The sequence below is a fragment of the Vipera berus genome, assembly GCF_964194415.1.
Source record: "Vipera berus genome assembly, chromosome: 2".
In the NCBI taxonomy this organism is placed as follows: Eukaryota; Metazoa; Chordata; class Lepidosauria; order Squamata; family Viperidae; genus Vipera; species Vipera berus.
The window spans coordinates 201858201-201960864 of record NC_138203.1 but is presented as its reverse complement, the minus strand read 5'-3'; the positions used below and the strand labels follow the sequence as shown (position 1 = coordinate 201960864).

The 102664-nt window shown below is 38.1% G+C and overlaps 3 protein-coding genes across 3 annotated transcripts; 1 reads left to right on the top strand and 2 right to left on the bottom strand.

The window, feature by feature from the left end:
- Positions 1-2344: 2344 nt before the first annotated feature.
- CAMLG (calcium modulating ligand) lies at positions 2345-12152 on the bottom strand. The gene is made up of 4 exons (XM_081320984.1): positions 11733-12152; positions 7143-7594; positions 6057-6122; positions 2345-5771 (listed from the first exon to the last, which is right to left on the bottom strand). The coding sequence occupies exons 1-4, from the start codon at positions 11917-11919 to the stop codon at positions 5577-5579; spliced, it is 900 nt and encodes a 299-aa protein (XP_081177110.1). The 5' UTR covers positions 11920-12152; the 3' UTR covers positions 2345-5576.
- Positions 12153-19991: 7839 nt separating this feature from the next.
- On the bottom strand, positions 19992-63110 carry SEC24A (SEC24 homolog A, COPII coat complex component). The gene is made up of 23 exons (XM_081317681.1): positions 62945-63110; positions 55163-55657; positions 53605-53733; positions 53137-53214; positions 47054-47202; positions 43231-43403; positions 40238-40340; positions 38800-38926; positions 38427-38536; positions 37214-37326; positions 35172-35290; positions 32788-32843; positions 31862-32068; positions 30557-30677; positions 29806-29964; positions 28274-28447; positions 27818-27928; positions 27225-27400; positions 26821-26958; positions 25714-25818; positions 25472-25564; positions 23135-23238; positions 19992-22656 (listed from the first exon to the last, which is right to left on the bottom strand). The coding sequence occupies exons 1-23, from the start codon at positions 63018-63020 to the stop codon at positions 22542-22544; spliced, it is 3231 nt and encodes a 1076-aa protein (XP_081173807.1). The 5' UTR covers positions 63021-63110; the 3' UTR covers positions 19992-22541.
- Positions 63111-68216: 5106 nt separating this feature from the next.
- Positions 68217-100191, top strand: SAR1B (secretion associated Ras related GTPase 1B). The gene is made up of 7 exons (XM_081320712.1): positions 68217-68424; positions 82218-82293; positions 84902-85021; positions 87730-87795; positions 89489-89592; positions 97628-97759; positions 98265-100191. Exons 2-7 carry the CDS (start codon positions 82236-82238, stop codon positions 98379-98381), a joined length of 597 nt encoding a protein of 198 aa, XP_081176838.1. The 5' UTR covers positions 68217-68424; positions 82218-82235; the 3' UTR covers positions 98382-100191.
- Positions 100192-102664: the final 2473 nt, after the last annotated feature.

Sequence of the window (102664 nt, the reverse complement as noted above, 5' to 3'; positions counted from 1 at the left end):
TTTGAACTCTGGTGCTGGAGAAGACTCCTGCGAGTTCCTTGGACTGCCGGTCAGTCCTAGAGGAGATCGACCCTGACTGCTCTTTAGAAGGCCAGATCCTGAAGCTAAAACTCAAATACTTTGGCCACCTAATGAGAAGGAAGGACTCACTGGAGAAGAGCCTAATGCTGGGAAAGATTGAGGGCAATAGAAGAAGGGGACGACAGAGAATGAGGTGGCTGGATGGAGTCACTGAAGCAGTAGGTGTGAGCTTAAATGGACTCCAGAAGATGGTAGAGGACAGGAAGGCCTGGAGGAACATTGTCCATAGGGTTGCGATGGGTCGGACACGACTTCGCAACTAACAACAACAAGCTTTGTCCTAAGAGTGCTTGAGGTACCATAACTAACTCGCCTGCAGACAAACGGTAGCCTGCGTTGTAGCTGGCTGTGTTTTTCAGGAGAAAACTAAGCATACCTATGCTTTAATATTTATTCATAATCAGCTGCCAACTGGTCCCATGTTTATTTGTTCTACAATGGAAACGCATGAACGTCCGATCCTCGATGTGAAAGGCGAATCCTCTTTGGTTTCATACTTTTGAGGGATTTGCCTGGAATCACCATCTCTGATGACCGACTCTCGGCGTGGCTTACGTCGGAACAATTCTTCTCTGCCTGGTTTTGACTCCACTATGGCTTAAAAATGTGGATCAGAAACAATTTTTCTCAGCTCGGTTAAAAAAAAGGGTTGTTACAAAATCTACCGTCAAACCACGAATCATACGTGAACATACAAGAATTACCGAAATACAGAGGAGATGGATTGAATATATTCAGAATAAATATGGGACTAAAAAGTTTCATTTAGCATTTGAATAAGTAGTGGATCTACATGATGTATAACTAGTTAGTAGTTATTTTATTAATATTTTGATGATGGAGAGTTAAAGTGCGACAGAATTTAATGTTTTATTGTTATTAGCATATTTTAGATTATGCTTGTTTGTATTTTTATACCCTGTATTCAGCTTTGGGAAGTCGGGGAGGGGTGGGTAGGGAGGGATTGGGGAGAGGGGAGGGGGAGGAGGGGTTTTTTTTGTATTTAAAAATGTATTGTAAAACTTCAATAAAAAAAAAGAATTACCGAAATACTGTTGGGGCAATTGGTTGGGCAACTTGGGGCCCTGCCACAGCGCAAAAGAAATGTCCTCTTGACATCACTTAATTTTTGATGGGATCCTAATCTGTGGATCAATTCATAGAACAAATTTGTTTGAACCCAGTGTCATATGTGGTGCAAAATCATGGATTTGAGACGTTATCTTCATTTGTTAATATTTTTGTATGTATCCACATAAAACACAAATGGTAGGGGTTTTTTTTACTGCAAGGAGGTATTGCAATTAGATTCATTCTTTTTGGTCCCACACTGGTGCCAAACTGGATCTGATACATGGCTTCACATGATTTTAGGTATAATCCAGCTGAAATCAATGTTAACTGACAAATCAGAACATTTTGCACAGAACCAATCACCAGAATCATAGACCTGAGGATTTTTACCAATATAGTACAAAAAACTTGGACTCAGCACACAAATCCTTCTGGGCGTTAATTGTATGCAACTTTCCAGAAAAATCACCAAGCTGTTCTCTCTTTTTCAATAGGCAGACAGGGGAAATCACAGCTGGTTAAGTTTGGTATTAAAAATGGCACAAAATCAAAGAAACTAGTTTTCTAAAAAACTAATTGCACCTGTTTTACCTGAAATCATAGACTATCTTTACTAATACACTCTTCTATTATAGTCAGTTCTGGCAATGTCTGACATTCTCATGACAAGGTAGTATCTGTGACATATTCTCAAGAATCTTCATGGTATTCACCTTAAGATGGCTCCCCAATCCTCGGTCCATGGATCAGTACTGGCCCGTGGCATGCCCACAACTGGTCCACACAAACAAGCAAAGTCCCATCTGTGGGATCCAGGCAGCACATAAAACCATACATTCTCTGGTTCACAGAAAAACCTTTCTCCAGAACCGGTCTCTGGTGCCCAAAAGGTTGGGGACCTCTGCCTTAAGAGATCATCAAGTCAAAGTAGATAGCAGATTTGAGGAATGAATTCTCATGGATCATATGGAGGATAAAGGATAAAGCTGTTCTTATATAACAAGTTTAAGAAGAAATGTAGAAATAACTTTCCAAACAGCTTTGTTTTATAGATCCAGGAAATGTTCTATCTAGCAGGCAGTAGGCAGGCAATGTTAAGTTCAGCTACAAAGGTTTATTTCCTTAGTCCTCTTGAAACCAAAATGTGCACTAAATTACTAAATCAGAAATAAGGAAAGTTAACAAAATCTGATCTTTGCAGACATTTTAATGTATATTCAAGTAATGCCAAAGCATAAATAATTATAACATATAAAGCTTCAATGCATTTAACAGAATTAATGCAACAGTTGCAACAATTTGATTTTTACAGAGAAAGTCCAAATTGTGGAAAAGGAAACACACAAAGCAGCTTATTTTCACCATATACATATTTTTAGACAGCACAGAAGAGCTGCTCCTTCATTGTGCTTGGAGAAATTTATTTTTAAATCACCAGGCTCTCTGCCCAATGGTTTTCCTATTTGCATTTAAATACATAAAATATATTAAAAATAAGGATGCCAAAAATCCTGCAAATTTAGTGATGCCAGCAATTTCCTTAGAAAGGAGCCACACTTAAGAGGATATTTTACACATTTTTCAATGTAGTACCTATAGATTTGGGTTTTTTTAAACCTGAATCTCGTTTATATGTTTTCTACCTTTTTTAAAAAAAAAAAAGTGTACATGGGTGAATAAATGTTTTGATGTTGTTTAGAACAGGGGTCTTCAAACATGGCCCTTTTATGACTTGTGGACTTCAATTCCCAGAATTCCTCAGCCAGCATGCCTGGCTGAAGAATTCTGGGAGTTGAAGTCCACAAGTCATAAAAGGGCCAAGTTTGAAGACCCTTGGTTTAGAACATCAAAACTTTTGTTTTTATGGAGTAGGCATTTGGGAAAAATATGCAGATTTCCATCTTAATGTGCTGGCCATGAATTTTCTTACTTTTTCTTACTTTTATCTGTTTTATCTTCTGTGGAATGAGTGCATCTTCTAGAATCACTATCCAAAAACACAGTCTACCGTGTACCTGGATCTTGGATAAGATTTCACTGTCAAAAATGAAATTTTGTAATTGACTATATTTACCATGGCAGTCATTGGGCAAAAATGCCTGAGATACTATCAAAATATCAAGAGTTGGGATTGATAGTTGTATACTTTACATTGTTTTTCAAAGTAAAAATATATCAAACAAGATCTAAGATTTATGCTATTTTATCGATATTTGAAGGTCCATCATCAAAAATATTAATTATAGGAATTTAGAAAAATTAAGTGTGCAGAGTAAAAACTGAAAAATAGTTTTTCCAAGGTAGTATTTCCAGCATAGTTCATGTTGTAAAGAGACAAATTTATTTTTTAAATTAAAATTTTAAATTAAATGAGACTGCATTGCCAAAATATGCACATTTCTTTCTGTGTATTTCACCCATGACTTACTCTCCAAAACACTTTTTCCATTGAGCAATGTAAAATTTGGTTCAGTAAATGCAATCACTGAAATTATAATGTAAGGAAACTTATAAGTCTATTATAAAGGAAGAACCAATTTAACTTTCTATCAAATATTTAAAAACCCAACTGTGTCTTAATTTAGTCTGCAAAATTAAATTATCTGTAATAACCACAGACAAAGCAAAGGAAATTTCTAGTTAAGTCAAGCTACTTGACAGCAGACACTTCAAAAATTAAAATCCAAGAAAAAAATCAGCTCATTTATCAGAATAATGAAAATATTCCACTGTATAATTTCTATCTTAGATTAATTTCCAAATCTTTGCAAGATAGAACAACTTATGGGTACTGAGAGTGGGCTACATATATGTAACAATGACAAGATGTAGGGAAGAACTGTAACATAAGAAAGGATTGCAAATATATGACACATCTTCAGCTTGTAACGGAGTCATAAAATCTAATGCAAATTAAGATCAACTAATAGTCTGCCACATTTTATGATTTATAGTCATTGGTGATTGGCTACATAAATGTGAGATGAAAACATGTGGTAAATTGCTTATATAAATACAAAACAATAAAAGGCTACCAATTTTAAAACTATGTTAAGGCTTGACTGTGGAGAAGGCCAAGAAATAAAACATTTCAAAAAGGAACATCAGAATTTGCTAAATTCAATGAAAAATGCTTCAAGTATTTTATTTTCAGATGGGTTTATAAGAACCAATTTATGTGATATTTTAAATTACCATTCTAATATAAACAAACCTTATTCTTTGCTACCTGTTTTCTAAAATATTATGCATATTAAATACTTGACTAACATTGGGGTAAAATACTAATTTGCACCTACTTAAGCTGCAATATACCTTGGTGTTTAGGTAAAGATGGTAAACATCACATGCACATATTTTTGAAAAGATACCGAGGGCTTGACATAACTTGTAGTACAAAGAAAAAAAAGCTAAATTGACTGAATAGTCAGCGATGAATAAAACCGGTGACACTTAACTGTTCAAAGGGCTAATAACCCAAAGACCAGTATTTCAATCTGCAGTGTCCATTTAATGCAGCATATTCAAAATTCATGTCAACAAAAGTAGCAAGATTCCAATTCAAACAGGAACATATATAAATGTCAAGTTAGATTGTGCTGCTGTTTTTAAATTCACCTTTCTATATTATCAACAGAACATTACCACCTGTAATGAAGAAGACAAAAAAACCAGTTTGACCCAGTCTAATTACATTCCTAAAACCAGAAGCTTATGAAGTTATCAGCATTTTTATCAGCATATGCCACTTGGCTCAAAAATATGAACTAATATATTGAAGTGGTATACATTAACACAGAGATCATTCTGGTTGGATCCACAGTAGATCTGTTTCCATTGGTGGAAAAGATCAAGATTCAAGCATGGGCTTCTGATGGGAGGAAGAAAGAGAAGCATTACCCATTATCCCATTGAACTGTCTGTGCCATTTTATATTGCAGAGGGTACTTATCCCAGTGTTTTGAGGGGCACATGAAATGGAGGAATTGGTCAAAATAGCTTTCCCACCTTTTCTTTAACAGGGGCTTCAATGTAAATTCTGCAGACAAGAATTCTGGAACAAAGCCATAACATGTAATTTGGTCAACCACACAATAGCTCAGCTGTCTTGGGGTTTCATGTCCAAAGAGAAACATACAACAATGGGAAAACGAATGTCTTCCCTAGTCGCAGGAAAGGCCCACTTTTGAAACAATGTTACTGTTTTCCATGTTTGAGACCACACATATGAAACCTAACCTGTAATAATTCACCCTCATAGTTGGGAATGTGGCTTTTCCTTCATAGCTGTTAATTCAAGTACACTGAATTAAGAAAGAAGAAAGAACTGATGAACATTTAACCCTGTTTGTATATTTACAGAGGTGTATGAATGAACTCAAGACTAAATAGTCCTGCTGATGTATTGAATCCCACAGCTATTACCATGGCACTTCTGAGCCAAAACACAAAAGCAGTTCATGACAGAAAATGAAAGTAAAGAAATAAACACAAAGGTCTGTAAAGACATCTCCCATTTTGCTGTAAGTGTCCATGGAACGACTAATTACTTCTGCAGGGATTCCAGACAGTAAAAGAGCAGCAGTTAATACTGTAGTTTTTGTCTTCTTTTCACTCTGTGCAGGAAAAAAAGAACAGTTTAATTTTTTCAGAATTTTCACCTTAAGGCATCTTATTTCATTTTAAATGTTATAGAACCTATCCTTCTCCCACAACTTATTCCAAACATCTAAAAGGAAACAATTAACTTAGGATCGCCCAAAGAATTCTATGGTTGACTAAGAACATGAATCTCCCAGGTCTAAGTCTATCACATCAGTCATCACTAAAGTGAATCCTCCACCCTTGGTCACTCCAAGTTAGAAATGTTGAGAATCTGTTTTTTCTAATAAAACACTTACCTTGGGGAAATACTTTGACAGTCCCATATATGCAAGTTGTAAAGTAAGGAATGGAGCAAATATTGACTGTAGAGAAAAAATAAAAAATTATATACTTTAATAATCATGAGAAATCATACCAAACAGGTGCTTTCGAAGAAAGTGTCTATTTCTTGTAGAACATCTCAATGATTTAACTAAAAAATGAAAGAAAAAGCACTTTTTAAAAATGCTGCCATCAAGCATATTGCATTTAAGAGTAACTCATAGGTATTAAAATATATTTAGTCACTGCTACAGAGATGGGTGGAGGGTGGTTATCTAAGATAATATTAAATATTAATACATTAATAATTAAAACCAGACCTATCACTTATTTCCAACATAAAGCTCTTTGAGCATCCAGTGCATAATATTAAAATGCATTAGTTAGGATTACTTTGAAGGGGTGTTTGTCAGCTGTGCTTTAGGACTATCCAAATGGTTAACAAAAAAGAAAGTACACAGCCACTGCTTTCTACCTGGATTTCCATCTCCTTGTAATGCTTAACTAATACCAAGAATGAAGTGCAATAATAAGTAACAATTCCCTGACACTGTTTCTAGTACAATTACATTGCCAGTCAGGCACTTCACAAATGGTGCACATTTACAACAGTCACAGCATCCCATGGTCATGTAATTGCCAATGGTGAGCTTCACAGCTGGATTCTGACAAGACAACAGAGAAGCTGGCAGTAAGTTGCAAGTTGTGGTCACAATGTCACACTTAACAATCATAGTAGAACTGACATCGTAAGTCTGGCACGATCATCTGTTTTGCTTAACGACTGCATAACTTAGCAATGGAGTAGCTGGTCCCAACTGTGGTTATTAAGTGAGGATTACCTGTACTAACTTACTGTAAAGATGCTCTGAAGAACAGACTTTCTCACAGTTCTTAACAATTACTGCTAGAAACAATAGATGGTTTTATGGATTTAGCCATGGGAAAATAATTGTTCAGCATAAATACCCCATACATGTACTACTTTACAGCCCTGTGAGCAAGGCAAACAAGGCAAAAAAAGGGAGTGAAATGAAATATTTTTAAAAACAAAAACTTACCAAATATTTGCATACAAAAACTCTAACACCAATGGCAAGGAGTGCACAGCCCACCAATCTAAAAATGTGAAAGGAATCAAATTCCTCCACAACACTTCCATTTTCTTGACTTGGCTTCTCATTCATCAGCTGGTTTCTGAGCTTCATCGCTTCATCAAACCTTGATAAATACTGATCTAATCCATGGCGTGGTGCTCTCTGTGGAACATCCAACAGTTCCCCTCTATTGCGTTGCCGGAGCTCACTGCTGTCATCACTACCAACTTCATGAGTTTTGCTAAATAAGTCTATTTTCTCTCCTTTGTGCTCTGCTAAACTGCTTGTGTGGTCAGCCGTTCCTGATAAGCTGCAGACTGTATCACCTAGCACAACCCGTTTGGAAACAGGAGCAGGAAGGGAAATTGGTTTATCCTGTTCCAGCTGAAGCTTAGTTTCTGAATGAGTGTCATCATCTAAAGAGGGCAGAACAAAAACTGAAATCATACCACAAATTTGAAGTTGATATAAATTCTTAGAGGCGTAGGACAAAATATAGGATGTCAACAAATGATACAAGGCTTCAGTTAACCGGAGTCGTCTTCTACATAACCATATTTAAAATTCATTCTTTTCCATATGCACTTCTTTAAATATAATTATCAATTGCCCATACCCATAACAGATTCAGAAAAGTACAGGAGTTCCTTGACTTGAAGGTGGAAAATGGTGATCATGAGATCCTGGGACACTGAAATAGGATAAATATATGTCAGATACCAAGCACCCAAACTTTGATCACTGAGGGAAGTGTGATGGTCATAAATGAGAGGACCAGTCATAAGTCCCTTTTTTCAGTATTGTCATGACTTCAAATGGTCATTAAATGAATGGTTGTAAATCAAGGACTATCTTATTGTATGTGTCAGAATCCATTTATATCACATTCATAAATGTATGTTTAAAACATTATCCCCCCCATGGATCCTGCCATCTCCCGAAGAAGGAGGAGCGCATGTGGATTCAGCCTGCCTTAGGTTATTTCAAAGACCAAGGGAAACCTTTTGAACTGGGGGAACAAAAGGGAGGGTTAGAGAAGAAGGCATCTGGCCTGTGTCTCCATTTGAATCTGTAGAGGAAGAAGGCAATAACCATAAAGATTCAAAGTTCCCTTTTTCCCACGAAAGGGATGACACGAAGTAAAATGATGGGGGGCTGACCAAATGGGGTTGAGGGAAGGGGGGTTGAACCAGGAACTCTTTATAAAGTTTCAATTTGTAAAACAATACCAAGTCCTGTTTTGTATTTCCACAACGAAGCATGTCCTAGTAAAAATTCCTTTTGGACTAGAACTGACTCCAAGAGTTTTTGTTTTCCTAAGACGTGGATTGGGGTGGGTCCTGACAGTATGTATGTTCAACAATATTTTCTGCATAGAATATATGTTTGGGAATTGTGCCATATGTAATGAATCTTTCAAACATTATTAATACAACTTTTTCTAATCCATTTATCTATAGCTCTCAGAGACATTAAGAAATATATTTATGCAATAAATTTTAGAAGTGCATACTAATCTGAAAAGGATGAAAATTATTTAAATATAAAAGAATACACACACACACACTCATATTATTTTTTTACAATTCCCTAATTTTTTTATTGTTCCTCAAAGAATCATATGCCCCACAGTAAATGTTCCATTGTCAATAATAATGAGAAGCCACAGAAATTATCTATGTACATCTTAAATGTCATTATAAAGCAATGTGTAGAAAAATACAGTGGCGCACATCTTTCAATTGCTCAAAAGAAATGAGTAGATCTCCCCTGTAATAAACATCTCTCAACTAGTTTCACATTGGCTTATTGGAAAAAATATTTTAAATATCAATGGTAATCATGTAACGTACTGCCTAGAGCAGGGGTGTCAAACTGCCGGTCCGCGGGCCAGATGCATCATGGAGAAACCGCGCCCACGACATTGCCAGCAATGGGGAAAAAGCTGATAGTCGCGTGATGTCACATGGTATCCTGGGTTTGATATGCATGTCTGGCCTAGAGTGTTCGACTAGTCACTCATTCTCACATCCTGGTAACTACAGAATTAAGATATCCCCTAACGATGCTTAGAAAACCTAAGGAAGTCATATTTAATGCATCACCAGCCCTCAATAAAGTCATCTTGAAATGATACCTCTTCTGTCATAAGGAATACGTTGGCTTACACAATTCTGATCTTTGTAGATATAGACAGATCATGGTATTTGAACCTAATTTCCAAGGCCTTCATGGTTGCTCTAACCCAGTGTTTTTCAACCTTTTTTGGGCAAAGGCACACTTGTTTCATGAAAAAAATCACGAGGCACTCCACCGTTTTCCGCACCGTTGGGCCTCCCCACGGTCGCTACACAAACGGTCGTAAGTTGAGGATGGCCTGTGTTCTCAAGGGGTTGGATTAGATGACCTCCAAGGTCCCTTCCAACTTCTTCTTCTTCTTCTTCTTCTTCTTCTTCTTCTTCTTCTTCTTATTATTATTATTATTATTATTATTAGCCTCTTTATTTTATTTTATTTTGGGGCTTTTGTTTGTTTTTGCTGTGAAGGAAAAGGAAAGCTTGCATTTCTTTTTAATTTATCTTTCTGTATTTTCTTTTTTCTCTTCTTTTCTTTCTTCCTTCCTTCCCTCTCTTCCCTCCCTCTCTTTTCTTTCTTTATCTTCCTTCCTTCCTTTCTCTCTCCCACTTTCTTTCCCTCCCTCTCTCAATTTCTTGCTTTCTACTTGTTGTGGAAATTGGAAGCTACTTGCATTTCTTTTTAATTTTTCTTTCTGCATTTTTCTCCTTCATTTATTTTTCTTTCTCTTTCTTTCTTTCTTTCTTTCTTTCTTTCTTTCTTTCTTTCTTTCTTTCTTTCTTTCTTTCTTTCTTTCTTTCTTTCTTTCTTTTCTCTTTCTTTCTTTCTCTTTCTTTTCTCTTTCTTTCTTTCTATCTTTCTTCCTTTCTTTCCTGCCTTTCTCTCTCCCACTTTCTTTCCCTCCCTCTCCCGGTGCCCAGCCGAGGCTGTGCAACAGGCAACAGCCTCCTCAGGGCTCAGCCAGCCAGAACTCACCCTCCCGTCTAGCTCAGCCGCGGGCCACGGCCATCTTCTCCGGAGGGAGGTAAAAAAAAAAAATTCCCACGGCACACCAGGCAACAGCTCGCGGCACACTAGTGTGCCGCGGAACAGCGGTTGAAAAACACTGCTCTAACCTATTCTGTGGCATATCTCTTGACTGCCGATTTCTTTACTGTTGATCCAAAAGGCAGAGGCTATCCATCACTGCACTATCTTCTAAGGCAGGCATGTCAAACTCACGACGTCATGGGACGTCGCATGATGTATCGTGACTTTTTCCCTATTGCTGGCAATGGGGTGGGAGTGGTTTCAGTATGATGCATTCAGCCTGTGGGCCAGCAGTTTGACATGCCTGTTCTAAGGATGGTTATTCTACTTATGTCATTAACTTGGTCTTCTTTATATTTCACTTTAGTCCCATTTTTCCACTAGGGTACAAGTAATCCTCCACTTACAACCATTTGTTTAGTAACTGTCTGAAGTTACAATGGCACTGTAACTTATGACTTAGGACTTGTTTTCACACTTATGACCACTGTAGCATCCCTATGGTCACACGATCAAAATTTGGGCACCTGGCAACCTACATGTACTTATGGCAGTTGCAATGTGCCAGGGTCATGTGTTCACTAGCAGGCTTCCAAGAAGTCAAGGGGGGAAGCCAGATTCATTTAAACCTCGTATCATTCTGTTAAAACCCATATGATTCACTTAACAACTGCAGTGATTCACTTAACTATGGCAAAAAGGTCATAAAATGGATCAAGTCACTTTACAAATATCTTGCCTAGCAATGGAAATTTTAGCCTCAATTGTGGTTGCAAGTCAAGGATTAACCTTGCTTGATTTTTATTACTACAGCTTGCAAATCCTTTGCATTTTCAGCTGCAATGGCAGTGTCCTCAGCGTAGCATGCATTGCTACTGGCAAGACTAAAAATGTAATAATTCTCTTACAAATCTCAACTCCTTTGCCAAATTTAATATAGAAATTAAGATACTACCAATTATGCTAAAACGCTATTTACTAATGTAAGGTTTCCTTGAATGGATTAACTCACAGATCTTGTGCTTTTATTAAAGCCATTCAAATTTGATTTTTTTTTTGTTTCCAAAATGAGAATGCGGTTCCTGAACAACCAACCTACAGTATAACTATTTACAGACTATCAAGTCAATGTGACTGTGCTGGTCCCATTTAAACAAATAACGGGTTTAAAATATATCAGAAAGCAACTCAACATTTCCTTCTACATTTGAGCAGCTTGAAACGCCAAATATCCGGCCGCTAACTAAGTCAGCCGTTTCCAGTGTTTCCAAAAATAAAGTTTTCCTGCAAAAAAAAGCCCGATTTTAACCTCGGGAGATGACCAAGCGAGGACCGGGCGTGGGGGTTTGAGAAGATGAGGAAAAGGGGACCCCGCCGTATCCCCTCCTCCCTCCGGCCGCGGCTTTCCTCGCCGGAGCCCCCCGATCCCAGACCACGCCCCGTCCTCACCCGCCTTCGGCCGATGGAAGCCCATGATGCGATTGATCCGCTCCTCCGAGTTCATCAGGAGCTTTCGCCTGCGCATCTCGGCCCGCCGCTGAGAGGCGGTGAGTCCGCTCAGCGGTGGGGAAGATCCGCCGGCTCCTTCGTGGTGGCTGGTACCACAGCCCTCTCTTTCCACAGGATCCGGCTCCATGACCCCTCGGTCGCCGAAAGAGCCGCAACCACCTCAAGGCTTTCTCTCCTCAGGTATACAATGGAAATCACCAGGCCCTTCTCCGACAGCCGCTCTCTAACGCGCAAGCGCCACTGGCGCCATTTGAAGAACGCCTTCAGATGCTGAAACGAGCGACGCCATCTTGGATGAGGCTCTCCCTTTTAGAGCGAGCGCGGCAGCGCGGTGACGACGGCAAGTTGAAGGCAATTGTACGGAAGCTGCCGACCCTTAGCAAAGATGGCGGAAAAGGCTTCGGGAGTGAAGCGGGTGAAAAGGGTGAAGTTGTGTATGATCTCATCGGTTAGGTTAGGAAAATCATAATTGCCTCCGTCATGATGAACTCCGGGCTGCTTCATGTGGGGCTCCGAGGATTTCAATTGGGCAGCCGCTTAACAGCGGCAGTTGATGGTTTATCCCCAAAATAATTAAGGAAGTACCAAAATTATTTTCTATTCTAATCCCAAAAATATTTGCAAGGAACCGGCAATAGTGCCGCTAAGCTAAAGTCAAACCACAAGGTGATTTTTTTTAGAAAAAGTGTTTTTCCTTAGCCTGGTGATAAATATTAAAGGCCTATTTTAATGTAATAAGAGGCCATGGATAGATATTAGAATTTTTTGATAACGCGACCGAATTATGAAAGAACTCGATTCAGAATTTAATAAGCTCCTAATTATGGTCTTGTCAGTACTTAGACAAGGATTTTGTTTTCCAAGTCTTTGGTTTGCATATATTAATTTTAATTCGGGCACTAAAATTATTTTGCTCTTCATCTTTAATGCTGAGCTTTTTTTAAAAAAAAAGTGATTTTGTGCTAGACTTAATAGAATAACAGTTGGAATGGACCTCAGAGGTCTTCTAGTATTTAGTCCAGGGGTCTTCAAACTTGGCCCTTTTATGACTTGTGGACTTCAACTCCCAGAATTCCTCATCCAGCGTGCCTGGCTGAGGAATTCTGGGAGTTGAAGTCCACAAGTCATAAAAGGGCCAAGTTTGAAGACCCCTGATTTAGTCCAACCCCCTGCTCAGGCAGTAAACCCTATACCAGGTGTAGGCAACCTCGGCTCTTTTATGACTCATGGACATCAACTTCCACAATTTCTGAGTCAGCATACCTGACTCAGGAATTCTGGGAGTTGAAGTCCATGAGTCATAAAAGAGCCGAGGTTGCCTACCCCTGCCCTATACCATTTCAGACACGTGGTTGTCTAGACTAGAGCATTCACAACTTCTGGAGGCAGGTTGTTCCACTGATTGTTCTAACTGTCAGGAAATTTCTCCTTAGTTCCAGGTTGCGTCTCTCCTTGATAGTTTCCATTCATTGCTTTTTGTCCTGTCCTTAGGTGCTTTGGAGAATAGCTTGACCCCCTCTTCTTTCTGGCAACCCAAGATATTGGAACACTACTAGCATGTCACCCCTAGTCCTTCTCTTCATTAAACTAGACATACCCAATTCCAGCAACCATTCTTTATGTTTTAGCCTCCAGTCCCCTTAATCATCTTTGTTGCTCTTCTCTGCACTTTTGCTAGGGTCTCAACATCTTTTTTACATTGTGGTGACCAAAACTGGATGCAGTATTCCAAGTGTGGCCTTACCATACTTGGTAAGTGGTATTAACACTTCACTTGATTCTATCCCTCTATTAATGCAGCCTAGAACTGTGTTGGCTTTTTTGGCAGCTGCAACACACTTCTGGCTCATATCCACTAGGACTCCCAAGATCCCCCTCAGTTACTACTATACAGGTACCACCTCAGTGGTGGGATTCAGCCGGTTCGCACCACTTTGGCAGAACTGGTAGCTAATTTTTGGCTGCCTAGGCCCAGAATGGACTTCCCGAAGCGGCATCCACACAACCAGTTGTTTACATATTTGAATCCTACCACTGTACCAGCCCACTTCATGGATTACTGCCTTGTGGCGAAGGGGCTTGCGTAATTCAATGAAGCTATGAGCTATGCCGTGCAGGGTCACCCAAGATGGACAGGTCATAGCAGAGAGTTCTGACAAAATGTGATCCACTGGAGAAGGAAATGGCAACCCACTCCAGTATCATTGCTGTGAAAACCCCATGGACAGTACCAAAAGGGAAAAAGATATGACGCTGGAAGATGAGCCCATCAGGTCGGAAGGCGTCCAATATGCTACTGGAGAAGAGCAGAGGGCTAGTACTAGTAGTGCCAGAAAGAATGAAGCGACTGGGCCAAAGCTGAAAGGACGCTCAGCTGTGGATGTATCGTGGTGAAAGGAAAGTCCGATGTTGTAAAGATTTTTTCTCCATAGGAACCTGGAATGTAAGATCCATGAATCAAGGAAAGCTGGACATGGTCAAACAAAAGATGACAAGACTGAACATCGACATCTTGGGAATCAGGGAACTAAAATGGACAGGAATGGGTGAATTTAATTCAGATGACCATCAGGTATACTACTGTGGGCAAGAATCCCTCAGAAGAAAAGGAGTAGCCTTCATAGTCAATAAAAGCAATACTGGGATACAGCCTTGGTGGAGCAGTGGGCTAATGCCTCCTTAAGTAACACCAGCTGCCTGCAATTAGTGCAGGTTCACATCCCACCAGGCTCAAGGTTGACTCAGCCTTCCATCCTTCCGGGGTAGGTAAAATGAGGACCCAGATTGTTGGGGGCAATTAAGCTGACTTTGTAATAATGCCGCTTGGGGTGTGTGTGAAAGCCCTAATAAGCAGGCATATACATAGAATGAAGGCTACTGCTAAGCTTGTAAGCCGCCCTGAGTCTTCGGAGAAGGGTGGGATATAAATGGAATTAAAAATAAAAATAAAATAAAAATAAAAATAAAAAAAATCCCCAAAATGACAGAATGATCTCAGTTCGAATCCAAGGCAAACCAATATCACAGTAGTCCAAGTCTATGCCCCAACCACCGGTGCTGAAGAGGATGAAATTGACCGGTTCTATGAAGCCCTACAGCACCTTATAGAACTAACACCAAAAAATGATGTCCTTATCATCATGGGGGATTGGAATGCTAAAGTAGGAAGCCAAAAGATAACCGGAATAACAGGCAAGTTTGGCCTTGGAGTACAAAATGAAGCAGGGCACAGGCTAACAGAATTTTGTCAAGAGAATACGATGGTCATACCAAGCACTCTTTTCCAACAACCCAAGAGACGGCTCTACACATGGACATCACCAGACGGTCAATACAGAAATCAGATTGACTATGTGCTCTGCAGCCGAAGATGGAGAAGCTCTATACAGTCAGTAAAAACAAGACCAGGAGCTGACTGTGGCTTAGACCATGAGCTTCTCGTTGCAAAATTTAGGCTTAAACTGAAGAAAGTAGGGAAAACCACTAGGCCACTCAGGTATAAACTAAATCATATCCCTGTTGAATATACAGTAGAGGTGACAAATAGATTTAAGGAATTAGATCTGATAGAGTGCCTGAAGAACTATGGATGGAGATTCACAACATTGTACAAGAGGTAGCAACTAAAACCATCCCAAAGGGGAAAAAAATGCAAGAAAGCAAAATGGCTGTCTGAGGAAACTGCAAACAGCTGAGGAAAGGAAGGAAGCAAAAGGCAAGGGAGAAAAAGAAAGATACACCCAATTCAATGCAGAATTCTAGAGAATAGCTAGAAGAGATAAGAATGACTTCTTAAATGAACAGTGCAAAGAAATAGAAGAAAACAATAGAATAGGGAGGACCAGAGATCTCTGTGGGAATGGCCAGTTTTTGGCCTCCCAACCTTCAGCTTTCCCAAACGTTTCTTATCGGCCTCTACGTGAATTACAGTGATGAGCACACTCTCCTGGTTCGCACAGGATGGCATGTGGGAGGTTTGGGAAACGCTATGATAGACCTTTCACATATATCTTTTAGTATCTTGTTTTTGTAATGATCTCATAGGCACCTGAGTAGTTCTCACTACGTATCGAATTATCACTATGGATCCTATTTTTTTTGAGATTGATGGGGTTTATGTAATGTTGTATTTGGTATTCAGAAAAAGGAGGTGAATTAAAGTTCAGCGGGGAGTTTTTTAGAGAGACGAGGCTGCCTGGCTGGTTCAGAGCATCTCTATCGACCCGGGTCTGAATTCTTTTCCCTACAGATCTCTTCAAGAAAACTGGAGAGATGAAGGGAATGTTTCATGCATGATAAAGGACCAAAATGGCAGGGACCTAACAGGCAGAAGAGATTAAGAAGAGGTGGCAAAATTACACAGAACTATATAAGAATGAGCTTAACGTCCCAGATAATCATGAGGTGGTCACTGACCTCGAGCCAGACATCCTAGAATGTGAAGTGAAGTGGGCCTTAGGCAAGCTGAGCAACAACAAAGCTAGTGGAGGTGACAATATTCCAGCTAAGCTATTCAAAATCTTAAAAGACGATGCAGTAAAAGTGCTACGCTCAATTTGCCAGCAAATTTGGAAAACTCAACAGTGGCCACAGGATTGGAAAAGATCAGTTTACATTCCAATTCCAAAGAAAGGCAGTGCCAAGAATGTTCAAACTATCGCACCATTGCACTCATTTCACATGCTAGTAAAGTTATGCTTAAAATCCTACAAGCTGGACTCCAGCAGTATGTGGATCGAGAACTACCAGAAGTACAGGCAGGATTTTGAAGAGGCAGAGGAACTGGAGATCAAATTGCCAACGTACGCTGGATCATGGAGAAAGCTAGGGAGATCCAGAAAAACATGTAGGTACCACTGATTGGTTCAAAATTGGGAAAGGAGTCCGGCAAGGCTGTATATTGTTGCCCTGCCTATTTAACTTATATGCAGAGCACATCATGAAAAAGGCAGGGCTAGATGAATCAAAAGTTGGAATTAAGAAATATCAACAACCTAATGTATTTTTTTTAATTTTTTTATTTTAATCCCATTTATATCCCGCCCTTCTCCGAAGACTCAGGGCGGCTTACACTCTAAGCACAAATCAATGTGCTTAGCAATAAGTATGCAGATGATATCACTCTAATGGCAGAAAGTGAAGAGGAACTAAAGAGCCTCTTGTTGCGGGTGAAGAAGGAGAGTGCAAAAGTTGGGTTGAAACTTAACATTAAGAAAACCAAGATCATGGCATCCGGCCCTCTCAATTCCTGGCAAATAAATGGGGAAGAAATGGAGGTAGTGACAGATTTTATTTTCCTGGGCTCCAAGATCACCACAGATGGGGACTGCTGCCAAGAAATTAAAATTGCTTGATCCTGGGGAAGAAAGCCATGGCAAATCTAGACAGCACACTAAAAAGCAGACATCACCTGCCAACAAAAGTGTGTATAGTCAAGGCTATGGTCTTCCCAGTTGCAATGTATGGCTGTGAAAGTTGGACCATAAGAAAGGCTGAGCGCCAAAAAATTGAGGCGCTTGAACTATGGTGCTGGAGAATCCTGCGAGTCCCTTGGACTGCAAGGCGATCAAACCGGTCAGTCCTAGAGGAGATCAACCCTGACTGCTCTTTAGAAGGCCAGATCCTGAAGTTGAAACTCAAATACTTCGGCCATCTAATGAGAAGGAAGGACTCACTGGAGAAGAGCCTAATGCTGGGAAAGATTGAGGGCAAGAGAAGAAGGGGACGGCAGAGAATGAGGTGGCTGGATGGAGTCACTGAAGCAGTAGGCGTGAGCTTAAATGGACTCCAGAAGATGGTACAGGACAGGAAGGCCTGGAGGAACGTTGTCCATAGGGCCGCGATGGGTCGGACACAACTTTGCAGCTAACAACAACAATATTGATCTGATTTACATGCCATTCAAATGTAGTTTATATTACTTTTCATCTTTTTAATTTTCCCCAGTTGTCACATTAAAAGTTAAAATTTGGTAACTTTTAGAGAGAGATGAACACAAAGGCTTTCATAGGCCACATGCTTCCCTACAGTTCATGTGTTATATTTCTATTTTCATATTTTGCTCCCCCCAATTTCAGAACTATATTCCACCTTCAGTACTCTCTTGGGGACAACACAAAAGATTTACAGTTAGTCCTCAATTTACAACTATTCATTTAGTGTCCATTCAAAGTTACAATAGCACTGAAAAAAGTGACCTATGACTGTTTTTCACACTTACAATATTGCAGCATCCCCGGAGTGATGCTTGACAAGTGGCATGCATTTAAGATGGTTGCAGTGTCCCAGGGACATGTGATCACCTTTTGCAATCTTCTGATGAGCAAAGTCAATGGGGAAGCCAGATTCACTTAACAACCGTGTTACTAACAACTACAGTGATTCACTTAATTGTGGTGAGAAGGATTGTAAAATGGGGCAAAATTCACTTAACAATTGTCTTGTTTAGCAATGGAAATTTTGTGCTCAATTGTGGTTGTAAGTCAAGGACCGCCTGCATAGGGGAAGGATACATAGGATTATAGGGGAAGAAAAACAATGACCTATTGGATCTCTAGCTTTAAGCTTGTTCTTCACTGAATCCAATCATATGTGTTCAGTTAAGTTTAGCAACCTCAGAAACATAGTTCTAAATGTTAATTTTTGCTTTTGTTCCATTGTTCCTTGATATGAATACTTTTCCTCTTATAAACTATATGTAATGTGTATTTTCAAGGCTGAAGGAATTGGTAATAATTTATCATAACTTTGAGACTAATCATTGTACAAAGATCCTTAAATATAAGCTTTCTACCAAGTATATCTTTGCAGAAGAGAGTAGGGTCTTGACAGCAAAAGAGGGGAAAAAACAGTGCAGGTAATAATATACTACATATAACTGATAAAAATCCTACAAGCCAAACTAAATTCCTCATGATTTTATAGATAGGTGTTGATAACGAAGTGATTTGCCATTGCTTTTTTGTGAGATAACTTCCCAGTCTAACTTTAAGCCTTTGTTTTCCCTTAGACTAATTATAATGAACAAGCTATTTCATGCTATCTAAGAAAAGGTTGGCTGAACTACCTTTGTGAAAAATAATAAAATACTTACAAAAATGTTAATCTTTTATGATTAACTGAAACAATGAACAATTAATTCTAAGCTAATTTAATAAAATGCTATACTATTCCAAATACTGAAGTTTTTAATTCACTTTCCGAAGTTTTTATGTACTGGTTATTGTGGACAGGTTGATATATAATATTTTCTGATATTGTGCTTTATCCCTCAGAAAACGGAAGAGCCTAATATGATTAGTGAAATTTTAAAAATTACATTAACTGGCTTAAAGATGATTAATTGCAGTTTTCAGAGGAGTGTTCTAATTAATGGTCAGGCCATCATGTTTTAGTCAATGACTCAGAGATTCTTTACATTATAATTCTGCATAATTACTTAAACTAATTGCTGAATATGAAATTACCACATCAGAAGAATAAATAATACTTGCTTCTGGTAATAATACATTAAAATGCTTGTTTTTCAATCAATTCATAATTTGCACTGCACTGAAACAGCATTAATCCCCAGGTCTAATCATTCATAGAAGTACCTCTTTATGTACTGAAAATCATTTTATTCATTAAATGATCAGCTAGTCTCTGCATATTCCATTTTAGTTTATAAAAACACTGATAAAATTCTATGGAAACTCTAAAATCATTTTATTCATTAAATGATCAGCTAGTGTGTGCATATTCCATTTTAGTTTATAAAAACACTGATAAAATTCTATGCAAGCTCTTTCAATTAATTTTATTGAGTAGCCAAATTTGATAAATTAGCACAGCTAAAATAAGCATTTGCATGTGTTACAAATGACTTTTTACAGGAATAAAACAGTGAAAATTACAAACTGTAAAAAGGGGAACAAGTAAAACTTTGCCTTCAAGTGAGAAGAGCAAGGTTTACAATTGCACACTAAAGATCAATGTCTGAGTTCAGAAAACAAGGATTAATATTACAATATTTTACACTACTTTACAAAATCAAATTTACTGTAAGAATTTAATATGTAGTTAGTGAAGAGAAGTCTTGTCACATTTGATGGTCCCCTAATATTCTGAATTAATTATATATATATATATATATATATATATATATATATATATATATATATATATATATATATATATATATATATATATATATCTGTTAAATTAACCTTGAATAAACAAGTTTTTCCGCATTATTGCAAAACAATCAGAATTTATTCAAAGCAAATTAAATTACAGAAAAGTAAATGCTAATATGTTGTTGCATGATCAAACCTAGAATATTGGTAAATCATACTAATTATTATTTAAAACCTTGAACTAGAAAAATAGAGAACATCTGCTGGTGACTGCCATGCTGAGATGGGAGCATCAAGGCTACTCTTGCTTACTTACGTTATTAAAGAACATAAAACATATAAATTGTGATTTAACATTTATACATGGGTCTGCCCTGGGTTTCTTAAGAAGTTGAGGAAGATATCAATTTTCTCCTCACAAAGAGTTAGAAAATTCACTTCTATTTCAAAGTGCATGAACATTTTAAACAGTATTCTATCCAAAGAGCATAATATGCTCACAGGTAACATTTTTTTAGAGTCAGTTAGGGATGTATTCTTGAAATATGTTTATCAGGTTCCATAAATCATTCAAAGTCCATTATCTTTATTTCACATGAAGTAGACCTGTGTCTATATCATGCCTTTCCCTCCTGTCCATGCAGAAGCTTTTTACATACAGAAAAGTTAGGCACGGTGCTGCTCATAACAATTTTACCATTCAAGTTCTACAGAATCTGATCACACCAATTCTCCGCTCCAACTTGAATGTCTGAAGCAAGGAGGAACCCACAGCCAGCATGTGCTAGATACATGCTTCCCTATGTCTAATCTTTGCCTATCTTTCTAGAAAGCTGGCTTATGCACAAATGTTTGCCTATATTTTTTGGAGAAGAGCCAATTAATTCTCCGCCATATATTGTATTTTAAAGCACCTGACTGATTTCCAGAACTTACAAGTGCATATCTCGTCATGATTATTATATGGTTCTGAATTAGATTAACAATATTAAAAAAAACATTTCAAAATAACTAAATTTAAAAAATTAAATCATTTATAAGGTTCCTGAAGTCAGCAGGTAGCTCTTTAGATATCTGAATCATTTTTAAAAAATGTTCCCCTTTCTTTCAGTTGCTGAGCAACTGAATTTATACTCCAAACAAACTAAATAGATCATGATGCAGACATTATCACTATAACATTTGTTATAATTGCTATTCCAGTTGGCTGTTGATAAATACCACAGTTCAAGAAAGAACTTCACTGGCTTTTTGCACATATGATTTGTTACCCATTCCTCAGATGGGTGAAATTGTATAAATTAAAGCAATGACCAACAAATCAATGCAAATGATTCCACCAAAACCACCAGCAGAAAAATATTCTATTCTATTCAATTTTTCTTTTTCTTTTTTTTTGGGGGGGTGGGGGAGTGAGTGAAATAAAGGGCAATGTAGAAACCAATGATTGCCATAATATACCACCACAGTTCCTTCTGTTTTACAAATGTCAATACATTTATATTATTAATGACAATAAAAGTTATCTAATCTAATTACTTAAATTATAGCAATTTCCAGGAAACCATAAAACTAAGATTTCTCTTTTATAACTGTCTAGTATTCGAACATTCTGAACTGAGCAGGGTTCCTGCCTATATTTTTCCCATTAAAGCCTTAAAATGCTTGAATAGCAAAAATTTTATTACTAAATCTGATGCTCCTCTGGATCTCAACAAGCTATTAAATACACCTCCAAAGTATTATTTAACCAGTAAGGATTTTATCAAAACCTCAGCCCATTACAAAAAGGTGACTGAAAATGAATAAAACAATATGAAAAGAATGGTTTTTGGTTTACTGTCTGTTCCCCTATTTACTTTCAACGAATTAAGACCAAACACATGCTAACAGCCAAGACTAGGATCAATTATTGTTGACTATTTTTTTCAGCTGCATCAGATCTTTTTAAATTTTAATTCTTACTGAATATAATGTAATCTCATTAATCTTTTAAGATCTAGAATACTGATACATCCTAAAGGTATTCAAATGAATTATTTGATATTCATTTTAAACCCAAGTAGACTTCAAGTTTACTTTTGTTCTTATTGTAATCAATGTTTAAAAGAAATGGAAACTTAGCTCATTAAAACTGCAGGTATTTTGTTCACAATGTACTTTTCATTGTTCCTTTAAAAAGGCAACTTTTAATGAATAATGTATTGTATAATCAAGACAATATAGTTTCCTGGAAACTCAAGTCTTGGAGTTTTTAATTCTAGCAGCAAAACACAAAGCAGAAAAATAAAAGTGAAAGGTAAAAAAGTTAGTTTATAAACATTTCTCCAATATTGCCTTTTAACGTATACCACAATTACTTACTGTGAAACATTTTTGCAGTAAATTAAAGGTGTCCAACATATTCAAATTCATTTTAAAGTTTTAATGTACAACTACACAATAGTGTACTTAATGATTCCACAGTCCTTTATTTGCTTTTCTTTTTCCTTTTTGGGGGGGAGAAGAGGGGGAATCACAGTGAGATTTTCATCAACTGCACCAGGCCAACAACTTATAGGAGCATTACAGGAATAAGAGTTCTTCATGGAGGTACATTCCTTTGAGCAGATGGACCATTTAAGAAAAGAGCTCATTTATTTATTTTTTGCTGAATATGCAAAAGAAATTCATAATATGATAATGCAGATTCTGTTCTGTCCTCTATCATATTTTGTAGGAAACTTGGTTTCCACGGACTCTCATCCCTTCAAAATATAAACAGAAGGCCATTATAAGTACATGATTATATGCTTTATTCCTTTTAAAACTATTCATAATGATAACTAACTGATTATACTTAGTTAATATTTATTGTATGCATACAGTTAATGTGCAATATTTATACTAAAAGAACTTTGTCTATTTTAGACAGTCTAAATAGCTAACAATCCTGCAAATAAATATTAACAAATATCATAATTCCATTTGCATCATCTTCACTGCCCTCTTCTTTTATTCCTTTCCATAGTGTTACTTAATACCATACTTTTGGCTGGTAGGTTTTTCCCCCCACTGAATATGCTTTCTGTCTCTGCAAAAAAGTGTCTTGTTGTACCAGATATGAACTTAAGAAAGTTTGCAACTTAAGGTACTTACCTGCGTGAAGTTGTTAATGTTCAGAAAGACAATCATGCAAAATTTTGTTCAATCTAACAAATCAAATTTCACAAGCATTCCACTTACCTTAGAATATATAATATAGGAAAGAAAGGCCTTTGCTCCCTTAGCCAGAAAATAAAAGCATGCATTCTAGAAGATTCAGCTGTGTTCAATTCTGGAAGATGTGTCTGTTAAAAACAAACAAAAATGGGGGTAATCATGAAGCAAAAACTATTATAAAATATATTATGTATTCAGAATACTGAGCAGTATATATATCATGGACTGATTCTAACTTCACTAAGCTATCTCTGCAGGAGTATCCTTTTTCCTCTCTTTCAGAACACAACAAAGTAAATCATTTTTCATGAGACAGAGCACTGGAAGAACACTTAAGCAAATTTAAGATAAAGCAGTCCTTGACTATGACTTTGTTCATTGACCAAAGTTACAGTGACACTGAATGAGAGGAATTTAAAGACAGGCCCTTGGAGCTCTGATTGTTGCAACTCCCACAGGCATTGGACCACAATTTACAATGTTCCTTGTTGGTTTCCCACACACAAAGTCAATGGGAAAGTCAGAAGTCACAGTCAGGTAAGGTCTTTGTTTAATGATAGCATCTCGGACTGCCAGAATTGCCAATGCTAGATGAGGTGGTCAAAAGATGTCACACTTTGACTGCATTACTTAGCCACAGTAATTATGGTCTCAACTGCTGTCGTAAGACCAGGGCTACCTGCGTAGAAAACCTTAATATACTACATTAAGTGGGAAAGGAATATCTATTAAAGCAGAAAGTCTGTTCATTCTGAATGTGATGTTGCACACAAACAAAATGGAAATGGAATTTCATGTATTTTAATGAACATAGCATGGCAAATGAGATCTTACAATAGACATAAACATATAGTGCATAGACTGTTTATTTAATGACAACATTTTTTGGAAAATTGACTTTAGTTCTTCTAAATTATAAGGTGCAAACTCAGGCATTCATAAGGGTATCTAAAAGCCAAAATCACAAAGGCTCTTTGTAGGTCTATTTCAATAAACGCTTCAGTTTGCACAACTAGTATTTTGTTGGCCAAGCCTTAATCCAGACATGTCAAACACAAGGCCCGGGGGGCGGATCCGGCCCACGAAGTGGTTTCATGTGGCCCGCGAAGCCATCCTGGAAACAGTGAGGGAACGGCCCCCACTGCCTTGGCCCTGGCCCAGAGACCCTCCTTCTGCCAGAGACCCTCAGATCTGTCCCACTCCTGCCCAGGCCCCCATAGGCACCCTTGATGCGAACAATGTAGAGCTGGCCACGCCCACCCAGTAGGCCACGTCCACCCAGGCCACGCCCACCCAGCCCCCTGAGGGCAACCGCAATGCTGATGCGGCCCTCAATGAAATTGAGTTTGACACCCCTGCCTTAATCCTTCTGGGTAGTTCTAAAGAGTCACATTACCTCAAGGAACAGAGGTAGTTAATATCCTGACTGATACTTCATCTTAAATTTGAGTCAAGTTCAGGTTTTGGTAACTACATTCCTGTCGTTTTCCTGGCAGCAATATAATATGGAAATGGCTTCTTGTTACCTTATGACTTTATGTTTAACTTTGCCTACTCTACAATCTATTCTTAGCATTTCATGGTGATCTCCCATTCAGCTACATACCGGGTCTGACCCTATTTAGCATTGTGGGTGCGCCTGCCCTTTGGAACCAGCTGCCCGTAGAGCTTAGGACTGCCCCTGACCTTCGCTCATTCCGCCGGGACCTGAAGACTTGGCTCTTTGAGCTTTCTGGCCTGGACTGAGAGTATTAATTGGGGTTTTAAATTGGATTTTAATTGGGGTTTTATATTTATTCAAGGTCTAAATGTAATTATTTTAACTGTTCTTAATGTTTGTAATTGTTGTATTATTTTAAAAAACCTTGTGAACCACCCTGAGTCCTACGGGAGAAGGGCGGTATATAAGTCTAATAAAGATAAAGATAAAGAAAGATTTTCAAGACCAGGTTGCTGCCACCTGCTGTAAAGATATTGTCCTACAACTCTATAAATCCTTAAAAGGTAAAGGTTCCCCCGCACATGCGTGCTAGTCGTTTCCGACTCTAGGGGCCGGTGCTCATCTCCGTTTCAAAGCCGAAGAGCCAGCGCTTGTCCAAGGACATCTCCGTGGTCATGTGGCCGGCATGACTAGACGCCAAAGGCGCACGGAACGCTGTTACCTTCCCACCGGAGTGGTCCCTATTTTTCTACTTGCATTTTTACGTGCTTTCGAACTGCTAGGTTGGCAGAAGCTGGGACGAGTAATAGGCGCTCACTCTGTTACGCAGTACTCGGGATTACTGGGCTTGATGAAAGCTGTAGTCCAAAACTATGAAGAACTCAGGCTGTCTATCCTTGCTTACCATGTTATGTTCTTACCATATTGTGTGGTATTGATGCATAGTTTGGGGCTCCAAGTACTTGGCTTATGAAGTTCTGTCCACAATTCTTGCCAATCCATAAGAACATGACCTGTATATTCAAACACAGGAATTAGTAAATAATGTAACCATTAAACCTTTACCTCAAACCAGACTAATAAAGTACTGTTATGAGGGTTTATTTGTGGAGAATGAGATACCTCCTACTAATGCTTCTAGTATATATAAAATCCTACTTACAGAGCCAGCATCCATAAGAAAAGCACCATCCCGGTTTAGCTTCTCTACAGACAGCTGAAGAATGGGTGGCTGAGGTATTGTTCTGTCACCAATGTTGAGGGCTCCCTAAATAGATAAAATAATTTCTAATAGGCAAGTAAAGCAGTAGATCTTCTGTATTATAAACATGGGCTTCCATATCCTGACATGTATCACATCTAAAACATACATAGATCTGTGACATAAAGAAAAATACTCCAATCTTATTTTTTAAACAATTGTTAATGTTTCCAGATAGAATGCTTTGCAAATTATGGACAATTTCTGTTCCTTGCATTATGAAAAGTATTTACATTTGCAGGAAGCATCTTAGTTATTCTTGAAAGAAACTCAAAGTTAACAATGTTTGTATATAATAATATTCCATTTGTTAAAATAAAGGAACATGTACCATTTAAATTTAGTTCGTATCTGTTTGTAATATCAGATATTCTACTTGCATGTATTCAATTTTAATGTCCTTTGCAATTTACCCATCGTAATTTAATATCTCCGTTCATTTAAACGCACACTAAAACACTTGATTGTGATGGCTAAATAGTTTGTATATCCAGCACAAAATTAGACAACTACTTATAAAAATAGAAACAGCTTATAAAATTTCTGGTACATGCCATATGACATATACACATGCCAACTGATAATCCAATTCATAATTGTCATAATTTATACTAGATCTTAAAAGCTAACTGTATTTATATCTACTCTCAACGTCTGTCATAACTGCTACTTTCATAATTGATGCCTTCACCTATCGTGTCAAATATTGGTCCCTATTTGCAAAGTTCTGTATTGTCAATATTCACATGTAAATAATCCTCAAGGCTTAGATAGGGAGAAGAAAAAAGTTTTCATTTTTCCAAACCTCCAAGACATGAGATCTGGAAAAAGGAAGACTGACATAGAATATCCCAGAAAACTGCTCCCTGAATCTGAAAAGCATGGACATGCACGCCTTTATTATAAAATATGCACAAAAGTCAAATGTTTTAGTACAATTTTATATAATATCTGAAATTAGAAAGATACATCCAATGATTTCCAGAAAAATTTAGAGGAAGAACTTACCTCATCTGTGAGATTGTCAATTCTGTACAGATTGGGATGCATAATAAGCATGAGGTACACTAATGGCTGGCTTTTCACTTGACACATTGTAAAGATGCGTTCATCTAAACGGGTATTTGTTTTACTTTGGAATGCTTTCTGTAAGCCAAAGTAGCAGCAGAAAAACAAGACAACTTAAGAGTTATGCCCATGTCAAGACCATCATTTTTAACCATACATTTTTTTACTTCAAGTATACAGGAAGTCTGGAAGCTTATTCTCAACACAGCATTGTTTTTCTAAATTTGTTACTGCATATAAATATCTGGAAAAAATAATTAACTATGATGCTGTAAATGGTCATCATTAACAAAATTTACTTAGCCAGCTTCTATTTCTCAGGCAATTTCTGTTTTTATTTTTACCTGTTTTAAGAGAGCCAGGATAAACAATGGAAACAGACGCAATGATGCAGGAGCCATAAGACCTGGTTGCTGAACGGTTAGGACAGATGAGCGGTATGCAGAAAGAGAATCTATTACAGCATTCACCAATGCATCTCGAGCATCATTCAAACTTGCAGAAACTGACCGATCAACAGCTGAAAAGAAACAGAACACAGTCCACTTGGCTGTCAAAAAACACCAATCATAATAAAAAGTATTATCAATAGATATTAAAGTCTCACTCACTCAATCTCTCTCTCTCTCTCTCTCTCTCTCTCTCTCTCTCTCTCTCTCTCTCTCTCTCTCTCACACACACACACACACACACACACACACACACACAGATCCAACTTACCAAAAAGAATACAAAACAATACTGCATAACATCGATAGCTCTTCATGCTGTGGCACAGTTCCCAAATCTTTTAGATACATTTTGTAAAGCACCTTTATACGTTCTAGAACAATCTCAACCAAACCATTCATTACCGCCCATCTTTAAACTTTGTACAATGATCGTATCAATGAATCAAAGAATATTGTGTAATTCAATCCAACAATTCAGCACATACCCATATTGGCTAGAAGGCCTGTTATAGCTTGTACATCAGCTCCTAAATAAACATCACTCAATTGGCTTACAACTGGTAAACACAGTGTGTGGACACGAATTCTTCTTTCACCTGTTAAAAAAGTAGGTTTTTAATAGCATTTAAAATAAGTCCAGGATATGCTTCCAAACTACGATAAATTAATTCCATTGCAGACATGGGGTGAAATGCGTTATTCAAAGTCATTCATCTTACGAACTTAAATACGGGCTGCTCTTTTCTAACCCAATTTATGTAAAAGACATTTTACTTCCCACTTTTTTCAAACCCAAAGTACCATTTAACAGTGAAAGTCGTAAGTATCTGCCAATAAGTTCTTAATCATGAAAACTGCCAAAGTCTAAAAGCTTTAATAACAACCATTTGGTGTGGAGGGTATGATCTTGAAATGTATACCAGATACCACAGCCTGCTTACCTTTACTAGATGTATATAGGAGGGCTGACTGAAAACAGACCACCTGCATATCTGTCAAGCTCTCCTCTACGGACATTTGGACAGCATATCCAGCATCAGGATTCACGTTTGGTAGAGACAATAGATCAGTTGACCGTACAAAGAAGTTGCCATGGAAGGTGTGAATTGAAAGGCCTGTGAGGAAGAATTATGTTTAAAACGTTATAATTAAGTTTATAATTACTAGCATTCACTTTTCATTTTCAACAGATTAGATTTAAGCACTGTCACTAAGCATGTGTGGGAAATGAAATTTCTGTATGGCAAACACTTCCCATTGTCATAAAGCTTTTATAGTATTCTCAGTGTAGTGAGGAACAGTATTTCTTTGTGCACATAGAGGAGATTTTACCACAAAAAGCAATCTAAATGTAGACACTCTCTTGAACTGCTTAACTTGATTAGAATATTCTTAAATAAGTTATGCAAATATACTACTAGCATTATCATTATAATATGGCATTATGTTTTCAAGAATTGAACTGAAATCAAAATATGTACTTTACAGTAAAGGAATAAATGTAGACTTATGGCTATGTTATTTTGAATCGGGAAAACATTTGAAAATTGTGGTTAAAGTAAGCTTAAGTTTACTAAAATCACCACATTCATAAATACAAAAGCAAGACCATTCATGTGTGCAGCTGTTGACTCAAGATGTTCTCTTCCGTACAACTCCCCAAATTCTTTTTTTTAACCAAAAAAGACCATTCAAGGCATAAATTTACACCTTTGGATTTACAATGCATTTTTAAAAAAATCCTCCTAGAAATAACAATCTGTTATGATGGCCAGACCAGATTCTCCAAAGACCTGAGCCACTTTATTTAACAATTTGCTTCTTATGGATTCTCTTTCCTTGCCATTAATTTGCATTTCTCTTCTTCTTTGTTAGTTATGACTGTATGTGCATAACCTTACAAAAAAACAACCTTGGGTTTTGCACATGTCATATGTGCATTAATAGATAAATTGCATGCCTTAGCCATAAAGGTATGTCATATCCAGCCTTGTAAACAGAAGGACACTGAATTAGGCTACTAAACTGTTAATTGTACTTTTGGATCCTGCTTGGTTAAGTTACTTTTGTACTGGTCTTGAACCGTAATAATAAGTAAATTTAACAATATAGCATGTTTGGTGGGGGTGACGAAGTGGGGGGGAGAGCTGCTTCCATTGTAACCATCCAATATATAAAAGACCTTGTCACTGGGGAACAGGATGCTAGGTTCCCGTGATCTTTCAGATCAACAATCTCAGATGATTTACAGCTATAAACAATAGGCTTATAACATTTTATGACAACTCTTTCATAAAAACCCGTACATTAAGACTGTAAAGAAAGAATAATAAGCAATGCTGAGTATCAAACATCATTTGTCAGAATTCCAAATTCGGGCTACTTAGAATTTCCAGTTTTTACATGCATCTTTTCACTTATTTAAGCAGTTATGACAAAGCTTTGATTAACACTGACATACTAAATGTCTGACCTTTGGTACATCTTATCCTCATGACAGCTTCAAAGCCAATCTTCCTAGTCAAATATCGCTTTAGTTCTTTCTGTAATTTTTCCACCAAGAGAGGATTGTGTTGATGATGGTAAGCTTGATAATAATAGACACTACCAGCAGAATACCTTGATATACATCCTAAAAAGAAGTAAATTTATTTCATTTTTGGACTTAAGAGTAATATAGTATAAAAAAATAAATGTTTTCCAGTAAGAAAAAGAAACATGCATATGGTTTCAAGCACTGGGCTCACTGCTGAAGTGGAATGCATTTCTTTCCTAAAGAACAGATTTTTTAAAAATGATGAACTGAAAACAGGTTCAAGTACATTAATGAAATTTATTGCTCCACATTATTTTTTTAATCCCATTTATATCCCGCCCTTCTCCGAAGACTCAGGGCGGCTTACAATTTAAGCACAAACCAATGTGCTTAGCAATAGCCTTCATTCTATGTATGTAATGTTTTAGTTTTTACCATTTAAAATCTATCCATGTAAAATTAAAATCATCACTCCATTTTACAATAGCACATGAGAAAAGTGTTTTATGCCTTTATTAATCAGGCAGGAAAGAATGCAAACCAGTAGAACAGGGTTTCTCATGCATATAAATTAAGTTTTATGCAACAGTTTCAATAAAGGATGACCATGTTTTATTGTAATCATCCTGGCGTAATCTACATCTTTAAACAAAGCATTCCTAAATGGCGAGCAACAAGAGTATCTTACCTAATGAAGCCAAGTCAGAGTACTGCCCACTAAGAAGAAACAAGTCAACAGCAACCTGCTGTCCTGAGCAATCCAAGGCCAATTTTTTATAGAAGTCAGTAGATGGTGTCAGAGGAACATCCTGGTAAAAGGCAAAATATGCACTTGAAGGGTTATTTCACTCGTGTTCATGCCATCAGCAAAGCAATATTGATTAAAGCACTGAAGCAGCTGCCTCCTCCCAAAGGTTTAGCACAGCCTTTTTATGCTAAATTGCTTCTGTATGCATGTCTATGCACTGAAGATGCTTTCACCAGGAATGCCAGGTAAAGGGAAGTTGCAGCTGTGTGGATGGTTGAAAATTGATGCTTTGCTCACAGTCGAGGACAGCATTATTCAAAGGATTTATACTGGCTACTGCCCAATATAGAAAAAAAATTATAGTGATGTTCAAATCAACGCAAGGATTTTGTTACAAAATGGATTGAGTCTAGGTTTCCCAGTAGTCAATCAAAATTGAAAATGTATCCAGTAAAGAGGCATTCAAGAACTAGTTTGGTGTAGTGGTTAAGACATCAAGCTAGAACCCAGGAGATTGTGAGCTAGTGCTACCTGAGGCACAAGGCCAGTTGGATGACCTTGGGCCAACCACTCTCTCTCAGCCCTAGGAAGATGACAATGGAAAGCCACTTCTGAAATCTTGCCAAGAAAACTACAGGGATATGTCCAGGCAGTCACCAGAGGAAATACTGACTTGAAGGATACTCATGCACACCACAAAAAAGTTTACCACCTGTCTTGCAATAAATTCTACAGTTGAACTTTATTCTACTATTAGGAAGTTTTCTAATATGCAGTCAAACTCTGCCTCCCTATAGCTTAAACCCGTAATTTTTGTATTCTGTAGTGATACAGAACATTTCCTGTGCATTATCTTTTCAGATATGTAAATAGTGGTATTATATCTTCCCTTAGTCTTCTTTCCTCAGGGCTACATATGCCTAGTGCCTTCAAATGTACCATCATACAACAGTTTCTGCTCTGCTGATCATTCTCACTGGCATGTTTTGAACCTGTTCCAGTCTCTCTGAATCATTCTTAAATGATAGTACTCAGAATACTAACCAGAACCCAATGCTAAATCTGACCAAAGCAGAGTAAAGGAGAACTATAGTTTCCTGTGGTTTGGAAGATACTCTTCTGTTGAAAAATTTGCATTTTCGCAGCCCCACTGCAGACTAGAAGTATTTTTAAAAAGAACAGTTACAATAAAAAATAGATTTTAAGAGTCACTTAAGAATCAGGCGTAAAGTTTGTTTTGCTAACCTTTGTGGATCCTTTTTGGTTAGACTCTTCCCGTGGTTTGAGGGCACCTGCTCCTAAAGATGGAAGCTGAGTTTGGAAGACAGTAATCCGACCCCCAGTAGGTGACATAAGTTTAAAGGCAGCCTGTAGTGCAGGTCCCAAAGCACTTTGGGTTTCCAAAGATTTAATAAACATCTGAGGCAAAGTTCTCAATAAATCTTGAATCAGCTGAAAGAAATCAAATTTTCATCTTTTTATGTGCCATATTTATTAATCTTTATACTATCCAATAATTGAAGTTCACACTGCAGCTTAAAAAAAAATAAAACCTAAATAAAATCCATAGTAGTACTAAGTGAAAAGTTTTTGTCTTGTGTTAAAAATTTATGTGCGAAGGTACCACCACTGGAAATACCATCCACGATCGGGGCTTCTCCAATGAGAAGACCTTAAATTAATCACTCAGTGGTTGGTTATTTTGTTTATTTATTAAAGAACTTACAATAGCATCATCTCATCTGACAGAACAACTGAAAGCTTCAAAAGTTGATTTTAGGTTCCAAGCTTATGAGTGTAAATAATAACTGATCAGATGCTAAGAGCTTGAAAAGTTAGTTATACAGGGGGCTGAGAGTGTGGGTTACACAAATGAACCAGAAGATCAGTAGTTGCCCTCTGACTGTACCAATCTGGTGTAGATGACTCAGGCCCAGTCTTGTCCAGTTATCTAGGAAGGGCTTGATCAGGTGGCTCTTGAGAAGTGGACAGGAGCGCTGGCTGCCATTTGTCCCAAAATCAGGTATCGAACATTTTAACTGAAGTTCTTTTGTTCTCAGGCCAAAATAAGTTTTAGATTTTATTACACGGAATAGGCAAAATAATATTTCAAAGTCAATTGCTTAAAATATACTTTTGCTTCTACTTACAACATATAATATTCCTCTTACCTCTTTGCTTTCGTTTAAATTTACTAATAAGTTTTCCGGCATGGGTATAAACACATCTACAAGATAGATAAAAGAAGTATTTAATTTATTATTTATTTTTTATCGTTGGATTTAATGACTGTTCAGTTATGATAGCCTTGGAAATGCTGCTTTATAGCCCATAAAGCACTTCCACCCATCATAAAACATCTAGCTGCCTTTCCCCCCACCTCACATGACTGTATTTCAGGCACTTGGCAACCAATTACAGTGGTCCAGTCACAGGACTGCAATTTGCAAAGTTTTCTGCCAATTTCAAGCAAAAAGTGCCCATTCGGGAGAATGGATTTGCTTAATGACTGGCATAAAAACAGTAAAAAAAATGGATTCAATAATGTGATGCCACAATTTACAACTGCAACAACTTACAGCTAAAATTCCAGTCCCAATTATGGTTGTAAGTCAAGGATTACCTTAATACTTTCACCTAGTTTCTCTACAACACAACCCTTTGAGGTGAGTTGGACTAAGAGAGAGTGACTAGCCCAGAGTCGCTCAGCCATCTTTAATGCCACCTGTGATTAAAACTCAGGAGTATCCCATTTTTATTTCAAAAGCTTAATTACTATGTCAAACTGGCTAAATATAAAAATATTTACTCTTTTATCATTTGCACAGCATGTTATCCTCTTGACAACAATCTAAAGTTGCTTAAGAGATTATGAACTCTTTTCCAACAGTAATCGCCAGAAGAAACAACGCCCCACTAGCATGTGGTTTACAATGGGACTTCTAGAAGATAATTCTAGATACCTGTCACTTTAACAGATTTTTATACACATAGGAAATATCAAAGCAGAGAAATAGAAATTTAGAATTCTGGTGATCTTTTTATTTTGGTTTATAGACATAAACTACAACTTGTCCTTTAGTTAAAGGCAAAACAAAAAACTTTTTCTTATATTCAGGACATAATAGGACAAAAACCTCAAGGCTTACAACTAATAGACAATTGGACAGGACTGTGCAGTAATTCAGATTAGATTCCAAAAAGGAGCTTTGGAACATGGGAAGGACAGGACATTGCTCCCCTTGTGATTATTTAACACAGCTGTGTCTGCAGCTGCTACATTCATAACTCACATTTTCCAAGGGACCGTTTTTTGGAACGAAATCCAAAGCGTTGCACAGTCCTAAAGCTTGATGACCTTTATATATTTTGTATTTTGATTTTTATCAACCATAGCAAGCATAATTAATTGAAAGAAACTACGCAAATTATAATTTAAAACACATGGAAACCACTAGAATGTCTACCTCTAAACTAAACTGGTTCCTAGCTTGCTTCCAAATCCAATTCAAGATGTTATCACCTTTAAAGCCCTTTATGGCATGGCCCAGGTTACCTGAGGAGCTGTTTCACCCTGATGAGATAAGCCCACCCCATCTACGCCAGAAAAGGCATGGTGCAGATCCCATCAGTCAAGAGATTCCTCCTCGTGGGGTTCAGAAGAAAAGCCTTTTCTGCCATGGCTCCTGCTCTTTGGAACATTGTGCTCCCCAAGACGAGATCCGCACCCACCTTTTGGCATTCTAAAAGGGCCGGGAGCAAATGGGCAGTACCACAATGGAGGCACATCTTTCTGGGGATGGTTAACGGACTACGACCCCATTTTTCTTTCCTCCATGTGAATCTTGCTTCCGACCTCCCCATTTCTGTCAATTTTAACTAATTTAATGTTATTTTTTATTGTTTTAATGGTTTTATTGTTTTTTAATGATTAGAAAAGGCAAAATAAGTGGCATATGAGCTGAATGAATAAAGCTAATTAATTAATTAATTGAGCTGGATGTGGGGGGAAAATTACTGAGAAAAAGTGACTTTTTAAATTTCCATCACTTCCCAGAATAAATCTAAGATGGCAAAACCTCTACATTACCCCAAATACAAACTATTAGAGTCCTGAGAGATCTTCTACAAACTAATAGTATTTATTTCCTGGACCTATAGCCTATTTTCTGAAAGAAAATCTGCAATGAAATTTTTTTAATCCTAGGGTTTTTTAAAAAAACAAAAATAGAAAACAGCATAAACCCTGTTTTTCTTGAAGACTGAAGACGTGCAGTCTTCAACACTAATGATTGAGGCATATTCTATCTAGACGGAGTGTGTTTCTAGCTGTGTCTTTGACTAAAGGACATTTGCTCTTTTTCGTTGCTTGCTCTCCTAGCTTACAGTATGACTGGGAATCATTTTTAACAGCAAAGTATCAAGACTTGTTATTTAACGGTTTTTTCCTTCTTTGAAAACAGAAAATGCGTTGGATTAATGTTCCAATTTAGCATATGACAGAAGCCACAAAGCATACTTCATAAATTTAGTATTCGAGATTATTTCTTCTTACCTTCAATATCTGAAATGATTAACATTTGAGGCTGTGAGAGACCTTCCTGGAGGCTATAGAAATGGACTGTGCTGTCAAATGTTATGAAGCCTATTTTTGTTCTAGTGTTCCCTGGGAGTCTAAAAATGAAGCAGAGAAATTGAGCACCAGGCATTAAATATATAAAGTGTGCACATTTAAGTTGAACATATATATTTTCATACATTTCATGTAACGTGTAAAATGTAAGTAAATACATTATTCTTCCACGAACAGCTAGCTATAAAGCTCTCATTCAGACTGGTTCATTGTTAAGTTTCAAAGTAGTGGAACAGAACTTTACGGTGACAATAAGATGACAAAAAACGGAAACACAGAGAATCACCAAGGGGAGAGATTCTGGAATGGAGAAAAATTCTACCTTCATTACAGAAAAAGACATTTTATTTGTTTCTTATGAACATTGCAAAATACAGAGTTCCTTAAGCAAATTATCCTTTCAGATTATACATACATTTCCTATAGAATGTACTTCAGTTCAACACACTGAAATCTAGTAAGAAACCACAAACAGCCGAAGTTCTTCAGTTGTTTTTACAAGAAGCATTACTATAAAATATTTTTGCATATATTTTACAGTATACAGAGCAAGGTAAGAGCGACAGAAGCAGAATAGGTCTTTCAGCAATTCGTGTAAATTTGTTATCTATGTTTCATAATAGCTATATACAAGATAAATTTTAACAATACAGAGCTTCAAACTGCATTACACTGAAGCTTCAAATTATCTGAAGCTGATGCAATGAAATTTGCATGCAGCAGATGGAATTTTCTGTATCTTGTCTTCACTAAATATGTTGAGCACCATTCATTTCTTCAGTAGAAAAAAATAAGCTTGCATCTCCTTTAGCAATAGTAATTTCAACTAAAACATTTTCTCTAGATGTTAGACCTGCTCATTGACTTTTAGGTATTTTTGCACATTCCTCTTCACAGAATTTCTTTACCTAATTGGTATTTTTTTGTTTCCTTGCATTAACTGTTTGCTTCAAGTCACACTACATTCCCATTGTGTTAAGATCAGAGGTTTGACAAAACCATGCCAAAATATCATTTTTTCCTGCTTCACCCATTCTTATTATAAGATGAGCCTCAAATCACACTGTGAATCATGCTACTTGGATTACAGATAATTCTAAAAGGTCCATAAACTTTCATCACTGCAGTTTTGTGTAAATTTATCTGTATACTGATATCATCTTGCAACGAGCTAAACTCCTGTGTTATCCTGTTTTTCAATTCAGTGAACATTCCTTAATGACCAACACCCCGTCCTCAAATATTACCATAACTATAATTTGATACATTATGCATATGTGTATACTGGCATTGACATACTCCAATCCAACTTAATGATATTCTCATGGTGGGCTCAGACTTGAGTCAAAGGAGAGAAAAGACAATGAGCAGCCAGCTTCAGAAGTGCTGACAAACAACAAGCAGCCAGCCCAGATACCACCAGACCAACCGCTGCCTGAGCAAGCAAAGGAGGTAGGTCCAAAACAGCACACACAGCTGCTGAAGACGAGAGTGCAGAATTACCTCCCTAACCCTAACCCCTGCACACAACAGCTTGGAAGGCTGCAAAGAGAGTGAGATTCCTCATGCAGAAGGAGTCTCGCCCTAAGTGAGTTGCACTGGGGTTGTTTCTATTAAAATGGAGCAGCAAGCACAAGCTGTCCCTTGACAACAACCACCCTAACTCCCACTACCTGTGCCTTGACTTGTAAACCTTGCAGTCCTGACTTTGATCCTAAACTGGCTGATGAATCTGCGACATGCTTTGACCCGCAGACTCCACCTGATACTCTCCTGTGTGCTGCTTTGATTTGGAACACTTCGGGAGGGGGAGGACTTTATACTGCAAGTGCATCTGTTTGCAACTCTCATTTAGTAAACAGAACAAAATCACCCCTTTGTACGTGTGTGTGCTTGGCCTGGGACCAGAGAGATATTAATTTTAAAGGTTACATTGATAGCTTGAAAAGATGCAAAGGACTCACAGATCTAGATTGTCCAACAAAGTCTTGCAGACAGTATCTAAGTATCCTGTTTCTATTGCATTATGTGACACATCAAATACAAAGAGGTACACAGGAGGCTGAGGTGGACGTAGCTGAAAAAACAAAGACACAATTATAAACATTTAAATGTCCCTCGAGGACCGCTGACTTTTTTACTTGGTTGCAAGGTGGTCTGCATTTTTAATACCATAAATATAATGCACTGTTTGCATATTACGATCCATTTTTATTAATTCTCTATTGTGAAAATGAGAGGTTTTCATTGTAGCAAGTGTACTGAATTCTGCTTTGTAACTTGTTACAAAATGAAAGAAAAATCATGGTATACCCCACATTTTTTTAAAAAAAGATAGCACATGCTAGTATACTGGATTCGGAGATTTAGAGGACTGAGGACCACTATGACATAAAAATATATATTTATGGTAAAGATGCAATACATTAGTGCCAATATTTTTTTCAAATATTGGACAGTGTGGATAGAGGGTGAGGTGCTGGAGACCCCTAAGTTTTGGTCCTCCTTAGACACAGAAATTGGTGGAGTGAGAGCTTAATGCTCTCTATGCAGCCCCTTATAGTCTGAATGATGGCAATGACAAATTACTCCCACAGTTTTGTCACAAAAACTACATGAACCTGTAGTCTGACTAAAAGATGCTTCCTCATTGAAAAACAGCTTTTTTTCTGGTGCAATGTAAGATCAATAAGATTTCCTAGAACTACATAAGCATCAACAAGGAAAAATGAGATAACAAAACTCATGGAACAAGACATAGAGGTCCATAGAGCACAATTTGTTCCATAAGCAAGAGCACATTGCTTGACTTTTGTTTTCTCGTAATAATCCTTCATAGTATATGCAAAGGTGCTTTTGGAAGTTTGAAAAGTTAGGAGCAGTTTTTAATACAGAAGGAAGCTGCTCATAAAGAGCTTGAGAATCCAACCAACTACTTGGAAGCTCCAAGATGTAGCGAAGTTCTCTAAGATGTATGGTACAAATATCCAGTCACTTTGTCTCAACTAAAGTACTACTGTCTATTATTTCTGTAACAGCTACACAAGAATGGATAAATAAAAGTCAAATAAAAGGAAAAAAATGCTGAGATACAGTAGTTCTGCACAAGTTGTGTTTATTATGACTACACAGTGTATAAGATTGGGGAGGGAGGGAGGGAGGGGAGGGTGATCTCACCATGTATTCAGAAGGAGCCATAAACTCAATAGTGGCATTTTGAACTTCAGGTCTTTTATGAGGTTCTCCATAAACTCTTGTCACAGGATTATACATAAACTCTTCAGGAACTATAGGAGGAAAATTACACTTTACAAACCAGCGTAACTCTAAGGTTTATAGTATTTTATACAATATTTTTCAGCCTGGTAAACTTTTAAAGAAATATTTATTCCCATAATATGTTCAACTATCTAAAAGCAGCTAGAAATTAATCTCATAAATGTATCTTACCGGAATCAAACAACTTACGTGTATGTATACATGTGCACACTTAAGAACTTAATATGAAGTCAACTGATTCTTTATTAGATTTAAACTCAAAAAAACTCACCATCATTCACTCTGTGGCACAAGTTGCATTTCCATCTCCTCTGATCAAGGAAGCTGACAAAAGGATTGATATACGTTCTACAGCTGCGACATCTCACAATTGTACTAGAAGTTACTACAGGCAATTGCTGAAAAGAGGAATGTGTAAGTCATTTGTTTAAGAACATTTGTCATCAAGTATAATTTAATTCTTTCTTTTGACATAGGACTAAATAAATATAAATAATGAAAAAAAATCAGCCTTCACATGTATGCTTTGCAATGGTAATTCTGATTCCAATCTAGTATTTTTTTTCCTATAAGCTTCTAAATTAAGGGGTTGCTTTAAAGTCATGCACCAGAGGGAAACATGGCTTTGCAGTTTTCAAAGTTGCAGACTATATTCCTCTAATGATGAAGGCAATCTGCTCTTATTTTGAAAGCAGGAAGGGAAAACTGAATGTTTATAAAACATGATATATTACCAATAAATGCTAATTGGACTTGGACATTTGATGTGTGTTAAGTGCAACACGCTTAACAATATATGCTTATCCAGAAGATGAGGACAACCTATATAAAATGTTGTATGTTGCATTCAAACACACAGTTATGTAAAAAAGAAATATATTAGGAGGAGACAAGGCAGACTATCTGTTTCATCTGTAGCAACTGATGTCCCATTTCCCACAAGGTTATTCCCAAGCCTAGTAACTCTTTATTATTTGCAAACACAACCATCACAGCAGATTAAAATCAGGGAAGAAACGTTACTAAAGATACTCCCAATTTTGATTAAATATTATCTATTGAAATGCCTGAAAAGCTAAATATAAAAAACTGTCAGTCAATCAATCTTTAGTTCAGTCAGTATAAAGTTTCATCACTATTAAAGCACTGCACATTCTTAAAAGGCAACTTACTCTTAAAAGGCAACTTACACAAAATTCCACTTTTGGTAGTCATCTCATCTGAATTTTTTCTAATTTTCAATTCTTCCTCTTATTTAAAGGACTTAAATTTCTTTAAACAACTTGTAATATACCCAGATCAATAAGCTAAAATTCCTAAAATTTAGGAGAATCACCCAAAAACAATCCTAGATTTTGGAATTTTTTATTTGTAGAAAATCCTGCAGTCAGAGTTTTACCAAATCTGGCCATCATAACAGACTACATAAATCAAAGCAAATTCATGGAATTAATCTCTGAGAGAACTGTTGGTAATATATGCATGCAGAACTCTATTATCATCTAGAGAAGTGTTTTTCAAACTTGGCAACTTTAAGACATGTGAACTTCAATTCCCGGAATTCTGGGAATTGGGTGCAGCTGTAGAATTCTGGGTGTTGAGCTCCATATTTCTTATATTATGAAAAATATTGACTACAGTAATCTGAATACAAGCTGTGTATTTCTGAAAATCAACACCCTAGTATTTTCAAACATTAAATAACATACCGATAAATCTTTGAAAGGGTGAAGTAGAAGCCCTAGGGGAAGTTTGGCTTTATTCAGTAAGGCCTGAGTCTGTGGAATGTTAGTCAAGGTACACCGGAACAACCTATACGGAAAACCAAAGGATTAAAAAAGTACTAATTAGATGCCTCAATCTCCACAGTCAGTTATTACTTTTTTCTCACTTAATTTTCAAGAAAGGGGACCACCCTATATCCTAGGGAGAAGGGCGGTATAGAAATCAAATAAAACTAAACTAAAACTAAACTTATGCAGCACTCTGATTAGGAAAAAAAAACTTCTAACAAGTGCAAACTTTTAAATAGTTTGTAGGATTGCAGGAAAGTGCTATAACAATATTTTTTTTCTTTCCTACCATGTTCTGCAAGTGCAGGATCTGGGTCAACCAAATGCCAACCAATTTGGCTGCAACAGGAATTGACCAACTGGCTTGTCACCTGAGCCTGACGTCATGGGCTAAGTGTGTGACTGGTCCAAAGTCAGCTTTCATGCCTAAGGTAGGACTAGAACTCACAGTCCCCTGGTTTGTAGCCTTGTGCTTTAATTGCTAAACCAAACTGCTTTCCTGCTACAGTGATATATTAACTTGTAAAGTAAGTAGATATCCTGCCCAAATTACAAAGGAAACATTAGAAAGTAATACTACACTTTGAAAAACACACTTCTGGATCAATATTTTATACTAATTTATTCACCACCGGAATCCAAAATGGTCTTTTGTTACTGTTGTATTTTTTATAGCTACAGTACAGTATAGTACAGCCTTTACTTTTAACAGAATATTTCTGAGGCTAGAATACTGACCCATATAAAATTTGAATATTCAGAGACAAACCCAAATCAAAAACAAAAATATGTGAGAGGTTAAGTTGGAAACTGAGGAGGAAGAGATGGAGAAAATAGCAAAGCTGACTTCAGGTTTCCATTGTTTTGAGCAGATTATTTCTCACTGAGGAAAAAATAAATAAATCCAATGCTTTGCTCTGATGAAGACTTCATAAATTGCTAACCAAGGATTAGATTCTGTTTATAAAAAATAATCTAAGGGTTAATTGATGAATTAGATTTACACACAAGACCATGTGTATATTAAGCACACAAGTATGAATAATTTCTATATTTGTGTTGACAATCATAGTCATGTGGGGTGGGTCTTCCATAAATCTGTAGATAAAGGGGGAGGATACAGTTTTTGTTTTAAAAGAACAGTTACTATCAAACATCAAAACAAGATTCCTTATATGATTTTCAGAACTGAAAACTGAATGACTTTAACCTTCAAATGTTTAAATATGTTTACATTTCTCAAAACTTAAAAGTGCATTAGCAATATATTCAAATATAGAAAAAAGTACAGTTAAATCTTTTTTACCCAATATTTGTTTTACTTCCTATTATAACAGACCACTAAAACTCTAGGACAGCCCATTGAGTGAGTTAATAAGAGCTTTATTTTGATTCAAGCAATTAATTCAGTTCCAAACTTGTGATGGTAAATCGAGTATTCCCTTAGTTGCAAGGCCATAATTTTTATGTACCCAGGTAAAACGCAAAGCTTTTGCCTCCTTGTCAGTATTGCAGGAATTATCTTCTCTAACTCTTTGGGCTATGAAACTGTTGTGAAGTAATGCCTTGTGCAACTGACATCTCAGCAAAACATACCGACACTGCTGAAAAATACTGCTGTAACTTTAATCACCATGTATTAGGATAATACAACACAATAGCTCTTGACTTACGGCTGTAATGGAACCCGCCAATTCCTGTCAGATGTTGTGATGGTCATAAATCGGCTCAGTCACATAACCAACCTGATTTTTTCTGGTGGTTGTTAAGTGAATGTGGAAGTTGTAAAATGAATGTCACAATCATCAAACAAACCCAAATAACTTCTGGTTTTGGCCAAAAATTATCATATAATGCAAACCTATGACCACAGGATGCTGCAAACAGCTGTAAATGCAGCTGTGCTGCCAAGTGCCAGAAGGGCAACCATCTGACTGGGGATGGGTGGGGGGAGAGGAGAAACTGCCAGAATTTTGGAACCAGGTCGTAACTCCCTTTTTTTTAGATAGGTCACAACTAAGTTGAAGGCTACCTATATACAAATTTAAACCTCAATATCACAACCATCATATAAAACTTTATCTATCCGAAAATTACTCAAACAACCCACAAGTGTAATTAGCACACCCCATCACAACAGAGCAAAATAAAGTCCATACAGTTTGCTATCTCTTCTGTTCACCAGTGAGAAGAACTGATAACTGCCTGTTTCTTTATGATCTCTCCCTGCTCTCATATTTGAAAAAGGAGATTATGCAAGCTTTCTAATTTTTATTTTAGCTTATAGGGCTCAATCTTAAAATCAGCTGTTAGTTTGTCATTTTAATAACTGAAACCTCCCTACAGCAGGTAAAGGTAAACGTTCCCCTGCACATGTGTGCTAGTCGTTTCCAACTCTAGGGGCCGGTGCTCATCTCCGTTTCAAAGCCGAAGAGCCAGCGCTTGGGGCTCAATCTTAAAATCAGCTGTTAGTTTGTCATTTTAATAACTGAAACCTCCTTACAGAAGGTATTCAGGTACAATTATTATTCAGAAACTATTCAGGTACAATTGTTATATATAGAAAGAACCATGTGAGCCTACATTTTTTTTTCTTTACATAGGATTAGTTGGAACCATCGGAAACAAATTCGCCAGTGATATATTTTTTTTATTAAGAGTTATATTTTTATCAAGAGTTGTGGCACACATCTAAATAATGATATAGGATATATAAACGTAATGAAAAGCTAACATTACGAGTATCATTTTTTGATGGACTAAAGTTATTTTCTCAGTCTGTTTTTCTTTAAATATACTAAAAAAATGTAGCACTTTAAAACACCCACCCAGAAAGACACTAAGAACCTTCAAAATACTAGAAATTGAAGAGATTTTTTTTCTTTACAAGCAGTATTATTTAACCTTACTCGGGATTACAGTTGAGCTTCTGAATATCTTCATGCACATTGGGAATGGGTGCTTGCAAGGGGGTTGCAGGAACAATATTTCTGTCTTGAAGAAGGTTGATAGGTCTTAATCCTTCAGGCTGAAGACTTAGTCCACCCATAGATGCAAGTAAGGTATTTGTTCCCAAGCCAGACTACACCAAAAAAAATAATAATCAAATTTAACCTTTATGAAAGACATTTAAATCCATGCACTGACACCATGGAGGATGGCGGGGTTAGATGTAAATACGTAATTCATAAAGCAGTTATGATCGTTTATTTGTCATCCTCAATAACAACCATTTGTTTAGTGAGTATTCAAAGTTACAATGGCATTGAAAAGTGTCTTATGACTAGTTTTCACACTTATGACTGTTGCAGCATCGCCATGGTCACATTATCAAAATTCGGACGTTTGGCAACTGACTCATAGTTATGATGCTTGCAGTGTACTGGGTCATGTGATCTCCTTTTGTTACCTTCTGACAAGCAGTCAATGGGAAAGCCAGATTCACTTAACAACTATGTTACTAGACATGAGATCAGAATTTGGATGCTTGGCAATTGTCATGTATTTATGACTGCTGAAATGTCCCCAGATCATGTGGTCATAATTTTTAAGCTTCCCAGCTGGCTTTCAACAAACAAAGTCAACAGAGGAAGCCAAATTCACTTAATCATTGCATAATTCACTTAACCGCAGTGATTCATTTAACAAATGTAGCAAAAAGGTCATAAAATGGGACAAAATTCACTTAACAACTGCCTTGCTTAACAAACAGAAATTTTGGGCTCAATTGTGGTTGTAAATTGAGGATTACCTATATTTTATTATAAACTAGCTCACCATTCTATTCACACTTAAAACCAATCTAGATATAAAAGTCCATATTTATTTTTTAATGTATTTCATTAATATTAGCTATTTGTAATTATATAATATTTCCTTGCTCAAGCATACATGGGAAAACTTCCTCTTTTTATTTGAATAATAACTTAAATAGGCTGTGTGGAGTTCAAAATTATTTACTGATCTAGAATTATCCATTGATAATTCCAGTCGAAGTCCAACATCCTAAATACTACACTACACTAGCACTAAATTAAAAAATAACGTGTATTGAACTATGCAATCCTATTACGTGGACAACACTGATTATTAAAAAGATTGTAGGAAATAATGAAGGCCAATGTTTAGATGAAGTGCATTTTTTATTTCATAATGAATTATTAATAATTAAGGAAATTATTGCAAGAGGGATAATTTTGAAATCTGTATAAGAATCGCATTAAGAAGAGAATCTAGTCAACTATAAATGTATTTGTAAAGCACAAATTTGAATGAGAGGGTGGAGCTAACTTGAGTGGGAAAATATAACACCCAATGCTTAACTCCAGTTGGAGGCATATCTCTCCTTACACTATGTCTACAACAGCAGAAAATATTTAGCAATAGTAGTTTAATGCTGCTGAGCTAGTCTTACTCATCAACTTAGTTGGCTTTAACACGTTTCTTCCTAGGATTTTTTTTTTAAAGAAAGGACAGAAATACATACCAGAGAAACTTTTAATACAACATAGGGAAATAAAAAACCAGTTCCTTTCCTATAAAACTATAAAACATACTCTCTCTTTTTGTAAAACCAGCCAGTTCTAATCTAGCTATAACTAGGATCTGATTAGTCACAGAATCATGGACTGTGAGAAATATCATGTGGGCAAACAACTCCAACCCCACCTTGTAAATAGGAATCCAAATCGGAATATCTCTGATGACTGTCTAGCCTCTACCTGAGCACATCTAATGAAGAGGAGTCCACCAATTGTGGGTAATTGGTTCCACAGTCAAACTATTTTTACTGTTAGGATTATTTTTTCAAATATTCAATTTGAATCTGCATTTCCATAACTTTGTACGCAACTTCCATAACATTATATGCGATATCAAGCATATCACATGTGCTCCTTCTAGAGGAATACAACTCCATCCAGAGCAAGGATCACCTCAAACACCTGGTCCTGTTTCTTTGGGTAGCATTTAGCCTGTATTTTCTTAATATCTTGAAAATCAATCAAGACTGACATATAGGTCCTCTTGGGGATGAAGTCACAAGAAGTACCAAAAAATGTTTGGTATCTAGTAATACATATTACAACAGCGGCGCGTATGACTTATGCGCAATATTGGAAGACGAAGGAAATCCCAACGGACTATCAAGTAATAGAGAAAGTATTACTATGCGCAGAGTCAGATCGAATGACATATATTCTCAAAGGGAAAAGTGAATCACTTTTTAATAAAAGTTGGGACTCCTGGTATTCATGGTTACAAAATAGAATATTTAATCTCAACGGGGGAAATACCAGATGATTGTGTATTATTATTTGAGGTATAGAATCTGGAGATATATACAATTATAGATTTCTAATATTTGGTAATTAAAGGTTACTTAGCCTGGGATGCACGAGAAAAAGAAATTAGGGGTAATATTACACTCCCCGGTCTTGTTTAATGTTGTTGTTTTTGTTTTTTGGTGTATAGGATGTTTTGGTGTTTTTCTATTTGACGCACTTTTCAGTACTTTGTAATAATGTTCTTGTTGTTTTTTATTTAAAATTTGTTTAATAAAATTTATATATAAAAAAAGACTGACATATAGGTGTGGTGTGTGATTTTTAATCAATATGTTTGGTCTTCATGAAAATGCACATTATGGTATAGGTAGTTCTGTTGCTAAGCAAGACCGTTGTTAAATGAATTTTGCCCCATTTTATAGCCTTTCTTGCAACAATTATTAAGTGAATCATTACAGCTGTTAAGTTAGCAACATGATTTAAAGTGAATCTGGCTTCCCAGATTGACTTTGCTTATCAGAACATTGCAAAATCAGAGGATTTGGGGACACTGCAACTGTTATAAATATGAGTCAGTTGTCAAGCATATGAATTTTGATCGTGTGACCCTGGGGATGCTGCAACAGTCATAAATGTGACAAATGGTCGTAAGTTATGTTTTTCATTACCCCTGTAACTTCAAACAGTCACTAAATGAACCGTTATATGTTGAGAAGTACCTGTTTACATTTCTTCTTGGAAGAAACTGAGAATCTCCAGAGACTTTCCCTCCATACTAATTATTAGTGTGCTCTTTTATTGGACAAAATGCCTATATATTCAGAAATCTTACCATTAGGCTGGTCAGGGTGGGATTAAATGGAGTCAGCATAAAGCCAATCATGCTTTCATATAACAGCCTGAATCTACGGCATAATCACTTAATCACTTAATAAGAACTCTAGCCCATTCTTCACCTCTAAGTTATTCCTCAGGAACCATTAATTTACATTTAACATTTTGTTCATTTATATGTTTCAAAAGCAGACTTCCACTTATACAATTTAAATATCTTTTCCCTCTACTCTCTATCTATATAAGATAAATGGTAGACATATTGGCTATCAGGAAAAGGGTGGCTGACCACCATTGCTACCTATTCCACTGTTAAAAAGACTTTCTGGATACAAGTCTATGTACCCATATGATGTCTTGTCTAGTGTATTTCTTGTCTAAGAAATGCAAATTTACCAAGCAGGAACTTCTATGTTTCAATGTAGCACTGAAAACAAGATTTAGAGCTGATTTCTATTTCTTTAAAATTTGGATCTACCACTTTAAAAGGCATTTTATCAATATCAGCTCTAAAATTTGAGCTCTTTAATTGTGGAAGAATAACTTCTACAAGGTCAACGAAGCCTTTGTGGAACCTAGAAATAACATATGAGTAAAATTAGAAAGGATTTACCTGAGGGAACTGTTGAGGTCCTCCTGGATACTGCATTCTTGGTCCTCCAGGTGGAGAAGCATTTTGGTAGCCTGGGGGCAAGCTGGGATAAGCAGTCCCAACATGTTTGTTCACTTTAATATTTTGAGGACCAGGAGCATGTGGAGTTGCTGAAAGAATAAATACACTGAATGGTAAATGATCTTAATATTCTAAACTTATGGGGTTTTTTACCTTTTTGAGTGACGTATAGTATTTAGTTATACAGTTATATAGACAAATAAATAAAAAGCTGTGTTGTTTTAAAACTTAAAATACTTTCAAAAAAAAGTAATATCACTCAAACTAAAACCACAAACATAACTTCTAATTTTAGTTCCCCTCTCCCACCATTGGCAATAATATCTCCCCTAATAACTTAAATCGTCGTAGTCAATTGGCTGTCGGGATAAAGCTTCAGTTTAAGATCTGTTTCAGCTTTGGAGATCCTAAGAATGCTCAGTCTTCATACTAATAAATACACTTATCTCACCATACAGTATTCTCTTTTTTGTTTTCATTAAAGATTGTGCCTTTTCTACTCACAGCTTTTGAATGGGTGTAAGTTACGAATGGAATCCCCATGTTTGAACAAAAATCTAATTATATTGTAATATTTATTTATAGGTCTGATATTTGGCACCAATCCAAAAGAACACTGGATGGCTTATACTGCTCTCTTTCAATAAACAATATTAAAAAGAAAAGTCCAAAACAAAGCAAAACAATTAGCGATTGCAGCTGAAATTTCAAAATATTTCACATCTGAGGAATATTATAGTCATTTAATGTAGTTAAACAAAAGAGCTATATGTTCCTTATACTGTCTACCTCTATCAGAACATGCACTCACCAATATAAAACCAACTGTTGTATAGAAACAGTACAGGATGGTCTTGTTTGTTTAGCTTATCTGTTCTCAAATACAATAGTTTGATGACAGTCTACCTGAGCTATTTTCAGTACCATCACTGGTGACTATCATATCAGAGTTAGCTAAAAGTAGTGTTCCAGTGAAGACTTGGTATAGTTCTCGTAACTTTAAAAAGAAATTTTATCACACAGAAACAGGAATACAGTAGGTCATTGTAATAAAAACCAAATTACAGCAAGAAGCGTTTGTTGGGGAAAAAAAGATTGTATTCAATTAACTTTCCTTTTCATATGATTAAGAACAAATACTTGAATAACATATAAGTAGTCATTACCAACAGTAATTGGGACTGGGAACTCCAATGCTAAGTAAGACACAACATCGCATGATTGCACCATCTTATGGCAGGAGTTCCAGCAATCCCAAATGCCACTATGTGAATCCTGTCTGGCTGCAGCATTCCCCGGTCACTTCACCATTTGCGATCTCCTATTAACTTTCCCATTGACTTTGATTGTCAGAAGCTGACAGCAAAGGTTGTAAACAGTGATCATATGACCACAGGCCACTGTGATGTTGTAAGTGCGAGCCAGCTGCCCAGCAACCAAGCTGCAATCACGTGACCATGATGTCCAATAACACCCATTATTACACTTTCTGGAGGACCACATCAAAAACTGCTAATGGAAATTTGGGGACACTATCATGAAGAAACAGATGGAACTATCGGGGCCAAACACTATTATTTCCAGTTATTTCTCTTGGCAATATTCTCAATAATACCTAGGTCAGGGGTCTTCAAACTCGGCCCTTTTATGACTCATGGACTTCAACTCCCAGAATTCCTCAGCCAGCATGCCTGGCTGAGAAATTCTGGGAGTTGAAGTCCATGAGTCATAAAAGGGCCGAGTTTGAAGACCCATGACCTAGGCTGATGCTTAACTTGGGATTTCAGATACACTTTTTTTCCTGCTAGGATTTCATCTGTATTTTATGGCCCAAGTTCAATGTTTTTAAAGTAATCCAGCCAGTACTCAAAGCTGCAAATTTGCTAGCATCGTTTCTTTTGCGCATGCATTAGCTTTATTTTGTACATTACTCTGGCAAGTGTTGGCATTGTTTTTAATCTAAGAATGCTGGTAACATGTTTTCAAAGTTTCATAAAAATTCTAAGTTGAATCAGAGTGCTCAAGCATTCAGTTCACCAACAGGCAAAAATAAAAATAAAAATGGTGGTTAGAAAAAGACATAATAAAATTTAACCACACATTAAAAACAGATTTCTTAAGTAACTTGGATTCGGGGTGACTACTGCCTACGCTTAGGAAGAGCGCAGCAAACTGGATCCGATATTCACAAAGCAAAAAGAAAGCTGAACTATGTCCTGCAAGTGTGATGCAACCAGGGGCCAGAAAATGGAAAGGAAATAAAAACAGCAGCTAATACAACTGCAAAACCAAATTTCCATGCCAGCAATGGCATTTCAGCCACACCATGGAACTTTGAACCTTTTGTGATGTTTTGGACACTGTCTTGTTACAAAAGGTCAGGAAGGAGGCAGTTTGCCACTACTTTGTATAAATACAAGTGGATTGCACAAGTTGATTGAAAGGCACGTCATGTTGTCCAAGATTATTGGAAGAACCATTGTAATGAACAGAGGGCATGCTTTTTCCAGATTAGTTCTCAATGCCCAGAGCTTGAGCGTAACTGAATCAGGTGCCGAAAGGATCACCTGAGCATGCTAAAGATTTCCTAACTGTTGACAATGAATCCAGCCATTCATCACAAAAAATATCAAGCACAAAAGATGTATGTTTTATTGCCCTGAAACATTCTTCCAACCAAAGACCATAGAGTTTTTAAGGAAGTAAGAGCTATGGTAGTGGATGAATTAGATAAAGAAAGGCACAAGAGGACTGAAAAATTCCTATCATCAACCTTCACATTTATATAATTTAAAAAGAGAAAACAAAACAAATATTGGCAAAAAGTTGGCCAAAGCTGCCCAGAGTTATCCTATAGTAAGTTGGGCAGCCAATACATTTAATAAACAAACAAGCAGTTTCATCACTCTGGAGTGGACCAGCAGTTTGAGAGTTGCAAGTTAGTGATTTCTATGAAACTATTTAAAATTGTGGCAAATTGGAAATTATAAAGAACAATAACTATCCTGTGCAATGACCACAGCATAAGACAATCAGACGGTGAAAGTCAGATAACAGCAGAAACTTTGTGACAAGACAGCATGTTGGTAATTAGGAGAATGAGGAAGATCTGTGAATCTCCACAATGTAAGTTGTTGATGTTCGACAACATACAGATAGTCCTAGAATTACAACCATTTGTTTAGTGACCATTTGAAGTTACAACAGCACTGTAAAAAGTGACTTATGACCAGTTTTCACACTTACGACAGTTGCTGCATTCCCACGGTCATGTGATCAAAATTCAGATGCTTGGCAACTGTCTCATAGTTATGACGGTTGCAGTGTCCCATGGTCATGAGGTCACCTTTTGCAATCTTTTGACAAGCTAAGTAAGTGGGGAAGCCAGATTCACTTAACAGCCATGTTACTAACTTAACTGCAGTGATTCACTTAATAACTGTGGCAAGAAAGGTCATAAAATGGGGCAAAGCACAATAAATGTCTCACTTAGTTTAGTTTAGTTTGGTTTATTAGACTTATATACCGCCCTTCTCCCATAGGACTCAGGGCGGTTCACAAGGTTTTTTAAAAGAAACAATACTACAATTACAAAAGTTAAAACAATTAAAATGATTATATTAAACCTTGAATATAAAAAACCTAGTTAAAACCAGTTAAAACCCCAATTAATACCCTCAGTCCAGGCCAGAAAGCTCAAAGAGCCAAGTCTTCAGGTCCCAGCGGAATGAACGGAGGTCAGGGGCAGTCCTAAGCTCTACAGGCAGCTGGTTCCAAAGGGCAGGCACGCCCACTGAGAAGGCCCTACCCCTGGGTATTGTCCGCTGGCAATCTCTTACCGGTGGTACCCTGAGAAGACCCTCCCTGTGGGAGCGCACAGGACGAAGGGAGCTTGATGCCGGCAGCAGGTGTTCCCTCAGATATCCCGGACCCAAGCCATTTAGGGCTTTATAGGTCATCACCAGCACCTTGAATCTTAGTAACAGAAATCTTGGGTTCAGTTCTGGTTGTAAGTTGAGGATTACCTGTAATGTCTTTCAACCTTATCTGATCATGAAACTGCTTTTTGGGAGATAGTTCAGAAATAGCATGCTTCTAAGATCCAATTAAAATTAAAAATGTTTTTTTCCAAACCAATCGTTAAGTAACTTTCTCCTGTATTAAATGTTACTGCCCGTTTCTCTTATTCTGTAATTAAGGCAAAACTGATTTTGATAGACACTGAATGCAGTGATGGGATTCAGCCATTTAGCAGCAGTTCGGCAGAACTGGAAGCTGATTTTTTGTTGCCCAGGCCCAGAACGGACTTCCGGAAGCAGCATCCACACAGAGAACCTGTTGTTCACATATTTGAATCCCACCACTGACTGAATGTATAGTAGAATGCTGTAGTTTGGTCCTTTACTGCTGTCTGTTTGATGTAGACTCAAACATATGTAATTGTGAAATGTACTAAATGCAAAATGAACTACTAAAAACTTTGTTCTGTATGTATTTAAGGTGGATTTAATTTTGTTTATTTTGGTATAGTTGTGTTCAGAAGGGCAACATTTTAAGTTTAATGAACATTCAGATTTAATGTTACACCCTCCTCTCCAACATCCATTAAACTAAATGTAATCCATTCAATAAATATGTTTGCTGATATTTTTAAGACATCTAGAACTGTGATGGTGAAAATCATGTAAGTAGTGCATTTTACTTCAGAGATCACGGAGGTAGAAACTTGAGCTTGTTTTTCAAATGAATTCATTTTTAGGATGAATTGAAGAAAGAAAAATATTTGTAAATTTTAGAAGTCAAGAACACCTTCTAAAAATGCAGTTAACTGAACTGGAGCTGGTCTGGTTCCAAATATCACAAGTATTTATCTGCTTGTTTGGTTCTAAGAGCATTTTCGTTCTTAAGTAAAATTATCCTGAAAAATCCGGTCTTCGTTATTCTGCTTCATACAGGTAGTCCTCGACTTATAACAGTTCATTTAGTGACTGTTCGAAGTTACAACATCACTGGAAAAAGTGACTGATGACTGTTTTTCACAATTGCAACCACTGCAGCATCCCCATGGTCATGTGATCAAAATTCAGATGCTTGGCAACTGACTCATATTTATGACAGCTGCAGTGTCCCAGGGTCATGTGATCACCTTTTGCAACCTTCTGACAAGCAAAGTCAATGGGGAATCCAGATTCACTTAACAACCGTGTTACTAGTTTAACAATTGCAGTGATTCACTTAACTGTGGCAAGAAAGATTGTAAAATGGGGCAAAATTCACTTAACAAATGTTTCACTTAACAACAGAAATTTTGGGCTCAATTGTAGTTGTAAAGTCAAGGGCCACCTGTATTTACCTTCCAAAAATGAAATATAAATGTGCACTTTGATTGCTAGTACTTACTCACATACAGATGATTATATTAAACAAGAATAATGCATTTGTAGTAGAAATGAAGATTGCAGAACTTTTCTGAGTAATGAATAAGTCACAATTTAAACAAGTTGCCTCTACTAATGATTTAAATCTAATATATCAAGCATTACACATACCTCACAGTTATTGTAAGTTATAATTTCTATAGATACAGAACATATGTTGGATTTCATTAAGATATAATCTGCAGGACAAAAGTTAAATCATTGTGCAAGACATTTTCATTTTATTTTATCCAAGTGCTTGTTATAAAAACACAACTAAGGATAAATCTTGCAGGAGCAACATCTTTAACAGTAAACGGACATTTTTTATTAATAGTCAACCACAAAGAAAAATGTTTTAGCTTCAATATTCCTAATAGATAAATTTCAAAATTGTTTTACTTTGTTGATACTAACCTAACAATTTCATTGTTAACCAATTATAATTGCAACTTTGTCTTGAGGTTTCATTTTAAACAAATTGATTACATCCTGTTCCAATCTTCATTAAAAACAATTTTATAGTGCTGCTGAGTTAAGTATTAGAATATTAGAAAAGTCCATATGACTTTTAAGACCCAGTTAGACCCAGTAAGACTATCTTACCCAGGAAACCACCTCCTTCTATTGCATCATAATTATTCTGGACTGATAGTCCATCATTAGCAGAACATGTAGCATCACCTATGAAGAAAATAATCTGTTAGAAATGCACAACACTGATCATAGCTGATATCATAACGTAGACCGTAAATCATGATTTATGACATAGCATTATATGTAAATGGGGTCATCATGGCCTATTTAATATACCATGGTTAAAATAAATCATGGTTCGGCAGAATAAATGAACCCAGTCCTTGCTTATGAAGTTAAAAAAAGCTTGGTCCACAAAAATTGATGCTATACTATTTTTTTTTCTTTTGAGCTGTTAGTTGACTTCTTTTTCTCCTACATAAAGTATCACCACCGGAATGCACCAGTAATCATATTCAACTACTCTTACCTAATTCAGCCTACATAATTCATGTTTTTGCTTTTAATTGGCTGAAAGCAACTTCTATTAATGCTTACCTTCTTGTATACTTGCTGAGTTCTGTACAGCCTGGGATGCAGTGCTTGCTGGAGGAGGAGCTAATGGGGGAGCAGAGGGATGTGTATAAGCTGGACTTCCAACTGCAGAAGGTCCTAAAGGAGGTTGAACTGGCAAATAAATTAACAGATTAGCAGGCAGTGGAACTGTACCTACAAGAACCAGAAGAACTTAAATCTAACACAGTTTCTCAATGAATTTATTTTGGTAGAGAATCTGTTCCATTTCTTAGTTAGCACAAGATGTGAGCTATCCCTTACAGCAGGGGTGGGCTCTATGGCCTCTTTACGCCCTGTGAACTTCAACTCCCAGAATTCCTGAGCCAGCCACTCTGCTGAAGTCCACAGATCATAAAGGGGCCACAGCTGCCCAATCTTGCCTTACAGTTTAGTGCTAGGTATAAACCAAATCATTTCTGCATATTTGGAAAAAATATAGCAAAGTAATTGAAGTTTAATGTTATACATAAGCAAAATCATAGCTCTTTTTTAAGTTGCTGACGAAGACCAAACGTATTACTACAGAATCATACAGTACTGTTTTTACAGCTAGAGATGGATTATTAGGTTTCCAATTCCCTTAAATACTATGATGTAGTGACTTGCATACAGTTGTTTTATACAAATATATGTTCTATACAGGTGTATCGTATCATTTTTTAGACAGAGACTAGAAGTACAAAACATTCAACAAGCCCTGAGTTCAGCAACACAGGCCAGTATACCTATTCTATAGCAAGGATAGAAAGTTCTCCCCATGTCGCCTTTTTCTCACCACCACATCTGTGCTACTTATCTGTGGCAAGATAGAATCAGTACTTGCAAGTTCATATTATCAGGTTTGATTGTATATTAATAATCTGTGATTAACCGGCATCCAAATAGCTCCTGTTTAAGGAAGGTAAAATTGACATTTGTCAAGGCATTTTTTTCAGGCTGCCCACCAAAATATTCAAGCAGCCGCGACTTCACTATATACAGCCCATCTGTATATTATATTCTACCATGCCACACAGTTCTACTATAAACATCTTAGCCCCCCACAATCAGCAGAGCGCTGAAAATTCACTAAACAGCAAATCAGCTGCCAGCTAAGGTCTCACATTAAACAGCAAGAAAATGTATTACTGCTAATGAAATAGAACATTATTGCTAATTAGGGTTGGAAATCTTATTTGTTTAGCCTACAGGACTGAGGAATCTACAACTCTCCAGATATAATATTCTTTATCTTTGGCTATGCTGGTTGCTGCTGCTGAATATTGTAACCAAATTAAAACTTGCAGCACCGCCAGCCATCATCGCATTTGAGAGAGGCTAAACTGGTTTTCCAATTCTGACATGAAAGGGGAATCCTTCTGACACAAATTTGTGGAATCCTAGAAGTTGAGGGAATCCCATTATTTTAGTACAAGCCTACTTATACAATACTCGGTTTCACATTCATAAGCACATCATGAATACCTGGGATGAAAAATACCTAGGATTTTTCCCTACATGGGATATAATGATAGTCTCAGAATTGCTTCCTTTTTCTTACCTTGCCTTGTATAGGTGTTTTGAACTGGAGGACCTCCAGCAGAAGAAACATAATGATAGTTTGTGGGCAAATTTGTATTCCCTGATGGCAACAACGGTGAAGTTACCGTGTGAGCAAAATGATTCGGTTGGGAACCTACATTAGGTTGAGTCAAAGGATTCTGCGCATATTGCCAGTTTGAATTAGCAGAGAGATTATTTCCAGAATAAAAACTACCATCAGAAGTTGATACTACAGCAGTTGAGTTCTGCAACAAAGAAGGCATTGGGGCAACAGGACTTGGCTGTGATGTTGTCAAAGAAGATCCCATTGGGGTTCTATTAAGAGTCTGACCAGAAGGTATATTCCAAGATGTACCATGGCTATATTGTCCGGAGGTGGCATGCAAAGGATTCTTTGTTGCAATTTGCTGAGTGTACATGCTTGGAATCAAAGAATTATGTCCCTGTCCATCTGATAAGTGTGATGAATTCATCAATGAGCCTGGCACAGGACCTAGAGGAAGATATTTTCAATTAATAAATGAGATACATTTTTGTTGAGAAACCAAGGGCTATTTCAGTAATTGAAATAAAGTGAGTAAGGCCCACCAATAAATTTGTTGGACTTTATATACTGCCAAATTACTCAGAAATCACACAGCTTTATTATTATCTGCAATTCTATAATAAAAGGTCAAGAACGTAAGGTGTGTAAGTGAATCCCTACAACCCCACAAGTATGCACCCTCTCAATAGCAATGGCTTATAACAAGTAATAGGGAAATGCTGGAGAAGTCGAAAAAATATCCCAAATGAAGCATAGCTACTCATGAGCACCATCAATCTCAGCATTACAGTAAAATATATAATTTTAAAAGCATGCATTTTTGTCTACAGAATAATCATTACCAAAAAATAGAAAATAACAATTATCTGCATATAGTAGGGAAGGCTGGAGGCATGATGGTGTTACAAGGCCTCAGAGAAGGGATTGACAGAAAAGATACATTAGCCACTTTCTTTGCCATGTCCAACTAGGTATATTTTCCAACAGCGTGTGCTGTTATTTCATTATAGTCACAGGGATTCTATATTTTATCAAAAGAATAACAAAAAAGAAGCTGTTTAACATTTTGTCAATAAAAAGTAACAAAAAGTAATCTTTTCCTCCAAAAGAAGATTCAGGAAAATAAATAAAGAGCCTTGGTGGAGCAGTGGGCTAATGCCTCCTTAAGTAACACCAGCTGCCTGCAATTAGTGCAGGTTCGCATCCCACCAGGCTCAAGGTTGACTCAGCCTTCCATCCTTCCGAGGTAGGTAAAATGAGGACCCAGATTGTTGGGGGCAATTAAGCTGACTTTGTAAAAATGCCGCTTGGTGGGGGGGGCGAAAGCCCTAATAAGCAGGCATATACATAGAATGAAAGCTATTGCTAAGCACATTGATTTGTGCTTCTTAGATTGTAAGCCGCCTTGAGTCTTCGGAGAAGGGCGGGATATAAATGGGATTAAAAATTTAAAAAAATATTAATATGGAAAGTGGGACTAACAGGATGGGAATGTAGAGGTCGCTTTCCCACATACCTACAGGGGGGAAAAACCCTCCCATATTGACCCTTATTTGGCACAAGTTATACAACTCAACCAGGATCAAGTCCATTTGTTTCAATCATATGCATTTATTTTTAATAATGTACTACTAACTGAGCACAAGCATATTAAAAGACCATCTTTAGCTTGTTCTCTTATTCTGTCCTAATACGTTTACATTTTTCAATCTGATTTTAAATCCAAGTACTTCAAAAGCTGCTCTGGATCCCCAAATTAAGTCTAATAAAAACTATTCAACTAATCAAATCATGTGCATGTCTTCAGCCCTATATAATTGGTCAAACGATTTATATAGCAAGCTCTGGATGATAACCAGATAAAATTTAACATGTTGCTGCAAAAGATAACAAGACTGGGGGAAGGAACGTCATTCTTCATAGTTCTTACACATTTGCACATGGAATTCAGCTTATGTTTTGCTTCTTTAAAGTTTATCTCTCTTCTGCTGTAAGAACAAGTTATTTCTTCAAATTTTCTGCAGCTTGAAACGTTTCAAACTGATGGCCCCCACTTCACATCTAGGGACAACAACAAGTAGGCCAGCATCTTGTATGGCAGCTTCAAGTAGGCCAAGTCTACAGGCAGCTGCACTTTTAGCCTCACACAGAAGCATCCTTAACCACATCAAACAGCGTGGTAGTGGCAGTGGAAGCAGGTCCTGTTCCTGCCTGCAATTTACATCAATCTAAGGCTATGGGTGCAGCTGTGTCTCGGTCTTCCCCCTGTGGATGCAGATGCTTCTCACCCTCTTTTTAGGAGGGATCGCAGCTAACAGCAGGCTCTAGCAGTGTTGGACGTGCGCTCTGATTCTCCCAAGGTGCCCCAGGGAGAAGAAAGACCTTGCAGAGGTAGACAGTGATGGTTATCTGTAAGCCAACTGCAGGGCAACAGCTGGGTCCAGCTCTGGCAGAACAGAGGGATCCGTCTCCCCGCCTAGACCTTTCCGTGCTTTCCCACTGCAACTTGTCTGCCCTCATATTCCCTATGCCCTCATATTCTCCATGCAAGAGCCACTCACTACACACCTAGCTCCAAGATAAACAGCAACTGCATCTGTAACTGCATAGCAAACATGGTAGCCAAAGTGAAACAATGAATAAGGATGGATAAAAATGATGGATAAAAGTTAAAATAAAAAGTCAAGTTTAAAAGTAGATTGTATGGGTTTTTTAAAAATTTAACACAAGCACAAAAAGAAGATAACTTATACTATTTTCTTCTAACATGGAAGCAAGAAATGCTAACAGGCTTGTTAACTTCACTTCTCAATAAAAGTGCAACAACTAAGGTTAATGAATAGAGAATATGAGATAAGAGGATAATTTGTACAAAAAAGAATCTATGCAAAGATCAAAGAACGGAATACAAAATGCAGCAAAAAGGGAACAGAACACACTACTTCAGTTTCAAGTATTTGAGGACTAAATTTATTATCCAAAGCTATATTTAGTAAAAATGTATAATATCAATGGACAATTAATCCTATCATATTTGGAAATGTTTTAATATAGTTTCTCAACCATACGACAGACAAATCATTTTATTCAAAATCTGAATTTTCTGATTAAGTACACACTTTCTACAATTGTACCTACCTTTCTTAGAATTCTTAAGACTATTTAAAGTTATATCAAAGAATATACAAGTAGTCCTTGACTTTCAACAGTTTGTTTAATGACTGTTCAGTTACAACGGCATTGAAAAAAGTGAGTTATCACCATTTTTCACACTTATGACCATTGTAGCATCCCCATGGTCACCTGATCAAAATTCGGAGTTTGGCAACTGACTCCTAGTTATGATGCTTGCAGTGTCCTGGGGTCATGTGATCCTCTTTCGTTACATTCTGACAAGTCTGGTCACACTGTGCCAATTCAAACATCAGATTCTAAAATGTGCTATAACTGTGTAACTAAATACAGCATCAAATTATATAACAAGTGTAGAGGATCTCCTTTGGTGTAAGTGTAAAAGCTTAAATGTTCCCATCATTCTATATAATAATTCCCATAGAATTTTCAGGATCAAAGCCCATTTTTCTACATAGAAAATGGCTAATAATTGCAAAGCAGTGTAAACATAAATTTTCCTATCACTTCAGAAACAAATTGGAATTCCAATTATGTTCCTTTGTACCACTTTACTTTTTCCAAACCAATATTCAAAATCAATGCAAATAACATTATGACTTAAATTTTTTTCCAATGCTCAGAAAATCAGATTGGAATTTCTGCTGTATACAATTCCTAATTCCATTTCCTCTTCCTTTTTACATAGGATATCAGGTCTTATTTTCAGTTTTATGGAATTACAGATAAGTGATTGCTTTAAATAAAATTTGTGAAATCCAGCCTTGAAACTGACAATGAGTACTCTCCTCTACTGGGTTAAAAAGCAGAAGGGTAATAGAATAACAGGCCTGAAACATTAGTGGAGAATGATGGTTTACTATTTTGTCTAGCATAAGACAAATATGTTTCCTGTTTAGGCTTGCCCTGATTGTAAAAACAAGTGGAATTTATAATTCCTTAATTCAGAATTATACATTTTCAATAATAGAGCATTCTCATATCAACTGGTCATCTAGTATCTTCTGAATGTATATTGTTGTATTTAAAACTGCAGTTTACTCACAATTACAGACTTTATTGCTACAGAAGTTTAACAAGATTTTGGGTAACCACAAACTACATTCAGAATTCTGTGCAAGGAAGTCGAATGACTTGGAATACATAATAAGCTGAAAAATATGTAATTAATTAAAAATATAAAGAATTACTTCTAATGTAGCTATTTTAATTGATGCCTGAAACACTGACTAGAGGACAAATTTCTAGACTCTCCAATGTTTTAAATCAGGGTTGTCAAACTTGCTGCGTCATGTGACAGATCGTGACTTTTTTTTTTCCTTGTTGGAGCATCCTGCCGGCAGGCTGGCTGTTTTAAATCATCATAAATCCACAGACAAACACAAGACCTATACAATTTTAAAATTGTTTCAGCTAAAGATAATACATTATACAGGTAAATTTGACTTGCAACCATTTGTTTAGTGACTTCAAAGTTACAACAGCACTCCAAAAGTGACATGATAATTTTTCATACTTACAGCCAGTATGAATTTGTGGCCACAAATTTGGACACCTATTTATGATGGTTGCTGTGTCCTGGGGTCATATGATCACCTTTTGTGACCTTTTGACAAGCAAAGTCAATGAGGAAGCCAAATTTATTTAACAACCATGTTACTAACTTAACTGTGTTGTTGTTGTTAGCTGCGAAGTCGTGTCCGACCCATCACGACCCTATGGACAACTTTCCTCCAGGCCTTCCTGTCCTCTACCATCTTCTGGAGTCCATTTAAGCTCACGCCTACTACTTCAGTGACTCCATCCAGCCACCTCATTCTCTGTCGTCCCCTTCTTCTCTTGCCCTCAATCTTTCCCAGCATTAGGCTCTTCTCCAGTGAGTCCTTCCTTCTCATTAGGTGGCCAAAGTATTTGAGTTTTAGCTTCAGGATCTGGCCTTCTAAAGAGCAGTCAGGGTTGATCTCCTCTAGGACTGACCGGTTTGATTGCCTTGCAGTCCAAGGGAGTCATAGGAGTCTTCTCCAGCACCACAGTTCAAAGGCCTCAATTCTTTGGCGCTCAGCCTTTCTTATGGTCCAACTTTCACTGCCATACATTGCAACTGGGAAGACCATAGCCTTGACTATATTCACTTTTGTTGACAGGGTGATCTCTGCTTTAACTTAACTGTAGTGATTCACTTAACAAGAAAGAAAGGTTATAAAGTGGGGCAACACTCACTTAACTATCTTGCTTAGCAAGAGAAATGTTGGGCTAAGTTGTGGTTGTGAGTCAAGGACTATCTGCAGCATCTAGGACTCTTTCATTTGAAGTAGAGAGATAACATGATAGAAGAGTATAATATTATGCATGGTATGGAATATACAAATGGAAGCAAGTTTTTTCTTTCAACATCGGGACTCAGTCATCTACTGCAGACATGCCAAATTCGCAACGTCACATGACATCGCACAATGTATCGGGACGGTTTTGCCATTGCCACCAATGGTGTGGGCACAGCTTCTGGATGACGCGTCTGGCCTGTGGGCCGGCAGTTTGACACCCCTGATCTACTGTATTGGAATTAAATATGTTGAAATTTCAGGACTGATAAAGGAAGTATATTTTATTTTACATAATGTAGTTAAAATGGGATTCATTGCTTCCTCTAGCCAAATTTATAGCTAATGGTTTTGATAACAGGTAGTACACCTAAATTGTGGACTACTTATACCATGATTTGCATCAAGACCAAACATATTGATTAAAAATCACACACTATGCCAACATGTCCGTCTTGATTGATTTGCAAGACATCAAGAATCTACAGGTCAAATGCAACACACTAAACAATACCACTGGCTTGTATTCTTTATACATCTCCATTTGTTGCCCACCAGCTCCAGCACAAGATCCTGCTACAATAAACAATCATGTCATTCCCAGCTAACTTTGTGTCACTATCACTTTATAATTCAGGAGGCCCATACTGATTTAGAATTCTACACTTCACATGTAATAGGAAACTGTCACATAATGTAAGCTATGATCACTAACTCCAAATTGGGGTAGAAAAGGGGAAATGACAAAGTTCTATATTATAGAACCCATAACTTATGGAAACATAAATTATCACCTAGTTTCAATCTTTTAAAAAACAATTTACAACTCCTGTAAGTATTAATATAACTCTTTCCCTAGACTTACTATCTTAAAAAACAGAATACTAATTACTATCAACATCTAACTATGAAACTATACACTGAAACACAACTAAAGATTGGCTATTGCTCTATTTTTACCAGAAAAACACAGATAAGCAAGCACACAAAAGAGGCACAGTTTACACATTTCTTCAGCCTGCCTCATTTGAGTTTGAGTTCCACAGACAAGGAGACATTGAGCAACTAGTCAGCTGATAGATTTTTTTTTATTCTGCCAGCATAATGAACTTCTTAAACCAGGAGGATGCACTGCATTCTTTGCACCCACTGATCAGAGAAAGCAAGCAGCATCCATGCTGTATGCAATTCTCTTCATAACAATGCTTTCTTTTTATAACTGTAGGATATTTTTTGCTGAAGAACGCTCAGCGGGGAAGCAGCCTCCAAAGGGTAAAATTGATCAATTAATTGTACAGAACACAAACACTGGGGACTTTCGGGGCATCGTAAACCACTCTGTTTTCTAAAGACGTACACTTTCACACACACAGTCAATAGGTTACAAAGCCACAAAACTCGAGCCACAACAATCTGTTAGCTCATTAGGTACTGCCATATATTCTGCTAACCCACATTAACATATTTCCCCCTCCGGGAGCTGTTTTCCCATTCTGGGAATACTCTCAAGCGGCACCCATTTCATTGTTACCAGTATCACCAGGGAGTGGCCCATGAACCTTACAGAGAGCGTCAATCACTATCTTGGTGGAGCAGTGGGCTAATGCCTCCTTAAGTAACACCAGCTGCCTGCAATCAGTGCAGGTTCGCATCCCACCAGGCTCAAGGTTGACTCAGCCTTCCATCCTTCCGAGGTAGGTAAAATGAGGACCCAGATTGTTGGGGGCAATTAAGCTGACTTTGTAATAATGCCGCTTGGGGGTGTGTGTGTGTGAAAGCCCTAATAAGCAGGCATATACATAGAATGAAGGCTACTGCTAAGCTTGTAAGCCGCCCTGAGTCTTCGGAGAAGGGCGGGATATAAATGGAATTAAAATAAATAAATAAATAAAATATCTCGGCCCCAAAGAACGGCAAGAAAAGCCTTCGGAGTTGCTACAAGTGCTGATGCTACTGCTACGACTTCCAAGTTCTTCTCCCAGGACCTCCCTATTACTCAGCGCCTTCCAATCGCGGCTGCAATCGCGAAAGGAAGCCAAGGCCTCGGGGATGGAAACGAGGGAATCCGCCTAGCAAAAAGCCCGTCGTCTTCTCGAAGTGCCTGCCATTCCGCTCCGCGAGGGGCGACAACCGAGGGGTCGACGTGAGCCGCCCCGCACACGGATCCTTCGCGCTCCTGGCCGCCCTTGTCCCACGTTGGCGTGGCACGACCGCCCTGCCGAGAGGAGCCGGAGACACCCAAGTCCTTTACCCAGCGCGACGGCTCAGTGGCCTCACTCACCATTGCTATACGGCTGCGGCGGCGGCTGCCCGGCTCTAGTAAGGCTATTATACGCGGGCCGTCCCGGCTGGGCCATAGCGGCAGCAAGAGGATCGCTTCGCGGGCGTCTCTGAGTCTCGCTCCAGCGCCAAGCCCGGGAAGTGGAGGGGGGGGGGGGCGGAAAGCCCTGCTCTTCACACCGGAAGAAAGTAAACGAGACCGCGCAGGCGCACTCAGTACACGTGGCACTTCCGGAACGGAGGAGCCCGCATCTATAGGTGGGGCTTAGGGCTGAAAAACGGTGGCCTTGGAGGCGCCATAGAGATTTAAAGGGATAGCGCTCTGGGGACGTCATCAGAGTCAGATTTTGCTTTTAAAGCGTTGACTTGACAGGCAGGATTCAGTGACGTCCAGGCGCACCCTGCTCAGAATCCAACTTTTAAAGAAAAACTGATCCATAGCTCCTCGGAACCGTTAACGGGTAAATAAATAGCCGCCTAGGATGCGGAGAGTGAGTTTTCTTCAATCCTGGCAAATCGGCTAACCCAGAGTTTGAGATTTAGTATGGCGTCAAGTTGGGTCAAGTGTTATGATATATACCAGGGGTCTTCAAACTTGGCCCTTTTATGAATTGTGGACTTCAACTCCCAGAATTCCTCAGCCAGGCATGCTGACTGAGGAATTCTGGGAGTTGAAGTCCACAAGTCATAAAAGGGCCACGTTTGAAGACCCCTGATATATACAGTATGTGATATGTAAGCAAACAAACATGGACAGTTCTGTCAGCTGCAAATTTACAAAATGAAAAGCTTTCATCTAGGACAGTTTTCTAAAATAAAATCGCACTGGCTTCTTAGGGTTTCATAGGCAGGTCCTTTATAGGGGATTTTTTTTTTTGCAACATACAAAAGAGTTTGCCATGCTGCATTCATCTGGCGTGATTTTCAAACTTTCCAGTGTAGCTTATGTTGCAACTATGATATTTCTTAGATTCTGCCACCTAAGCAGAGCTGATGTGGCTTAGTTTTTTTTTACATCAGCAGTGACATCTGCAGAATCTTGTACTTTGTTGCAATACAAGTTCCACTTCTTATGTACATACAGAAAGGGAGGGCTTGTTTTGCAATAGAACACTGCTTTCAACTTTCTTCCCTTCTCTTGCTCCCACGGAACCCACTACATTTAAGGCAGGTTTAGCTAGGCGACAAATTCTAAAACATGTATTTAAAAAGATAAGAGTATTTTAAACATTTGATATTTTTAATCCAAACAGCAAGATTTTTTAAAAAATTTAACAGTTGAACTGAGGAAAAAATTAATGGGGATGGTTACAAAGGGGAAAAATCAAAGCTGTCTTCTCAGCTCTGTGTACATTGCAAAAATTCATCTTTTAGATGAAACTGCCCACCTGGAGGCCGGCAACCCCATTGTCGGCAATGCAAAGAGTTGCAATATGTTGTGACACATCACATGACATGGCGAGTTTGACACCAGTGTTTTAGATGATTTGCTGATCTGATTCTGCTTAAATACTGTATTCCAGAGTTCTGTTGTTGCATTAAATTGCACCCAAATAATAGGATGCTTTAGCAGAAAAAAACCCCTTATAATTATCTTCACATTTTGGCTGCAATCCAGAGTTAGATTATCTTAAACATATTGAAATCATATGTCAAACAAAACAGATAAATGTCTTTTGAATTAACAAACAAGTCTCTGGATTGCAATGGGATAGAAATGTGTTAATAAATGAATAGACAGATGGAATATTCTGTGCCAAACAAACAACAGTATTTATGAGATTTGTATTTTGGGAAGAGGAGTGAGATATGTTATTACTACTAAGGGACAATGTTCATTGTATCTAAATTTGCTTATATTGGGAACAGAGTGGGGAAAAGACAACTAAAGATGCGGTAACTGCATGACTACACCATCCCTAGAAACACAATTAGATTACTACCAATCATATGCCAGTATGATTGGCATTGTTTCATATCAAAGTTTTATTGACAGTATCACATGTTCTCTGTTCTCCAATGGCTGTTGTTTTTGACAGAGCAATGAGAAGAAATTTTTAATTTCAGCAGGAAAAAAAGTATCATAGCCCCATTTGCTTTTTGGGTTTTGGGAGAAGCCATTCTTGATAAAAACAACACCTCCATTACAATACCATTTCATGGATCGGAGGTAACGCCTCTCTTTCACCACACTTGCCCTGTTATGGCCAGGTTATTATGTCTGTTTTAAAAGCTGGCAGGTTGGGATCATCTGAATTTGAGGGGGACATTGCTACACAGGGGAGGTGGAGCAATGTCCCCCTCAAATTCAGATGATCCAAATCTTCCAGACAGATACAAAATCCTGACCATAATGTTACATGAGACTGTTTTAGCTGTGTACTATCGGAATTATTTCCCCCCAGCAGTGTATCTTACTAACTTTTACACTGTTATTTTTTTAAGTCATTTAAAAGCCACCCAGAGTTGCTTAGCAAGCAGATTATCATGGAAAGTGAAGAATTTGTAGGAAAAAAAAGTCTACACTTCAAGTAGTACAAAGATGTTCTTTATTGATTCTACCAGAGTCAACCAATCTTTTGAAGTAATCTATAGTAACGCGGTGGCTCAGTGGGTTAGGACGCTGAGCTTGTCGATCAGAAGGTCGGCAGTTTGGCGGGTCGAATCCCGAGTGCCACGTAACAGAGTGAGCGCCTGTTACTCGTCTCAGCTTCTGCCAACCTAGCAGTTCGAAAGCACGTAAAAATGCAAGTAGAAAAATAGGGACCACTATGGTGGGAAGGTAACAGCGTTCTGTGCACCTTTGGCGTCTAGTCATGCCGGCCACATGACCATGGAGACGTCCTTGGACAAGCGCTGGCTCTTCGGCTTTGAAACGGAGATGAGCACCGGCCCCTAGAGTTGGAAATGACTAGCACACATGTGCGGGGGAACCTTTACCTACCTTTATAGTAACTAATGTGACAATTCTGACAATGTTGCTTGTCAGGCCAGACTTACTGCCAAGCCAAATACTTAGCCTCATCATCTTCTCTTTCCCAGTTCTCTGCCTCCATGCTTTGCATACTGGCAACAACACCCATTCTACAACCTCCTTTTACAGGCCAGATAAACTGAATAAACAGAGGAAGAATCATTGTTCTTGGGCTCATCAAATAAGCCCTTTTGCCTGCCTTCACATCTTCATTCCTGAAATTTGGACCAATTGTGATGGAAGAAAGAATGTCATACTATCTATGACTCCCTGAAAGCACAAAGCTTATAGCAATAGGTATAGAGATGCCCAACTGCAGTTGGCAGATTTCACAACCTGACAACATCCCAGAGAGCATTCCAGTCACTGTTGCTACTTAATACTATTGGTGGGTCTCCTATTGATCCACACAGACAGAGTGTTGAATGGATTCTATCCCTTTGGAAGATATGTGATACAAGATGAGAGATAACTGCCTATCAGCCTATTTATGGTCTCTATTGTGTTAATGTATGCTGTGGAATAATGAGCCAGTTTGGTATAGTGGTCAAGGCATCAGGCTAGAAATGAGAAGACAGTGAGATCTAGTTTCATCTTAGGCACAATGCCAGCTGGGTGTCTTCAGGCCAGTCACTCTGCCCTAGGAAAGAGGCAATGTCAAACCACTTCCGGAAAAAAAACACCCTGGTTTTAAAAAAAACCCCTTCAGGAACTACATAGTAAATACTGACTCAAAGGCAAAAAGAAATGCTGTGTTACATCATAACCTATGCTTTGTTGTGGTAACATGAATATGGCCATAGTGATTTGTGTTTTTTGTTGATCTATTCTTTTGATTCCAATGGGAAAGACTTTAATTTTCAATGAAAATTCAGTTCCGCTAAAGGTGTCTTCAGTTATAGGATGATTCTTTAGTCTACCAGCCAGCAGTATTCAACCTCAGAATTTTATCTTACAATTTCAATCATACAAGACCGTAAGTTGTACTAAATTTAACAGGTACTTTAGATTATGTTACATATACATAGTTATATAACATAAACAACTATGGCATCACAATAGTAAATACATCCAAGAACTCTAGATCTTGATGAGTCTGATGTTCAAAAGTTAATTAGAATCAAAGCATAGGAATATATATTGTATTAATCCATGGTCTCTTAATTAATTCTCTCTACTCACACTCACTCTCATTCACTCACTCACTCACTCACTCACACACACACACACACACAAATACAAATGCATGGAAACCACACCATTCTAAAAAAGACCAAATAGAGCAAAGCGCAATAGGTTAATCACAGGTCAATATTTCAGCATACTAATTAAAAGTGACAGTTGAAAAGGGAAATATACTTCTTCAAATTTACCATGGAAAGAAATAATAATACAAAAAGAATTATGAGGAATTATGAACATGGCAAGAAACAATAAATAGGTGGAGGCTTACAGAGGGAGATCCAAACTTGAAATAAGGAGGAATTTCCTGACTATGAGAGCTATGAAGAGGTGGAATAGCCAATATCCTTGAGTTGTAGGGGCTCCATGATTGCAGGTTTTCAAATAAAGCTTGGAGACATTTATCTGGAATGGTCAGAAGATTCTTACCTTGGGCAGAAGGTTGGATTAGAAGACTTCAAGTCTTCTTCTATAGAAGACTTCTATAAGTCTTATAGCCCAATCTATTTCAAAGGTTGTTTGTTACGGGGAAAGAAACAGGAGGTGGGAGTGCAATGCCAGGTAATACTTTTTTAAGGGGCCACAGTACAGTTATTTTTGCTGCAAGCAATATAGATATTTAGGCACTTCCATATAAAACATTTACATTTGTCATATACCTCTTCCCCATTTCATTTTTGTTTCTTACAGAACAGTAAAGGCAGAATAAGATAGATAGATAGATAGATAGATAGATAGATAGATAGATAGATAGATAGATAGATAGATAGATAGATAGATAGATGATAGATAGATAGATAGATAGATGATAGATAGATAGATAGACAGACAGACAGATCGATCATTGGCAGCATTGTCTGGAAGTATCTTCTCTCCTTTACTAGGTTACCTGCAGAACTCTCTCTATTTCGTTCCTAAGATCTACTTATCTAATGCCCTCGAATGTCTATAAAGCAGTCAGCCCGCCTTAAATAGACTGAATTTCCCGCAGGTGGGCTTCCTGAAACTCTGCTGACTGGGTTGCGAGTCTAATTTGTCCGTCCAGTCCTTTCCATTTCAGCCGTGAAGGGCAAGTTCCGGAGGCTGACCTACGGGAATCCACCATGAGGGAGGAGGGGAAAGATCCCAGTCCGCCGCGTGTGCCAGATCGCAGGCGTGAGCCGGTGGCCGGTTCGCCCATACGGCCCGGAAGGAAGGAAGAAGGAAGGAGGGAGCCGTGGAGGGGCGGAGCGGAGGAGAGGCAGAGCAGAGAAGAGGGGAGGCCTCCAGGCTGCTGTGTCGGTAGTTGTGGATGAAGGGTGCGAATCTCAGGCTCTGCGCAGCGGGTGAGTGGCTCGGCTCGGAAGGAAGGAAGCGATTGGGATCCGGCTGGGGAGGGGGGGCTTCTGGATTTGCTCCCTTTCTCTTGATCCTCTTGACCCTAGCCTCGATCTCTCTCATCTGTCTTTCTGCTTTATTTTAATCCACTTCCCTTGGCCTCTGCCTTTATTTGTGTCTCTCGTTTTCTTAGATTTGGTTGCCCCCTCGCCCCCTCCCCGCTGTGTTCTTTATATTTCACATTACCTGAATTTTCCCACGTTGATTCCATAACTCTCCCCGCCACCATTACTTTATTTTGTGCTTTATACAAGTGTACGTGTGTGTGTGAGAGGGTGCGCGTATGTGAATGGGATTCCGATGTGGCTCCATTAATATCCACTTTGTTTATAACCTTCCCTAAGCAAATGAGCACTCTATTATAGGAAGGAAGCTAGAGATTAAGTGAGTTGTCACAGAGTGAGTCAGTACAAAAAGAGATCAAAGGTGAAACTAGGTTGGAGATTTGACCTGTGTGCTGGCACATATCCATCTCTCATTACGAGTCACTGTTATAGTACAGATTATGTGCTAAATGCTTGACAGTTTCAGCGTGTTCTAGTTCATCTTGCAAGCAGCCAGTTGAGGTAGGTAGTGATAATGCCCATTTAGAGGCAAAACTTCCAAGTGATTTGCTCAAAGCCTTCATGGAACACTCACATATACAAAGCTTGGAAGGTGGTGAAAGACAAGCTACAAGCTACAAAAATCGGCAAATGTATATTCACATCCTCATTAAAAGCATAATTTAAATTGCCTGTTAGTAATTTCTTCTGGTTGATAATTATTAAGTAATAAACTTAATACTCTCATGAGCTTCCACTGCTATGAAGCAAACAACAGATATCCTTGAGAGGAATGTTGAGTTGTTTGAAAACTATAATTGCTTCCTGGCTCATGGAAGGCTAGTACAATGGAACTGGATTTTTCAAGCAGTTTGGGAGTAGTACGCTTTTACACTTTCTTTCCCTAGTCCTCATCAGCAAGTTAGATTTAATACCCTAATTTAAGAATAATACTGTTGATTAAGTAATGATTGAAACCACATAAACAATGAAGTTTGATTATGATTTTGGCTTTTTCTGTCAAAAAAGGCAGGTATCTGAAATATACATTATAACTGAATTATATTTCTAAAACTGCATACCTGGATGTAAAGCACAGGTGTCAAACTCGCCACATGATGCATTGCAATGTATTGCCGGCAATGGGGTGGGCGTAGCTTCGGTATTCTTTTTGCATTGCCGGCAGTGGGGTGGGCGTAGCTTCGGTATGATGAAACCGGCCCACAGGCTGGCAGTTTGACACCCCTGAGTAAAGCACATCAAACTGCAGTTACACAAAAAGAGGAAAACTCTAAATGTAATACAATCTTGGACTCCCACAAAAGAAGGATTAGATAGGAAAAAAGCTGTAAATAATTGGCTGGAAATACTTGCATCTCTGTCTGCATTTACACACACATACTGACATAAGTCATTTTCTTACATAAAAACTCCCAACTATTCCTTCTCACAGAGTAAAAGAAACTGCATTGAATTCAGTTACTCCCAACTATGCATATGCTGCTGTTATGGTAGAAATGTATGTGTTTAGCCCTATTTACTTGGTATGGATGGGAGTAAGTAGAGAAAAAATCCTTGAGGTATATTGAATTAGTTTTTCTTCTCTTTGCAAACAAGTTGATAGAGATCTCAAATACAACAGATCTAGGCAACCTTCGTGTACTTGAATTTGGTGGCTTTTATTTCCACATGAATAAGCTTTGGACTGTTTAACCTTGTACACTCAACAGCTCCACCCTTCCCACATTCCTCTTCAGCCATGGAGGATCCTGATTTTCCAGAGTCTTCATTTATGGGGAAAGCCTTCATGGAAAGAAGAGGTTCGCCCTGTCAAACATCTTCTATTTCAGAACTAGCATATCCTGCCTCCCTTACAATTACTGTGTACTTCTAAAAGCATTGTGAGATCACAAACAATTATTTGGGAAAACTTGCCTTCCTTTATATAATATTTGTTTTAATAAGCCTGTTGCTTATAACTAGGCTGCTTAGCTCAAATATATTTTATTTTTATTTTTTAAAATAAACAAACCTATTGAATTGCTAACACGTGACTAAAATGTTTCTCCAACACCAGCTGTTAAACTCAGGATAGACATTTCATGATACAAGGCTTCTGTTACTCATTTCAAAGTGGGTATCCAAGGTTGCCTAATACATATATTTGTTCCTTCAGACCATGTTTCATCTCTCTGTAATCAAAATTTAGTTGACTCATCCCTTTGTAGGTATATCAGCAATGAATAAGTGCTTTTGATATGTTAGTGGATTGAGTATGAGTCTAGCAGTAATAGTAATTTCAGAAAAAATATTTAAAAGAATTGTGAGCTTTTGTATGTAACATAAAAAATGAAAAATACGTACAGCCTTTCAGTACAGGCGAAAGCCAGAAGGCTGATTTTAAGAACATACAGTATCTACTAATTTAATAATACAGTATATATCATATTTGGAGCTGAATATCTGTCATCTTGCAGATTTTTAGATAAGGGGACAATAAATTTTTCATTGTTACAGAAATAAACACCATAAAAAGTATTGTTTTCATGTATATTTTGCATTTTGCCAAGTTATGAAACCACTGGGTTTGATTCCTGATACTGCATGTCAAATTCTTACAGCCTAAATTTGCTGTAGCGATATTCCATTGCCACACCAAAGGCAGTCTTATAATCTCTTTAATATTGTCCATCCAATATTATTATCTGTTATCTTTTCCTTCCTCAACCTTGCCAGACATAGTGGTCCTTCCTAGTCCATTCATTATCTGCTTGCATCATGTACTCAAAGTATATGAGTTTCTGCTTGGTGATCACCTTAGGAGAGTAATTCATCTTTATTTGGTCTGGCATTAGTTAAATGGTTCTTTTTGCAGGCCACAGTATTCTTTGTATCCTTCCCCAGATAAATAACTCAGAGGCAGTTATAAATTTAATATGTTTTATTAAACTTTATAAGTAGACAGATAAAAGATTAATACAAATAAGAAAAATATACGAGTTAAAAAAGAAAATAGTGCAAAGTAGAAAAGAAGGGAAAAAAGGAATATAAAAGATGACTTCTTTCTCTCCAGATAAGTATAAACCATTTCAGTAACTTAACACCTCCTCTAATATTTCAATTTTAAAAATATGACTTCTTCTCCTATACCATTCCTTATCAATAATAAAATTGTGGAAACTCATCATTCAGTACTAATTAGCAGAAGTCTATTAAGAGCTACCAGAAATAGTAACATATACAGTGTGTTTTAACCTTAATCAAATAAATCCATTTTATAATCCAATTTATTATTTTTTCTAAGAAATAAAGCAAAAAAAATCTCTCATAAACAGATCTTTAAAGCTTTGTTGTTCAATCCTGGTCAAAAGGAAACCACAACATATGTATTTTATCCTGCTAAATTTCACTTTATAGTTCTGTTTATATTTTAAAAATGTGAACTTTTAAATTCCATCAAATAATGTCCACAAGTTGATTTCTTATCATTTTCTCTTTATCTGTTTTCAGAAATAGCTTCAGTAGTTTAGCATGTCTTTTTTGTAAATCCAATAGGACAGCTTTCAAAATCATTCTTCTGATTTATTACTTGTAGGTTGGAGAGGCATCTCTCTACTTTTTCCTCTTTCTCTGTATCCAACTTTCATAACCAGACATTACCCCTGAAAGAACATTGGTTTAGCTATTCTAATATGATAATACTTATGTGGACTCTGATATACAGAATATGGACATCTTGTATCTTTTTAAATATATGAATTCTGCTTTAGAAGTTTTGTAAGTGATATAGATTAGGTTATGCAAGACATTACTCTGTAAAACTTTTATTACATGTTGGGCATCAAGTTTCATAAACTTTAAGGATTTAATGAAGTATGAGTGGCAAATTGTTACCAACTGTATCTTCTGCACAAGATTCCCCTAGGTAAAAGTCAAGTATGTCAGTTCCAAAAGTTTAAATTTACCTTAAAGGTAAAGGTTCCCCCGCACATGCATGCTAGTCGTTTCTAACTCTAAGGGTGCTCATCTCCGTTTCAAAGCCGAAGAGCCAGTGCTTGTCTAAGGACGTCTCTGTGATCATGTGGCCGGCATGACTAGATGCCAAAGGCACACGGAACGCTATTACCTTCCCACCGTAGTGGTCCCTATTTTTCTACTTGCATTTTTACGTGCTTTCGAATTGCTAGGTTGGCAGAAGCTGGGACGAGTAACAGGTGCTCACTCTGTTACGCGGCACTCGGGATTCGACCCGCCAAACTGCCGACCATCTGATCGACAAGCTCAGCGTCCTAACCCACTGAGCCACCGTGTCCCTTAGTTAACTAATTTACCTTAGTTAAATAAAAATAATATTGCTGTTACTATGTCCTTAGTTCACTACTTCACATAACAATTGCATCTTCTCCCCAGGAGGCTTCTGATATCAACCATAAGAATGTTAAAATCATATTTTTTCAACTGTTATGATACAAATTGTTCTGAAGTCAATAGTGCAGTGGCATGAAGTTGTACCAAACAGACTATGCCAAAAAAGTTTCAGTTTTGGCAGTAGAGTAGTACAACTTGAATGATTAAAAGGTCAGGGCAAAGATGACCCTCCTGAGATGACTAACCAAGGCAATCACACAATTGCAATATTGCTTTCAAGGTGTCCTTAGCCCTCTGATTGCTCAAACTGTTAATGAATTCAAGCAGGGCTTACAATATGTGTTCTAAAATTTCAGATCTGTCTCATCTAAGTTGATAGCACATCCAAAATGACTGTGGAAACCAAACTGATTCCATTGAATTCATTGGGATCTCAGCACCTGTTATTTTGGATGGGTTAAAATGAAATCCATACTCTTTATTGGACAGTGTGAATCTTGTCTTCCAAGAGGTTTTCTATAGATACAGCCAATAACTTTGTGGCTGAAGCAAAACAAAGTTTGTGACCTGTAAAACCTTCCACATGCTTCTATCTACACAATTGGTGCATAATCAGTGTGGCTGTTTACTATCTCCTCAGGTTATATAGAATGTTTTCCAGTTTGTTTAACATCTGTGTGCTGTAGTGAATGGGTGGAAGGGACCATCTGCCCCATCCTTGTAGAACATTCTGCTACTGGAATTGAGAATTGCCCCCTTTCCTTTTGGCCTTCCTGGCTTTGCTGGTTGGCCTAGGGCCCTGAGGGGAATGTTTATCACTGGAGGTGGCTGCTGGGGTAATCGTCTTCCTGTCCCGTCTGTCTCTTAGCTCTCTTAATTTTAGTTTTAGTACGGTTTTAATAATACTTTAATCCAGTCATGTCAAACACAAGGCCTGGGGGCCAGATCCGGCCCACGAAGTGGTTTCATGCGGCCCGCGAAGCCATCCTGGAAAGAGTGAGGGAACGGCCCCCCACTGCCTTGGCCCTGGCCCAGAGACCCTCCTTCTGCCAGAGACCCTCAGATCTCTCCCACTCCTGCCCAGGCCCCCATAGGCACCCTTGATGTGAATGATGTAGAGCTGGCCACGCCCACCCAGTAGGCCATACGCACTCTAGCCACGCCCACCCAGTAGGCCACGCCCACCCTGGCCATACCCACCCGGCCCCCTGAGGGCAACCGCAATGCTGATGCGGCCCTCAATGAAATTGAGTCTGACACCCCTGCTTTAATCTGTGTAATGCTAAGGTTTTGTCATTTTAACTACAGTATTTTTTACTTGTTTTATAGCTTGTAAGCTGCTCAGAGTCACCTTGTGGAGGAGATGGATGGCAAAAAATGTAGTAAATAAAATAAATCTAAATAAATCAGAACTTCAAGTTAAGAGTTTTGTAACCTCCATCACCCCACCACCCAGAATTCTCAGAATAGATTATATTTCAACCCACATTTTTAAAAATCAATACATTTAATTCAAGATGAAATATAATCAGTTCACTGAACGGTTTTTCAGGGAAATTAATCAAAGTAGATTGTAAATTACTGAAGAAAGATATCTGCAAGATCTGAAACTCCTAGCTGATAGAAATCTATGAGATGACAATTTATAATATTAAAAAGGTATGCTAATTTGCAAATAGTAAAAGATGAGAATACAGATATACGAAATCATAAAAATGCTTCCACTATGTTTTCATCTTGAATTTAAATGGAGTAAATTTGTATTCAAGTCTTGAAACTTTAAATTTGAGAATTAAACTTAAATTATTGACCTCATTAGCTCCCTATACCATAAAATGGCATAATGCAGTTGTTCCCTTTTAATTATAGAATCTATATTTTCTAGGGTTTTTCATTATTGAAATATCTTCATATAGCAATAAACTTTTAATTATAAAGCCTTCACAAAATTATGGAGATTCTGATATATTTAGATTTATTGATGCACAAAAGCATGTAATATACAAGGAATTTTATGAATGTTTTAATTGAATTTGTATTTTAGCTGTTGCTTTTTGGTGAATTACATTTGCCCTGTGTTTATTTTCAATATCCTGGTCATTAAATCATTTTATTTGATTATGTTGGTTGTAAAATTTCATTCAATATGAATGGTGCTGTACTATGGTCTTTCTTACTTTACAATCCCAAATTAGAACCATTTATTACTATTGTTATATATTTCCATACCTTCTATACTTTAGGAGATACTACCTGTTATAAAAGAGGGACGCGGTGGCTCAGTGGATTAGGACGCTCAGCTTGTCGATCAGAAGGTCGGCAGTTTGGCGGGTCGAATCCCGAGTGCCGCGTAGCAGAGTGAGCGCCTGTTACTCGTCCCAGCTTCTGCCAACCTAGCAGTTCGAAAGCATGTAAAAATGCAAGTAGAAAAATAGGGACCACTACGGTGGGAAGGTAACAGCGTTCCGTGCACCTTTGGTGTCTTGTCATGCCGGCCACATGACCACGGAGACGTCCTCGGACAAGTGCTGGCTCTTCGGCTTTGAAACGGAGATGAGCACCGGCCCCTAGAGTTGGAAACGACTAGCACGCATGTGCGGGGGAACCTTTACCTTTACCTGTTATAAAAAGTATATCATGTACAGAAAACATTCTGAAAACCTTTATCAGAGCATTGTTAGGATCTGGTCTGATTGCAATAGCATCGTTCTTAGTATTTTATATTATATGCTTCTGTTAAGTCAGACAAAAGTTTATGAGATAATAATAATAATAATAATAATAATAATAATAATAATAATAATAATAATAATAATAATAATAATAATAATAATAATAATAAGTTGGAAGGGACCTTGGAGGTCATCTAGTCCAACCCCCTGCTAAGGCAGGAAACCCTATATCATTTCAGACAAATGGCTGGCCAGTCTCTTCTTAAAAACTTCCAGTGTTGGAGCATTCACCACTTCTGCAGGCAGGTTGTTTCACTGGTTAGTTGTTCTAACTGTCAGGAAGTTTCTCCTTAGTTCTAGGTTGCTTCTCTCCTTGACTAGTTTCCATCCGTTGCTTCTTGTCCTGCCTTCAGGTGCTTTGGAGAATAGCTTGACTCCCTCTTCTTTGTGGCAGCCCCTGAGATATTGGAACACTGCTATCATGTCAATGATGCATAATGTTACATAAAGTTAGTCATGAAATTTAATTAAGAATGAAGCATTGGATTGCTTAGTTTATTTATTTGTTTATTCAATTTCTATGCCACCCATCTCCCCTTCAAGGTGACTCCTGTTCTGGCTAAGTGTGTTATATGAACCCAGCCATTGGTTTAGCTTGTTTGGTTATTTAAACAAACTATTTTGAAAATCAGAGCTTAATAAACATTTGAGTGATCTATCAATATACTGTAACACCCTGCTACTTGTATGTTATTTTCTTTAATTCTTTTGAAGTAAAAACCTGGAAATTTTGTTCAACAGAAGTAGAATACAGCTTATATGGTAATTTGCATGGCATATTGCTGGTTGGGTTTGAGTGGTATTGTAGAATTAGAGATGTAAGGAGTTACAATTAAAAGAATTACTATTTGAATGTTCATTTATGAAGATGGAAAATTTTTACAAGAAGTTAAAATATATACAAGTTTTGTCGTGGGACATTTTCTCAGGAGAAATCAGCATATTGTTTTTCTAACAAGATGAAGAAATCTTTTTTTGTTTTACTTGTGAACAGAATTTATTAAAAAAATACAGTTCTCTTATAATAAAACAGGCATTTCCTGGAAATATTGAGATTAAGTTAAGTCTAAATTGACTAAAGTTGATATGACTTTTGCAGTCACATAGTAAGTAGACTTTAAACTTTCTTCTGCCAAGTTGTTTCTAGGTGATTGGTGGTCTGAAATGACAGAATTGCCAGGGTCAATGGCTAAAGTGCAGTCAGGTTGTATATTAACTCTTCTGGTAGCTTAGTAAGTCTCTAAGTCATGGTTTGTTTTAAAAAATCAGTTTGATGAAGAAGCAGCAAGGGCTGGGAATACAGAATACACTAAATCAAAACTAATCAAATTATATTATCACTTAGCACAAACAACCAGTATGTCAATAAAGCTATATTTTATTGAGTCTTTTTTCACTATTAAATGCAGGTATGCACATTGTGGAGTTCTCTGAAATTCTTATTCAATTCCAACAATCCAAGGATGGGACAGACTGGGGCTCACCATTCCTTTAATATATTGTGTGAACCAGACATTGCATCCTGTTCCCTGACATATATCAGTCTTCATGCCTTCTTCACTCTTCACTTGTAATGACTGAAGTACATGTGAAAGATGCAGAATGAAGCCTAATTTATTAATTTTAGTTATTTGCAATATTTATATCCTGACTTTTCTCCAAGAGCTCAAGATGCCATCCAAAACAGTTTGCTAGGTTTCCTCCATCCCTACAGCCACAATCCTGTGAGATAATTTAGAATAAGAGGGAGTGGTCATCTTAAAGTAATTAAAGAAGCTTCCACAGCTCGGGGAAAACTTAAATTTGACCACGCTCCTTCATTAACCCCAAAATGGATAATCAAAAAGGTCTTTAATTTTTATTGCTGTTCATTTATATTCACTGCAAATGTTGGGTACTCCGAGGGTGGTTTTTTTGTTTTTTGCATTATTGTATCTTTCTCCCATTCCTTTCGTTAGGCTTTATCAATCCAAATAGTTTTTAAAGATAGACTACCTTCATCTTGCTTCTCTGTACAGTGGTCACCAATTAAAAAATGAGACTTGCATTTTAATCCAGCCTTGTAAATAAGCTTAGAAAACTTACTAACCTGTTTTGGGACAACAGAAAAGAGGTAGTGAGTTCTGTCTTTCCTTCCGCGGTTTTCAGTACTAAGCGAGAGGAGAGGAGTCTGGGTTCTGGAGTGGTTAGAGCAGGGTAGGGACTTAGTTTTACTGTTCTCTCCACAGAGTTACTTGCCTGAGTATAGTTCTTGCTACTGCAGCTCCCAGATGAATGTTTGAACCTAAAGGGCCCTAATGGGTCTTTGTATATTTACAACATTTCAAAATCTTAATGTATATTTTTCCCATTGAACACATTTGTGTTCAATTGGGAAAAATATACATTAAGATTTTGATTTGTGTTCAATTGGGGAAAAAAATCATTTCACTTGCCACAACAGGGACCAGCATTTTTTGCAATTGAGCGATCATCATCAACCATCACCATCCATCACTCTTCTTACAGTTTCCAGTGAAAGTCAAAATAACTCCAAAGTGGTGGAATTGTCAACATCCCCCCTTTCTTTCATTGGAGAATGGATTTAAATGAGATTTTATAGAGGTTGGTGGAGAGGGGGCTGTGCCTTCTTATACCATAATGCATCAATTTTATTTCATTCCCCACTGAAAATAAGTGGGAAATCTTTTCTCATTAATGTTGTGATTTTTCCCCCCTGCTAGACTTCAGGCAGATGATTTGGGGAGAGGGATTAGAAAAGGAATTGGAAGAACCACATGACATTTTGCCTGTCCCCGTTCTACAATATCTTTACATTAGCATGGTTTTTCCAGTATAGTTTTAAAGAAAGAAAATGACTTTGGGGCTTAACCTAAAACGTTCTCTTCAACTTAATATGACTAGGTTTTAAGAAGTTGTTTTCACTTCTGAAACCTGAGTAGTTATTTTGCTTCATCTCTCTGCAATGATTTGTATGTTACTTGAGAAGATAGATTTCCTAAGCCTCTCATAAGCTTTTTCTGGATGGTATTTTGTTCATGCAATAAATAAATCAGATGACGTGTATGTACTGCTGTGTTTGCTTGTTCTTGACCTTTGCTTTTCAGACGTGTAAGTGATAGTCCTTACATATGGTGTTGTGTAACCAAGAGTTCATGCGATTGTTGTAGTCTTTAATTTTATTCTCTCAACAGATGTCTTCAATATATTTTGGTAGTTTAAGTTCACATTTTACAGCATAATCTTTTGCATGTTTGCCTGGAAATAAGTCCTATTAAAGTTAGCAGGGGAATTCCTGAGAAAATATAGGATTATGCCGTAACCATATTGCACCAAAAGTACAATTTCTAATGTGCATTATATGTTTGCTTATTGAATTTTATATGACAGATCTCCCACTTAAAACTAAGGAGAGATAATTAGATTTTGATGCACTGTTGACTGTTATTCTGCAGAATGAGGAATCTCAGACTATAGTTATTAGTCAGATCATCTATAGTGCTTTATTCCCAGGGAGATAGATACAGAAACATCCCAAAGAAGACTTATTTTAAAGTTGTTGATTCTTCCAGATTATTAATATTTAACAGGAAGGTTAGAATGAAATATATTGGTGGTGTCCATTTTTTTCTATGGTAATATTGACAGTATATTTTTATCCTAAAATATTGCCAAAGGGAATATCAGTAAAAAAGCAGTAGAAGTGCTTCTTACCAGTCTAAAATTCAAGTAACACATTACAATACAAGTTGGCTCAGAACAGTGACTATAGTTCTTCTATTTTTTTTAATCATTTGCATATGATATGCCAGTTCACATTTTAATACAGCATCTGGAGTCTTGGGAAGTGGGTGGTCTAGAAATATATGTAAATAAATAAACAAACTTCTATTTCTGTATCATTGGATGCTACAGGTAGGGGTGGAGAGCTATCCTTTTGCTGTAGTAAAAGCTTTAGTCACTGGTGAGTTTAAAAGGTCTGTAAAAGGTAAAGCAGGAAGTCAAAAGCAAGTATAGCTAATGACGTAAGGTTTTAAGTTTTACAAGGTTTAATAGCAAAGATGTGGTTATTTGAAGTATTTTTCACTTCACTTCACTTCGGAGTGGATTGATGCCTTCAGCATTGAAATCATAAGAAAGGCTTTGCTGCTCAAGTCCACATGCTTATCTAATCCAACATTAGGTGTCAAAAGTCAACCAGGAATATTCTAAAAATTCATGAATGTGGCCAGACCAGCAGTAGCCCTCCACCAATAGCTGGTGTTTAGGTATACTACCCGTTATCAAAACCATTAGCTATAAATTTAGCTAAAGGAAGCAGTGAATCCCATTTTAACTATACCTTATGTGAAATATACTTTTTTTTATCAGTCCTGAATTCTCAACATATTTGGTTTCAATATGGTACATGAATCTGAGTCCTACTGTTGATAGAAAAAACTTGCATCCAGACATATTTTCCATACCATGCATAATTTTATACCCTTCTATCATGTTATCTCTCTTTACTTCAAATGAAAAAGCCCTAGATACTACAGGTAGTCCTTGACCAGGGGTCTTCAAACGTGGCCCTTTTATGACTTGTGGACTTCAACTCCCAGAATTCCTCAGCCAGCATGCCTGGCTGAGGAATTCTGGGAGTTTAAGTCCACAAGTCATAGAAGAGCCAAGTTTGAAGACCCCTGTCCTTGATTTACAACACAATTGAGCCGAAAGTTTCTCTTGCCTTTGTGACTGAACAATCACTAAAGGAATGGTTGTACGTCAAGGATTACCTCTATTGTTTTTGTCTCATGGAATTGTCTCAACCATTTTAAATCACTGGCATTTCCTTGACCTTCTTTAAAGTAGTTTAATCAAAAGTTGGACCAGAAACTGTTCTGCCGTTGAGGAGACTAGGAAAAAAAACTGATCAAGGGCTATCTAGGTGGTTGGTCAAGCAGATAGATTTTCCTGGTGTAACCTGATTCTGAGCAGATTGCAGAACATTTTAACTAGAAGGAAGCAGATTCTATCTTAATTGGTGGCAGGTATAACAGCCTTGGATTTAACTTTGAAAAGCCTTCAGGTGCAAACCTTTGAATCAGTTTTTTTCAGAACTTTTTAGTATATTCAAAGCAGGTTAAAATATGAAATGCCAAATTATTTTAAAAAGGACAACAGAATTTTAAAAAACAACAAAAAAGACATTAAAAAGTAAAAGTGTCTTAAAAAAAGAAAGACTAACACATATACATATATTCTTTTTAAAGACACCTTTGAATAACTTTGAATCAGCTTCTCCAAATATAACAATGATGGTAATAAACTAATTTCCCCCCCAGCAACTCAGTGTGATAGTGACACCTTTAGTTGACATTCACAAAAATAAACTGGATGCACACATTCTGATTTTCTCCTCTTTGCTTTGTGATGAATCTTGTGCTGTTGTTTGTATGTGTATCTTGGCAGTATTCTGTGTTCTAGAAAGAAAAGAGACTGATGGGCTTCTGTGATTAATAGCTTCATAACCCATCCAATAATTTATATGAAGTTTGCCTAGTGTGAATACATTTAGGGAAATGGCAATGCTCATTCGCCAGTAAACAAGAATTATTATGTGCTATAGCAAATAACTTTGATAAATCTCCTAAATAATATTTATAGTTTTAGTTGCTTAAAGGACATGTTTCTTACTTTAGACTGTGTAAATGACAGATTTAGAATATTAAAGTAATATTATAATAAATTTTCAACAAATGTATTTTAAGTAAGTTGCAGTTTTTCACTTAAAACCTTCAATGTATCTAGTGCACTTTTTGCCCACTGCTTCAAAATCATTTTTAAAATTCTGTTGTTTTGGAATAAAAACAAAATGTCCCTCACTTAAGCTTTTTATTAGTTACTTTTCTGAGATCCTTCAGAAAAGGACAATACTATAGTTTAGGAGTCAGAAGGAGTCAAGTAATCATATTTGTCAGCCACTTCCTGTGCAGAAGAAGAAAAACCACATTCTGAACTGCAGATACCTTAGTTCAAATCATGACTTTATAATGCTGTTATGGATAAGTCTATTAATTCTCTGTCAGTTTATAGCAGGGGCCTTCAAACCTGGCCCTTTTATGACTTGTGGACTTCAACTCCCAGAATTCCTGAGCCAGGCTGAGGAATTCTGGGAGTTGAAGTCCATAAGTCATAAAAAGGCCAAGTTTGAGGACCCCTGGTTTATAGTTATATAAACTGATAGAAAATGAATAGATATATAGTTTATAGATATGATGCAATTTTGTGCATCGGAGTTGGTTACATGCTCCTCTTCTCCACCCAATGCCACTTATCAGAAATCTAGGCAGTGAGTCTCCCACTGGAGAAAGCTGTTGGGGAATACTAACAGGAAGACTAAGCTGTATTTTTCTTTGGAATGTGGCCTTTCTTTTAGCATAAAAATGCTTCCCTCTCTAGCACAGTAGTTAAGTCACATTTTAGTAGTTTCACAACAGAACAGTTAAAGCAGATACACCTCATAGATACACCTTCCCCTTTCTTCCTTTTCCCATGTGCTGTTTCAGTAGATTTTAAATGCCTTCCATACCTGTGATTACTATTCTTTTCTTTCAGATCCAATAAGATTTTGAAATGTCCTTTATATTTGACTGGATTTACAGTGGCTTCAGTAGTGTACTGCAATTTTTAGGTAAGGTATCCACAGTTCCATGCTGATGTTCTAATTTACATTCATGGAAGGTTCTTTCTGTTTTTGTTTTTACACAATTATGGTTAAACAACTTCATTTAGGTTTATGCAGATTGACTGGTATTTCTTAATTATTGATTGTGACCTGCTAAAGAACATACAGTACATATAAAACACTTGCAATCCTTTTCTCTGTCTCAGCATCCTAAATAATGATCTCTCGTTACAGTATTAAAATACATGAAAAGCAAAACTAATACTTTGACCTACTTGCAAAATGTTACTTTTAATCTATGTTGGGTTTTGGGTCTGTCACAAAGAATAGAATCTGGCCTCTACTTTGTTTTAGCATAAAAATACTTATCTCTCCACAGTAAACCCCAAACTCTTCCATTACTAATCTTGATCTATACCCACCAACAGTCCACCTTGTTAATCCACATTGCTGGTTTAATTTTTCTTTACATTTTGATGTGGCATGCCAGCTATTACTTTTCCAAAATATCTTCTCCTTTTTACCCCAGTATTCAGATTGTTGGGTTAGTAAATAACCTTGCTCCTGGTAATTGTAATAAAGTGAGTCACAAACATGCAAAACTGTTACAATATCATGAGGGATATTATCCCCTACTTTTATTTTGTGAGAAACAAGGTGCTGGTAAACCAATTGAGGCAGGAGTATCTCAAATGGTGAGTTGTGACCCTCCAAGGGGTCATGTCCAAATTAGAGGCAGTTGGCCATTTTTAAAAACATGAGTGGGTGTGCAGAGACACAATTTGACTGTTCTCAAAACTCACTCTGGTTTTTGGTTCCTGCTTGCCTGTGTAAGCCTGCAATGTTTTGAGAATCCATGTGATACACAGTTAAATAAAAGCAATATCTCAAATTTTACCCCAATGAAATAATTTTATGTGCCAGGGGTGCATCAGTTCATTTGTCATTTTAGGCCTTATGGCTGTAATGCATGTTTTGACTTGGTTGACAGTAGACCCCTGGAATTAAAGGGTGGGGTGAAGGAGAGAGACAAAATATATCTGATGGATAATGAAAGATGAAGTAGCTTGGCAGCCTCTAAATCTGGCAGTGCCTTTCAGAGACTCGTGCATCACTCAAGTAGGTAGCATGTTATTCCTTTTTTTCAATAAATTGTTTTTTATCTGTCAGTGCCCACACAGGGGGGTAAAAAAAAACTACACAGTTAAGATGGCACCTGTGGCAGGGCAATCAATGTCCTGCCCTTTTGCCGATGTACACAAGATGGAGCTTCAATCAATCACTGTACGTTCTTGACTTTCTTGAAAGGACTCCCTGCCTAGACATTGCTGTTCTGCACTCCTAAAAACTCTTGAACCGGAGATAACAGTAGAGTCCTCAGAGAACTAAAACGTTGTTTCATTTTCATTCTTATTTCACAGAATCACTGAATAATGACTGGCTACTGTTTTGAGGCTTATTTTCAAGTCTCTGTAGAGGAGAGCACACCTTTGCTAATTTACTGAAAGTGCCATTGGTCCTCCTCTTGACAGTACTAAAGTACCCTTGTGTTTCATCTTTGCTGCTTCTCTGCTTAGCTTAGTAACTGAATTTGCCCTTTAGGTTTCTGGGAGCTGCAGCTTTACTGAGAACATACCTTTGGGCAGCAGATCCAAAAATATTTTTTAAAGTTACTGACGAGTACATTATTTTATTCCACTCATTAGCCAAAGAGAATACATGGAATAATCCTGCAATTGAAAGCCTGAAATAGTTTGGCTCTATCCTGAGGCCTTTGGCACACAGTAAGCTAAATTTGCTTTTGGTTTACTGTGATGAGGGAAGATTATTTTATTTATTTATTACATTTATATGCCACCCATTTCACAGTTATAGCAACTATATGCTGCTTCCTTTGTCCCTATAAAAATCTGTGTGAAGTGGCCTTGGTAATATATGTTGCACAAATCCCAATTATCCAAGATGTGATAAAGATGATCATGCCAGAGAGACAAATGTAGGACATTGCCTTATTTTTGGTTAGCCAAGATGTTTGTCCAACTAGTTCAGTATTATTATACAGCAGTGATTCAGGATATCAATTAAGATCTGATTCTTGTATTTGGAGATGTTGGACATGGAACTTGAGTTCTTCTGAATGAGCATTAACTAATATTGTCTTCCCAAATGTTTCTAGTTAAATTTAAATTGAAACATTTATTCTCCTGCAGCTGCATGCCCGTTGTAATATTTAGATCAGATGTAGGAAATGATGGCTCCTTTATGACTTTGTGGACTTCAACTCTTAGAATTCCTGAGCCAGCATGGTTAGTTCAGGAATTATGGTAGCTGAAGTCCACAAATCATAAAAGGACCATCGTTCCCCACCCTTGATTTAAATAATCAGCATGAACTAGAAGGAACATGGTTGGTGTTTTGGTTTGAAGGCTTCAGCAGTCACCTGTCATATTTTAAGCAGCATCTTCCAGAGCAGTGTCTGGATATTTGCATTTAAATTCTAAGAGCACATAGTGCTACACAAAATGCCTAGATATATAAAATGATTTCTTATGCCATTCTGATGATAGTTAAGAAAATTAATTCCTGTTCATCAAATAGTCTCATTCTTTTTCAGGATTATATAAGAAAACAGGTAAACTAGTATTCCTTGGATTGGATAATGCTGGAAAAACTACTCTCTTGCACATGCTTAAAGATGACAGACTGGGACAACATGTCCCCACATTACATCCCAGTAAGTCAATGTTTCTGTTTTAGTTTTAATGTATACTTAGCACTGCTTCAAAACTGAGATGTGCATTGTTAGGTTTTATGCCACCAAGAAGCTTTAGGAGAAGGGTATGAATTATAATGAGTGGTGGCAGTTTCCAAAATTCTTTCTTGATGAGGCACTTAGAGGATGCTCCTCTGTCTTAGTGGTAAGGTATATATTCTCCACTCCAGGCAACTTCAGTATTCATTCATTCATTCATGAAACTAACAGCTGTTGGCTCAGTAGGGAAGATATGTCAGAGGCTGTTCTGTACCAGCCTGCTACCGGCCCTGCAGAAAAGGCAGGGACAACCCCTTTTACAAGAAGGCAAGAGGCTGGAATTACGCCTGCCAAATTTATAGCTACAAAAACAAGACTCGAACCAAGAAACAGGAGCTTTAAGAAACAGGAACTATCCAAGCGGTTGCCTTCAGCAAACCAGCCCTCCCAAACATTCCCCTTATATAGAGTTCAGGGCGTGGCTTCTCTCTGCCTCCTTCTGAGGAGCCCCATTGCCTTCCTCTGTTTACTCCTAATTGACTGCCTCCTGCGTCGGGCGTCCTTGAACAGGGCCAGCTGTGGGTCATCTTCATCCACGCTGTCAGGCTCACACAGCTGGGTCTCCATGGTGACCAAGTGGGAGGGGCCTGGCTGAGGGCTCTCATCAGCAAGATCTTCAACCCCCTCAGCAAGGTCTTCAACACCCCCCTCCTCCTCTGAGTCGTCCGACCCAACTGCCGAACCCACAGGCTGACCCTGAATCACAACAGAGGCACGATGTCAAAGAAGCTTGAAAAGAACTGAACTCAAAACATGAATAAAGTTATTTGCCATAGTAATGAGGATCAGAATGATTCCATTGCTAATGTCTTTATAATCCAGAGGAGAACTCTAGCATAGCATAGCATAGCACAGGTTTATTTGGCCAAGTGTGATTAGGTAAAGGTAAAGGTTCCCCTGCACATGCGTGCTAGTCGTTTCCGACTCTAGGGGCCGGTGCTCATTTCTGTTTCAAAGACGAAGAGCCAGCGCTTGTCCGAGGACATCTCCGTGGTCATGGGGCCGGCATGACTAGACGCCAAAGGCGCACGGAACGCTGTTACCTTCCCACCGTAGTGGTCCCTATTTTTCTACTTGCATTTTTACGTGCTTTCGAACTGCTAGGTTGGCAGAAGCTGGGACGAGTAACAGGCGCTCACTCTGTTACGTGGCACTCGGGATTCGACCCGCCAAACTGCTGACCTTCTGATCAACAAGCTCAGCGTCCTAACCCACTGAGCCAATGACACACAATTTGGCTCCGATGCAGAAGCTCTCAAACCCACAGAGTCATCATCATCATCATCCCAATAAGAGGGATGTAGCAAAGAAGATAATAAGAAGGATAAATAATTATACTATAGCCATACTACATGAGTAAATATACATAGACTTTAGACAGCAGTGTGAGAATTAGGTGTTCAGCAGAGTGATGGCACAAGGAAAAAAACTCCCTGGGTCTAGTTGTTTTGGCATGCAATGCCCTATAGTGCTCTCCCAAGGGGAGGAATTGAAACAGTTTATGTCCAGGATATGAGGGGGTCTGTAGAGATCATCTCAGCCCTCCTTCTCATCTGCGCAATATACAGGTCTTTTATGTAAATTGTAATGCCAAAGAAATCTCCTGCATCTACAGAAGACAAGTTCAATGTTACCTAGTTTTCTACTGTGCCACAAACTTCAATGTACCTTGCTCCCTCCTACTTTTCTAATGTGTCCTGTAGAAAAACTATGTTATGTAAAAAGTAGTCATAGCCAGATGGGCTGTGGGAAACAAACAAAATCTATAATGCGCCAACCAGAGTTTTACAAACTGTATGCAAGCTTTCAAGTTCTTACGACTTGAACAAAGTAGTTAAATGTCAAAAATGTGATTGATTGTCCAACTCTGTACAGGTTATCATATACAGTATCAAACTTTTGGAATACAGAGTTTGACATTTTATGAAGAATGTTGGCTCTAATGAGCCTGGGGAATCAGTTATGAAAATTATCTTACAAAAGTAGAAAGAAAGTAAAACTTAGATGTTAAACAATAAAGTCAAGTTATGTATTTTCTGTCAATCTTTGAAACATCTTTAAACTGTAAGGGGATGTATTTTCATATGGTCTAGATTCAGTAACATATTGAGGAGTTAAACTTCCTCCCGTCTTTCTTTCTTTCTTTCTTTCTTTCTTTCTTTCTTTCTTTCTTTCTTTCTTTCTTTCTTTCTTTCTTTCTTTCTTTCTTTCTTTTTCTTTCTCTCTCTCTCTCTCTCTCTCTCTCTCTTTCTTTCTTTCTTTCTTTCCCTTTCCCTTTCCCTTTCTCTCTACTGCTGATACTAAAAATTATTTTTATTTATAACAATTTCAAATACAAATTTTAAGTATGAAAGAAATCAAATAGGGTTTTATTAAATGTTTGCTGCCACTTACATAAGCAATCAAAAATATCTTACAACAGTAAAAATGAACTGTACAAATATACAAACTGAATTACAATCAAAATTAGTCAAACATTAAAAACTTGATGAAGGAGTTGGAACAGTTATTTTTTTTTTAATTTGTCATAATTTGACCTTGTAATGACATAGGCCATTAACCAACCCAGGGAGGATTTACCAAAAAATGCTTCTTGTTTCTTTAAAAAAAATAATTTCATGTTTCTATAGCTTCGGAAGAGCTGACAATTGCTGGTATGACGTTTACAACTTTTGATCTAGGAGGACATGCTCAAGGTAAGAGAAACAAACAGGGAGAATTCTCACTGGTGTATCTGAATGATGCTAGTTTAATCTTTGTTTTGATGTGCCTTAGGGTGATCATACTACAACTTTTTTCCAGTTCTGAAAATCTTTCTAATATTGCGAATATTTGATTTTAAATTTGCTGTGTAGATATCTTTCTGATGCTTTTTTTCTCATTATAAATGCACATACTAAGTCTAAGCCTTTGTATCCTTTGCATGGGTGAAGGCAACTTAAATGTTGTATCATTGCACCTTCATTATTCTAACACTTTCCAGTCAAATTTCAGCAATTCATTTTTATTTCTAATAATAACAAAGTATGATTACAATTATCTTATGATTTTTAATAGGATAAAATTACACCCACCTTTGGTTTTTGTTGCATTTGAAATAAGATTAAATGAAGACAAATTATTGTAAGATTTGCTCTGCTGTTATAATATTAGAGTAAGCTAATTCCCTAGTCATTCTTACTATGTATTTATATATTTATCAGCTTCGACTTTCAGGGGTTTCAAAATGGTATTTTGTAGAATACATGAAATGCTGCTCCTGAAAGGGTGTGCTATTTAACTTTTTAATACGATATATTAGTAATACAGGTAGCCCTTGATTTACAACAGTTTGTTTAATTACCGTTCAATGTTACAACGGCACTGAAAAATGTGACTTATGACCGTTTTTCACAGCTATGTCCTTTGCAATATCTCTATGATCATGTGATCAAAATTCAGGTGCTTGGCAACTGGTTAATATCTATGACCGTTGCAGCGTCCCAGGATCATGTGATCATCTTTTGCGGCCTTCTGACAAGCAAAGTCAATGGGGAAGCCAGATTCGCTTAATAACCAGATTACTAACTTATCAACGGCAGTGATTCACTTAACAAATGAGGCAAGAAAGGTCATAAAATGGAGCAAAGCTCACTGAACAAATGTCTCACTTAACAGCAAAAGTTTTGGACTCAATTGTGGTCGTACGTCAAGGACTACCTGTACTTACTGGACAGGTTTCTTTAAAATTCCACTTCAAAATATACTTTTTTCAAAGGCTCTTAATACTATATGCTAATTCTACAATAAATCCACAAGAAACTGTAAATGATGTGGTTTTCAGTTTCAAGCCCAGTGCAAAAGAAAAAAAAATCACTTTTCAAAAACCTTTTCACATACATAGATCCCAGTGCCTTTTTCAAAAGTTTATCCAACAGAATGAAATGGCACTGCTGGTAGTGTTCAATTTACATTTATTTGTTTAATGACTGTTCAAAGTTACGATACTGAAAATGTCATATAACTGATCCTAGCACTTATGACCATCACCACATCCCTAGGTTCACATGATCAATATTCGAAGCGCTTGACAGCTGGCGTGTATTTACAATGGCTTCAGTCCTGGGGCTGTGTGATTGCCAATTGTAACCTTCCCAGCTTGCTTCTAACAAGTAAAGTCAATGGGAGAAGACAGCTTCACATAGCAATGGCAGTGATTTGCTTAACAGCTGTGGCAAAAAAGGTTGTAAAATCTGGTCTGGCTCGCTTAACAACCAACTTGCTTAGCAGTGAAAATTCTGGTCCCAATTATGGTCATTAGTCAAGGAGTACCTGTAACATCTATGAATACAGTAACAAGAGTTACCGGCAATTTTCTGTTGCAATCTCTTTTATAACCCTTTTTATTAGCTCGCAGGGTTTGGAAAAACTATCTGCCTGCCATCAATGGCATTGTCTTTCTAGTGGACTGTGCGGATCATGAAAGATTGGCTGAATCTAAGGAAGAACTTGATGTGAGTTTATGTGTATTTAGCACTTATTAAAATACAGATTAAAAGCTCATCATTGTGATGACTGAGGGGAAAGCAACAAAACTTTTATGATACAAAATTTGTGTGGATATCTGTTGTGTCATTGCGGGAAAAACCAGTTTTATTTATTTTATTTATTTTAATTCCATTTATATCCCACCCTTCTCCGAAGACTCAGGGCGGCTTACAAACTTAGCAGTAGCCTTCATTCTATGTATATGCCTGCTTATTAGGGCTTTCACACAACCCCCAAGCGGCATTATTACAAAGTCAGCTTAATTGCCCCCAACAATCTGGGTCCTCATTTTACCTACCTCGGAAGGATGGAAGGCTGAGTCAACCTTGAGCCTGGTGGGATGCGAACCTGCACTAATTGCAGGCAGCTGGTGTTACTTAAGGAGGCATTAGCCCACTGCTCCACCAAGGCTCTGTACTATTATCCTTTACTTTTCCTTAAATCTGGGTTAGTAAAGTTGGAATTGTCAAAAGTCACAGACCAGGAGGTTCACAATTTGCCCAATAAGAATTGTGTTCTTGGGTATGAAACTTCTCCCTACTAAAGAATGTATTTGATCAACAGAAGATGTTCAAGGCCCATAACGTATATTCTATGTCTACTGTATTATATATGATGTAAACATTCCCTTGAGTGTATATGTTAACAGCACAAAAGTATCGTCAAAGCATATATATAGGAAAGCCGCCTGACAGGAATACACGCGGGAACTTTGACAGCTGTCAAAGTTCCCCGTACTGCGCAGGCGCCTCCACTGACAGCTCGCGGCTGTCAAACTCCGGACCGTGAAGAAGACTGAGCTGTCAAAGCGTCCGCCACACTGCGCAGGCGCAGCCACTGACAGCTCGCGGCTGTCAAAACACCACACCACGAGGAAGCCGGAGCTGTCAACAGAAGACGACGCCGATTGGTCCCTGCCTGACACGGCGCCAAAATAAATACATCTGATTGGTCCTCGCTACCAGCTGCCGGCTATAAAAGCCGGACAAGTTATTCTCTGTTTGTCTTGCTCTAATAAACTTGTTGTTAAACTAGCCTGTCGTCCCGAGCGGTCCTTCGGCTACTTCACTGGCGACGAGGATGGGATCGCTCCGGAGCTGAAGTCACGGCCGAGGAAGAGAGTTCCCGGCAAGAGCTGACACGGAAGTTTTAACTTCCATCGGAGCAACCCAGGACCGGACGACATGGCAAACTTCGGCCGTGTGAGGGAGTTTGATACCCGCCATCCCGAGAGATGGCAATCACACCTCGGCCAAGTTGAAGGATTTCTTCTCGTCAGTAAGATCACTGACGACCGAGCAAAGGCCGCCGCCCTGCTGTACATCAGCGGGCCCCCGGTGTACGACGCAGCCGTCGGGCTGTTCAGCCCAGTGCCCATCACGGAAGTCTCCTACGCGGACCTGGTGGACCAGCTGAACAAGTATTACATGCCGGCTCGCTCGGAACTGTACTGGCGGGTGCAATTCGCACAAAAGAAACAACGGCAGGACGAGCCCGCCAACGAGTTCATCGCTGGGGTCAGACACGCCGCGCGGAACTGCTGCTTCCCCGACCTGGAAGACCGCATCAGAGATCAGGTGGTGATCGGTCTGAGGGACGAGAAGCTACAAAAAAAACTGACGTCCAAACCCGACATGAATCTGGCTGAGCTGACCAGGGAGATCATGGCATACGAACACAGCCACAAAAAGAAGCCGACGAACACGACCCCAGAGTCCCCGGCGACCGTCTACCAGGAAAGCGCAACCTTCAGCGACAGCGGAGAGTCGGTAGATTTCACCGATGGAGAAGCCCTACAGCGCAGGATGGAGCACCGACAGCCGAGGAGGGGAAAAACGTCGGACCGCCGAGGATCCAGGGACCCTCCACCGCCACCCCCACGTTACGTGCAACGAGCCGCCTGTGCCAGCTGCGGGGGCAACCATGCCCGTGGAAACTGCCGCTTTAGGAACGCAAAATGCCACAACTGCGGGAAGACTGGCCACATCAAGCCGGTGTGCCGCAGCAAGGGCCGGGACAACGTCAATGAGGTGGAGGCAAACCCCCCAGGTAGGCCAGCTGCCCAGGACAACAGGGAAACCCCACCAGGCAACCGGGTTGAGACAATCGATAGGGTAAACTGCATAAGTTCCAAGGTTAAGGTCTGGGTCAGAATTCAGGGGGTGCCTTGCCACATGGAGGTGGATTCAGGGTCAGCGGTCTCCTTAATTTCGCTAACTACTTATCAGGAGATCTGTCAGAAAGGCCGAAGACAAATTCCCCTGAAACAAACTCTGGTTCACCTTGCAGACTTCCAGAAGACCCCTATTCCGTTGGAAGGGAAAGCCAAGGTCCTTGTACAGTATAAGGGGTTCAAAGGCACCCTAGAGGTTTTAGTTACGCCAGGGAACCGTACCAACTTGATAGGGCTTAACTGGTTCACTCCACTAGGCATCGCCTTATCAGGGGTTAATACCATTCAAACACCCAGCCTGGAAGCCGTTTGCGAAAAGTACGCCGACGTTTTCGAGGGCACTTTAGGGAAATATACAGGTCCCCCCATTTCCCTGCAATTAAATCCAGCAATCCAACCAATTAAAATAAGAGCTAGGAGGGTACCTTTTGCCCTCAAAGAAAAAATTGAAAACGAGCTTGACCGACTCGTGAGTCTAGGGGTGCTAGAGCCAACAGATGGGGGAACCTGGGAGACCCCTATTGTCACCCCAATCAAACCTAATGGCGAAGTGAGAGTATGCGCTGACTATAAGGCGACAGTCAACCTAGCCCTCAGCCCCCATGCTTACCCGGTGCCAGCGGTAAGGGACGTATTTGCTTCCATCCGCTCTGGCACCATTTTCGCCAAGCTTGACCTCTCGCAGGCGTATTTACAGCTGCCTGTCACAGACGACACCGCGGAAGCGCAAACTATTGTCACCCACCGCGGTGCTTTTAAAGTTAAGAGGCTTCAGTTCGGCATATCTGCAGCCCCGGGTATCTTCCAGGGTATCATGGAAAAGACCCTGAAAGGAATACCCGGGGTCTGCCCCTATTTCGACGATGTTCTCATCGCCGGAGAAAATGAAGCTAGTTTAGCTGACAGGCTGTCAGCTGTGCTGAGCCGGCTCAGAGAAGCCGGTCTCAAACTTAAGCGGGAAAAGTGCTCCATTGGAGTCACTTCTACAGAATTCCTAGGGTATAAAATCGATAGCCAGGGCATCCACCCCACCTCTGAGAAACTAAGGGCTATTCAAACCGCACCCAGCCCTAGGAATAAGCAAGAGCTTCAATCCTTTTTGGGACTGTTAAACTTTTACCATGCTTTCATTCCCCACAAAGCCACTATTGCAGAGCCTCTCCATAGACTCCTCGACAAGGGTACAACTTGGTCCTGGACCAAGGAACATGAAAATAGTTTCCAATCGTTAAAAAAGATCATCTGTCAAAGCTCAACCATCACCCTTTTCAGAGAAGACACCCCAATATGCATCGCTTGCGATGCCTCTCCCTACGGAATTGGGGCAGTCTTAAGTCACCTATTCGAGGACGGCACACAAAGACCCATAGCCTTCTATTCTCGCACTCTGACCAAAGCTGAAAGAAACTATGCACAAATTGACAGGGAAGCCCTAGCGATAGTAGCAGGGGTCAAAAAATTTCATGATTATCTGTATGGAAGACCATTTACGATATTTACAGATCACAAACCCCTGCTAGGCATATTTACTTGGAATAAAATTACACCACAAATTCTCTCCCCGAGAATCTTAAGATGGTCAACGTTCTTAGCAGCCTATTCTTATCAACTAATACATAAACCAGGTAAGGAATTGGGACATGCTGACTGCCTCAGCAGACTGCCCATACAAACCAGGGACTCAGATCCAGCCCCAGCCAGCCTAATTTTAGCAATCTCTCAGCTTCCAGAATGCCCCTTGACGGCAAACATTATAGCTAATAATTCAGCAAAAGATAAAATACTTGCCAGAGTCCTCAAATGGGCCACAACAGGGTGGCCAGCTCAAAACCCACAACCCCAATTCCAACCTTATTATAACAGGAAAAACGAGATTTCAACACATAGAGGATGCCTGCTATGGGGAAATAGGGTCATCATACCAGAGAAAAACATAGACCAAACATTACACATATTACATGAGGGGCACCCTGGAATTGTAAAAATGAAGGCAATGGCTAGAAGTTATGTATGGTGGCCTGGCATAGATAAACAAATTGAAAAGTATGTGGGTGGGTGTTATACCTGTCAGGAGACCAGGAGCGAACCCCCCCAGGCACCGATCCATAAATGGGAGACTACAAGGAACCCTTGGTCACGTATACATATAGATTTTGCAGGACCTATCCAGGGCCAAAGTTTCTTAATAGCAGTAGACAGCTATTCCAAATGGCTGGAAGTCACGCCCCTTAGAAAAACAACGTCCGCAGCCACTATTCAAGCCTTAAGAAAAATATTCGCAACGCACGGCCTACCTGACACCATAGTTTCCGACAATGGACCTCAATTCACCTCTCGTGAATTTCAGATCTTCGCTACGAAGAATTGTATTAGGCTGGTCACGTCGGCGCCGTTCCACCCGTCGTCGAACGGAATGGCTGAAATTATGGTACGATCCACGAAAGAAGCATTAAAAAAATTCGTTAAAGGGAACTGGCAGAGGCGACTCAGCCAGTTCCTCTTATCACAACACACAATGCCATGCTCCACAACGGGCAAATCACCGGCGGAATTAAGATGGGGGAGGAGGCTAATAACACGTCTCGACAGACTGCACCCCGACACATACCCAGAAGAAAAACAGCACCCCCACCCCGGCCGCACACTCAAACCTGGTCAATTAATATGGGCAAGATCATACACAGATAAAAACAAGTGGGTTCAAGGGACAGTAATAAAACAAACAGGGCCCATCTCATACCTCATAGCTACGCAGGCACAGGGCAACATACGCCGCCATATTGACCAGCTCAGACCCAGACAACCGCCACACAATTCCGAGCAACCAACCAACGCCGACTTACAACCCCCTCCGGAAATGCTGCCTATCCCAAACCAGGAAGTTGAACACCAAAACGAAGAACCAGAACCAGACCATCCACCACCCCTTCGCCGATCATCCAGGAATCGAAGACCACCCACCTACCTAAAGGACTATCAGTGGGCAGGGTCAAACATCCAAGAGGAAAGAAACGCACCAGGGGAGGGGTAAGGGGTGTATTATATATGATGTAAACATTCCCTTGAGTGTATATGTTAACAGCACAAAAGTATCGTCAAAGCATATATATAGGAAAGCCGCCTGACAGGAATACACGCGGGAACTTTGACAGCTGTCAAAGTTCCCCGTACTGCGCAGGCGCCTCCACTGACAGCTCGCGGCTGTCAAACTCCGGACCGTGAAGAAGACTGAGCTGTCAAAGCGTCCGCCACACTGCGCAGGCGCAGCCACTGACAGCTCGCGGCTGTCAAAACACCACACCACGAGGAAGCCGGAGCTGTCAACAGAAGACGACGCCGATTGGTCCCTGCCTGACACGGCGCCAAAATAAATACATCTGATTGGTCCTCGCTACCAGCTGCCGGCTATAAAAGCCGGACAAGTTATTCTCTGTTTGTCTTGCTCTAATAAACTTGTTGTTAAACTAGCCTGTCGTCCCGAGCGGTCCTTCGGCTACTTCATCTACGTTCTAGAGGAAGCTTGACCATGTTTCTTATTTCATAGCATTACTGGAAAGTAATATGCACTGCGAGATCAATTTTTCATCTCTTTGCAAGCCATTGTAGGAAAATATTGAAGAGCATTTTATGTTTCATAACATAAATAAATGGACTTTTTAAAATATTTCTGGAAAAAAATAACTAGTTATCTTCTCATAATTTTAATAGTTACCACTCATTATTATATATAAGTCATGTTATAATCTGATTGGACTTAAAATGATATTAAATGATCACATGACCATATCATATGCGTCAGTGAATCTTCAACAGCTCTGGCTTAGAAAAACTGATCCTTACAAATACATTGGGGGGGGGTCGAATTTACCCTGAATACAATTTTTGATGAATCAATTCTAATCTTAGCTTGATTGATACCATTTTAACATTTTAAGATAGGAATCCATTTTGGGGGCTTTGTTATACAGTTGCAAGAAAAAGTATGTGAACCCTTTGGGATTACGTGGAGTTTTGCCTGAATTGGCCATAAAATGCGCTCTAAACGTCATGTAAGTCACAACAATAGAAAAACACAGTCTGCTTAAAATAATACTACACAAACATTAGCTGTTGTCATGTTTTAATTGAACATAAGATGGAAACATTCACAGTGCCGGGTGGAAAAAGTATGTGAACCTTTGGACTTAATAACTGGTTGACCCTCCTTTGGCAGCAATAACCTCAACCAAATGTTTCCTGTAGTTGCAGATCAGACCTGCACAACGATCTGGAGTAATTTTGGACCATTCCTCTGCACAAAACTGTTTCAGTGTAGCAATATTCTTGGGATGTCTGGTGTGAATCGCTCTCTTAAGGTCATGCCACAGCATTTCAATCAGGTTGAGGTCAGGACTCTGACTGGGCCACTCCAGAAGGCGTATTCTGTTCTGTTGAAGCCATTGTTTTGTTGAATTACTTGTATGCTTTGGGTCATTGTCCTGTTGCATCACCCATCCTCTGCGGAGCTTCAGTTGGCAGACAGATGGTCATACGTTTTCCTGCAAAATGTCCTGATAAACTCTGGAATTCATTTTCCCATCAATGACAACAATCCGTCCAGGCCCTGAGGCAGCAAAGCAGCCCCAAACCATGATGCTCCCTCTGCCATGTTTTACAGTGGGGATGAGGTTTTGATGTTGGTGTGCTGTGCCTTTTTTTCTCCACACATAGTGTTGTGTGTTTTCCCCAAACAACTCAATTTTGGTTTCATCTGTCCACAGTATATTTTGCCAGTAGTGCTGTGGAACATCCAGGTGCTCTTTTGCAAACTTCAAATGTGCTGCAATATTTTTTTTGGACAGCAATGGCTTCCTCCGTGGTGTCCTCCCATGTACTCCATTCTTGTTTAATTTTTTCCTTATTGTAGATATGTCAACAAAAATGTTAGCTGTGCCAGAGATTTCTGTAGGTCTTTAGCTGACACTCTAGGATTCTTCCTTTACCTCATTAAGCATTATGCGCTGTGCTCTTGCAGTCATTTTTACAGGACGACCACGCCTAGGGAGAGTAGCAACAGTGCTAAACTTTCTCCATTTGTAGACAGTCTGTCTTACCGTGGACACATGAACATCAAGGCTTTTGGAGATACTTTTGTAACCCTTTCCAGCTTCATGCAAGTCAACAATTCTTGATCGTAAGTCTTCTGAGAGCTCTTTTCTGCGAGGCATGCTTCACATCAGACAGTGCTTCTTGAGACCAGTAAACCCAAAACAGGTGTGTTTTTTTAAAGGGCAGGATGGCTGTCAGCAACACATCCAATATCATCACACTGGTTGGAGTCAAGGTTGGCTCACTCCTGGCTCCAATTAGATCTTGGAGAAGTCATTAGGCTAGGGTTTCACATACTTTTTCCACCCTGCACTGTGAATGTTTCCATCTTATGTTCAATTAAAACATGGCAACAGCTAATGTTTGTGTAGTATTATTTTAAGCAGACTGTGTTTTTCTATTGTTGTGACTTACATGACGTTTAGAGTGCATTTTATGGCCAATTCATGCAAAACTCCACGTAATCCCAAAGGGTTCACATACTTTTTCTTGCAACTGTATATCATATTTGATCCTCGTTTAATTTTATGAAGTAGAATCACATGGAAAAAGCCATTTTGTATACAGTATATCTGACTCTTCCTACTTATTTTAATGTTCAAGACATCTGGAAGTCAGTCAGCATAGATACTTTTGAATACCTATACTTCAGAAAGTCTTCAGAGGTTTCTCCATGTCCTTCTATTTTGTACTGATTATATGAAACCTAAAATATTGAAAGTTTCTTCATTTCTTCATAGGCATTAATGACGGATGAAACTGTTGCTAACGTGCCTATCCTAATTCTTGGCAACAAGATTGACAGACCAGAAGCCATCAGTGAAGAGAGGTTACGAGAAATGTTTGGTTTGTATGGCCAGACAACAGGAAAGGTATGTGCCTTTTTCCATAACACTAAACTCTGGGATTCAGTCTCTTAGCCATGTTTTTCTCATGTATTTCTGTACTCTGCTTTTTTTCTAGCTTGTCCAACATTCTGTAACAATTCCATATTTCTAATGCAGTTTAATAATATCTCAGGAATTCAGTTGTAACAAGTTTGTTGGATTTTTATCTAATTCATTATCTAATTGTGTTATTTACAATTTATTTAAAAGTAAATTTCTCCTTTTTTTCCTTGTAAAACTATTGCCAGGTACATGTTGCCTGCCTAGAAAGTAAAGAGATACCTATAACCAAACTATTTCTGTCCAGGAATAGTTATACATAGAATATAGAATATTCTTTAGTGGCCAAATGTGGTTGGACATTAGATAAAAAGAGCTACAAGAGTTAAAGGTGGTCAACACTATCAAATAATACTGTTGGGCATTGTCTTCCTGTAAAGAAAACTCTATCAAGAATTCTTGACTGAATTTGCACCCTCTTTTTTTTCAGGGGAATGTCTCAGTGAAGGAATTGAACACTCGGCCCTCAGAAGTTTTCATGTGCAGTGTGTTAAAGAGACAAGGTTACGGGGAAGGATTCCGCTGGATGGCACAATACATTGATTAATGCCGAATTCACATTACTACACACTATCCAAACCTGTTCATGTTCTGATCAATCAGTGTACATAACTTGAACTTAACAGACTTTGGTTACAAAAGCGTATTTTTTTTATTGTATCAATTGTGTTAAATTTTAAGTGTAAAGGCTGAAAACAGATTTTAAGCAAGTTTGTCAATTTGGATCTTGTAACGTTAGTCTCTAGGCCTATCAAACCACCTTCTTTTTGAATTAACTTATATGTTGTCTGCAGTTCTTACCCATTTTTGTTTTTAGCTTTCCAACACAGTATGTTTTTTGAATGCACTTTTTAACAGCTCAAACTTACAGACTTGTTGGTCCTATTTAATGCTCATCATGTTAAATTTTTAGGTATTTTTTTCAGAACCAATTTTATAAATGTAAAGTGAATAACGACTTCTCAAAGGATAGTAATGAATAAGCTTTATGAATAATTGCATGATGCCTTACGGTTTTCAATAATATACTTTCTTATGCAACGTCATGCAATAAAACTAAATCCCATTTCGTGGCATCTTTAATGGGGAAATGTTTCGTTTTAACGTGTCTTAACCTAGTAAATACGTTTTAAAATGTGAATCTGTGGGTAGTTTTCTAAAATGCAGTATAATTTCTGTGTACTGTAGACTTTTTATATTATTTATTTGATTATCTTTATGCTGGGAATGAATCGCACTAACGTTATCCATGCTTGTGGATGTAAATGTTCAGTCACTGTTTTTTACACTGTACAGAAAGAAGCACTACTGTATGGTCTCGTTGTGTAGTGCACTGTGTAGTGCTAGTGAGTGCCAGAGTGCAGCTTTTTAGAAAACCATTGGGTTGGTACTGCAAATACACATTTAGAAGCCTTGCTCCTGTGTGAATTATCTTACTGGATTGAGTATGGTGTAGCCTGCTGTCTTCCCCACTGCTCTGAGCACAGCTTTGTCACAGCATTCACACAACTTGTCAAAGGTTGCAAAAGGTGACTGCCATCCAAGTGGGATGGAGAACAGGTCAGTACTTTGTTGCCATCCTTGATGATAGAGATGGAATTTTGTTTTTTTTATTTTCTTTTAACTACATATCTATTAATAAACGGAGAGTGGTCATTCAGAGAAGGAGCTGTGTATAAACTTCCTGGGTGTTTTTTTAAAATTTACCATTGCCACAAAGTTCCATATTTTGATTTTTTTTTAAAAAAAAAACCCCAAAAATGGATTTAGGAAATGAAAAAAAATACCCTTAGAGCAGTCAATCGCTCTAAGAATCCTAGCGGCCTTGCATGCAGTTTCTTTCACTGGTGGAGCCAAGTGTTCAGATGGCCCAGGGAGCCCTCTATGGGTCATGTTTGAAACTGCTTTCCTTTCCTTCTCCCTTCAGTCCAGATGCTGATTAAGATTCATGTGCTAGATTTAAAAGTGAATGGAGAGAAGGCCTCACGCACAGATTGGAGTTGTTAGACTGCCTTGTGTAAAGCCTTGGAGGTAGGGTTTTTGAAGGACTATAATTATTTTTATTATATATACTTATTATCAGGAAATAAGCTTTTCACTGATGCGCACCCCGCTGCCTTTTCAGAAGAGCTGGAAATGAGAGCATAAAGGACAAAGTTGATATGGTCACTGGTATCTTGCGGAGTTATAGTACAGTACAGGTAGTCTTCAATTTATGACCATTGTTTTAACAACCATTCAGAGGTACTGAAAAAAGTAACTTACAACCAGTTCTCGCACTTATAACCCTTATAGAGTTCCCATAGTCCCATGATCGAAATTCAGGTGTTTCTGAAGCCAGCATATATTTACAATTGTTGCCGTATCTTGGGGTGGGGTGGGGTGGGTCACATGGTCCTTATTTAGGAGGCTTCTGACGAACAAAGTCAATGGGGGGGTGGGGAAGCCAGATTTGCTTAAAGACTATGGTGAGTCACTTAACAAACGTGACAAAAAAGATCCTAAACTCACTTAACCGCATCCCATCCCAATCGTGATCTACCTGTATACAAATATAATATTTAAAAATTGTTCAAGTATACGCTTAACCTTAAGAAGGCAATTATATTTTTGGGAAGATACTAACCCCCCCCCCACCACCATACACCAGATTAAACTTTATACTTCTGATAAAGGAGATCTTGACTATTAAATCAATTTGTTTATACTGCCTGTAGCTCTCATTTTGCATGCTGTTGGTCTTCTATAGCTTTAATCAAAGCAAGCATTTTAGTTTTTCTCCCCTTTCATTCAAAATGCTTTTAGAATCTGAAGAAATCTTTTTTAGTAGACACTTCATAAAATTAGAATGATCAATCAGTATTAGAGGGAACTAGCATCTTGATTTTAATTTTTGCAAAGGAATTAGAGAAATGGTTTGCTCCTGCTGGTATCTGGAAATGTTATCTTCCTTGATTCTTTATTTTAATTGTTACACTTCCAGACCTATAAAAGAAGGGCACAATAGTTCTTTCAATATTTGATCTTGTGTAGCCATCTCAAGATACACCCAACTGAATGCAGAATGAGGTGCTGGATGGAGTCACTGAAGCAATAGGCGTGAGCCTAAATGGACTCCAGAAGATGGTAGAGGACAGGAAGGCCTGGAGGAACGTTGTCCATAGGGTCGCGATGGGTCGGACACAACAGCTTATTTTAATGTGTTCTCATTTAATCTGTTCTTGTGTTCTCATGTGTTCCTATAACACATAAGAAGCCTTTTCTTCAAGCAAAATAATGTGTGGATAAAGTCTTTTGGATACAATATAAAATACATTTGTAGAATGGTTACTTATCACTACTAGTTGGATCTCTCCTCTGCCATAGTGAACCTGGCAAGTTTTCCAACTACATTTTTAATTCATCCTTGTTAGGTTTTACTTTTATTTCAATATTTCTAATGGTTGTCTCTTAAATAAAAAGGTGCAAAACAGTGAACATTGCTTTGCAACTTGCTGAATCAGATATTATAGCAAGTTGTCTCCAAGATACAAAATTGTAAATAGCAACTGTTTATTTCTCACCTTTTGCTCTGGAATGCAATCACTGTTCCATGCCTTCAAAGTTACAAGTGGGTAGTTGCCGTTTAATGTGGCAAAGCAAATACAGCAACTCAAGATTGCCAATTGCTAACCAAACTAACATGGAGTAGATTTGCTATCTTGCAGTGGTTAAAAAAAACTAGAGGTAGTCTTTGACTTACAAGCACAATTGTGCAGAATTTCTGTTACCAAGCAAGACGGTTGTTAAGGGGTGACACCCAATTTTATTACCATTTTTGCCATAGCTATTAAGCAAAACACTGCAATTATCAAGTAAATCATGTGATTGTTAAATAATCCAACTTCCTGACTGACTGCTTATCAGAAGCTGACTGGGAAAGGTCACAGATGACAGTCAAATAACCCCAGGTTGCTGCAACTGTCATAAATACATGCTGGTTGCCAAGCACCCAATTTTTGATTATGTGACTATGGGGGTGCTGAAATGGTCATAAATATGAGGACTGTTGTTGTAACTTTGAATAATTGCTAAATGAATAGTTGTAAGTTGAGAACTATTTATATTGCATCAGACATGTTATTGACATAACAGGAATGCCCCACTGGACTTCTAACATAAAAAACTTGCTTATTGTTTGTTTCTCATCCCATTTTCAGGGCTGCTTAATGCAAAAGGGAAACTTTTTTATACAGAGAGAGAGATTCCTTTCTTTGTAGGAAACCGCATGAATTCCACACACAGTGGAGTGATATGCACCCAGGACAGGCATCATTGTTGTGGTTTATGAACTAAACACATTCATCATCATCAGAATTCATACAGTTTCTTCCATTAGGCTTTCTGTAGAAGTAATTTAAGTTGCAGTTTTAACATCTTACTATGTTTCAAGCAAGTGCATAAGGCCAATCTTTTTCTGTTTTAATCCTCTCTGCTAGAATAGTGTTTCAGTATTTACCAAAAAGGAAATAAATACAAATGTACAAAATGACTTTTTCTATGACTTAAATGGGAATTGCTTGTGTGATACGAAGGAATCTTCACCTTTCCTTGCCACTTCTTTCAATATGGAACAATTTCAGTCCATTTAAAAGTTAATAGTTCCCAAAATTGTTCAGTCGTTAATTCTGTGTGTGTCTGCAACAACGTTTCCCCCACTGTGGGGTGGCTTGTTAAATAGCTTTCATTTAAAGGACAGCAACCGTGTGCTGAAAAAAATAAAATTAACTAATAAAATGCTCATATGAAATATGCCTAATTTAATATGTATTCCTAGAATTTCATCTTTCC

What these genes read in the sequence shown, in the direction of transcription:
- CAMLG (XM_081320984.1), bottom strand. Translation starts at nt 11,919, where the DNA reads ATGGAGCCGGATCCTGTGGAAAGAGAGGGCTGTGGTACCAGCCACCAC. An exon ending in TTTTTGTATGCAAATATTTG is followed by an intron (nt 6,123 to 7,142) that starts GTAAGTTTTTGT and finishes TTTTCTCTACAG; the next exon opens with TCAATATTTGCTCCATTCCT. An exon ending in TGTCAAAGTATTTCCCCAAG is followed by an intron (nt 5,772 to 6,056) that starts GTAAGTGTTTTA and finishes TTTCCTGCACAG; the next exon opens with AGTGAAAAGAAGACAAAAAC.
- SEC24A (XM_081317681.1), bottom strand. Translation starts at nt 63,020, where the DNA reads ATGGCCCAGCCGGGACGGCCCGCGTATAATAGCCTTACTAGAGCCGGG. An exon ending in AAACACCTATACAAGGCAAG is followed by an intron (nt 53,734 to 55,162) that starts GTAAGAAAAAGG and finishes TTTATTTGCCAG; the next exon opens with TTCAACCTCCTTTAGGACCT. An exon ending in GACCTCAACAGTTCCCTCAG is followed by an intron (nt 43,404 to 47,053) that starts GTAAATCCTTTC and finishes TTTTTGGTGTAG; the next exon opens with TCTGGCTTGGGAACAAATAC.
- SAR1B (XM_081320712.1), top strand. Translation starts at nt 82,236, where the DNA reads ATGTCCTTTATATTTGACTGGATTTACAGTGGCTTCAGTAGTGTACTG. An exon ending in TAGTGTACTGCAATTTTTAG is followed by an intron (nt 82,294 to 84,901) that starts GTAAGGTATCCA and finishes ATTCTTTTTCAG; the next exon opens with GATTATATAAGAAAACAGGT. An exon ending in TGTCCCCACATTACATCCCA is followed by an intron (nt 85,022 to 87,729) that starts GTAAGTCAATGT and finishes ATGTTTCTATAG; the next exon opens with CTTCGGAAGAGCTGACAATT.